General features: G+C 39.8%; 1 protein-coding gene across 3 annotated transcripts; it reads right to left on the bottom strand.

The window, feature by feature from the left end:
• Nucleotides 1–50,345: 50,345 nt before the first annotated feature.
• Nucleotides 50,346–110,428, bottom strand: LOC126481140 (CCA tRNA nucleotidyltransferase 1, mitochondrial). 3 transcript variants are annotated; one of them, XM_050104692.1, is made up of 10 exons: nt 110,131–110,428; nt 109,818–110,026; nt 102,063–102,228; nt 101,873–101,990; nt 81,162–81,288; nt 70,450–70,643; nt 61,829–61,941; nt 61,248–61,351; nt 57,933–58,105; nt 50,346–50,724 (listed from the first exon to the last, which is right to left on the bottom strand). In XM_050104692.1, the coding sequence occupies exons 1-10, from the start codon at nt 110,191–110,193 to the stop codon at nt 50,588–50,590; spliced, it is 1,404 nt and encodes a 467-aa protein (XP_049960649.1). In that variant the 5' UTR covers nt 110,194–110,428; the 3' UTR covers nt 50,346–50,587. The 3 variants fall into 3 exon arrangements, with proteins under 3 accessions (XP_049960649.1, XP_049960651.1, XP_049960650.1); XM_050104694.1 differs by lacking the exon at nt 109,818–110,026 and adding an exon at nt 108,428–108,636 and having other exon boundaries at nt 110,131–110,427; XM_050104693.1 differs by lacking the exons at nt 109,818–110,026; nt 110,131–110,428 and adding exons at nt 108,428–108,636; nt 108,741–109,037.
• Between the last annotated feature and the right edge of the window lie 33,751 nt (nt 110,429–144,179).

Raw genomic sequence — 144,179 nt, 5'->3', positions numbered from 1 at the left:
AACTTGGAGTAGTATTCATAGATTCCAAGAAATTTTAAGTGCAAAGTGTCTGATAGAAGATATTTAAATAGGTTAACTCAAAAATCATTAGTAAGATATCCAAAAATACTTGCCAAGATATAAACAACAAGCGAAAAGGATAAGTAGTAATCAGGGAGATGATAATAAGTGTGTAGCAATAAAAAGGCAAGACTGAACCATACATGGAAATAAACACCTTTAAGCCCATAAGTAGAAGTATGAGTGAATACATTATTCATTGTAATGTAAACAATCTAAAACTCGTGCTTCAAACAATGGAAGTTATGAAATTGACAAATTGCAAAATCACTCTTTCAAAATGTCATATATTAGAGTTATTAACCAAACTGAACACTGGTTCACTGAAGATTCAGAATTCTGCATAAATCTGAAAATATCAAGGAAGCAGGTCACTGTAGATATTAATGAATACTTCTCCATAGTGGTACAAATTATTAAATAAGAATAGATCATAACTACTGTACCACGAAGAATGAGTTGCGCAACATAAATGAAAGTTGGTAGGCTTATTTCTACATCTTAAAGATGATGTCTGCACTTGTAGTGCTACTATGAGGATGTAAGTCATGTTTGCTTTAAATAAACACTCTAATAGTCGTTAGCATTAGTTACCTTTGAGATAGGATGGGGTTGATGTTAGGCACGAATCCCTTTAAGGCGACAAAGACGCCATTATCAACACCTCACTGAGTTTGTACAAAAACATGTAATAGGGCTATGAGGAGCAGAATGTTCCTACTGCGATATTGAAGAAAGATCTGGGAGGAATACAGTCATTGTACATGATGGCTGGCAGCAGTGGTCACGAGAATTTACAGTCACAAGAAGACCGGGCTCAGGGTTGCCATGTAGAACTACTGAGAGAGAAGACAATCATATTTGGAGTATGGCTCTGGTACATCGTACTGCATCCACAGCAGAAATTTGAGCAGCAGTTCACACCACAGTGACACAAAGAACTGGTACGAATTAGTTATTTCAAGGACAGCTCTGACCCAGATGCTATGTGGTGCGCATTCCACTGACCCCAAACCAGCTGCAGTTTGCAACTTCAGTGGTGTCAAGCGAGACCTCATTCGAGGGTAGGGTAAGGATCTGTTGTGTTTTCTGATGAAAGCTGTTCCTGCCCAGTGCCAGTGATGGCCACATGTTGGTTAGAAGGACGTCAGTTAAGGGCTTGCAACTAATGTGTCTCGCCCACATACCGCTGTTGTAACCCAACATACTCTACAGAGTTTCGACATGTTGTCTTGGCCTGCTCGATCACCAGATGTGTCTCTAATTGAGCACATATGGGACATCATCAAACAACAACTACTGCATCATCCATAACAAACACTGACTGACCAAGAGCAATACGAATGGAACTTCAGCCCACAAACTGACATCTGGTGCCTACACAACGCAATGCAAGCATTTTTCCACGCCTGCATTCAATATTCTGGTAATTACACTCATTATTAATGTAACAACATTTCACATTTGCAATGGCTTATCTCACACTTACATTAAGCCGTGCTTTGCAATGTTAATCACTTGAATACGTTACCTAGACAAACGTATTCCCAAAATTTCATTATTCTAAATTAAATATTTTTTGGTGTTGTGAGTTTCCTTCCATCAGTGAATTTATACAAATACTGTGTTTTTGATGGCTGCTACATTGCATTAATGGACTTAACAGTAAATGTTCTAGTAATTTCGATATTCAGGTCAATAACACAACACTCCCCAAGTTTCAGTAAATGCTAGACGCCAAATAACGAAAAAGTCAGAATATCTGCTGCCTAAGTCATTGAAGACAAAAGTAAAAATAATTATGCTTTGCGATTCAATGTTACATATAAAAACACATGGTTTCTCTAAACCTACCATAGGATAGACACACTCAGCACCTGTGTCTGTAAGGTTGCAAACATACTGCTTGAGAAAAAAAGTGAAACATGGTCAAATGTCAATTCAATTTTGTACACACAGACCACCAGCAGTTAAGTAAATTATAGAGTTACTATTCTCTGTCACAAGTAGAACGACCACCAGAGTGTATTTGTATTGTTTGTATTCAGTGTTGTTGACAGGTCTGGTAAGGTAAACAAGGATGTAAATAGCATCAGATCACAGTGGAGGAAATTGAAGCACTACACGCTCTTGTGAGACAGCATTGACATCACCTGTCAGAGTTTGAAACGGACCTCATTGAGGGTCTTCATTTGGCAGACAGACTGAATGGTGCAATATCCGGATTTGTTGGGCAATTGCATGTGACAGTAGCCCAAAGTTGGGCTGAATGGGAAAGAGAGGGCAGGCATACTAGTTGTCAAGGTTCAAATAGTGCAATATCCAAATATTTGGGGTATTTGTGCGTGACAGTAGTAAACTGTTAGAATGCATCGGAATGTGACGGCAGGAATTCTCATTGCCAAGGTTTGAGTCATGCAATATCCAGATTTATGGAGAATTTGTATATGACAGTGGCCCAAAGTTGGATGGCGTGGGTACATGAGGGAGGCATATGCATTGCCAAGGTTCTAGTAGACCATGTATGACCACTAAAAGGAAGGTTCGCCATATTGTGCACAAAAGACATCGCTACCTCTTTAAATTTGCACCTGCCATCTAAGAATAAATAATGAGCTCCTTGCAACATTCTGTGTGGTCCTGCACCATTAGTCAGAATCTAGCACCAAGCACACTAGGGAATTACCACCCCATGCTTAGACTGCCATTAACACCACAACAGAAACTGTTTCATTTAAAGGTTGTGCTTTGACCAGGAAGCATGGGTTACTGGTGCATAGTGTCACATAGTGTTCCGTGATTAACCATGGTTCTGCACTACCTTGGATGACCACCATTGGTGAGTATGGTGACGACCACAGGAGAGATCTCATTCTTCAGATGTTCTGGAGAGGCACAGAGGTGTTACCTCTAGTGTCATGGTATGGGAAGCCATTGAGTATAATTTCAGGTCATGGCTCACAATGGTTAAGGGAGTTTTGACAGCACATGGTCATCTTGCACCCTCATGTGTTACCTCTCATACAACAGTATAGTGGTGTTATTTTTCGACAGAATAATACTCGTCCCCACGTGGGAAATGTCTCTATGAACTCTTTGTGATTTTGAGTTACTCCTGTGGCCAAAAATATCCTCAGTTTGTCCCCAACAAAACGAGTATGGAATCGATTAAGACAACTCTGGCACAGTACCAGTATCACTACCCATAATATTAAGAACGAGTTACAACAGTTGTGGGCCAGGTGGCCTCAGAAGAGGATACAATACCCTTCCCAAATGAATCAGTGCATGTTCCTGGCCAGGAGAGGTACAACGCCTTATGAGTGGGCTCATACTGCCAAGTTCTTTGTGAATTTAACTCGATATTGTAATCACTGAAATAACATCAAATACCCTCTCAACCCATGAGTGCTTCACGATCAGGTATTGTATTTCATGTAGTGTTTTAAGATCATCAACAACTGATATTGTCCGACTGGAGAATTCATTTACAACCATGTATTTGTAGTCAGGCAAAGAAAAGAATGTGTATGAAGATGTGTATAAATTGGGTGTGTATTTAAGTACCTCAGATTATTCTGTTTTATTTATTAACACACTAAAATGAGGCAAATTAAATATAAAAAGAAATTTAGCACAGCGGACTTAAATCTGAATTGTGTGTTAAAAAAATGGAAATGATCAATGGCATTGTTGGCTGGGAAACCCCATGCGGGGGGAGTTTGGCCGTTGTATTGCAAGCCTATAATGAAGAAAAAAATTAATTTTGAAGTAAAGATTATTGTAAGTCCAACTCAAACACTTGAATGTGTCAATGAATTCTTTATAAATGTAACAAAATCTAAAGTATAAATCTTTTTTGCCTTGAAGAGAATTCTAGAATTCTAAGTGGCTTATAAAATATTCTGAAGTTTCAGTGAAGAAGGTAAAACACGCAATCATAGCATTAAAAAATAAAAATTCTCTGTGTTGGGGTAAAACATTTATTTATTTATTTAGTTTTGGTCCTGTTACATCTTGTACAAATATAGGACAGGTCAATAAATTATACAGAAAGTTAAAAATTACACACACACACACACACACACACACACACACACACACACACACACACACACACAGATATATATATATATAAAATAAGATCAATACAATGCTGCGGACTACAAATATCTACATTAATACAATGTTACATGTGCAGCTAGTACACTTCAATAAACAATTAATTGCCATAAATTGTTTATTAATTTAACATTATAAAATTCTGTTTCATAGCACTTCATAGTGAATTGCAAACCCATTAGCTCAGGAAAGTAACAAATGTTTAGAGGAGGGCTTTTCCCAGAGGTGCTCAAGTGAAACCACTTTTCATAAAAGAACCGAGAGAGGTCGCCAGATATTATCTTGTCTCAGTCCTCTGAGCCATGAAGTTGCTGTTACCCAAATCTACATTTCATTGTAAAACATGATATCGTCTTGAGCAAGCGATTTTATTTTCAGCAGAGAGAAAGCACATTAGATGTGGTAAATAGCTTTATGGGCATCATAAGCACATTACTGGAGGTGAGCATTACAGTTACAGGAATCTTCTGTAAAAACCATGCCTTGCTTATTTACAGACTTGATAGATAAGGTATTAGGGACTATGCTTAACATGACCTAAATCCAACTTAAAGAACAGAAAAAAGTAATCACTACTTTAAACAGAGAAAATTGTGGTCTGACAATAATATATCTCAGTGTGTCTCTCAAGGCTCCATACTAAACCCAGTCCTTTTTAGTTCTATGTGAATGATGTACCAGAAATATCAGCTTTCCATCAGTTTCGTTTCCCATGATATTTCTCCATTGGCTGAGAAACAGGGAACAGAAGAAATTCCTGAATCAGTGATTCGTATTTTCAATAATTTAGAAACTTGATTTCAGAAATATTAGTTGAATCCAAATATGTCAAAATGTCACAAGATGCAGCTCCGAAGCAACTAGTAAAAATGCGATCAAATTAAGATTATTCACAACCAAGATATATAAAAATTTCATTCTGTCAATTTCTTAGTAGGGAATTAAACAAAAATTTGAGCTGGCACATACATGCAGAACACTTAGCATACAAATTATGTAGCTTTGGACTCACAAAAATTAGAGGTGCCACATACACACAATGCACTTAGTAAACGAATTAAGCAGCTTTGCATTCGCATTTCGAATCAATTTGCAGCTTACATTAACACAAAGAAAATAGCACATAGAAGTTAATTCAAATCTGTTATAAGCTATGACATTGTTTTTGAAGAAACACATGTGAAAAGTAAATATACAGAACAAAATCATTCGGAATATGTGCAGGGTATGTCATAAGAAACATGTAGCCCATTGCTTAGAAATCTAAAACTATTAACTCTCCCATCCCTAAATAAAAGGGTACTGGAAAGTAAAGCCTCCGAATTTTTTTATGTGAAAACTCCTGAAACTTTCTCAATAAAACAAGCTTCATTAACATTCTACACCTTTAGTCTTCATTTCTACATATTTATTTCTCAACATATGAAGCTATTTATCACAGTGAGAGACCAGTTTGTTGATACCTTTACTGTAGAATTTTTAACTTTGTTGACAGATCAACAGCCTCACCTCTGCCTGCTACTACATTTCATCTCCATCAAAGTGAAGTTCTCAAAAGTGTTCTTTAAGTTTTGGAAACAGATGAAAACCACAAAGGGCCAAATTGAGGCTATATGGAGGATGATCAATGACATTGAACCCAAGGCATCAGATAGTTGCAGATATCACAGTGCTCATCTATGGTTTGGCGCTGTCATGCTGAAGGTGAGAGTGCTCCATGTGTATATGAAGTCTACGAATTCATGCTTGCAGTTTTTTTGCATAGCTGTTTCTCACACAGTATCATAATTACATCACAAACCACCATGCTGCATGCTAGGATTAAGACCTCTCTGGCAGCATATGGTTGCAACTTATGTCAGTGAAGTAGTAAAGTCGATTGATTAATATGTATTACATGTAATATTTCAACCAATTTTAAAAATAAAATAAGAAATTCAGGGACATTACTTTCTGTCATGCTCTTGTGTTTATGAATTTATTATCTTTTTTATTGTACACCATAGAGCAGTCATTTGGGGAAAATAATCTTACTCATTCATACAGCACCAGAAAAAATGAAAAACTTTATGCTCTTTACACATTGACAAATTGCATCCCAGGCTACTCAAAATATGGGAATAAATGTTTGTAATGAACAAAGGGAACTAGTTAATGTAGACAATGTTATGTTCACAGGGAAAAAAGCTATACCAGGCACTGGTAGAAATATGCTATTACACAGTGGATGAATTTATACAGAAGTGGATAAACATGTTACGTAAATATAGATGTACACAGAAATGTCATTTTTAATGTTACGTTGTTCTTTATTGGCATAAAAATTGTTGCAACTGTAATGTAAATTTCTGACATATTGAATGCACACAAACCAAATGGATTGCATATGTCTGTTATGAGATGGAAAAATCACAATTACCAGTTTATTTTAATTTGGTGTTCTATAATAAAATCAATACTTGAAAAAATATTTGCTGTCGCAAACAAAACTATGATAAAGTTAAACAAAAGCATTGTCAGGTTTGTAGGTGGTTTCCTCCAATAGGTTAGGGGAACATACCACTAGTATACCAGACAGAATGTATGTATCTAAAGATTTTATTCACACGTGACTCAATACAATGTGTGCTCCTCGTAACATGATCTAGAAAGTAATGCTTTTTACAGCCACAGACATTCCATCTTCACTGCAAGAATGGTAGTCAGCGATCCTATTTGTGGTGGTGTCCCCACAGAGCCCCCTTCCCTCTGAGTGTGGAGCAGTGGATAGTGTGATGTGAAGTCGACATCATTGAGTGCTGAATGTCGCTGGTACTTGGTGATGGCTGTCACCTGAGTATCGAGTACAGATGGTGCAGCACGAGCTGTGGTGGGAGGATGTAGGGCAGGCTGTAGCATGAAGTAGCGGGCGCTGGAGGTGATTCCGCACCTACCATCGATGGTAGTGGACCATGTGTGGTCGGTAACAGTAAGTGTGGTGTAGCTATGGGTGGCAACACACATGGAGAGTTAGCTGGCAGGATGATGGTGAGCTCACCTGCTAGAGAATGTTGGGAGGATACAGCAGCAAATTCCATAGTTGATGTTAAGTGGAAGGTATGGGTGAGTCAGGTGGTAACTGGTGTGGATCGGAAATCCAAAGCCACATGACTAGCTTCAATCAAAGTTCCATGTCGGCCAGTTTGACCGCACTTCAGTCCGTTGAAAGTCAGGGATGTCAATTATAATAGTCACTGGTTCAGTGATTCATGAGCCTGGTGGTTTGAGTCATCACAAGCACTGTTATCCCGAAGAGCACTTAGTTCATCCAAAGTATGGAAGCACCATGCAGGTTTCTGTCTGTTGATAAAGACCATCATAGTAGAACCATTTGTATCAGTGTCAAAGGTGTGACTATCCCAATTCAACACCCAGAATGACTCAGTATAGGGTGATTGTAAGAACAGCCATATGGTGTCATCACTGCAGGCTTGTTGTGGATGAATGGTGTCAGGGCCACGTGTGCAGATGAGGGAGGCACTAGTATATTACACACAGGATTTTTGACATAATGCACCAAAACAAGGAGTTCTTTCAAGTTGAATATAGGAGTCAGTAGGAAAGGTTCCACCAGCAGCATGAGTGTCTCGCTGTAGAGAATTTGTATGAGTGAGGCGTGTATGTGGTCTCTGAGCACCAACAAACACCCACAGAAGGGGTTAGCTTCGTGCATTCCTGTTGGCACATGAGTACTGTCTTCACAGTGTGGTGTCATCGTTCCATGAGACCATTGCCCTGCATGTGGTACAGATGGCGCTGAACAGCGTAATCTCGAACTGACAAAACTTGTCATTGGTGATGGTACCCAGACAACTGAAATAGGATATCCAAACTGCCATAAAGACCTGGGCTGTGGACGCCACCATAATGTCTGTGTCTGGCATAACTCCCATCCAGCACAAAACGTGATGAGTCATGGAAGGTAGATATCTATAGTCCTCCAACTCTGGCAAGAGTCGAGTGAGGTCCAAGTAGACATGACAGAAGAGTTCACACTGTATGTTGAAGCTGCCAGGGAGTGTTTGTGCACTGCGGTCCATCCTACTACACTGGCACTTGAGGCATGCCCATATCCATGTACAGCGCTTGTGTCTGACCTGGCCAAATGATGTGCTCATTGACAAGCAAGATTGTTAGGCAAACTCCTGAATCAGCGCAGTTGTGGAAACAACAGATGACTGTCCCTGTGTCGATGTGGTGAAGAGCTGTCAAAGCCTATGCTGGGACACATCACCGAGGATACTAGCATCCAATGCAGGAATTGATCGGTGTCTAATTTTGCGATTGGAGGAATTGTTGTGAAGTAAGGCAGAAATTTTTGGGTCCCATTCTTGTTCCTCAACCTGTCTGCTGCAAATGAGATAGAGGAAGATCATGTGCTCACATGAGACGTAATTGGTGTACTGGGAAATGAGATCGAGCTGGTGAAATTGTCATGAGTTGACAGTTGTATGGCGGCCGCCATTGGTTTGAGGTCAGTATAGACGACATGGTGATTTTAGATATCTTCCCAAAAGCAGCACACAGCCTTCTGTATGGCGAGCAACTTGTAATCTAATGCAGACCATTTCCTTTGAGAGGCCGATAGTTTCTTGGAGAAGAAATGGAGAGGTTGTGTGTCACCTGCCACTTCTTGCTGGAGGACCACCCTGATGGCCAAATCACTCACAGCTGTCAGAAGGACGATCAATATGCAGTGCAACAGTTCATCCATTGCTGCCTTAGCTGCATGTAGGAGAGCAGGTACGAGACGCCGTGCTTTGCGATGAATGGATATGCCCAGAGTCATATTGATGTAGGGTGTTGAACCATTTCTAATAGTGCAATGACAGAGCGTAACCCACATTATATCATGTGGGAGACTGGAATGCGTTTGCTGAACTGGGAGGGATGAAGTGGAAAGTGTAGTACTGGTCTGTGGTGTTTGTTATCGTGGTGGGTCCTACAGGGCAGCTTAATCAGGCTGCAGCGAGGGAGCTTGCTCAGATGTCAACAGCATGGTCCCATTGTCTGAGTAACTGCTGTAAGTGATAGGTGTCGGACTTGCTCACATACATTTTTCTTGTATCTTTTGACACAGATTGTCGTTGGTGGAGCATAGCAACCGTGAGTCATCACAGGTCATGAGGTCTTGGACTGTGATGACAACTTCCAATGTCACAACACACTTATGAAGAACTGAAGAACAGTTGGTGTTGGCAGGGACATAAGTCGCTGGCAGGCACAAGCTTTGGTTTTGCAGCCCATGGCGGACTGCTGAGAAAGCTTGCACAGATTCAACAACTTCAGTGATGTACAGACTCCAAAGGCAGTACAACTTGTCCCTGAGTTGTATGATCTGCAGTGTTGTACACATGGATGCAACCCATGGATGCAACCCAAGTGCTTCGGAGTGTGGTCCAAACATTTCAAACATCTGGCAGAGAACCATGCAAACATCTGCACCTGTGTCAATGACATGACATGACTGTAGATTCATCATGAATATTTGGACATCCTTCAGTGGTTGTCGACGTTGTGGAAGAGAGGCAACTTGATGTTTCACCACAAGCTGGTGCGCCTTCTGTAGCCCATTTTTGTCATCTGCGAAAGAACAGGATTGTCAGGAGTTGTGAGCAGTGGAGCCCAACTGCTGCAAGGCAGCAGAATCAGTTGGTGCAGCATTGACTGCTGGCGATGTAGTCCTATATGCATTCTGTGGTCCAGTGCTTGGGAGGGGATCAATGATGGCACTTCGCGCAGAGTTGGACAGCTTAGGTTTGTTTGGGGTGTGTGCTGGTGATTTGGTTGTGAGGGCAGGCTCAACCATATCGATGTGCTGCCTGTGCTTTATAAACGTAAACAACCTCTCTGTTAAGGGGAGTTTCTTGCCCAGTGGGTCTACCTCATGTGCAATCATGCCTGGTTGTACCTGAGGCAGAAGTTTGACGATCCATTGCATCCAGAGAGTAGGGTTCTGGATCAGTGTCGGGTCAACCAAGTAATGTAGTCGGTGCTACAGTTAGGAAGCAGAGCCCCACCAAGTTATCACTTGGCACACCTGTTGCTCCGGGCTGCGAGCGACCCAGCATGGAAGAAGCTATTGGCACAATATCTGTCCGCAGGAATACCGAAGGTGGAGTATCACTGCAACTTTCCAGAGTAGGCTCAGTGTGCAAGATCACTAACAATAGCTACATTGATGGCAGATGTAAAGCTGTGAGTACCGGGCGTGAGTCGTGCTACGGTAGCTCAGATGGTAGAGCACTTGCCCGTGAAAGGCAAAGGTCCTGAGTTCGAGTCTCGGTCGGGCACACAGTTTTAATCTGCCAGGAAGTTTCATATCAGCGCACAATCCGCTGCAGAGTGAAAATCTCATTCTGGATACATTGATGTTCATTGTGTCACACTCACTGGTTATCGCGGCATTCACGTTAGTCAGGACTACCAGTGGAGGTAGTTTCCCTTCTATTGGAAAGGGAAATGTACCATTAGCACAACGGATGTGATATATGGATACACTACAGAATATAAAGCGAACACTTCGTAACATGTTCTAGAGTGAACTGTCTCTGACACTCACAGATGTTCCGCTCTTCCACTTGAGATGTTGGTCAGCGATCCTATTTGTGGTGGTGTCCCCTCATGTTTGTTTTCCTTGTCATCCTCCCAGTTTCTGTTTCATTGAGCTGGTCGCAAAATTCTGATAGGACAAATTAAAGATGAGTGACTTCCTGATTCAATGACTGTAATCTTATATCCATAACGAGAAACAGAATTCTGCATTTATAGATTGTACTGCAACAATGAAACTAATCTCAGAATATAGATTATGTAAATGTGGTGAAGTCTCAGTACTTGTGTTGTAAAAATGCATGGCATCCATAAATAAACTACCAGTGATGTTGTAGGGCAATGTTGCTGATGACCTAAATACATATTTTGTAGATATTCTTAAAAGAGGAGTCACGAAAGAGTGCTGGGCTCTCTGGACTTAAGCGTACCTGATGGACAATGACAAGCACGTAATTCCACACAAGGACACTTAATAGTACTCTCACATACTTTCGAGAACGTGTTGAACACTGTTACAGCTAGTCACTTTGTCATAAGCCTGTGATCCATACGTTACCTTATGGCTAAAGACTTTATCTTGTGGCTGAAGAACTGCATTGTATGTGATGTACAACATATCTGGGAAACTAAGTATTTTAGCGACAAGTTTCATCATTTATTGCAGTCTTAATGGATCCATCCAACAGTGAGTCCATCTAAATTCCTGATTCGCTAGCAACATGTGAACATTACCACTTTGGTCTACAATGAGAAAATTTTGGCCCTTCTGGGCCGTATTGTAATGGATTCAGCAAAGCAGCATGGATTGAAAGCAATCCTTGGGCAGAACTACAGCACTGGAACTTGACAGATATGCATAGAGCAGAATGCAGCAGAGTTGGACAGTGCACCAACAGCAGGCTAGGTACTCACTGCGGATTTCCACCCTGCAATAGAGTGTGCCCTGATTTGAAAGTTCAAGGCAGATTAAAAGTCTGTGCTGGACTAGAGCCCAAACCTGGGACTGATAAAAGTAAAGGTGTGAAGCAAGTTGTGAGTTTTGCTTGGATAGTTCACTTGGTAGAGCACATGCTCACAAAAGGCAAAGGCCCCTAGGTTTGAGTTCCAGTCCAACACACACTTTTAATCTGCCAGAAGGTTTCAGCATACTTTGTACCTTGTCTGGATATCCCGTTTTCGTTGGTCCCATGTGTTCAAATTACCGCTTCTGTTGTAGTCTGCTATTGCTCATATTGCAAAATGGACCTTGATTTGATAAAAAAAATTCTCTATGTCTGCTGTAACGAAAGCTAGCTTGACGTCCATAAAATTTTGTGAATGAGAGCGATGCCACATGCAGTACAAAGAAATTGACTATTGCTGCTAGGCTATGACAATTGACAAAAATCGTTGACAAATTTGATGGGTCAAAGGAACAGCTGGAATTGTTTGAAGCCAGAGCTACTTTTGAAGTTACGTTCTTTAAAGCTGCAAAAAAATGCAAGCAGTTAATTTGAAACACAATTCACGTGGATAGGCTTAATCTGTATCAAGTATAGCAAAAACTGGAAATGCTATGGATCATGCAGTTACCATCCACCAACAGTAATGCGGCGCAGTTCAGGCTCTTTCATGACACATTTGTAAGTTTGGTTGAAAACAAAGAGGCACTAGATGAAATTACAAAGAATCAATCATTTGGTCAGCCCTTTGATTGAAAAAAGCGCCAGGCCAATTCCTCATAATCTGGTGACTAACAGTACTTTTGTAATAGCATATAAAATTGTCTGCAGCACATATAATCACCGTTGGCTGATTGCTTATGCACATTTGATGAAGCAGACTGCACAGGCTGTCAGTGAGGTTGCAGTTAATGTGAATAGGCATCATACCTCACATCTAAATGTTTCTAAGAAAGGTATCGTTATTTCACAGGTTCTTGAGAAATTCAACCTTGTGTCATTGGTTGTTCTTGAGAAATTCGAACACTCCTAAGGAGAGAATTTGAGTCAAGCTTAAATTCTAACAGTTTTCCAAGCTTTGAGGAAACTTTCACATTTCTTGAAAACAAGGACAAATCATCTGAAAGTAATCTGTGCAGTCTTGACAAAGTTACACAGCTAAGAAACCAGTTCCTATTGTGTGCTGCCGATCACACACTGTAAGCAGACATACAGAATAAAAGAAGCTCCAGTGAGTGAGAGCAAGAATCTTGTAATACGCAAAATCTTGTGTTTAAATTGCCTGAAGAGTGACTATAGAGCCTCTAATTGTAAATCAAGTAAATATTATATTTGTGAAAAACATTAACAGCGTTATTGCACATTGTGGCAAAACCTGAGTGTGGATTACACAGTGTGAAATAACATGGACAGCGTACAGGATGCCACACATGATAATCCAGGAGTAGTTTCTCACTAGCAATTTTGGGCAAAAATGATGACTGAGCAAGTGCAAGCACTTTTTTACTATTGGATCTGGTCACGTGCACCAAGGCTATTCTGAGAATCATAACATCACTTTCTTATCATTGAGGCCACCCATACAATGGACATCCTGCCTTCCCCCATGCAGCCCCCCCCCCCTATGCAGCACACTCCCCCCTCCTCCCCCTGTCCCACCACTCAGCCAGTTACATGTAAGTTCAGCTGAGCAGTTTTAATTTGCATGCTGTGCAGTTTTCCTGCTGCTGTATTGTAGAGAAGCAGTGATCTGGTGAAGTCTGCAATTGTGTCATCACAAGAATGGCTTAATACGTAAAATGTGTAAAGGCATCGTAAGTGACATCATTTCTTCACTATCTGTATGTATATCTAGATCTCATGTGTTCAATTGACAGTACGCTTGCAATGTGCAAAGAAGAATTTATAAAATCTATTTCATGTAAACATCTATCAGAGAAAAGTACTCACTGCTTCCTGCATCAAGAAGGGGAAAGCATGATAATAGAGGAGCATGTGACTGTAGATAGGAGAAATATTATTCAACAAATAATTACAATGGCAAGATGACACTTTACCTGATTGAGTCCACCAATGCAACGGGGTGCAAATGTTGTATTTGTTTACTCTTCTTAAAATGCCTATTCAGTTTCCCGCCAAGAAAAACACGCCAGCAATTGGAGTAAGTATTCAACCAACTATAATTATTAATACTATATTTGTATAACATTAAGCTTCGGTTATTTTTGTTACTATCACAGCGCTAGCAGAGCTACTACTGGACTAAGAAATGAGAGTGCTCACAACAGCAAAGATGCTCCGTAATCTGGAGGAATATTATAAAAAATATTGGTATGTAAATGAACATCTCCTAATTTTTTATCAATCGAATCAGTCACATACACTTGCAGATTATAAAGAGCCTTGATAAGGAAAACGTTAATATAGAGTGTGTTCACTGATAGACCATGCATGTGAAAGTGTAACTATGACTCTAAATGTACAACACCAGGTATGGCACATTGTGTTAATGCATCGTCTCTGACTATGAGGCGCTTTTCAGCCAGACAGCGTGATGTTCAGTACTCAACTTACGTCATCACAGCTGCAGCAATGTCTACAGTGCGCACAGACGACCTAGTATACTTTCCTAAATATTTCAACCACTCATGCATGTACGTGGATAACTGTCTTCAAAGATTTATAATTTGAAAAGGAGCACAATCGGTCTGAATTTGATATCAAAGGTAATAATAACCTTGATGAACTTGCAGTAGCAATCGTAAATAGTACATACATTTACAGTGATAGTGAAATAGTTCATCCACTTGTGAGAGAACCAAAAAATGCTCAAATGTGTGTGAAATCTTATGGGACTTAACTGCTAAGGTCATCAGTCCCTAAGCTTACACACTACTTAACCTAAATTATCGTAAGGACAAACACACACACCCATGCCCGAGGTAGGACTCGAACCTCCGCCGGGACCAGCCGGTGAGAGAACCACCAAAGGGTAAAGACTTTGAGACATGTACCAACACTCACATACCAACACTCCCTAGTGTGAGGCAGTGGAAATATTAACGCCAACGGTAATGAGGAGAAATGTAGCCGAAAAAAAGCATAACTAATAATTCCGTTTCCTTGTAGGTGAAGTGCAGCAACAGCCAACTGATGTGGGAATAATGCTGTTCAGACATACTGTTTGAACACCAGTGGCTGTGTCAGTGTCAGTATGATATCGAATTGGAGAGGCACCTGGTGGCAGTATTTGAAGATCCTCCCTTTAGTGACATCAAAGTAATATTATCCATGGATAAATGGCATTGATATGCAATATCAATACAGATTTCAGCCTTATTCCCCAGTGACACTGAACGATCATACATCTCTTTAGAGGTCTGCTCTTGAACAGTTAAAATATTTAACAACATAGACCGCATACATCTACAGTATCAGGCTTTTAAGAGTTTAGTAAGTACCACCTATGCAGCATTCCATAAGCTAAGAGTGTTAACTAAGGTGGCAGCCATATGTCCACCGATTCTATGAGATATTGTGGAGTAATCCATAGAAATTAGCTCGCCCCACCCACCAGAAAAAATCATAGTACAGCTCTATGATGCATGCTGTGCATCGATAGAGACTCAACTTTGTCAGATGCAGGCACAAAACTATTATCTTATTAATCTTTGTTTATATACCTAGGTAATTGTAATTATTTATAATTAAAATAAAATTTTAAGAGTGGTACGTGTCTTGCCTGTTGATGTATAAAATCCCTTGCATTATAATGTAAATGTTCAGTACTCAACTTACGTCATCACAGCTGCAGCAGTGTCTACAGCGCACACAAACCACCTAGTGAGTGGTTGAAACCATCTCATAACAAGGGTCTTGTAGTAAGCTATTGGTCCTGCAGTTATGGTGCTGGGAACCGGAAGAAGAGGAAGAAGAATGGATCATTATTTCCCAATAACATAAGTGCTTTAATTATTGGATCTTCAGATTGTGGGAAGACTAATTTTGTTCTCATACTGTTAACAATTACTGAGGAAGTCCTCTTAGAACAAGTAAATATGTTTTCAAAACCCCTTCCAGCCAAAATGTCAGCTATGGCAGGAGATTTTGCATGGCATTGAGGGAGTAGCATTCCAGAAATTCAGCAAAAGCAATGATATTTCACCACCTGAAAAAGTAAAGGAAAATAGCGTTTTCATATTTGATGACGTCACAGTGGAAATCCAGAATGAGATCCAGAAATATTCTTGTCAATATATTTTATCTGGACCAGACACTATTCAAAAACAATTGGTTCTGGGTAATGTGAAACTTATTATCGCTTTCAAATAGGACAATCTCAATTTCAGGCATATTAACCAAGCACCTGTAGGAACTGACGTGTCATTCCATGAATTCATTACTGCAGGTGGGGAGTACTGGGATGGAATGGTAAATGTCGCGTGATTAGAGCCTCCCGTCAAGTAGACTGTTCGCCGGGTGCAAGTCTGTCGATTTGACGCCACTTTGGCGTCCGACTCAGCCGGGAATCGAGCCCAGGCCCTTAGGATTGACGTTCCGTCGTCTGACTACTGGGGGCGGACGTTACTGGGATAACTCACGCCATGGCTGGCTTTCTGGTTATCGATAAAACTAGAAAACTCAACAAGGGCCAGTATAGGTGAAACTTCAATGAAATTTTGCATAAAAGGCAGTATACCAAAATGTAACTGTATCAGTATGCTGTACACTAGGGACAGTTTACGATATTTACGAAACACATCAAATGATGTGTATTACCATCAGCTGTAGAACGGAATGATGACAGTGAAAATCTGTGCCAGACCAGGACTCAAACCCGGATTTCCCGATTATCGCGAGCAGTCGTCTTACCATTTAGCTAGCTATGCACAACTTACAGCCAGACCCAAACTCCACATGTCGTCCCTGGTATCAGCAGATAAATACGATATTGCCTTGTCTGTGTTATTGACAAGTTGTCATGTGTATTGCATATTCATGCAGATGGTGCAAAGCAGATACACCTATACGTTGATAGCAAAATCGAGGCAATCAGTACTAAATTACTGGAAAGCCTTACCAAGGCAGTTGCTAGATGTGATGAGGTGTTGGAGCAGTTGAATGCTAGAAAACAGCAATCTGAACTACATGTCAATGAGAAAATTGAAAAAGTTAACACAAAACTAATGAATATACATAGGTATATCAAGATGATAGCTGAAGCACTTGACTGTCATCATCACTATTAGTCTCAGAGTATATGTACGTTGTATGCGATATCAAAAATGGTTTAGCATACCTCAGCATGTCGTCAACAAAGTATAAAGTTTCTGAAGTAAGAAAGCTCTTCGATGGAAATTATGGTTGTTAAAGTTTCAATGAGATCAATCTCTCTTGAAAAAATTTAAACCAGTAACTGAAGGTCTGAAAATTATGTCACAAATTATGAATGAACGCTGAAAAGAAGAAGAAAAGAGGAAGGAATAGAAGAGGGAGTATGTTCTGTTACTGATTTCATTAACTGTCATAATAATGCGAGTTAGACAGAGAATATGGGCTGGAAGAAACCACATAGAGAATTACCCAATACATTTAACTGGGAATGCAATGCAAGTTGGGAACCAGGAATCTGAAAGAACTCCTGGTTTATTAAAGCCAATATACTTAGAAGCTCTGGGTGTCAAACAGTATTTCCCCAAAGAGATAAGATTATGATGAAACATTACCTATGACTAAAGTGCATAGGAAGGGCAACTTTGCAAAAGGATGAATGATTGCCTCAAAGAGTGACAAAATCAAAAACATAATTAGGGCGTTAGCAGCTATAGAGCAATCGAAATGGTTGAAGTTCAGCATGAAAGACTGAAGAATCTACCTCTGGAGTAGAAATGTTATTATGTCCCAAATGAAATCGTAGAACAATTGCGACTACTTACAGTACCAGCTACCACAAGGAATACAGATTACACGAATAAAATGATATCAGTCTTTACAGAGCTTCGAGAAAGACGTATGCTTGAGCAATTATGGAGACAGTTTTTCATGAGCTCCACAGGCCAGCATTCCCTTACAGACATGTGATAAAATGGGAATAGGATGGTTTATGGCACACTGTTCTCATAGATATACATGAATATTCATGATCGAATAAAGGTTTCAAGTATATTCCGATGGTCATAGATATATATCCCAAATTAGCATAGACTCTACCTGTGAAGGTAAAATCAGGGAAAGAGGTAGCGAAGGTGCAGACTGGAATGAATCGATGTCCTGACAACCTACAAATAGATCATGGAGATAAATTTTACAATAGGCATTTAAAAACAATAATGAAATGCTATGAAATACACCGCTATTCAATGTTCCTCATTTTAAAGTTAGTATTGTTGAATGGTTGAACAGGATGATCGAAAACCGGATTTGGATGGAGACATTCTACCATAAATCATTGATGAGTATAGTTGGACTAGGTATTCATCATACAATTGAGATTAGACCTATCGATATCTATGATAATGGGCTTCTAAATGCAGTATGCAATTGTATTAAGATGGTGGATCCAAACAAGCAAAAATTCAACACAGGTGATTTGGTACTCATTTCGAAATATGAAACTGTGTTTGATAAGTCCTATCTGCTTAACTGGCCAATGGAGACATTTACAGTTTCCAAAGTGCAGCACACAAATCTGGGAACTTACATCTAACGCGACTGTGTTGGTGAAGCCATTGCAGGGAGTTTTCACACAGAGGAATAATAGAAAAGCTCTGAACCGTACATGTTCCTTGTAGAGTGGGTCATAAGATATCAATATCTTATGACCCACTCTACAAGGAACAGGGAGCAAAGTATTATTTAAGTGGCTCAGTTTCCCATCAAAACACAACAACTGGGCGAACACTCTTATTTTGCTGTATGATAGGACATCAATCCTCACCGCACAATAGCAGGAAATGAGTGCTAGGAAATCCATCAGTAGACGTGGATGTGGTATCCTTGGTAACCTAGCAGTTGAACTTCGTATTCCTGGATGCAATTTCTGTAGACCTGAAACAATATTGAAAAAGCGCCTAGCTCGTGGTGGTGAGGGAATTTATATATTAGACAATGCATGTAAGGAGTACAATTTCGTTTATGGCACAAATAAAGATTATGGCATTGTGAGCCAAGTATTAGCTGATAAATCTACATCAAGGAAAGGATATTGCTATACGGCAATATACTGCAGCATTAGTGGTTGTTTAGGCAATGTGTGCCAAACTTAAATTGAGTGCTGGAATAACTTTCACACAAATTACGAACTCAGCTCATTGCGTACTAAAGAAGAAGAAAAGCTTAAAGGATGTTTCAGAAAATAGCGTCCAATCAGCAGTGGCAGAGGCGAAAGGTGGCTTGAGACAGGAAGGAGAAAGAAAAAGACGTGTTAAAATGCCTAGCGTTCCGCCACCATCAAAGACATCTTGTGGAATAATCCTGTTTCTAGTCCCTGCATTTGCTGAGCAGTTGGTCACTGTTTCATTAGAAGTCGATTTCACTGGCTTCACTAAAAAAAATAAAGAATGCATGAAATGCAGAGAAGCATACGCTAAAAGGCATAATATGGCAATGGAGGCCATTGATATCGCTAAAGGACTATGTTTAAAACCACACAGCAAAGGGCTTGGGCTGTTCATAGAAAAAGCTCATACAGTTAGTACCAGGCAGACTGCTTACAAATGTAGATCTGCTTTAACTCATCAGAATAATCAAATTCCCAAGAGTTTGCGAGATGTTTATGCCAGATACATTGCCAAAGATGATGTGGAAATCCAGAGAATGTGAAATTGTCAATTTAGATGTTGTGGTGGGGATATGGGACTCATCGAGTTGTGTGTAAGATAAAAAAACTGAATACCATCTACTACTTTGTTTCATTGAGCGATTTGAGACCACCAGAATAATTGTTTCATTACTTCACTGATAATAACCAGATATTTTACAATTTTTAACGTTGTCAAAACATCATTTCATACCTCTGAGATTATATATGTCTAATATTTCACCTGATGATCACAGAAAGAACAAGCAGTATTCATCTTACTGCATCACATGAGTACTAGATGTGGTGGTGGTGGTGGTGGTGGTCTACATTAAAAGCGAACTACTTTCCTCATATCATATCGAAGCGAGGGGGAGTGGAGTAGTGCACTGACCAGTATGGAAACATACAGTAGTGTACATGAGCTATTAATGTCACTGAGGTAAACAATAAACTATACCTTGGAAGTGGAGAAGTTTTGGTAATACCTCCTGCCTTCTGTTTCATTGATAATTTAAATGTGTATAGAAAACGATGTGTAAAACGGTTTCAATTATGTGCAAGCATTAATATGCTTAAAACAGATATAAAGACAACAGAGGAGACAGTGGAATTTAGGCACTAAGCTTTGTTAGGATCACTAGTAGCTTTCTCAAGGGGTCAAGTGCTGGAGCATAATTCTGAGAAAATCTATGGACTGAATCAGCAAGTGGATATAATGGTAAACAGAACGATGCATGTTGAGTGTAATATCGCAACGAATTCGTACATTAATGACAGATTAATCAGTACTCTATATGGATTTTTCCCCACAGTGAATCCAATGATAAAACTGTGAATGATCCCAGCAATTTAGTATACCTCCCGGAGACTGTTCAGGCATTAGGACTTCTTGAGCTGAAAATCATAGAGCTGAACACGAATATAGTCGATTTCAGAGGTGAGTAAATCTTCTTTTGAATGAGCATTATGGGTATAAATTTAAATACAGGTCACACAACCTTCAGAAGTCCACTTTGCGGCGGAAGCAGAATACAATAACATGCGAGAATTATGAGATTTTTAAATCCACCTAAGACTGATACCCGGTGGCGGATAAGGAAAAACCTCAAGTAGGGGGCACTAAGGATATCTTGAGATACCTTTACTTACTGTAATAAAAAATGATCAAGTCACATGCAAAGTTTAAGAAAGTTTTATTTAAACTGATTATATACATATAAGAGACAATGCCATCTTATGATATTAAAAAGTTACAGTGCAGTTCTCTTCCTTAAACGATGATTTCTATCCGCCTATTCTTCCTGGAAAATTGGTTAATTACATCTTCAATAGGACAATCAATGTAAGGGTGACTGTTCAAGAGAGCTAAGTCATTCATTGTCGATCTCAGCCATGTCTTTGTGCGCCGCTATGTTGAAAAACTTCTTTTTACTGTAGCAATAGATGCAGGTAGACAAGCAGATATTTTGTACAGCGTGTGCAAAGTACGATAGTCAGATCTAGGACAAAGGACAACACTTGCATAACAGAATCACGATCCTGGAGGGGGTTTATGCTCGTTTGCTTGTATTGCAGAATCTCTCTCATTAGTTTTTTTAAAATCACAAAACAGTAGAATATTCGCGACTTTTCTCGAACAAATGCCGAACAGAATAATGTACTGAGATCACTAGAATGGCCGCGACTTTTCTCATAGGAATGTGTTAGCTATCTATGTGCCAGACAGAAACATATAAAATACGATGACGCGGACGCGCGTGCTACATAGGGAAGTACAACTACTCGATAACTCGATTCAACCGAGTCGACTGACGAAAGAAACGAACGAATAGCTGTGGGCTGACTGGCAGGGTAAGTGCAGGTGGCAATGTGGACGACCCCAGAAGAGGGGTCACCAACTGCTGATACGGCACGATGACGACACTCGATATAAAAAGTCCAGTTCAACATCAGAAGCATGTCATTGCAAAGGAATATTTTTTCGCAAACTTTTTGGTTCAGCAGCGTTTAATAATAATGATGAGATATGAATTATAATTCAACATCAAAGATAGTTTAACAATTCCAAGCAAAAACTTTGTGTATTTTGGAAGAATTATTTACACCTAAGAAGACTCCAGCAGCAACAGTAACATCACATATAAAGCGTAATGCACATGCCTTTCTGTTTCAAGAAATAAGGTACAATGTTATGTTGTTGAATTCCACTGCACAAGTAATTTAAATGTGCTCATTTTAGGTTAGGATTTACTATGACTGTTATTGATATCGAATGAAGCAACAAGGTTACTGTTACTAGTCATCACTTATTTATATCCACAATTTGTTTCAAAATTTCAACCCCCATCATCAGGTAGATTTGTATGTGTTAAAACGACCGTTGTGTGTTGTGTAACGACTTTGGGGTAACCTGTGGCTTGGTCTCCAGTGTTCATCAGCTCCTTTCTCTGTTGTAATATGTCATATGTAAACTGTCACTGTGACAGTTTATATGTGGTATGTTACAACAGAAGAAGGAACCTATGACCACTGGACACAGTGACACAGGTTACTGCAACGTCATAACACAAAACTCACATTTGCTTTAACACATACAAATCCGCCTGGTGATGGAGGTTTAAACTTTTGCAACGCATTATGAGTATAAATAAACGATGACTGTTAACTATAATCTTGTTGTTTCATTAACACAAGAAATGTTGGAATCACATTCACTCTCAAGACATATGTCTCTGCATCACCGTGAGATCTGAAAGTGCTACAAAACGCTGGATAGTTCATAGATAAATCGATAGATAAATCCTCTAGCTTTGTATATCCTGTTCAAAATGTTAATAGGCTTCTTTGAAATCAATAAACGTTTTATTATGAACACTAAACAGGAGCTGATTCAAATTCGAAGTGCTACTAATAATAACTCATACATTCTAGAGGACAGAAGTATATAAAACTGTGCTGGATAAATTGATAAGAAAGTACTGCAAATATCTTTGTCAGACGAAGAAAATCTGTAATTTTTGTGTGTACTGAATTCTGGAGTTCAGCTGCCATTAACTTTCCGTTTATAGGAGCTGTCTGATTAGTCAGTCCTTCTGCAGCCATATCGGCAAGTGTGGAAGATTAAGGTTTCTGTTCAGCTAGAAATGCCTCAATTTATCATTCTAGCACTCCAGACAGGTAGGAAGTGGAATCTGAAAAAAAGATTCGAGAATATTTGATACCTGTAAACCAACCAATGCCAGAGTTTAATCAAACTCCCAGTTTTTTTTAATGATTACTTGTAGCCTGACTGGGACAAAAACTTATGTGGACTATTTTATGACAGGTAGTCAAGATTTTAAACGTCATATTATGAAAGTTTTGGGTGCACACTCAGCCAACAGAAGTTAAGTAATCATCACCCACTGTGGTTACAGATTGTTCGAAGCAACTTGAGGTGGTGAAGACTGGAATTTTGGAAGTACAAATTGAATTCGAATCATCACAAAACTTCCCTGCAAGCAGTACATCGTACTTTTCATTACTATATGACCATCTAGTAAATTACTCACCACTAACAGGAATTGTATAACATGTAGAATAAACGAAGAGGTATTATGAAACATGTGGAGTATTTTACAATGATGCCTGAAGGTGTCTACATCATTGCAGACACACATGGGTTTTATTATGAGTTTGGACAAGGTGTGCTTAAAGCTGTTGTGTTCATCATATTCTCTGACGTCAGTGAAGTATTAATGCGATATTCCCGATCATCGTTTTATCCAAACCATTCAGCTCAGTGCAGTGTGTTAAAACTCGAAAAACAGCGGTGTGGTTGACATAATTTTACCATGCACAATGCTGGTACGATGATGGAGATGCATATGAAGATGCAGTGTCGTCAGCCCAAAGTTATGTTCATAGAGGCAGGATGTTTACATCAAAGATCTTAAGAAGATATTCTGGTTTCAAGAAATTTATAAAAATGCCTCTATTTAGAATCTGGAAACACAAGGATATCCTGCCCTCAGGCAGCTAAAGAAGAGATGTGGACAACATGAGCTTATGAACGCTTCACAAAATTTACAACTATTACTGATTAGTTTACCGTTAAATAAACTGCTTCTTTAAACATCTTTTTATTTATTCATTCACTTTGCATTTTCCGCCTCCTCACTCACATGCTTCAGCTAAGTATTTAAAATACATTGTCTGTGCTCCTCTTGAAGAATATGGGAAACAATTTGTCTATATGACGATTGAAGCACCAGCTCTCGATTGCTGCTCACATCCATGGACACTTTGAATCCTCTTTGTACATGGTAAAACGCCAGTAAGTGAATTGATATAAACTTATTGCCCAGAAAGTGAACTCTTTTTCAGGCGTCCGTGTCTCTTGCAGACACATTGCAGTCTTGACTGATGACCATAGTGGGCATGGTACTGCTGTGCTGAAAGAGGCTTTGTAACCCGTCAGTTCCTAGGTTGAAGCAGCTAAATATGTAACTTGATGCTTTCTAGGTGTGTACGAGACGGCCGTAAGATCCTTGCAAGAACTACTTCAATCTTTTCGCCATTGTTGGTCAAGGGATATTTTCCTAAGGAGAAATCAATTATTGCATCTTGCTCTCTCAGAAAATCCACATGTATGAGTCTTCCAGTAATTAAATGATCAGTTACTAGGAACAGCATTCGATCATTCTGTTTCCCAGCTTGTCTCCCCAACTGACTTAACACCAACTGCACTCACTACGAAGAAGAATGCATTCATCCATCGACTTTGCACGATAGACTGCTGGAATCAACAATGAACACGTAAGGGATCTAGCACGCAAGCTCAAGGAAGTATGGAGGGGAGTGGAACAGCGAAATCATCAAACCTTTCTTCAGCAGCCAAGACAACACGATCGCCAAGCGGCAGTGCCACAGTATCGAGGCGGAGATCTTGTATATTTGAGCAATGTGGTGTTAAAGAAGAGTCTACATCTACATGATTACTCTGCAATTCACATTTAAGTGCTTGGCAGAGGGTTCATCGAACCACAATCATACTATCTCTCTACCATTCCACTCCCGAACAACGCGCGGGAAAAACGAACACCTAAACCTTTCTCTTCGAGCTCTGATTTCTCTTATTTTATTTTGATGATCATTCCTACCTATGTAGGTTGGGCTCAACAAAATATTTTCTCATTCGTAGGAGAAAGTTGGTGACTGAAATTTCGGAAATAGATCTCGCCGCGACGAAAACGTCTTTGCTTTAATGACTTCCATCCCAAATCGCGTATCATATCTGCCACACTCTCTCCCCTATTACGTGATAATACAAAACGAGCTGCCTTTTTTGCACCCTTTCGATGTCCTCCGTCAATCCCACCAGGTAAGGATCCCACACCGCGCAGCAATATTCTAACAGAGGACGAACGAGTGTAGTGTAAGCTGTCTCTTATGTGGACTTGTTGCATCTTCTAAGTGTCCTGCCAATGAAACACAACCTTTGGCTCGCCTTCCCCACAATATTATCTATGTGGTCTTTCCAACTGAAGTTGTTCGTAATTTTAACACCCAGGTACTTAGTTGAATTGACAGCCTTGAGAATTGTACTATTTATCGAGTAATCGAATTCCAACGGATTTCTTTTGGAACTCATGTGGATCACCTCACACTTTTTGTTATTTAGCGTCAACTGCCACCTGCCACATCATACAGCAATCTTTTCTAAATCGCTTTGCAACTGATACTGGTCTTCGGATGACCTTACTAGACAGTAAATTACAGCATCATCTGCGAACAACCTAAGAGAACTGCTCAGATTGTCACCCAGGTCATTTATATAGATCAGGAACAGCAGAGGTCCCAGGACGTTTCCCTGGGGAATACCTGATATCACTTCAGTTTTACTCGATGATTTGCCGTCTATTACTACGAACTGCGACCTTCCTGACAGGAAATCACGAATCCAGTTGCACAACTGACAAGGGAACCTACCCATCGCTCCCCCCTAAGATTTAGTTATAATTTGGCACAGTGGATAGGCCTTGAAAAACTGAACACAGATCAATCGAGAAAACAGGAAGAAGTTATGTGGAACTATGAAAAAATAAGCAAAATATACAAACTGAGTAGTCCATGGGCAACATAGGCGATATTAAGGATGATATGGGCACAGGAGCGCCGTGGACCCGTGGTTACCGTGAGCAGCTGTGGAACAAGAGGTCCTTGGTTCAAGTCCTCCCTCCAGTAAAAAGTATAACTTTTATTTTCGGACAATTATCAGAGTTCAGGCACTCACCCATAATCAATTTCGCTCTCCAAAATTCCAGGAAATGTTCAAATATGCTTGGACATATGTAGGATTTGACGGTCTACACACGGAGAAATTGGAAAACTGTGCGACTGTTGCATTCATTTGTTGCAGTTTATGTGACAAACTCATAGGTCTTCGACCCTTTTTTGGGAGTGATTATCACACCCACAAGAAAACCTAAAACGGGCAAGGTAGAAGAATCTTTTTACCCATTCGCCAAGTGTGCAAGTTAGGTGGGTCGACAACATATTCCTGTCATGTGACACACATGTCGTCACCAGTGTCGTATAGAATATATCAGACGTGTTTTCCTGGATCAAATGTTTTCCGTTCCCATTGGAGTTGCACGTCCTTTCGTCTACTAATCGCATTTGCGGTGAGGTCGCAAAACACGTAAACTTATTACAGTGAACAGAGACGTCAATGAACAAACGGACAGATCATAACTTCGCAAAAACGAAGTAAGTAAACTTTTCGCTCGAGGGTAGACTTGAACCAACGACCTCTCGCTCCGCAGCTGCTCACGCTAACCACGGTACCACATCGCTCATGTGCGCAAATTATCCTTGATGTTACCTATGTTGCCCATGGACTACTCAGTTTGTATATTTTTTCATAGTTCCAAACAACTTCTTCCTGTTTTCTCGAGTGATCTGTGTTCCGTTTTTCAAGGCCTATCCACTGTGGCAAATTATAACTAAATCTGAGGGGGGTCACTTGTGAGGAACGGTGTCAAAAGTTTTCTGAAAATCTAGAAATACGGAATCAACTTGAGATCCCCTGTCGATAGCGGCCATTACTTCGTGTGAATAAAGAGCTGGCTGCGTTGCACAAGAACGATGTTTTCTGAAACCGTGCTCATAACGTATCAATAGATCATTCCCTTCGAGGTGATTCATAATGTTTGAATACAGTATATGCTCCAAAATCCTACTGCAAACCGACGTCAATGATATAGGTCTGCAGTTCGATGGATTACTCCTACTACCCTTCTTAAACACTGGTGCGATCTGCGCAATTTTCCAATCTGTAGGTACAGATCTATCGGTGAGCAAGTGGTTGTATATGATTGCTAAGTAGGGAGCTATTGTAAATCTGAAAGGAACCTAACCGGTATAGAATCTGGACCTGAAGACTTGCACGTATCACGTGATTTGAGTTGCTTCGCAACCTCTAAGTTATATACTTCTAAGAAACTCATGCTAGCAGCTGTTCGTGCTTCAAATTCTGGAATATTCCATTCGTCTTCCCTGGTGAAGGAATTTCGGAAAACTGCGTTCAATAACTCCGCTTTAGCGGCACAGTCGTCGGCAACAGTACCACCGGCACTGCGCAGCGAAGATGTTGACTGCGCCTTGCCGCTTGTGTACTTTACATACGACCAAAATTTCTTCGGATTTTCTACCAAATTTCGAGACATGTTTCGTTGTGGAACCTATTAAAGGCATCTCGCATTGAAGTCCGTGCCAAATTTCGCGCGTCTGCAAATTTTAGCCAATCTTTGGGATTTCGCGTTCTTCTGAACTTCACATGCTTTTTCCGTTGCCTCTGCAACAGCGTTCGGACCTGTTTTGTGTACCATGGGGGGATAAGTTCCATCTCTTACCAATTTATGAGGTATGAATATCTCAACTGCTGTTGCTACTATATCTTTGAATTTGAGCCACATCTCGTCTACATTTGCATAGTCAGTTCGGAAGGAATGGAGATTCTCTCTTAGGAAGGCTTCTAGTGACACTTTATCCGCTTTTTTAAATAAAATTATTTTGCATTTGTTCCTGGTGGATTTTGAAGTAACGGTATTGAGCCTAGCTACAACGACCTTGTGATCACTAATCCCTGTATCAGTCATGATGCTCTCTATTAGCTCTGGATTGTTTGTGGCTAAGAGGTCAAGTGTGTTTTCGCAACCATTTACAATTCGCATGGGTTCGTGGACTAACTGCTCGAAATAATTTTCGGAGAAAGCATTTAGGACAATCTCGGAAGATGTTTTCTGCCTAGCACCGGTTTTGAACAAGTATTTTTGCCAACATATCGAGGGAAGGTTGAAGTCCCCACCAACTATAATTGTATGAGTGGGGTATTTATTTGTTACGAGACTCAAATTTTCTCTGAACTGTTCAGCAACTATATCATTGGAGTCTGGGGGTTGGTAGAAGGAGCCAATTATTAACTTAGTTCGGCTGTTAAGTACAGGGCGTTTCAAAAAGAAAGAGCAGATTTCAAACATTTATTTCTCAAAAACTACAAATGATAGAAACACAATTCAAACGTTTCTTGTCAGAGAAAGGTTCAAAGTTTTTCAATGGTCCGCGCAGAAGTTCCATGCAAATCCGCAGTGGCGCTGGCGTTTGTTTGTAGGAAAATGGCGACGACACCACAGGAACGATCATTTTGTGTGCTGCAATTTGCAAAGTTAGAGTCCATTGTTGGTGTGCAACGTGCATTCCGCCGTCAATTCAACAAACAGCCGCCTCGTCATAAGCAAATTTATGAGTGGCATCACAGATTCGTAGAAGATGGTTGCATCTGCAAGCGAAAAAGCACGGGTCGTCCACGCACATCGGATGAAAATGTCGAGCGTGTCCGTGCAGCTTACGAAAGGAGCCCTAGAAAATCCACGACACGGGCAAGTCACGAACTAAACATGTCTAAAACAACGGTATGGCGCGTTCTGAGTAAGCGTCTGCACATGAAGCCGTACAAACTGCAGTTATTGCAAGCATTGCGTCCTGACGACCACAACAAAAGGTTCGAATTTTCAACTGCAATTCTACAGGACATGGAAGAGGACAATTTTGCCGAACGATTAATTTTTTCAGATGAATCAACGTTTCACATTTCTGGTAAAGTTAATCGGCATAACGTACGAATTTGGGCGAGTGAAACTCCGAGGGACGTTATTCAACATGAAAGAGACTCACCAAAGGTTAACGTCTTTTGTGCAATTTCGGTAAACAAAGTTTATGGACCTTTCTTTTTCATGGAGAAAACTATCACAGGAACCATTTACCTGGACATGTTAGAAAACTGGCTATTTCCTCAACTTCAGGAAGATTCAAATCACTTCATCTTCATGCAAGATGGCGCCCCACCACACTTCTCTGAACCTGTACGACGGTACCTAAATAACACCATTCCAGGACGGTGGATTGGAAGAGCAGGAGCACAAGATCAATGTCATCGTCTGTGGCCTCCCAGGTCACCAGACCTTACTCCCTGCGATTTTTATTTGTGGGGGTACATAAAGGACTGTGTTTATGTCCCACCTATGCCTGCTACTCTTCAAGAGGTACGACATCGAATTGTTGCGGCCGTGAATTCGGTAACTAAAGACCAGTTGCGTCGTGTGTGGCAAGAAATGAGATACCGGTTTGATATTTGTCGTGTAACAAATGGTGCTCATATTGAGGTACAGTTTTGATATTTGTTGTGTAACATTTGGTACTCATATTGAGTGAAGGACCGTTGGAATTGTGTTTCTATCATTTGTAGTTTTTGAGAAATAAATGTTTGAAATCTGCTCTTTCTTTTTGAAACGCCCTGTATAACCTCCATCCATACCAATTCGCATGGAGTATCTACTTCGACTTCACTACAAGATAAACCACTACTGACAGACACAAACACTCCACCACCAATTATGCCTAATCTACCTTTCCTGAGCACCGTCTGAGACCTCGTAAAAATTTCTGCAGAACTTATTTCAGGCTTTATCCAGCTTTCTGTACCTATAACGATTTCAGCTTCTGTGCTTTCTATTATCGCTTGAAGCTCAGAGACTTTCCCAGCACAACTACAATTCCGACTGTTCCTTGATCCAAGCACGTCCTGTATTTGCCATGCACCCTTTGAGATTGCAGCCCACCGCCCGTACTTTCCCGAGGCCTTCTAACCTAAAAAACTGCCCAGTACACGCCACACAGCCTCCGCTACCTGTGTAGCTGACAGTTGAGTGTAGTGAACTCCTGACCTATTCAGCAGAACCCAAAACCCCACCACCCTATGGCGCAAGTCAAGGAATCTGCAGCCAACATGGTCGCAAAACCGTCTGAGCCTCTGATTCAGACCCTCCACCTGGCTCTGCACCAAAGGTCCGCAGTCAGTTCTGTCAATGTTGCTGCAGATGGTGAGCTCTGCCTTCATCTCGTAAGCAAGACCCAAATCAGATAGCCGCTGGAATCCAGAGAGAATTTCCTCAGATCCAATGCAACACACGTCATTAGTGCCGACATGTGCCACCACCTGCAGCTGGCTGCACCCTGTGCTCTTCATGGCATCCGGAAGGACCCTGTCCACATCAGGAATGACTCCACCTGGAATGCATACTGGATTTCTTCCCCTCCTTAGCCGCCATATCCCTAAGGGGCCCCATTACGTGCCTAACATTGGAGCTCCCGATTACCAATAAGCCCACCCTCTGCAATTGCCAGGACATTGAAGGCTGAGAATCATCCTCTGAAACAGGGCAGGCAGCTGCATCTGGCTCAGCCAGAGACAGTACCTGAAACCTGTTTGTCAGACGCACTGGGGAGGCTTTCTGATCAGCCTCCGGGGACATCTTTCGCTGCCTGCCACGCCTTGGAACGACCTCCCAATCAACCACAGGCGTGGGCTCAGCCTCACTGCGGGCAGCAATCGGGGCAACCACAGCGGCAGACCAATCTGGGGACAGACGGGACGAGGTTGACATCCCCGTGATACCCAAGTCCGGCTCCCCACTTGGTCCTTTACGTAGCTTGCATTAATTGCAAATCTCTCGACCAGTGTAAAGTCCCAAGTGACTGGAAGAAAGCACAGGTGACGCTTGTTTTGAAAAGGGTAAAGGAACAGACCCACAAAATTACAGATCAATATCTTTTGCCGTAGAAAACTTGAAAATGTACTCAATTCGAATATATTTCCTTGAGAAATAAGAGCTTGTGTTCACAAATCAGCATGGTTGTTTTAGAAAGCTTCACTCTTGCGAAACTCAGCTTGCCTTTTTCTTACATGAGGTCGTGCAAACCATGGATGAAGGTCAACATGCGGATTTCATATTCCTAGATTTCCATAGAGCATCCTACATGATACCACACTCCTGACTCTTAACGAAGGTACAAATATACTGAATAGGTACCCAGGTAAGTGAATGGCTTGAGGACTTCTTAAATAACAGAAACCAGTACGTTGTCCTCAATGGTGAGTATTCATCAAACACAAGAATATCATCAAGAGTGACCCAGGGAAATGTGATAGGGCCAATATTGTCCTCTATATACATAAATGGACATAGACAGCAATCTGCATTTGTTAGTTAATGAGCTGTGGTGTATTGGAAGGTGTCAATATTGAGTGACTGTAGGAGGACGCAAGATCACTTAAACAAAATTTCTAGTTAGCCCAATGAATAAATGTAGAAAAATGTTAGTTAATCCAAATGAATAGGAAAAAGACTCGTAATGTTCGAGTACAGCATTAGCAGTGTGCTGCCTCACAGTCACAGCGATTAAATATCTAGGCGTAAAATTGGAAAGCCATATGAAATGCAATGTGCATTTAAGGATTGTAGTAGGGAAAGCGAATTGTCGACTTCAGATTATTGGGACAGTTTTAGGAAATTGTGTGTCCCAATGCAGCTGACAACTATGATACTCTTCATTTCCTTTCTTCACCTCTCCACGTTCAATTTGCATATAATTTTAGACAAGTGTGATTCATCTGTAAAGGAGACCACACTTAGTGCAACCCATTGTTGAGTACTGTTTGCATGTTTGGGATCCGCACCAGATCAGATTAAAGGAAGACATCAACACAATCCAGGCAGGCAGCTGAATTTGTTACTGATAGATTTGAACAGCATGCAAGTATAACTGATATGCTTTGGGAACTAAAATGGGAATCATCTGAAGGAAGGCAATGTTCTCTCCAAGGCGCACTAAAGAGAAAATTTAGAGAACCGTCATTTGAGGCTGACTGCAGAACAATTCGATTGTTGCCAACATACATTTCACGTAAGGACCATGAAGATACGATTAGATTAATTAGGGCTCATACAGAAATGTGTATCTGTCGTTTTTCCTTCACTCTATTTGAGAATGGAACAGGAAGGTAAATGACTAGTTGTGGTACAGGATACCCTCTCCCACACACAATGTGATGGCTTGTGGAGAATGTATGTCAATGTAGATGTAGATGGGACAACAGTCAAAACATGGCAAATATTGTCAGTGCTATTGTATACAGTTCTTAGGCAATGATGACAGCCATAATGTTAGCCACCCCATAACAAAAGAAAAATATCAGACTTAAAGGAACTCATAGGTGACAAAGTGATTGAATTTACAAGTGTGAAGGAATAACAAGATAAGTTATATGATTTATTACAACACTATTTACAAGTATTTAAATGAAAACCAGATTTAGTAAAACCTATATTTACAATATGGAAGTTTGCCCCCATACATGATACCCTGTTCACAGTGACAGATTTTATTAAAAAACCTATATTTACAATAAGGAAGTTCGTCCCCAAATATGATCCCCTGGTCAAAGCAAAAAGCAACGCAAGATGAGAGCAAACAATGCTAGAATGCAACATACTTAAACAATCTGTATCACTATACTCTAGTCCATTGCTAGTGATAACCAAACCTAATGGAAGTATTTGTCTAGTGTTGGATGCATGAGCCATAAATAAAATAACTGCCGCTATAAGTAGAAGACCTAAAAACCTTGATGAGCAATTACAAAAATTCCATGGTGGCAAATACCTTACAAGTATTTATTTAAATGTCTCATATTGGCAGGTAAAACCAACACTAGAATCTATAAAACATACAGCCTTTATTTTTGGTGGTAGGAGTTATCAGTTTTGTTCCTATGTTTCACACCTTTTGGTACACTACTAGGTCCAGAATTGCTAGAATGTGTAACACAGTATTTGACAACATCCTCATAACAACAAATACTTGAGAAGAACACTTACACATTGTAAAAAGAACACTAAAGATGTTTTCACAATCAGGAGTAATGGCAAATTTACAAAATTCTAAGTTTGCAAGAGAAGAGATCAAACTTTTAGACCATATAATATCCTCATAAGGAACACGACCAGATCTGGTAAAATTAGTGCAATCAAGAATTTTCCATATCCAAACACCAAGAAGCATTTAAAACCATTTTTTGGTTCTGCTCTTTCTTCCAACATTTCTTTCCAGACCAATTATTAAGTAGCAAGGTTTACTGAAGAACAATTCTTTATGACTTTCCACACAAATCTGCACCAATGGGTTTAATGGAGTCAAACAAGCATTAGTTAATGCGAATACCTTATGTCATCCTGACATGAGCCAAGATTTTTGTGTCACTACAGATGGCTTGTACACAGGTTTGGGCTGATGTTTGTTTCAAAATTTAACAGGGGAAGTATGAAGTAAAAGTGATTAGTTTTGCAAGCAGATCACCTGCTGAGTCCAAGCATTCTTATTCAGTGACAAAATTAGGAGCACTAGCAATTTTGTGGGTTTTTATACAATTCTCCTAGTGGTGCTGCCATTGTTGGAAGCATGCCGAAAAAGTTGCTGGAAGCGTGCCGAAAAAGCTTCTTTAGAATGGAGTTTAGCACGGCTGTTGTTGCTGCCATACTATCCTCTCTTGTTTTAAATCACGTTCCTTTCAATTTGGCCTCTTGAGTTTGGGGAATAGCCAGAAGTCACAGAGGGTAATATCAGGAGCCTGTTGAAGCACAGAATTTTTTTTTTTCTCCCAACACAATCAAGTACAAGGAATGTGCTGTATCATTGACGTGATGAAGGCATCAATTTCCTGTAGACCACATGTCTGGTCTCTTGTGCCACATAGCATCTGTAGGCAACGGAGGACATCTCTGTAGTACTCTTTGGTGATTGTTGGACCCTGTGTGGGAGTCAAAGAAAGGAGTCAGCATCACTCTGATGCTGCTATGCACTTGGCAGTCCTGCTTTGGTCTTGGTGGCAAGCAACTTCTGCAACAATTGTAGCACACTAAGGGAATTGGAGCAGATGAGAAACTGTGGGCCCTCAACACACCGCATCTGCTCAGTGCCTTCAGGATTGTGTGGAGTTCTGCTGAGAAACTAGTATAAGTATGGAGAAAGTGAATCCTGAAGACATGGTCGAGGAACACTACAGAACACCCAAGGAAACCCCCTTGTTTGAAGCCATTAGTGTATACCACAGTAAAAAAGTGATGCTTATCTAAAATGATAAAATACAAAGACTGAAATGTAAAATCTGGGGCAATCTTTCTTAAAATTTGACAAGTCTAAAATACGTCTGGGCCTCTGGAGAATCCAAGATAGAAATTTCCACCAACCCTAAAATAAAACATTATAACCAGTCACACACATCTCTAAAAGGCAATCCATTGTATGAATCCCACAGCGCTTTGTCGCTCATTGCCAATTATGAAAAAGTCTTTCCACTGGACACCGAGCAACCATCGCCTGATGTGAAGTGGCAGCTAAGTAGCCTTACCATGGTGGATTGGTATGAGGCTCATTCAGAATGCCCTAGTGTCCAGCCAAATCCCTTCGTGATGCACCACATCTGACATCTTTAAATAAGATGGTCTTGCAGACACATACACTGCGCACAAAAAATAAAATTGAGATCACACAAACGCTCTGTAAAACTGGAGCAGACGAGTCCTATCTGCCCCATATGAATTGTGTCTAAGACATTTTAAAATACCCAGTACCTTGAAGGACTGTCTTCCAGTCCTTAAGGTTTGGCAACCATATAAGTTTTGAATTAAATATAAGGCCCAGAAACCTTACTGTGACTTTAAAATTAAGAACAGTGTCTCTAATCCTTAACTCAGGAAAGTTTAAAACAGAACAGGAACAGTTGAAAAGGATGCATAAATATTCTCAGTTGAAAACTTAAAACCCTCTTCTTCGTCCACTCATTCAACCATTGAAGAGTTAGTTGCAACTGATGAGTTGTCATTGCAAGGCTTGAAGAGGAACAAAAGGCAACAAAATCCACAAACAAGGAACATTGGACAGGACATTTAATTACTAATGTAGTACTATTAATAGCTATGGCAAAGGCAGTCATGCTTAAAACACTACCTTCGAGGGACACTTTTCTCCTGCTCAAAGTATGAGAAATCACTGACTTGATATGGAGAATAACACTGTGAGAGGAAGGATCAAATAAAAAAATAGGAAGACATCAACAAAACCCCATTCGTGGAGTTGCCTAAGGATGAGATGTCTCCAAGTAGTACCTTAGGCCTTATCAATGTCAAAAAATATACTCAGAAGGTGATGCCAGTGTAGGAAAGCCTGTTGTATTGCTACCTCCAGGAAGGCCAGGTTATCAGGGATGAGCAATATCTCCTGAACCCACAATGGAAGTGACTAATGAGCTGCCTGAATCCTAAGAACAGACAAGGCGGCAGTTGACCATCCACTACAGGGTCTTCCCCACACAGCTAGTAATGACAACACTATAATAACTACTCAGACACGTGCAATCTTTCCCATGTTTTAAAGGAAGAATTAAAATTGCCTCTCACCATGAGCTGGAAAAGTGACCTCATGCCAAAATAACATTAAAAAGGATAATGACCAGAGATGTGTCACAGGTTGCAGACAACACAGAATCCAGCTCCCACATGGAAAAGAGACAATTGTACTCTTCATCAGTGGCAGACTGAAAGTCTCAACTGCCCCTCTCAGCAGTCACTCTGTGGCGCCAGAAAACTCAATTGTAACTGACTGACAAAGTAGGTCACAATAGTCAGGACAATGTCTTCCAGGCTGGTTTGTAGAGTACCATTCCCCAGTACAGCAGCCGCTGGGCACCTCTGTCCTCTCCCAGAAATCTTCTGATGGTCTGCCATACAATGGTACTCTTCGTGGAATGGTTAATGGTGGTCAGGAACTGTTGTCGCAGTCTCTTCTTGCTCTCTCAAATAATCCTGTGACATTTAGTCCTTGCCACCCGAAATACAGTGAGGTTCTGTGCAGTTGAGCAGCACTTGAACCTAAGCAGAGCCACCTGCCTGGTCCTGATTGCAGAGTGGCAGTTGTAGCTTCACCAAGGGATGGGATACTTCAGTAGTGAGGCGGATCATTTGGGTCATATAATCCGTCCATTCCTAAAGCTGCCATGGATTTCAGACTCTGCAAGGTGGCTGTAAAGTGTCCAGCCTGCTCTACAGAGCACCCATTGTGGTGGTTTTCTGCCGGGCACCACTCCACCTCACAGGTGAATCCATATCGGGAAGTGATCACTGCCATGTAAGTCATTGATCACTTCACATTGAACAGAGTGGCAAAGGAATGAACACAAATGGAGAAATCGATACCACAGAATGACTCTGTTGCAGTGCAGAAGTCCCGTATTTGGTAAATACTACACACATGAAGACAAGAGAAGCCTTCAATTGCTCTACACTGAGGGCAGGTGGTTGCAAAGCACAAATCACTACAGAGAGTGATGGGGTGGGAAGGCCATGGAGAGCCACTTCCTTAAATGCATAATGTGGGGGCAGTAGAGGTAACATACTGTCAACCAGTAATGGACACAACTGTATATAGGCTGGTCGTGAAGGAGAGAGGCAAGGAGTAGTAAGTGTTGTTGCTGAAAATAGCCATTCTTCCTTTAGCTCTCTCTCCCCACTAAGGTCATTCTTTCTGTGCAGAACACACTATGTAGCACAGATATGTCAGACGATTTGGAATTAGTCTCCTGAAGACATATAATGAGTGGTCAACCCTGAACCAGTAGACATGGTTGTTCTACACGTGACCTGAACCCCTGCAAGATTCACTGAAATGTATATGTCATGTTAATGGTGAGGTTTTCTCGTCTTCCCCCTGTTGTTCTGCCATTGGGAGAAGTATGCGATGGAGGAGAGGGTGGGGGGGGGGGGGGGGGGGGCAGGAGGGTGACTTAAGGGGCTTGCTTGTTCTCTTAGGTCAACGTTGACGTCCATACCTTCAATGGTATGGTCATCATCAAATCCATCGGACAGGTCCAAGGTCGTATGGTATGATGGCTTCAGAGTGAATCAATTTGCCCTGTTTGTCTTCTTCCCCTGCTTGGATTTTGAGGATGATCGCACGGCCAATATAACAGAAACATTCTGCTGGATCTCTTCCAATGTCTGCCATGAGGGTCTGCTATCATGGTCGACATTATGTTTGGCAACTATTAATGTTTCAGAGAAAGGAGGGCTGGGCTGTGGGACCAACAGTGCAGGCTGGCAGCTGCATTTATAGGTGCAGGTAGATGTACCCAGCTAAACTGTCATACTAAAAGTGCTAACACTAATCTTCTGGACAGGTTGCTTCAATACTGAGGCAAAAAACTTCACAAAACTTGGTGGCTGAGTGGCCTTAAACTTCCTATTCGTCTCAGAGCTTGAGACACATTGGGTGACTTTGATGTCCTGAATCTTCCTTTCTTTTGCCAATACAGAACAGTCCCTGCTCCAAACTGGATAGGCCTAGGAGCCAGTAATACACATGGCTGGGGTAGTGCATTGAAGACCCAGTTCTTGAGCTGCAGCATCTCCATTACAACCCAGAGTGGTGTGACCGAAGCGTTGACACCTGAAGCAGTGCATTGGATTTGGGTCTTAAGGTCTAACACTAAGTCAGAGAAAGCCTGCTGCAATATACTCAGGCAACTTCAGCAGATTGAATATCCAATAAAAACACCGACTTCTGAAGCTCACCTGTAACTCTTTTCAATTTGGACTTCAATCACCTGTGCACTTTCCCGTTGCTGTTGCAATTCATTTGTATCCATATCCATAATGTCCTGACATGTAACAACTCCTGTAACATTACTTAACCCAATGTGCAGCTCACAATTAATGGGAAATTCTCCATGTAGCTTGGTGTCAACAGCTTGTTTACTTGGGGAGCCTTCAAGGCCTCAAGCAGGAGAGTACCACTGCACAGCCTCTTGGCAGATTTGAGTTGCTCTGTGAAGTGGTTTTTTCCCCGCTCTCTTCTTATATGTTTGTGGCTGAGTCACAACATTTGATCTGTCACTCGGCCCTGTGAAGTGGCTTTTTTCCCCTATCTCTTCTTATGTGTTTGTGGCTGAGTCACAACACTCACATTTGATCTGTCACCCGATGTATCATCTATTAATTTACCTCTAATGTAACTTGGTCCCTGTTAATTATCTTCTTTAAGCAGAGGTCCAGCAAATCAGTACCTCTGTAGAACTGCTTGTAGCACTGGAAAGACTAGAATACTTCTGCTTTGCAGCTGTTATTGGTAGCATCACACTTTTGTTGTTCTTACACACCACATTTGTTATGTCAACACCGTCCGTAGTTGCGAAACACTACTGATGCAGCTCGTGCAGGTTTATTCAGCTAACTTGTAAGTCTCAAAAGGAAGCTTGCAGTCTGGCACTCTGTTCCTTCTCACATTCCTAAGAGAAAAATTCCTTGTTTATGCAAACAAACAAGCTGTGGCACTGATGTATAGCAATTGTGATAGTACAATTTGTAGTTTATATTTCTTGGCAATACCCTACAGGAACAATGTAGGTCTCATCTTGCATGGAGTCACTAGAGGAACACTCAAGATCAGCTTCACTGCTTAGTGGAATCTCTAACCACTTCATAACCTGTCCTCCTTGAATCTTTTGAGACATTTTTAGGTTAGTATCGAAATGTACTAAATGCAAAATGCTGTGATAAACTACGAACACGGTAAGGACCCCAAATTAAATGTTCAGATCTTGTCTGCTTACATTTTTAAAATTAAAAGTTATTTCCAAATGAATAAACTGATGCGGAAACATACATGTGGCAGTAAGTCCCCACCAGATCAAGGTCAAACTGCTTCAGTAGCATGCTGCCATCTATGTCTGCCTGAAAGTACTACTAGTGGATGCAACACAAGTAGCTAAAAAACGAATTTGTAAGAAAATGTTGATCAGTGCGAGGTACATTGAAGAAATGAAGTCTGTAATCGATCAGCTACACTATGGATTAAAGAGTTAAGTGAGCTCTACGATTCCACCGGATGAAAAGACAAATGACACTGGAAACTTTCATTTGTCATCACAATATGTTTATATACACTGCATACAGAATGGCTCAGTTACAATTATTACAGCTGAAGATACCTAAATCACAACAGAGATCTCAAGTTTAGTATACAGATTACAATTTTACTGTTCATGAACCACCGACATTGGTTGTAAGAAAATCGAAATTTTCTAGTAATCCACCTGAACCACACATCATTCTTTAGTCACCCACTGTAGCTCTGTCAACACAGGTCAAAAATAGTTGAATGAATGACAATTTTGTGTAGTTACATATATTTGTACTGTGGTAGGAGGGAGTGCCATGAACAACATACTAAAAATCCTGACTGATTAGGCATTGTGCATTTGGTCACTTCTGGTTTGTTTTTCTTGAATGTATCAAAAACCGCAGAAAAAATTCTCAGTAGAAAATTAAACTACATTATAATAGTTTCTGCATCACACAGGATGGAGAAAGGCAGATTATTTAAAAATAGTGTTTTGATGGTGTAAAAATAATGTAATGTTTATTGTTAAATAAAGTGGATTATAACCAAATATTAAATCTCTGTAACATATCTAAGTACAGTAAAGCTGTATTTAAAGATAAATTGTGTTCTGGCAATGTGGCAGCTGTCAGTGTGAGGTAGTGTTGGAGGGTAGAAGAGTGAGGGAATACAGGTCGCTTGAATGTGTTCAGTCCCTTCCTTCATAAATGTGGCTATAAATTGAGGAGCTATGTCACAAAAAGCAACTACAGAGTGAGTCATGGTTATATCGACCATTCCACAGTGCGCCTTATGAATCACTGGTGATGCAGTGCATAAAGGTGCCCGGAAAACGTTCATTTTCCACAAAATGTATTAACACTACACGGAATCTTCTCTCTATGATATTTTTCCAAAGGACCACTATACAACTCGTGATCTGTGAGTTAGCATCAGTGTAGTAGCTGCAGGCTTCCTCCCCCACCACGTAAAATGGAATGTGGGCACAAAAATTTCCGTACCTTGCAATCAATACACAGCCTATGTACTCAAACATTATGGTCAACATTGTACTGTTGTTTTCAATGGTTACAGTTACTTCAACAAAATGAGTAGAGCAGAAGACAAGGACCCTCAAAAAAGCTTCTGATCGTCACAAAAGCTCTGATGACACTAATTTTAATGAAAGTGAGGCTATCACCATTCAACAGGAGCATTTTCTTGCAAACGACAAGAATAAAACCATGCTTTTAAGAAGCTTCCAGGGCAAAATGACAGCAAGAGGATTAGAAACAGTGATTACTACAGGCAGCACTGATTATTTTCGTCATTGCTTTTGCATGACTAGGTATTAATATATACTTCATGAAGCCTGGTAAAGGAAAGGTTGAATCCAAATTGCTTTCAACAATAAAACTCCACCAACTTCACTTTGCTGAAACAATCCTCCTCCTTCTCCTCCTCCGCCATATCTCTAGCAGGTGTGACATGACACCTGCCTTTTACAACAAAAGCAGAGGAGGTGGTTAAGCTGTTCAGCAAGAATGAGGACATTATCCAACATCTTCACTAACCTCTCCACACCAGCGGATAATGTTGCACAGGCTGGTGACAAGGTGTCTAGAAATGTACCAAGAGACTGAATGTCACCAAGGTCTCCACAGAGCCAGGTATTCTTCATTCTTAAAAGCGTAAACCGCTTCTTACCTCACTCCCTCCAGTGGGCTGCACATCAAAGCCTTTTTTTAGAGTTCATTCACATGTATATTATTTCTCTTTTTATGTATAATGCTTTTCACAACACCATTTCTTTTAACTTGCAGGTGTTGAGTTATTTATGGGAACAACAATGGCTCAAGAACCCCCTACCACCGGCCAAACGGAAATGGAACGAAGGGGATCATAGATCACTTGACTCGGTACGCCCAGAACTCCAGTAACCCCTGAAGTTACACTGAACAACATCTTTTGTCTATGTTCTGCTGGGTGTGGGGGATGATGTGGATACCAAAAAGCTGGTATTTCATGTTCCATGGTTTTGCGGCACATGGCATGGCGTGCGTATGAATGGCGCATCATTACTTTACATGCAAGATGATACAAACGTTGCTTTTTGGAATGTACACATTCAAGACAGGATCTGCAATTTTTCCACCCCCTTCAATGTGGAAACTATTAGTTCTAGAGAAAAAAATGAATAGGACCTCTTTTGTAAGAAATATAATGTAGTTTAATTTTGTGCTGAGAAACATTTTCACTAGAAACTGTGATTTTTGAGTTGTTCAAGAAAAACATAAAAAATATCCTTTAACCCCCCTCCCACCAATCAGGATTTTTGGTATGTTGTTCATGGCACTCCCTCCTACCACTGTACAAAAAGTTGCTACTACACAAATTTCTTCAACAAGTGTTCCTTTGTTGAATGGACTAATGTGTCGCCACCTATCTTCTAGCAGTTTATCAAAGAGCACTTCGGTGAAGTTCAAAACGTGGCATAACTGAAGCTGCAAAGATGAGTCACAGGTCCTACCCGAGTAACTCAGTCAGTGAGAGCTTGCCTGCAATGGCAAGGTTCTGGATTCAAGTTCCAGTGTGATACAGTAAATATATACATCTATTTTTAACTTTTGCTGAAAGTAACTGTGCTGTAGACAACACAGATGAACTGTTCGCTCCCCTCCCCCCAATTAAATGAATGGAGTATGTGAAGAAAAGACTACTTTTTTTCCTTTGCCTGTGACTAATTTTATCTTTATGATTCTGAGCTAGATCAACTGAATACTCCCAGACTTAACCAACAGCAAGACAGTTTCAGAAAAAGAAACAGGCAGTTTCTGCATTATAGATAGGAAAGGTGACTAGACTAGAGTCAAGTATTCGACAGTATTATTGCTATATAGTTTGTGTTCCCTACACTTTTAATAATAAATGTTTTTGTATACAGCTTTAAGCTAGTAAAGCAGGGCAACAGCAATTTAATGTTTTATGTTACAGTAGCCATTACAAACAAGTCTCTACATATCATGACAGGCAGAAAATTTTCTGACATGCAACCTGTACAGCTACAGTCACAAAATGATTACAACGTGTTATACATAATGCCTTGCATTAGATAAAACTGAAGAAAAAAGTGAGGGTTAGGATGTAGAGATTGAAGATATGCAAATCAAACTGAAAATGTGGGGTTCATACTTCTCCTCATTATATATTAGGCTAAAGTGTGAGCCAGAGCGACAGTATTACTTACTAAAAGTAGCCTCATCCTTATGAACTGAACAAACCATACAGAATAGAGGAAGATGAATGAACACTTTCCCCAATGACTGGAGGGGTTGAATCATTCATTTCTGGGCGTGAGAAAGTTTTCCACTCAGTTTGTCAGAAGATTTGTTTACAAAGCAACAAGCAGAATTTAAAAAATCATTTCCCATTTCTCATAATATTCATCAAACATATGTATTTGATGTTTTGAAAGTGGGATTCTGTCTGTTGCAGCATTGTTCAAAGGCTTACCAGTTTATTAGTGATATGGGATTATCACAGGGTCCTTCTTTAAAGACTTCAGGATTATATTCATATCTACATAAGAGGTACAAGAACTGGACACAACTGGAAGTATCAGGTAAGGCTGTAAGCTAACAGAGGTCTTTTGAATGAAAATTTGATATTATACATAATCACACGTGAGGAATCACACGTGAGGAATCATTCTACCTACACCTACACTTGGAGACTACAATATGATTTGTAGATAGGACAGGGTAGCAATAACAACACTCTCAACTGAAGTAGATACATCTCCAAAAGAAAGAGATAAGACTTGTTGAACGAACAAGGTCCATCTTATGCTGCAAGAGCTCAACTTGTTCAGCCCCTTGATTGTTGTGTTACATCAGGCTGTAGACCGTAAGAATCACAGTACTATAGCAAGTAACCTACAAATGTAAGCCATTGTGTGCATATGGTGTTGTGAGTGATTTCAAGTGTAATAGCAGCACATCAAGCTATCAGATATGAGGATGATGGTGTTGGGGGCACATGCCAATACTCTTTATTTGAGGCTAATTCATGGCTTTCTTCGACAGCATCAGATAGTAATGAGTATAACTCCAACATCAGTTTTGCTGATTCTAAGATGGCACTGAAATGTGAGATGATGAGGAAACCTGTTTCTCAAGCCTGATCCATGTGCTTTGTCTATGTTATTGTGAGATCTGGCAAAGTGCATTTCAGCAGGAGATTCAGGTTTATGAAGGCCAACTGGAAACACTAGAGAGAAGGTAGAAGCAGAGACACAGAAAATTCTCTTGTTATCTCAGACATATGTTTTCACTGACCTGGCAGCAAAGATCTTGCAAAGGTTGACGTAGAGTCCAGTGTATCACTATGCTAATTGGCTCTTACATGATAAAATGTCGGAAGAGAGCAAACCAGATGTTGTGAGAACACCCCTAGGATGGTAATATGAAGGGTATAAAGGTACATGCACAATGATTAAACATCACGATAGTGAAAATCACTATACCAATATGCCTGAACTGGAAACAGCTGTTATCACCATCTAAATGACATGTTATCAACATCTAAACAAAACTCTTGAGTGTCCGTGATCTGATAATTGAAATGAAATAATGGAAAACCTGGGATGCAATAACAGCAATATGAATTAAGCCAAGGTAGTCACTCACCACATACATGAGGCACTGAGCAGCAGACTGGCGCAACAATAGAGCCACAGTGCCTGGAAACAACAGTGACAGTGTGAGAGAGTTGTGTGTGTGTTTCTCCATCTGATGTGTGTTTCTCCATGTGATGAATGCCTTTGTGCAACAGCCAGGCAATACCCTACAGCCTATTTCCAAATGTGCCTATCCACTGTTCAATGCAGTGAGTGAGTCTTAACAAAAAGTCTCATACTGGTACGCAGTGGAGATACGTTCTAATGAAAGGAAAACCTGAAAGCAACTCATTCTTGGCAATTTTAGCATCAATAAAATGCAAAAATTAAGAAAATAAGGCAAAAAATTTAAGATTCTTACATCTCTGTAAATCCTCAAATAAAATGGCTTCCTTTCTCTACAGTTTTTAATAAAGTTCAATATAGTAATTACTCTTACATCCTCACAAATTTATATAATGATTTCAGATATTTTCTAGAATGTTTAATGACTTAGATTCTTTATGGAAACACTGCCGACTAGATACTCCTGTGCCATGATATTTCAGTGATCATTTTGACTGCTACCATTAGGTGAACTACACCAGAGAAAGCAGTTATTCACTGCAAATGTAGAAAGGATTGTGTACATCTGCAACCTTCATCACTGCTACAGTTGAAAGAGGATGAAACCTGTGAGGAAACAGTTTATATCAGCATCAGAATAAGAACGGGATTGACAACTAGCAGTTTACCAGCCAGCTACCATAGCAACACTCAATCGCAGAAAGGGCTAGATTGCATCTTATATTTTGTACACCATTTTGGTCTCGCTCTAATACATCATGTGCTGATTACCACAGTAAACACTTGTGGTCAGTAATGTTCTTAGTTTTTGTTGCTTCGTCTGTATGCAGTGAGTATATTTTATACAAAAATATAGTTCATTCTAGCAGTGAAATTATGCAGGACAATGCTACTGTAAAGTGAACTTAATACTGTATGCTAACAGAAAACATGAACATTTTCACAAAAGAACAGCATTGTTGTCACTGCCACAACCATTCTGTGCATGCAGGAAACTGTGGACTGACAATGTTTCCCTCGTCCATGCTCATCTGTCAACCACTCTGTTAGCCTGATCAAGGTGCAGGTAAGTACGTTCCTTAGAAATAAAATGGACCTATTAAGAGACATCCTCAAGTTTGTCAGTGTATCATAATAAGGAGTGTTCAAATGGAAAGCTGTGAAACATCATAACAACCAGACCAGATGAAATTTGCATATGCCATCTTGAGATAACATAATGAGACATTCAGGGATGTGAATGTAGCATTGTCACCCCCCTACATGCTCACCGTCTTTTTCGACGTCTGAGGTAAGATACACATTAAATTCTTCAAGCACAGACAAACCATTAACAATGATGTGTACTGTGGAACACTCCATAGCCTATGAAAGTCCATCACTGAAGGAGTGATTCTGCTTCATAATCAAGTGCGTCCACGCCTCCAAGGCCACGCAAACTGTAATGACGAAGTTCAAGTGGAAGTAATTTGAGCATCCACCCTACAGCCTGGACATCTTGCCCCGCAACTTCCATGTATTTGGTCCACTAAAAAACTGTCTTCTGAGAAGGAAAGCTGCTACTCCCATATAGCAGAGATGCTTTGTCGCAGATAGGCACAACAAAGAGGTTTTCACATTTAAAGCTTTCGGCCAATGGCCTTTGTCAACAATAAACACACACACACACACACACACACACACAAACACACACACACACACACACACACACATTTTAAGTGTGAAAATCTTTTTGTTGTGCCTATCTGTGACTCGGCATCTCCACTATATGGTGAGTAGCAACATTCCTTCTCAGAATATTGTTACATTCCATCCTGGTATTTCCACTGTTTGTCTCAAAGGTAAGTGCTTTAACTCTGATGATGAATTGGACACAGCGGAGGACTGGCTCCTGTCACAACCACAGGAATTCTGGGAGAACAGGGAGTCCTTCAGCTTGTGAAACAGTGGGATAGTTGTGTTCAGGTTTCTGGTGATTACTTTTGAAAAAATAACTCAATTATACCTAGTGTTGTTTCATATCTTTTCTTTTGAACACCCCTCATTGGTGAAATTGATGGACAGTAACTTCAAAGGAAAGAATGGAGATTATTGAACAAATATATTAAAGAGAATTAAGGTTGATAATTTGTTACTAACTTAAAGTTTCGGTTGGATAACTACACAAGTACACCTAGTGTACCAGACAACCTGTTACCTGAAGTCTTAAGACTAAAGTGTCTCATTCCACCATGTTCATATGGAGATGAGTATAATGATCTGTATGTATATTACAATAAATGAAAGTTTTTGTTGTAAAGTTGAAACAACTTAGGTTTAGAACAAAGAATATCACTGGATTTCTGTTTATCTCACAGAACACTTAATAGTTGATGATGTAAGATCTAATAACAATAACATTTTGCAGTTGTTATGTTTTACAGCTGTATCTTTCAAAGGAGGGTGTAATTAGTTGATGCATATTATGGATGGTAAACTGACCACCATCATAATGAACATATTGAAAGCGGATATAAGGTTGAAAACTGTTATGTCACCTCTTCATTCAACTGTTTCGTATGCACTTCTCACACTTTCTCTTTTTTCACTTTAGAAAATCAGCTATGTGAAAGCCAAAAACTGCTGGAGATACTCAAACGCTTGTTTGACAATATCATTTCAGAACTTACTGGTAGCTGTCAGTGATGTAGTTCACAATTATCCCTTGGGGTTCTACACAAGTCAAGTCTAGTGCCTGCCATTGTCTTTTGGCATCATTCAACAGCAACCAACAACAACAACAACAACAACCTGAAGACGACAAAGTCACTCTACCAAATGTTCCCACAGAAAAAAGTAATCTACCCAGCAGAAAACCTATGATAAATTACAAAAGCAGGTATGTGAGCTGATATTATACACAACATTTGAGCTGCCCCACAGGATTAGTGATACACATGCATGGAATGCAAACTCAATTAGACAAAAATATATATTTGTAATTCTGTAGAATATGTATAACCATGTTACATGATTCAACAATGATCTGGACAGCTTGTGGGAGGTAAAGGAGCTTGTGATGTTGCAATGATTGTGCCACCAGGTGACGCTGTATGCAAAGTTGAGCTTTCAGCAATAGACTCGTCTGAGGATAAGGTTGTACTTGCTTACCTTGACAATGATCCATAAATCCTCAGTGTTTTGTTCCTTTAAACTCAAATTTTAGTGCCATATTGGGGACTCTGATGTTGTGCAGGAAACAAACTTAATTTTATTTTGGACTGTGACTGTGCCTCTCCACCACTCTATGACCAGGGCAATTAAAATTTTATACCAACACATACAAAATATGACAACTAATGTATGTTTAGCAAAATACTCTTGTATTTTTATTGTGTCATGATAAACTAATGTATGTATAGCAAAACACTCTTGTATTTTTATTGTGTCATGATAGTGACATATATACATCATGTGAAGTGATTAGCCCTTAAAACAAACTTCATATTAAAGTTTACTTTACTGCTGTATACACGTTAGCATGAGGTGTTGCATCTTTCCTTGAGCCCTGTGAATGTGTGCTGCTGCCCCTTTCCTTGTGCACCACAGATGAGTTTACACATAATTTCCCCATGGACACTTCATAGTCCAGCCTGATATTAAGTCTCTTAAAAGCTGAAAAGCATCTACAGATACTTCTGCTATACTCTGGCAGTTCTGTCCTTTTCCACAGGTTGTTTGCAGATTGTTAATGTCTGTTGCATTTCTGCCATGAGCCCACACTGGCGCAGATGGAAGATGGAGTAGAATTGAGTGTAATATCAGACACAGTGTTTTAGCCTAACTGGACAGGGCAGAGTAGGAAAATCAACTCAACCTTGTTGGAGAAACAATCATTTGAAATGACTCAGGGAGATCATAAATCAGTGTATCTATGAGAGATTTGAGCCCTACTTCTCCCTAATGTGAGTCTACCTCTTGCTATATATATATATTTTTTATTTTTTTGTTCTGTTTTTAGTTTGCTAAGAGATTTACTCCACAATTTGTTAAGCCATCTTTTTTTTAGTTATTCAGCTACATATTGTGGTTTATCCTCCTCTTAAAGACTAACGTTGGTTATTGAAATCAGACTTTTATTCACATTATCGCATAATTTTAAGTTTATGGAGCATGTGTCATTTTTAGGTCAAAAATAATATGCTAACATGCCTGCAATGAGGCTGTGCATCTGTAAATTTTAATAAGCTGTACAGCCAGGACAAAGGGCACTCACGCCACAGGCCACGTGAGAAAGACAAACACTCTGCGCTTTAAGTAATGTTGCATTTCAAATATGGTAAATCACAAATTTAAGAAACTTTAAGAAACAAGGATAAGATAAGGGGATAAGGCGAGGAAGATTACAAATGAAGACATTAACTACGTAGTGGGGAATGGTTCATAAATGCGAGGGCAAAAGACTTATCTTTGTCTGAATCCATGTTGCACTGTGAGACTCAAAGCCGCTAAAGGGCTTGGAAATTTGGAGTTTTAAGGCATTCACAAGATGGCTGGACAGTTTACAAGTAGACACAACAATGTATAGAATGAAGTGTGTGGGGAAGTGAAGGATGTGCAGGAAAGTTTAGCAATCTAATTGGGAATCATGACCCAAAACAAGTGTTCAAAGTCAATGAAATGGGACTGTTTTATCACACACTGCCTACAAAATCTCTAGCATGGAGAAAAGTGCATTGGCGGGACAATGCCCAAGGAAAGACTCACAATACTGCTATGTGGACACAGTGTTAGGTAAAACAGAGAAGCCACTGGTGATTGGGAAGAGTGATTTTAACCTGCTGATTGAGATTGTGATAGGCAAGACTTTAAAGAGGCAAGCATATTGTGGCTGTAATAATTTCTGTATCACATCGTGACACCTCCACTTGATTCCAAGTCTTGGAAAATAAGCTAAAAGTGGGCAAGTTGGCACCCTGTTCCTTGGGTCCTAAAGGTTGAAACCTGTGGATTTGTGTATTTAACCATTGTACAAAGTCAGATTCTTCAATACTGGGAATGATATTAAGAACTTCTCCTGATAGACTCGACATTTGTTCATAGACAGACTCTGTGTTTGTTGCATTCTGATTGTCTTTGAAGGTGGTCAGCATGGAAAGCAGGATAATTGGTACGGTCTTTGTACAGATTTTAGATACACGGCACCTGAGAGATGGCCTCAGCGGAAAATATAAGTGCTCTACTAGTCTATTTGCTGAAAGATCGTTGGCAAAGCCCAAAATCTGTTATTTCCTTAAGTGTTCCTAGTACCGTCAACTGATGAAACTAGAATTGCCAATTTAGATGTGTTGTTACAAGTATTGGCACACCGAATTGTGATCCATCCCTCACAAAAGAGAGTTTTGGCTGTGGTGTGAGTTGTTGCATCTTTCATCAAGAGTGCTTCTGGCCTATGTAAAAACCAGAGGCACCATGATGACTAATTTAATTTTACTGACATGTGACGGACTGCCAGATGAAATTTTTATCCTTTTATATCTTTGCCAAACAAATGCACTGTTGACTGACTGTATGTACAGTACAATGCTGAAACTCAGCCGTAACAAAGAGTTGTGCATTCAGTGCTGAGATATCACAATACTGCCTTGCATTAGCAGTTGGTATGCTGATGTGCTGAAGTTTCAAAATGGACGAAGAAACAAGTCACAATTTTAATTCATCAATCTTCTGTGCACTCTCAAGAGCTTCAAAAATATATTTTTTAAATAGTTGTCTCAATGTGGTAAGGGTCACCTGCTGGCACATTCTGCACACAACTAACTAACTGATATCAGTAGTGAACTGTATCATACAGTCTAGATGTCACACCTTGGGTGGTGCTAATTTCTGAAGAATGCTTGTACTCCTATGTGTATCTCCTGGTTTTGGAGAACTTTTAAGAACTGCATTGAGACAGGCAGCAATCTTCTTTGGAAGATGATTGCCATAGAAACCCCTTAGCTTACATATTGTAAAAGGCTCTGGAAATGTGGTAATGGCTCTATTTTGCAGTGGGCATACTTCTTGCCCACTGGTTGAGTATCCCAGAAACGGTATTTCTGTTACTCTTGTGACACATTTTGGTGGATTAATGAGCAAGCTGCGTAAATATCTGCCAAAGGTGGTCAAGATATCTGCCTCTTTGTGTGACATGACAATAATATTGTCCATGTATATGTAGTAAAATGGTATCTCATGTGTTACCTCATCCATCAATTACTGCATTACTAAATCCAAATAGCATTTTGGTAAACTCAAATACACCATGGGGTGTAGCTTTTTCTCTGTTGAATAGTTGAGTGTCATCTTGACAGCCAGATTTTCACTATCTTCATCCATATTCATTTTAAACTAACAACTGCACTATCTGTGCCAATGGACTGATTCAAGGTTTCAATGTGCCTTTTTTCCTATTTCATATTTTTTAATCTTTGAGCTAGTCCATAACGCATGCCTGGATAGTGTATTGATACTATGCTGCCTGGTCTGGCACACAAATTTTAATTTGTTGAAAAAATAATTTTTATGGTGACTGAGTCAGCAAACCTATTTCTGAATATGTAACTTGAACCAGTTTTTATTGATCCATGGAGTGCATATGATCACATTCTAATTTGAGCTTATATGACAATTGGAAATAGGCTGCTGTAGCATTATAAAAAGGAGGAAAGGAGATAAGGGTTTAACATCTCTTCAAGAACGAGGTCATTAGAGATGGAAAACTAGCTAGGCCAGGACAAGGATGGAGCACCCATTCCAAAAGAATCAATACAACATTTTAATTAGGAGACTGAGGACAATACAGAAAACCTAAATCTGGATGGTCAGTTAGAGATCTGAGCTTTAAGAGTGAATCCAGTGTCTTGCTGCTGCCCCACTATTGCTTTGCAGTAACATTTTGCACATAGTTTGTTTGTTACAGTATAAAATTGTTTACAAGAATGGGACAGTTATTCTTTTAATAAATCGAAATAAGTATCTTTATTACTGCTCATTTTATCTTTTTATGTCAATTCCTAGTGTATTGGCAATAGCTGGTATCTGAGCCAGTAAATCTTCTGGGGACATGTTGAAATCACTTTCAATCCATATTTCTTTCAGCTGTTTCATTACCAGCCCAGTAATCTTCCCTCCTGAAAAAGAATGCAAGATATTAACTTGTGAAATTGCACGTAGCTCATATTAGAAGCAAAATAGTGCCGTAAAATGGGAGGCAATAATACAACCACTATCTAACAGAAGTAACTAGAAAATAGTAGTAATTCATTACAAGCAAAGAAGTGTTAAAAAGTACTTCTTGTAGGCAATCACTAATGAAAATGAAGCCATTTCTTTATCACTCACTCAAGCCAGCAACATTTAGTATCAAATTATATTTCACACAAAGGAAGGAGAAGACCATGTAGGGCCTACTTTTGCACATGCAATGGTTTAATGAGACCATGCTGAAAATATTAGAGTCTACTAAATTACTTTTAACATCTGTTACTTTTTTCTCTTTTATAAATGTGTTTAGCCTACACAGTCTTTTTATAAACACTTGGTGGGGCAATTACTACACAGCATTCACAATAAACGTTATCTAAGAAGGGGCACATAATAGGTACTCTGCCAATCTTTAACAGTTTCAATCACTTTTCTACATTAGATGAACTTTTTTCTTATGCCACATCTGAAAATTTAATAATGAACAGTAACAATGTAGTATAAGAAGATCACCACCAGACAAATTTTGAAAATGGATTTCAAATGTTTGCTTTTCTTTTCCTTCTGATGTCTTCTGTTTGTGATTTTATACAGGATCACATTTCTCTGGGATAACTTGAGAGATACTTTGCTGGGTTTATAAATTAAAAGGACAAAGTTTTAGAAGCTCCACAGTATTAATTTATTTTGTTACAGCAAAACGGTATTACACAAACCACTCAATCTACAAAATATCCTAGTCCATCCTTACTCCTTAGCCCTTGCTGGATGGGCCCTACCTTGGTGGAAGCCCAACGTGCAATATTGCAATATCTATCCAAAACATCCACCCATAATATCCTACTAGAGTCCTGACATAGGACTATCTTGCCCTGTCAAAGACAGGGCCAACTGTGAAGGTGGTACATCAGCTCTGCCATAATTTTTGTGCACCTTTTCTTGCTAGCAATACCACCAAGCAGCTGTCCATCCAAATGAATGGTGACCACTAAGACTGTGGCCAAGAGCAGTGGCAAACGTGCTGCTGAGCACAACACGATCAATTCCAATGGCCACTTCACAACATGTGTCACCTGGACCCTCCCACCTACATCAGCTTCTCTGAATTATGTAAAGGGTGTATACGCGGACAAGGAAAAAAAATTCCCAGATTTTTCCCGGATCTCTCGGTTAAAAATACATTTTTGCCATGTTAAGTGGCAGCATACCTTCCTTCGGAACTGTAAAACGTATCCTTTGATAGGATATGGTTTTATACAGCAGCGTAGAATTTCCTGGCACTTCAGAAAACGATACTCAGGACGAAAAAACACGTTTTGGAAAGATCTTTGATGTGCAGCAACATGTACGCTGCATATTTTCGTATTACGAAAGTATAAATTCCAATTCCACCAACAGGAAAAGTTAATGGTTTAAATTAATATACATAGTGTTGCTACATGAAAAGCAAAGCTTTCACATATAATATTTGTCTCTAAGATTAATAAGCTACAAGAGAAGCTAAGCTTTCACATATAATGTTGATCTGTTTAGTGCATGTTACACTTTGAGATACATCACAGAAACATGCCAGCAAAACTTAATACCGACATAAATCTCTGATCTTCTGGGCTCAAAATTCTTCTAAATGGCTCGTCATCAAAGAGCTGATTTTTAAAAGACCAAACACTGATGATTTAAGAAATTCATCGTACATTCGCGCACATAGTTCATCTTTCATAAAAGGAAATTGATTTTGAAAATAACGCTTTCCGAACAACAATTCGCAATGTTTTCCCGTGACCTGTTAGAAATAGATTCATTTCAGCAGTTGCCAGAGAGCACCAGATAAAAGGCATCACTGCGCTTGCACAGCTACAGTGACGTACGAAGCTCGTATGTTCGTACGAGTAAAACATTAAAAGATCTTACATTATGTCATAAAAGAAACAAGACATTAGAGGATAATCCAAGAGCGTCGGAATTTCATGAACCATACTAAAATGCATAGTTCGCCTTACAGTGCACATTCGTATGTCCAGATTCCCAATGACGTAGGCCTCAACCAGATATGAAGCTTTTCAGTGTGATTTTCGGGACGTAAATTTTCTTGGAGTGCCAGTACTGTATTATCTCATGCTTGGTTCTTTATTATGGCGTAATGCCATACGTGCTAGAAGTTGAAAACGTGCACCTGAAATGCAGCAAACAGTTGAAACTAGCCAATAGTGTGGAATAAATTGACTGCCTCAGCAGAAAAGCTTAATAAAAGCCAAATTTATTTATCAAACCGACAAAAATAACTTCACTATTCTGCAAGGTGATTAATGCTTGACTGTCAGAATGGTGGAAATAAAATAAAATCTGAAACTAGTAACATATTTTAGCCTTCTGTAATTATGTGAATGTATTTTAATTCACTTGATAGCTCCCAGCCACAGAAATTCGCAAAAATAAGTTCATTTTGTAGCTCACATTTTCTGAAGAGTCCGATACATAAAAGATACATCTTCGAGTAAATGTAAGACACGTTATTTGGTCTTAAGTGTTCAGTGCAGTGCAGTGCCACGCATCTTCAAACAACATTGTTATACCACAAGTCACTGTATTTCGCTCCGTGGAACTCAAAGGTTGTATATATTTTGTAATGGATGCCATCAAACTATTTCAGGACAATTGAAATTAAAATGTCCTGTAGTGCCTCTCCTGCTCCCAGTCGGCCGGTTTGACATCCTGCCCTCTTTTCTTTTTTTCTTTCCTTTTTTTTTTTTTTTTTTGGTAAAAAAAAAGCCCTCGCAGTTAAGACTGGATGCGATAATTTGTAACCAGGAGAACAAGAGCTCTTTAGAAAAACTGGACTCTTTATTGCCTATTAGCTAATAACTTGCTCTTCTGTGTGACATAAAATTAAATATAGGACAACTAAACCCAGTAAAGACAAGGGACAGGCAAGACAGTACACATTTCTTCAATCCTTAGGTCCTAGCAATTTTTCTCTCTAATCTTGCTACAGCTTTACATGGCGTGCTTTCCTTTCTGCAAAAGGACTATTACCTTATTGTCAAACGTTTTGCTACATGAAAAATAAAAATGTCGTCGTCTAATACTGAAAAAGCTGCTAATACAAATAGTACCCAAGACTGGTGTGGTTTCTTGATCTGATTACGTCTATTTGGTCACTGTGTGCTTGAGAAAACAAAATAGGCCTTTCTAATATTGCAGCAATTGTAACACACTCCAAATAAGCGAGACTGTTTTGGCAATAGTGATCATTTATAATACACCAAAATATAATTCATGAAGTACCAACACGAAATACCTATTTGGCCTACTATAAGCAAAAAGCTTTACGTTAGGAAATAAGTTTCACATTTCATTCATACGCTCCAGTTTCTCCTGCATGAGACCAAAAAGTAGTAGAACGAAATTTTTGTATAAATTTGGAATCGTCATATTCTTCCATAATTTGTGTGATGTCCCCATTTCTTCTCCTTCCTTGTTCTAACAAACAGTCTTGTTATCACTGCAGTGCGGGATTAGCCGAGCGGTCTAGGGCGCTGCAGTCATGGACTGTGCAGCTGGTCCCGATGAAGGTTCGAATCCTCCCTCGGGCATGGGTGTGTGTGTTTGTCCTTAGGATAATTTAGATTAAGTAGTGTGTAAGCTTAGGGACTGATGACCTTAGCAGTTAAGTCCCATAATATTTCACACACATTTGAACATTTCTTGTCATCACTAATTCTGTAACTAGTCCTACCACTGTCAAAACTCATTCTCCGGTTAACTTCACTAGCCCTGCCACAATCACCGGTTTAGCTATCCAGCGATTATTCTCCGGTTAGGCGTTATTACGTGTTCGTACAATGCGTTTTCCGCACTACTCTCAGAATGGAACTTAAGCGGCTGCTAGCCGGGGACTACAACTGGTCCTGTCTAGTGTAGCGATCTGGTCAAAAAATTTCTGCCAAAATTTCACTTTCTTGGATACACCGAAAAGATAATACAGGATTATTACAAATGATTGAAGCGATTTCACAGATCTACAATAACTTTATTATTTGAGATATTTTCACAATGCTTTGCACACACATACAAAAACTCAAAAAGTTTTTTTAGGCATTCACAAATGTTCGATATGTGCCCCTTTAGTGATTCGGCAGACATCAAGCCTATAATCAAGTTCCTCCCACACTCGGCGCAGCATGTCCCCATCAATGAGTTCGAAAGCATCGTTGATGCGAGCTCACAGTTCTGGCACGTTTCTTGGTAGAGGAGGTTTAAACACTGAATCTTTCACATAACCCCACAGAAAGAAATCGCATGGGGTTAAGTCGGGAGAGCGTGGAGGCCATGACATAAATTGCTGATCATGATCTCCACCATGACCGATCCATCGGTTTTCCAATCTCCTGTTTGAGAAGTGCGCTGGAGCACCATCCTGTTGAAAGATGAAGTCGGCGCTGTCGGTCTCCAGTTGTGGCATGAGCCAATTTTCAAGCATGTCCAGATACACGTGTCCTGTAATGTTTTTTTCGCAGAAGAAAAAGGGGCCGTAAACTTTAAACCGTGAGATTGCACAAAACACGTTAACTTTTGCTGAATTGTGAATTTGCTACACGAATGCGTGAGGATTCTCTACCGCCCAGATTCGCACATTGGGTCTGTTCACTTCACCATTAAGAAAAAATGTTGCTTCATCACTGAAAACAAGTTTCGCACTGAACGCATCCTCTTCCATGAGCTGTTGCAACAGCGCCGAAAATTCAAAGCGTTTGACTTTGTCATTGGGTGTCAGGGCTTGTAGCAATTGTAAACGGTAAGGCTTCTGCTTTAGCCTTTTCCGTAAGATTTTCCAAACCGTCGGCTGTGGTACGTTTAGCTCCCTGCTTGCTTTATTCATCGACTTCCGCGGGCTACGCGTGAAACTTGCCCGCACGCGTTCAACCGTTTCTTCGCTCACTGCAGGCCGACCCGTTGATTTCCCCTTACAGAGGCATCCAAAAGCTTTAAACTGCGCATACCATCGCCGAATGCAGTTAGCAGTTGGTGGATCTTTGTTAAACTTCGTCCTGAAGTGTCGTTGCACTGTTATGACTGACTGATGTGAGTGCATTTCAAGCACGACATATGCTTTCTCGGCTCCTGTTGCCATTTTGTCTCACTGCACTCTCGAGTGCTCTGTCGGCAGAAACCTGAAGTGCGGCTTCAGCCAAACAAAACTTTATGAGTTTTTCTACGTACCTGTAGTGTGTCGTGACCATATGTCAATGAATGGAGCTACAGTGAATTTATGAAATCGCTTCAATCATTTGTAATAGCCCTGTACATAATCTTTCTTACCTGTTAGTCATTTATTTCCACTCTGATAGTCTGAATCTATGGATTTCGCTACTAATTATAACAATGCTGAACATTCGCAAACTGAATCAACCACATAAACAAGCAGCAGTTGGCATTCACCGGTTCAGCCTTATTCCGCTAGGCTCGTATAGCCACATCCCGTTTTGTCTGCAGGAAAGTCTATTTCTAGATTTGACGAGGATTCCCCTGGCAGAGACATCATGTACACTATGCACGCATTCAAAAATCAAGTTATAATTCGTTCAGAAATCAACTTAGAATGTGTTCAAAACCCAGCAGGGGTGTGTTTCAAAATTGTATGAATAATCGATAGACTGACGTGCGATGGATGCTAGGTGCTTTGTGAAACAAGGTTTTTTTTCCTGAATAATATGAATTTGCCCCTCCCCCCGAAATTGCCGCCCGGTTCAGATACCACGGTTTGCCCCCACTCCCCACTAGATCATGGCCTGCTGCACACGTGTGAATCTGGCAGCTTGGGCGCGCCAGTAAAACTTTTCCTGGTTCCCCATGTGGCTGGTTGCCGCTACTGCTGCTTACACAGCCAACAGCCACATTTCTGCAGCCAGAAGTGGGAGAAGGTACTACTCATACGCGAATCAACTGCGCGTGTGCATGAGCCCACTCGTGACTGATTAAATGAGTCTAATGTACACAGTTTTGACGTCACGCTCATCGAAGGCAATTTGTTGTAATGAAGCATTGCATAGTCTTCCGAAAGCCTTTGACACATGTTGCTGTTGGCAGAGGCTCGCACGAGCACTGTGTTATTTTACATGACGCACTTCCTTTGCAATTTAAGTTTTATTTTCATTTTTTTCTCTCGTTTTAATGCTGCAGTATTATTCTGCAGTAGCGGGATACAGTACCATCCTTTGTTAGAGCAGCGGTTCTCACCATTCAAAATTACAAAAATTTAACTGAAAACTAAAACAACGAAAAATTCCCAGAATTCTAAAAAATTCCTAGGTTTTTTTGGTTTTCCCCCAGATGAAAAAAGTCTCGGGTTTTTCCCGGATCCCCCGGTCGTATACACCCTGATGTAGATGGGAGTTGTCCTTGCAATATATCATTTGATCCTGTAATCCTCCTGGCCTCAATCTCTGCTATTCCATGCTCCATGTTCACCTCCATCCTTGTCCCATGGACCCTCACTTCACTCATCCTGCACTCCCACCCTACTTTCCACAATCTCCTTCTTCCTATGTTTTACCCCCCCCCCCCCCCCCACCCCCCACATAAACTCCCATGTCATTATGTGCTGTGCGTAAGTCCCCTTGCCTACAGAGGCTGCTCTTCTGTTCAGTGCAACTGTTGCGTCTCCTTCCTAACTGGCAGCCACCGTTCTCTAAGCTTCCCTCCAGCTCCCATCAGTTTTCTCTCCTGTGCCACTCTGTCTGACAGTCTCTCATCCCAGCCAAGCAGCAGAACCATCACAGTGTAGTCAGCCAAGACAATTTAGTCATACAGATGCGTCTGTACTCTATAGCTCTGACAAGCTAACAACATTTTCCATCTTGTTTAGGTACTTGTTGACAGCTCAGTGTCTTAACTATGTGATGCATTCTTACCTTTTAATTATTTATGAAAAAACTGCAGAATAAGTCTGATTTAAAATCAGGCAAAGGGCATAAATAAATTCAGCAGTTAATTCAAATTAATCCCACATCTTCAAGGACATAAAGGAAATTTGTAAACAATAAGTTCACTTTGTCATTGCACTGTGTTTGAGGACCCGCTGGAAAATGATCCACAGAAACACAATAATCATAAAATAAAATAATTATTTACAAACCTGGAACACCTTTCTCCCTTAACATGTTGCCATTTAATGGAAATCTTGGGAGTTCCCAACTGTCAAATTCAGCCAGTAGCTGATGGTCACCTCTATATTTGAGAACTTCTCTTGCATAATCTCTGCAGTCAGGAGCTTTATATTTTGAGTTAATGACCAATGCCTGATACGGCCTGGAAGAATATGATTAGAAAATGTATTATTTCAGTTATAAAGGGCACAAACAATACATCATTGCAATGTCTGCCTATGCTCCAAAATCATATGATTACATATGTCTTACTACACCTCAAACTCAATCTTTATTTACACTTAGTTTTCATAGATAACTTTCTGACTGAATCATTATAGATCACTGCCTCTTAGATCTAAAGCATATGAAGATAAAATATCTCTCTTCAAGGCCAAGAATGTGGGATAACTGCAAATACAAGCTGTCTGAATGCTCTAGAGTTTCCGTGGTTTTGTAGTTAACAATGACGTTCCATAATATTACTCTAAAAATGTTAAAAGCATTAACTTGCTACTTGTATTTAATGTTAGCACTTAACATGCAATACTTCTACTAAAAACTGAATTGCATTTTCAGGAGTCAAGCTTGTGGCTCATTTGCTTCAAAATGGATTTACTCTCACGCCAAAATTGATTCAATATGCAAAACGTGTCACTGTATGTGAAATATGCAAAGATACCTTAATTTTTACAATATCAGGTGATTGGATAGTTTTGAGAGATGAAATATAAAGGCAGCAGAGGATCAAATAGGCAAAAAGACAAAGACGAGTAAAAGTACATGTATTTTTATGTATGTGTACTGGCATTATTGAAGATTTATTTCCTTATGGTAAGAATTAATGGACATTAATATTATCTCCCAATTTTATACTTTCCCACATGAGTTTTCCTTTTGATAATGACATTGAATTTAATAGACAAAATCAGAAAAGATAAAAATGCAGCAAGTGAAGCAGACAAAATGGACACAGATACCTAAAAAATAAGACTGACACGAAGTTCACAATGGCAAAGTGGGAATGGCTAGAGGAGAAATGCACAGCTGTAGAAGCATGCATGACTGTAGCAAAGATAGATCTACCCACAGAAAAGTTAAAGAATTTTGTGGATAAAAGAGAAGCAGCTATATGAATAGCATGAGCTCAAATGGCAAGCAAGGAAGAGAACGATGAACAGTGGAGGGACTTAACATCTGAGGTCATCAGTCCCCTAGAACTTAGAACCACTTAAACCTAACCAACCTAAGGACATCACATACATCCATGTCCGATGCAGGATTCGAACCTGCGACCGTAGCGGTCACATGGTTCCAGACTGAAGGGGGGTGGAGGCAGTGGAAGTAAGATCTTGGTATATTATCTCAATGTATGGACAATTTATGACAGCACGGGTACTTGATTCACGACAAAAAAATGTAATTTCTTTTCAAAATATATTGTGGAATACTATTGCTATTTGCTACTTGTAAGCATTTCATCCATTTTGTCACCTACATTCCAACATACTTTCAGAAAATACATGAAGAGGAAGTGAATGTCAGGTGGGTTATGTTTCCAGACAATGTTTAAATGATCCTAACTTCAAGTTTTCTGTTTTCCTCCCTTTTGCCTCCTCACAGGATTTCAGTGCTATCAAATTTTTGCATTTGTGAAATATTTCAAGCACAGTTCTTTGTTAGACTGCAGATCCTTCCACAATTATCTGGGCGAGCAGGTCAAACACAGTGGCACACCATCTTTTTTAGGACTATTACTAATAACATATGTTAGCAAATAAATGAATGTTTTCCTTAATATATCAACACCTGCAAAGACACTAATGATATGTCACAATAATAAATAAGAAACAGGACGTATAAAAACGTCACTTGAAGGAGTATAAGTCGCATTAATGAATTTTTATTCATGTATATATTACTATACGTAGGCTGGAAATTAAATAGTGGCAACACTGCTGTGGGGAAACTATGCAATGGAATCTACTATTGTCGCTGATAGCACACGTTGCTGACATACCTAACTTACCTCTGAGCAAATGGACTTGCCCATCCCATGTCACCGGCATGCACACAATCGAGGGAAACACAGTCACTTGTGAGCACACGGTCTAACGTAACGGTGTCACTATGTTTTCAAAACAGGAACAATAGAGTTGGATCAAGATTGAATGTGCCAGAGGTTGTACAGCATGACAGCGTCATCAAGGTCTTCAAGAAGCGTGCAGGGAATCGGCATTGCTGTACAGAACAGTGGCACATTGGGTAAAAGCCTTCAACAAATGTTGGCAAACTGTGGCAGATATGATTGGGGCAGGTTGTCCTAGCATCTCTGAAGAAGGAGTGCATGATGTTGCCGCATTAGTGGACTGCGATCAATGCCATATGATTCGTGAGCTCGCCCACAAAATCAGATTAGCACATACGACTGTGCTTTGCATCCTGAAGGAACGTGGGCATGCGAAAAATTGCACCACGATGGGTTCCACATGACTTAACGGAAATGCAGAACTGGATGCGCTATGAAGCTGTTTACACTCACTTGGAGTGCTATGAGTGTGAAGGAGAGGCTTTCTTACACCGTATCGTAACACTGGATGAGACATGGGCCACATCGTATGAGCCATAACTGAAACGTCAATTCAAAGAAAGGCGTCATTATGGGTAACTACATAAGTCAAAATTGCATCAGAGCCCCAGTATGGTGAAAGTTATGGGGATTCTCATGTACGACCGTGATGGTGTTATCCTAATGCATTGCACTCCACGGCAGACTGTCAATGCACAGTATTACTGTTCGTTTTCAGAGCATCACCTGCAACCAGCTTTGCGAAAGAAGCGGCAACACTTTCTGAACAACCCACCTATAATTTTGCATGACAATGCGCGGGCGCATACAGTGCAAGCTGTGGCTGCTCTGTTTGGTCAATGGGTCTGGGAAGTACTTTACCATCCACCACACTCCCCGGACTTAAGTCTTTGTGACTTTGATTTGATTCTGAAGATGAAGGAACCACTTCATGGCATTCGCTTCAGAACAGTTCCAGAGATTCGAGAGGCAGTAGACCGTTCCATTCGCACCACCAACAGAACAGGCTCTGTTAAAAGTATACTACACTTTCCACATTGCTGGCAACGGGTTCTACACAACGCTGGTGACTACTCTGAAGGACAGTAACAGGTGCAAACATGTAACTGTTTTGTATCAGTTGTGAATAAATAGCTGCCACTATTAAAGTTCCAACCCTCATATCTTTAACATTATTTAATTAACAATATAAAAAAATCAGGAAAAATATTCTCACCTCAATGGATTTACTGATATTTTGTCTTCTCGATTTTCTACAATGAATAGACCCAAATCACGGTCATATGCTGACAGTTTCACACGTCCGTGGAAATTCATAACCTAAAAGAAATTCAAAAGCTTTCTACATATTTGCAATGCTGGTCAGAAGTAAGTAAACAAAAAAAAGGACACTCTTTTACATTATACAATTAGTGTACTCACGCAGCTTATGTCTTAAGAAAGAAAATGTTTCTGTACTTCATTTAGCCAACAAGAATCTTCAATTTTTTAAAATTAGAATGTTAATTTTAAAATTTAACATTCTATGGCTGGTAGATATAAGTGATACATACAAATATTTGGAAAAAAAAGCATTAATGTTAACTCAAATGTTGTGTCAGTAACAAAGTAATCAAAGATGCAGCGTAAGCTCAGTGTGGAAAGTAAGTGGCAGAAAGTTGGGTGGATAAGTATCAGAATACATATAGAAAGCTCAAACGTCCACTATATCTAATAGTCTGCACTCTTTTCCTTCCATTTTTGACATCATTTAATTCCATTTTTTAAATTACATACTCAAAACAAACAGGTCCTTACCTGTTCTTGGCTTCTAAGCAGTGATGTTAGTAAAGTCATTGCTTTAAACCCCTCACTTCCACGTCTCTTCCATACTGCTTGAAGTTCTTCAATGTTTGGATCACTGGGTAAACCTGGTAAGAACAAGATGAAATACAAATCTGTAATAGAAGTTTATCTATTCTGATTTCACAAAATAAAGCTATGTATCAAGGTAATGGTAAAATTATAAATATTAAGTTGTTTACTGACTGAAAATTAATTCTTCAGTATGAAAATACAAAATTAAAGTGATACTCTGTTTACCTTGCGGATAAGAGTAACTATTAGTCATCTTTTGTAACTGAATGTTTATTGTAACTGTTCAATGAACTATAAATATTTTGTTTTGCGACGTATAGTGTTCCATGGCAGCACTTTTAGATTGTATGGAACAGGGGACCTAGAAACAATGGAGAGGCTTCGTCTCCACCGCAGCCCTCGGTAGTACACAACACAACAACAGGCTACAGTAGTCCACTCACCCCACCGCCGCCCCACACTGAAACCAGGGTTATTGTGCGGTGTGGCCCCCAGTGGATCCCCCCTGGGAACATCTCACACCAGACGAGTGTAACCCCAATGTTTGCATGGTAGAGTAATTATGGCGTACAGGTACGTGGAGAAAGTTTTTGTGCAGCCATCGCCGACCTAGCGTAACTAAGGCAGAATAAGGAGAACCAGCCCGCATTCGCCAAGGCAGATGGGAAATCACCTTAAAAACCATCCACAGACTGGCTGGCACACTGGACCTAAACACTAATCTGCCGGGCAGATTCATGCTGAGGACTGGCACACCTTCCTGCCCGGAAAGTAGCGTGTTAGATTGCACGGCTAACCCACTTTTAGATTACCTTTAATATTTACATTATTTACAAATACAGTATTGTGATTTAGTACTTAACTTTTATTTCTCCTTAGCATCATGTAAAGTAAGTGCTAAATCATTATCCTGCAGTTGCAAATATGACGGTGACCTAAAATTGCAAACATGAAAAACACCAAATCTCAAACCAAAAAATTATAGTAAACACTTCCTAATATTCTTCAAAATTATATCTATTTGGTTATGCACCAGCTTTCAGCTTCTTGGTTCTTAGGTCATTGTGTTATGATAGTTGAATAGCTGTCACCTGATGATAGCCTAAGACGCCGAAACTTGTGACCAAATAAATATAAATTTGCGTTTTGGGTAGTGTTTCCTATTTATATTACTCTTATGCTCTGTCGAGCATTGACAGAAAATTAGATTAGTAATAAAATATTTTTAAGTGAAACATGTTTGGCTAAAAATATTAATATAAATTCAGTGACAAAAGACTAGTAATAGTTATTTGAATCTACGAGATAAACAGCATTGACGTAGCAGCTGAGTAAGAATGGCTGTAAATATTAACAATATCAATAGTAAAGGGAAAGTAAATGAGAAACAATGATAAAATAGTTTGAGAGAATAACTCCCTAAACAATATACAGACAGATTTAAGAGGTGCTATGAGGGATCATGCCGGGTGGAGTACGAGGGGTGAATGGACAATGGGTGGGAGTGAGAGGCAGAAAGCTGACAGAACGTTTGTGGCACCAGTGAGCTCATCCTGGCACAGGCAAGGAGAGTTGTGCGAGGCACACAATGAAGTAGAGGAGGGAACTGGGGGTGGAGAGGTGGAACAGAGGAAATGGGAGACTGTGAAGGAAGAGTGTGAGAGTATAGAACAAGTTAGAGTATTGAATGTGCAAAGTGAGGTAGTGCAGATGGTGGTGGATGTAGGAGAGTTGCTGTAACAGTTAGGAGAATTACAGGTTTCAACATTGTTGAAAAACCAATATTTGTGCCATCAGCTGTACAACTGTATATTTCTTCTCAACCAGTTTCAGTTACAACAACCATCTTCACAGGAGAAAAACAGTGTACATCAATGGATCAAAATTACATTATTGTTAAATATGGAACAACCAGACTGTGGAACATACATAACCGTCATAAGAGTCAGTTAGAACATAATCTATATAAACATGCTGTACATTAGCACATAATGCTGATGATGATGATTTGGTTTGTGGGGCACTCAACTGCATGGCCATCAGTGCCCCTACAAAGTCCCAATTTTTACACAGCCCAATTTTTCACGCAATCCAATCAAGCCACTGTCACAAATGATGATGGTGACGACACAAACACCAGTCCCCAGGCAGAGAAAATCCCCAATCCGGCCGGGAATCGAACCCAGGAATCGATGATCCAGAGGCAGCAACGCTAGTCACTAGACCATGAGCTGCGGACTACATTAGCACAGTTAACATTAATGCATAAAAGTTGTGTCACCAAAGATTCAGTGTAAGCTCAGAGTGAAAAGTAAGTGGCAGAGCATTGGGTGGATACGTTAATGTAATTGTGCTAATGTACGGCACATTTATAACCATTATGTTCAGAGAGACTCTTATCATCAGCTGTGTATGTTCTGCAGTCTGGCTGTGTTGTATCTGTCGAAAGTGTACTATATTTAGCCGCTTATAAGAAGGTTCTTTTTCCAAATTCGTCATTAAAAAAATTGAGGTCATTTTATATTTGCAAACTAAACTACTGCTGCTGGGATAAACATTTTCAGTGTTTAATAGATTAATATAGGGGCCGTCTTACATTTACAGATGAAACTTTGGCTACTGAGGTATTATACAAATTTATTTTGAAGAGTTCCAATGGGTATAGCTTAGCAAACAACACTTTCTATCAAGCAGGCTCAAGATTTTTCTGATACACATAATAAGCACTTGATACCGTATTGATCTTGCTCAATCAATCATGTGACATTTGACGTGTGGCACTAGTGCAACAGATGTATATGTGAGAAACTATGAATTAGGACCTACAACAACTTTGTGAAACACAGGAGGACATAGCATTAAATTCAATCAACTCACAAACTTTTGTTGTATTTGAATAGGTTTGCAAAACAGAAGTTCACATACATGTACTGATACTCTATACATACACTTATGCTGCTTTTTAAGTAGAGGTAGCATTCATAGGTGAAAATCTTGTCCTTCAAAACCATTACATGATTCTTACCCAAGTCAGTATAATATTTGTTTATGAGAAACTAATGATTTATGAAGTGAGTTACAAATGAAAATTTGTTAGCTATTCACATATTAGAATACTTGGGGAAAATATTACCAGCCTTAGAACGTGATGGTGACACTCAGATGAAATGAGAAAGAAAATTAACCCACAATGACATATCTAACAAACAAAACATATCACATTAAACGACCAGCAACTGTTTTTGCAAGAATAAATTATAGCGGAAAGACCCGTTGTGGAGATAGTACCAACACACAGCACTGGATCACGGGACGAGAGAAAGTTCAAGACTTGGAGTGAATCATAATTGAGATTTTTTATTTATGTATTAGTTGCTGTTGTTACATATGACCTGTACTCTGGAAAATACGGCTGTCTGTCTTTCACTATTGCTCAACCACAGCTCTACAGAAGGCTTGGAGTGTGAACAGTGACACGAGCTTGGCTGAGAATTATAATGAGTGTGGGGAGGTGAGTGCCAAGCACGCAGTAAATTTCATCTTGCTTCCAACCATGGCAATTTATACTGCGTACTTTGGCTTTTTATGACCATCTACCACATTTAAACTGCAGTTTGTCTAAATGTCCGAATCAAAATGACTTTAAAATTGGCCAAATACTCAGCAATAGTGTACATTTCTGCATGAGATGCTAAAAATCAAGCCAGGGGCCAGCGGCGCACTTTCGTGTTTCATGCAGCAATGTTGTCGATGCTCAAAATTAGGTGTGACACAAACAATAAGGGGGTGACACAGCCAATAAGAGAGTGGTGGGCAGATGATATGTTTCCGTAGCAAAAGACATTAGAACATCCTATGTCAGTACAGAAGTGAAATCCACTCCGTGTTTTTCTTTTTAAAATAAAAGAAGAAGAGGAAAAAGAAAATAAACTTGCAATGTATTTGGAAGAAAGGGGCAAATATTTGAAACAAGGAAGATATAAGTTTCACAACTGCCTTGTTAGGATGATGACAACGGTGATTAAAAACAATGGTACCACAGACAACACGCTAAACAAAAGGGGCAATGAAGATAAAAATTAATGCAAACAATTTCTGTTTGTTTATTTTATTTCTCCTTTTATTATCAAAATTTAGATAACCATTACATGGCGCAAGTTTAGAATACATGTAATGGTAACTTTTTATGCAGAAATCTTATGTCAATAAAAGTTTGTAATTTTGATTAGTCAGAATATTTCAAAAATAATTTTTTCTCAAGGAGCCTCTAAAAAAAGGGGGGAGGGTCTTATACTCAGGGTCATCCTATAGTTGGGTAAATATGGCTTTTTTGATTCATTGATGTACATTGTTTTTCTCCTGTGCATGTGATTGTTATAACTGAAACCAGTAGAGCATAAATATACAGCTGTACAGCAGATGATACAGGTATGTTCTTTCTTTCTTTGTTTTTTTCAAAATACTTATCAACCATCAACAGTCACTTACAAAAAGCTTTATTTGAAGGATGTGTTGGAAGGACGTTTCTCATCTATACAGCTCTGAGAAGCTAATTTAGGGGATGGGTCAGAGGGGAGGGGAGGGGAAGGAGGATCCAGCAGGGACATGGGAGGGATTCTGAAGCAGCTACTGAAGTTGAGCATATTGTGCTCAGCAGTGCATCCTATCAAAGGATGGTTAAAATGAAATTAAAATAATTTTGTGATCGACGTTTCAGTGGGTCAAGTGGTATGGGCCAAATACCAGCTTTAGCGTGGTAGCTGTGTTGCCATTTGCCACAGTCTGCTAGGGTGCAGAAAGGTCTGGAGGGGGAAGCATAGTCAAACACACAGCTGTTGTGGCCACCACCATTGCCCTCCTCACCACTGATGACACGGGGACAATAGTTGGTAACATCGTGTGTGTGTGTGTGTGTGTGTGTGTGTGTGTGTGTGTGTGTGCATGCTTGTAGCATATTGTGTAAGAGCTGGAAGCTCCGGTTCCCGTTACTGGTATAAGTTGGTCACAAAGTTATTTAATCTTAGCTGAAGCTTAACAGTGAGCATGCATTCCGTCAACAGCTGCTTGGTGGTCGAATCTATTTAAATACAGTGCAAAAGATACAGTGGAACTGGTGTATGACATTACTGCTTTCCATGTGACCCTGCCTGTGGTAGGAAAGGTTATGCCTCTGACCTCTTCACAAACTGTACCACCTGCATCTGTCACCTTAATGTGAGCTGCTCTGAGTCACAAAGATAGAAATTGCACTCACAAAACATCCTTTGATCCTGTAATCCTCCTGCCCTCAATCTCTGGTAGCTTGGATCCCACATAAACCCATACTCCCCACTTCACCCAAACTACATTCACATCCTACTCCTCCACAGTACAACTCATCTTCTGTCGTACGTGCGTTCCCCTACCTAACCACTACTCCATTTCATTCTGAGGCACATACAACTTCATCAGTCCATGCCAGAGCATGTTCATATGTGCCACACTGCTATCCCATGAGCTTGTTGCCCTTCCTTCCCAGCCATCAGCTGCTCATGCCTTTTAATTCTCCCACATGCCTTTCTCCCTCCACAAAATGCACGTGACACAACCACTCACTCCAGTAAAGGTACAGTGTTGGTACATTGTAGTTGTCTGGGAAAATTTAGCTAGCTGTGGTGTGTGTGTGTGTGTGTGTGTGTGTGTGTGTGTGTGTGTGTGTGTGTGTGTGTTTTCTATACTAGTCAGCTCGGCTCAGCAGTGTTTCCATTTTGGCTTACGTGCATTGCATTGTTGCATTCGCCACTTCCCTTATTTATATTACACAGAATTCTTATTAATGAGGTATTTTCTTCTTAATGACATAATTAGTAATGGAGTAGTTGCTTACATTTTATAAGAATGGAGAGAGGAATCCACTGTGGCCTTTTCAAAGTAACAACTACACTATTCACTTAGTATGACTTGGAGGAAAAAAGAAAAAAACATAATGGAACAAGTACTGAAACAAACTGATAATCAGTTCAACAGACTAAAATGAAGAAATGCAACAAATTGCCTATAGCTGACTGATGCATGTGGAATATGAACATCCAACATACAATACTAACTCTCTACCTACAAAATTTCTTTCTAGGGCGTGGTGGCTCTTTGCTTCACACCGAACTTAGCAGTTCTGTATGTTCCTTAGTTGTTGCGGCCTGGCCATCTGCTAGGGCAGCGAGTTTTTTACTTTGTGTGTTTACTCCTGCCCCCGAACTGTTGATTCTGTGCTGACCTGTCCTTGCTCTCAGTCTCTCTCTTCTCCATGTAGCATCCAAATTGACTTCAGCCCTGTGGCCTCACCATGAGGACATGCCACATGGTGATGCTCTTCATACCGGTACACTATTGTAAAGTTTTAAGACTCACCCACACTATTTCTATGCCTGCTATGCAGCCCAGTGTGTAAATTGCTGTTGTGCGCTGCAAGCTATTACAATCGGTAATTGTTGGTGCCTATATGAGTACTATGCGAGTTCCAAACTCAACCCGTCACTGCCAGCACACTTTTGTGTTAAGGCAGGCTTGTTGTTCGAGTCTCGCCCAGAGAGATGATTAATTCTGTGCCTCATGTCGATAAAAATTGGTATTGTGCTGGTGGATACTCTGGGATAGAGTAGTGACTTTGTTCAGTGTCCGATATTCTTACCACACAATGCTTTTATACAGTACCATCACATCAGCAAGTGACTTTCTCTGATATTACTTAATTTTGAGATCATTTCATGATTTTTCTGCAGTAGTTTAGTTGTTTAACAAATGCATTGTTTTCTTAACCACGTGTGGACACTGTTCTTTGTGCAGTATCTATCATGCCTTATTTTGCAATTTTGTAACTAATTTAGCAAGTTAGGTAGGGAAACATTCCTATGCTAGTGTAAGTACGCACACTCAAATGCATAACCACACTGACATCTATATGCACCCACTTGTGACTGATTACTCTGTGCTGTGCTATAGTGTTTTTCACTGTGTCAGATATTAATCAACAAAAGGTGACTGGAAACCTTTCTCATTTTTCCTTATAGTTTTGATCCTACATTTTTCATTATTGTAATAATGATCAGTTTAGGACTATAATCTACTGACTAATTTTGTAGCTTCTATGGCATTTTAAATAAACACAGACAGTTGAATTTCACATGGAAAGAGGTTTCAATTCAATCAACTGCCTGCCACTTTATTAGCACTAAACAACATTGCCTAGTTCTGCTGCAACTTAAGCAAAATTGTGGGCAAACATAATGGACAGAAAGTGACTGTTTTTCAAAATCATCTTGTTTCAGCATTCCAAAATAGGCCACAGTGATATAGTCTCACACAAAAAAGAAGGAAGGAAGATTATTGTTTTATGTCCCATTAACACAGAGGTCATTACAGATGGAGCACAAGCTCAGGTTAAGGAAGAATGGGAAAGAAAATCAGATGTGCCCTTTCAAAGAAAACAATCTAGCATTTGCCTTAAGCAATTTAGAGAAATCACAGAAAACCTATATCAGGATTGCTGAACGGGGATTGGAAGCATCATCATCCTGAATGTAAGTCCAGAATAGTCTCATATTGTCACCTACCAAAAACATGTACTGGTACCACTAAATAGTGACATATAATGAATAGTTTAAATATCAATCAAGAGCATAAAAAACAATGTTCTCATCAATGATTGGTGACAGCGACACAAAACACAACATATTTACACACTGGCTTTGAAAGCCAAACTTTCTTTGTCAATGTAACTTACAGACTGATTAAAAATTAGTGAAATACTTGCAAGACAGGACAGGTAACATGTATGCCTCAAACATATCATGGGAAAATATCTCTGAAATAGAGAGTTCTTCATACAGTTTAAATGCCAAACACTGCATCATTTTTTGCTCTCAATCCCCATGATTCTATACAACTTACATTCCACAATGTCTGCACAGTACACGTAAAAATATTTCTTCCTTCGTGTTATCTTTCAGTTAATTAATAATTCTTTTCACTGAGTAGAGGGTCATAATGAAGTAAACAAAGTGAGCAAGTTTTATAGCACATTAGTCATTCTTGGACAACAGACTTCAACATATCTCACCCTTCCATGCTACACTATGGGTTAGTGAAAATGGAACACAAAAAATGAATTGAAAAATTTAAAGCCTTGTGATGTCTCATTTAAAAAAAAAAAAAAACTGAACACAACCATTTTATTATTCATATGTGGTTAACATTATTAAGGCAGTACCAGCATATTATAAGGGTAATTGTTGCAGAGCTTCACAGACAGTGCTGTGAGCAGTGTGGCATATTACACTGGATTTATATTTTGTGGTGAAGTTAAGAAACTCCCACTACCTACTTTTTCATTTCAGTCTCTCTTTAGTTCTCAACGAAGAAAGATTTGACTGTGAAAGGCAGTGATTCTGTGATTATTTATGTGCATTTATCTCAAGCGCATCATTCTTTTATCTGGAAATACGACTACAGAAATTCATCTAATTTGATTTTGTTTTTAAAAAGAAGGGTGTCCATCCACCTGCTGCACCAAGGCAAGTACTTACCAATATATGGTCCAATACCAAGACTTAAGATTTTCAGCATTAAATCGCCTCCATAGTTCCCTTCAAGTATTTTGTGAAGTTCACTCCAAATCCTCTCTCCTGAAATGCGCGCTAAGCCTTCAGCATTATTTCTAATTGCTTCAAGTGTCTTTTCTTCATGTTTATCTGGATGTTCTGCAATTCGGCCGTAAAATCTGAAAAACAACCATTCACTGCACTCAAATTCATCAACTACCAACTGCTGTGATTTACAATAAACTTCACACATTTCAGTATCTCGTAAGTCACGCACAAATCTATGCTGTCTCATGTACAGCCAATAATCATTTCTGACTTTCATTCTGGAGGGGATAACAATAGTGTGAGTGCAAAAGTTATTATAAGAGGCAGTCAAATGAAAATAAGACAGATGGAGGAAAAAGTAAGTAAACTGTTTATTACTTCAAAACTTTGGAATAACTTTTAATACATTTATCCCACTGTGAGACATAAAGGTCAATGCCTCCATGGAAAAATGTTTGCACTTGCCTACAGAACGATGACTGCACCCAACCCAAGCATGCACATCCAAAGCATGTATACGGCCATGAGTGTCTTTCCTCAGGGCTCCAAAAATATGGAAATTGCATGTGGATGAATCCAGTATTCCCTTTAGGGTAAATAACATACATACAGTAGAGGGTCCTAAGCTATTTCAAACTATTTGCCGATGGTTTAAAATAAATATTTCAGACAATATGAGAAGCGACTGAGTAACGGGTGTGAGGCATTGTCTTACATTTCATAACAAACCACTGGTTGTCACATGGACATTGGCAGCACTATCTAAAAATACAATACAGTCATTGGTGATGTGGTGACAGTGGAGTTTAGCATTGTTTACAGTTCATGATTGGTTTTTGAAGATGGAGCATTACATGTTACAGGAACCTGTAGACATAGTTTTAATGTATGGGACTGCAGAATGTAATTCCTGGGAAGCTGAACAAATACACAGAGAACACTTTTGCAAAAGCTACCATCTTTATTGGATGAAATTTATCACAACACTTAGAAACTTATGAGAAAAATGAGAAAATGTGAAGAGATAGTGTTAGATCATGTGAGAGAAGATTCATCAATAAGTACTCTTCACTTTGCCTGTGAAATACACAGTTATGAACAAGTTGTCCAAGCAATGGGGCCACATGATTTTTAATCCAGAGTTCATATTTGTCAATGGATTCTCTTCTAATGCACCCATTGAGACAGGCACACATCACTTTCAATACCTGCTTTGAGCTTTAATTGTTATGATAAGGTGTATGTTATTTACGTCAATAAACATTAAATACTTGTTTCCAAAGTTAGTTTTTTATCTCATGTTACTCAGTTTAAGATCACCTACATTTATGTATAATTTAGATCTAAAGGCTTCACACATGCTGTAGATTTTCTCCCCGCACAGTTGTGTTAGCACTACTGTCGGCTGTTTCATCACCACGGAAAATGGGGCGTGTCCTCCAAAAAATCCAGTTCTGTCCTAAAATGCAACTAGTTAACATGAAATGTAAGAAAACTACAAGTTTTGGTTTATTCTATTCACTGATGCTACAAAACATACAGCCATGTGTGCATAATAATGTTGAAGTTTACTCTTGCATTGTAGTTCGGAGTGTGGTAATACAACATATTCAAGAAATCCATTTGTGTCATAAATTTAGATGAGTGAATTAAGTCCATAATTACTTGAATGTGCACTTCGTTCTCGGTCTTCCACTTTTATTGCTCCCTCTTAGTTCTTGTACATGTATCCCTATAGTTTACCCCTATTTTTCTCAAAGATTTTGAACATCTTGTACCATTTTACATTGTCAAAACGCTTTTTCTATGCTGAAAAATGCTATGGATGTGTCTTGGGTTTTCTTTGGGCTTGCTTCTATCAGCAACCACAATGTCATGACTACTTCTCTGGTACCTTTACCTTTCCTAAAGCCAAACTGATTGTCATCTAACAGATCCACAATTTTCTTTTTCAATATTCTGTGTATTATTCTTCTCAGCAACTTGGATGCATGAGCTGTTAAGCTGATTGTTTAATAATTCTTGCACTTGTTGGCTCTTGTATGACATTTTTCGGAGTCTGATGGTACATCTCCAGTCTCATACATTTCACATGCCAACGTGAATAATCATTTTGATGCCATATCCCCCAATGATTTTGGAAACATTATCTGTCTGTATGCCTTATTTGATTTTAAGTCTTTCAAAGCTCTTCTAAATTCTGATTCTAATAGTGGATCCCCTATCTCTCCCCTATCAATTCCTGTTTCTTCTCCCATCAGATCAGCAGATAGTTCTTTCCCTCACAGAGGCCCTCAATGTACTCTTTCCACCTAGCTGCTCTTTCCGCTGCATATAACAGTGGAATTCCCATTGCACTGAAGGCTGTTTTGACTTTTCTGTATGCTGAGACACTCTTTCCAACAATCATTTCTTTTTTGATTTCTTCACATTTGTCATGTAGCCATTTCATCTTAGCTTCCCTGCACTTCCTATTTATATCATTCCTAAGTGACTTGTATTTCTGTATTCCTGAATTTTCGGAACATTTTTGTACTTCCTTCTTTTGTTGATCAACTTAAGTATTTCTTTTGTCACCCTTGACTTCCTCAGTTATATACCTTGTACCTATGTTTTTCTCTGCAACTTCGGTGATTGCCCTTTTCAGAGATGTCCATTATTTTTCAACTGAACTGCCTACTGACTATTCATTATTGTTGTATCAATAGCCTCACAGAATTTCAAGCATATCTCTTCATTCCTTAATAGTTCCGCATCCCGCTTCTTTGTCCATAGATCCTTCCCGACTAATCTCCTAAGTTCCAGCCTACTCTTCACCATTACTAAATTGTGATCTGAGTCTATATTTGCTCCTGGGTACACCTTACAATCCAACATCTACTTTTGAAGTATCTGCCTAAGCATGCCGTACTCTAACTGAAATCTTCCAGTATCTCCCAGCCTTTTCCAAGTATACCTCCTCCTCTTGTGATTCTTGAACACAGTATTCGCTATCACTATCTGAAACATATTGCAGACCTCAATTAGTCTTTCTCTTCTCTCATTCCTACTACCAAGCCCATATTCTCCTGTAACCCTTTCTTCTATTCCTTCCCCTACAACTGCATTCTAATCCCCCCCATGATTATTAGATTTTCATCTCCCTTTACATACTATACTGAGCATTCAGTGTCTTCATATACTTTCTCTCTTCATCTTCTGCTTGCGACGTCGATATGTATATCTGAACTATTGTTGTCAGTGCTGGTCTGCTGTTGATTTTAACGTGAACAACTCCTGATGCTCACTACATCTAGAGTGAGCTTTAGCATTTCCCTTTTCACATTTTCTAGCTTTCCTACCATGTTCAAATTTCTGATATTCCATGCCCCGACATACAGAATGTTAGCCTTTCATTGGACATTTAATCATTTTCTCATGGTCACCTCCTTCTTGGCAGCCCCTTCCCAGACATCTGAATGGGGGACTAATCCAGAATCTTTCACCAATGGAGAGATCACTATGACATTTCTTTCAATTATAGGCCACATGTCACATGGATAGACATGATGTGTCTTTAATGCTCTGATCTCCATTGTCTTCTGCTTCCTCAAGCTGTTGATCATTGCTGATTCTTCCACCTTTTAGGGGCACTTTCACCGCCCCAATGAAAAGAGAGTGCTTTGAACGTCTGTGTGCCCCTCCACTCTCTTTGACAAGGCTCTTGACAGATCAGGGTAACTTCTTACGCTGGAAGTCTTCAGCCACCATTGCTGATGATTTTTATTCATAGTTTTGATTCCTAATCAAAGACGCTACCCCAAGATTATGGGTGTCCCCTCCCACCTCAGAGTACCAATACCCGTCAACAACCATCCTATCCCGGTAAATGCCCTTGGAACCACTCATAGCACCCCCCTCCCCCCCCCCCCACCCTGCCTTGTTGACCTTTTCCATCTGCCTCATCTCCACAACTCCCTCCCAACACCTCACAAAACCAAAAACATAAACAAACCAAAAATACTTTTGTCACTTATCCATCAAAAACCTCAATTCTACAGAAGTTTCAGTCCTCTCCAAGAATCTCACCTTCAGCCCCTCAGCCCCACACCCCAGTTCAAACATGCTGGGCTCATCAGAGAGCTACTCACCTTCTCCTTACCCTTACAGTAGAAACACTTCTTTGCTACCAGTCCCCCCCCCCCCCCCCCAAACAACGCCAACCTAATCCCATGATAAACTTTGCTTCTCCCCATTTCATACCACCATCCAACCAGGACCTTCTCCCTCTTATATCTAAAGAACTCTTGGTTACCTTCCAGGAATCCCTTATCTTCACCTTAGAAAACCCAGGACGGAATAATGACAATATTATGAAACAGACTGATTGCTCCTCATCACATAGATGACACGTTGAGTTGCAGACAGGCACAACAAAAAGACTGCTGAACATGTGAGCTTTCGGTCAGTGGGCCTTCTTCTAAAGAAGACAGCACATGCATGTTCACGCAAACCCAATTCACACACACATGACCACTGTCTCTGACCACTTCTCACCTCATTGGCAGTGCAGCCTCAGTGGCCAGTGATAGTGGTCACATGTGCGCGCGCGCGCATGTGGTGTGTGTGTGTGTGTGTGTGTGTGTGGTCTTCTTTAGAAGATGGCCTTTTGGCCAAAAGCTCACGTGTTTAGCAATCTTTTTGTTGTGCCTGTCCGCAACTCAACATCTCCCCTAATGGTTAGTAGTGATTTATCCTTTACTTCCCTTCCCAAGAACACAAAGCTCTCAATGGAAAAAAGAACAACCATCCCCACCATCCCCAATCTCATGACAGGTCCTGATTTAATGATTCCTTCTGCAGACAAAGGCTCCACCACTGTTCTCAGGCATCTGCCAACTGTAAGATTACTCCCCCTACAAGCCCTGCCACAGTGATTCCATCCCATAAGTACAGCATTATCTCCAATCCCTAATCCAATCCTCAGCCATTTCTTCACCGACTCTTGACTAACCCCGCCTCATCATTAACTGGATCCCTATTCGTCACTGTTTGAGCCACTTCCGTAACACCCCCTATGCCCATGACCCTTCTGATTTCAAAGCCACTACATCATTCCTTATATGTCCACCCAACTACATCCTCACACATACCCACTTTTACTCTGAGGGAAAGGTGTGGAGAAAAAAAAAAAAAAAAAAAAAAAAAAAAAAAAAAAAAAAAAAAAAAAAAAAAAAAAAAAAAAAAATAAATCCATGGCCCTGCCACAGTTGCCCACATGGTACCCTCCTATGCCAATCTGTTAATGGGCCACCTGGAGCCTCCTTACACAGTGAACCCTCAGTCCGGTTTAGGTTCACTGATAATATCTTCATGATCTTGATCCAGACCAAGACACACTATCCCCATTCTGCCACAGCTTCAACATTTTCTCTTCCATTCGCTTCACCTAGTCCTCCTCAGTCCAATATGCAGCTTCCTGGATGGTGACTCCATCTCTCTAAAGGGTACATGCATCCCTTTGTCCTTATTAAGCTTACTAACTGTTAACGGGACCTGCGTTTTGATAGCTCTCCCACTGACTGCATATCTGCAGTGACAAGAATTCCCTTGCCCAGCATGCTGTAGGTCTCAAAAGGATTTCACAGACGGGTCCCATCCTCCAGACATAGTATGCTAACACATTTCCTGCACCATATCCTCACACTCACACAACCCGAACTCACACAACATCAAGTACCAACAGCAAAGATGTGACCCCCACCCTTATTACCCAATACCATTCCGGACTGGAGCAACTGAATCATGTCCTTTGTCAGGGCTTTGACTATGTATCACAGTGCTCAGAAACGAATACCCTAACCACAATCCTCCCCAGCATTTTAATTGGACATGACCACCACTTACCTGTCCCACAGAATTAACTGTTACCACCAAACCATAGCCAAAAGCAGAGTTGATTTCACAGACTCCCTGCACCCCGTCTTCCAGACAGTCTCCGCTTCGTCTGTTCTTTCACCTTGTCCATCCCAATCCACTCCCTCAATGCACTGTGCCCTGTACGAATGCACTGTTTCCAGTGTCAGTGAATCACATCCCTACCCTGTGCATTTGCTGTCTCCCCCTCCCACATTCTTAGCTTGCACACTTGTTGCTGCCCTCTGTGCCATCAGCCATCCTTTCCCAACCCTCCCTCTCCCCCTCTTGCTCCCTGCCTCTTTCCTCCTCTCATCCACCCCATCTGAGATAACCCTTCATCCCCATCTAGCTGCCAAACAGCAGTCCCCAGCATTGTATATTCAGCCAATTTTACAGGTGTGCGTTTACTGTTATGCCTAAATTATTTAGATTCTGCCAAATATTTCCATACCAAATTTATTTTTTACTGTCAGTCTTTTGGGTCAGGACAAGTGATTAACCTCTGGAAGCAGTAAAGTTAAGAACAGGAAAATTTCGAGTAAACAATACAGCGAAAAAATGTGAAATCTGCAATTTTTAGCAACTAAATGCAGAATTGATTCTTTTTGCAAAATATTGTACAATCTGTCATTTTTCCCGTTTCCATGTAAAAATGTAGATCTGACGGTGACAATTTACTTATATTGGTAACTGATAGTTATTGACTGTTTTTACTAGATTTTGATTTTGTTTCTCAATGCTGAGAATTGTATTTAATCTTAAAATTACAGTTGATTTCCCGTGTAAAGAACTATGGCTCTAGTTGTGATGCCAAATGATAACACTCCACTTCCAAAAATCTCTATCCCAGCAACAGTTTTAGTCATGGACGTGGGATTTCCCAAAATTTTTGTACAACCTATCACACAAAAATTGGCACTTTTTGAGAGATCTTTAATGTGATGAATCAATTAAACTACATATTTTTGTAATACACAAATATATATATTTGAAAAAAAAAAAAAAAAAAAATCAAATACGGCACTTTAGCTAACAAATAAAGCAACATGACGTCTGATAACCCAGCAGCCTAACCTAAGCATCGACACAACTGATTACCTTGTCCCTACGAACTCCATTCACAAAACAGTAAAAATAATAGTGGATAAATACTGAAATAATCATTCTGTGTTCTTTTTTACTGCCAGAAACACATTTGCATGAGATTACATTTCCAGCGCTCACTGGTTGGCCAAGTGGGTGTCGTGCTGATTTACATGTTTGTGACGCAAAAATGTCACACTTAGTGATTTTCATATTCTTACTCGCATAATACAAACATGTGCTGTTTAGCTGATGCACCATAGTCAAGATCTCCCCAAACAGTGTTGTTTTTGGTACTATTTGTAGAGTAAAAATTTCGAGAGGTCTGCCACATAAGACCATTAATTACCAGTGTTCAAATTAAAAGTGAAGATAGCTGCATTACTGCAGGAAAATTAATTTTTTTAGTTAAACCAGCACGCTTTTGAGAAAAATGAAGGAACAAATACTTCAGGCAGATGCGAAGGAAACACTGAAATGCACTGCGTTGCATCACCAAATTATGCTAACAACTCTTATGGCCACATACCCATGTAATCTATTTTCACTACTCTAGGATCTTGTTCCAACCATGGGATACAATGAACTCTATTAATGACAACATGCAAAGAGTCTGTTACAACTACCTAGAATGTTAAGTCTCATCCACGTAAGATATCCTGAAAGAATACAAATCCCTTCATAATTTAGTGGAAAAGTGATGTTCCATGCCAGCAGGATATGTGCACATGTCAAATATATTGTGTTGTGCAGAAGGCAGTTTGTCTTTCACTTTCAGATTAAGACTATGGGCTGCTGTTTTCCCAATATAGTAGTGTGTTGACAGATCAGTGACATAATGTCTCAGAATACAACTCTGAAGTTATGACAACACTTTCTTTTGAGGAGTTTGAACAGTGTGTGTGGTGTTAATTATTCTACAATTGATTGGATTTAATGGGTTTCATATTAAGTATTTCTTTTTTTTAATAATATAAATAAATGGATTTGTGATATCAAAAAATATAATGTAATATGTAAACTAAGAAAAGGTAACAACTAACCTACAGCTGACTGATGCATGGCACATAGAAACACACAACAGAAAACAGTATTTACACTAGATGTCGACTTCTTGCTCTTTCTCTAGCAAAAGTACAGACATCCACATACACAGCCACACAGATTCCCAAATGCACACATCTGTGACCACGACAAGACTAACTGTCAATTATTGGTTATTCAGAGAAGTTGCCAAGACAGATGGAAGTAGGGAGGGAATAGGGAAAGGTACACGAGGTAAGGAGGGGTAGGGGATAGTGTGAGGCAGATCCTTCGAAAGATAACTTAGTGGCTGCACAACAAAACAAAATGAGTTCAGAGGGTAGGGTATGTAAGAGACAGATGAGGGGTAGGCGAGGGGAGGGGAGGAAAGAAGGGTAAGGTGCAGGAGAAACAAGGGGATGAGAGGGATGGAAAAGGGGGGATAGAAAGGGGGAGGGAGGGGGAAAGGGGGGTGAGTGAGAGAGAAAGAGAGAGAGAATGACCACATGGAGGAAGGGGAGGGAGGTAAAGGAAGGCAGTACATAATCTGGACGGGGAAGAAGTGATACAGATAGAAGAGAGAAGGAAAGAGGTAAAGTGAGGCACTGGGAAACAGGTTAGAGGAGGTTTAGACCAGGAGGAGAGTGTGCAGGATATGCTGGAGAGACAATTCTCACGTTAGCAATCCGAAGACACTAGTGCTGGAAAGGAGGATCCAAATGTGTCATTTAATGAAACAGCTATTTAAGTTATTTATGTTGTGGTGTTCAGCATATTCAGCAACCAGATGGTCATGTATGTGGTTTACCACAGTTGGAGGTGGCCATGCATGCAAGTATGCAGTTGGTTACTTGTCATGCCCACACAGAATGCTACACAGTAACTGCAGCATATATAACAAGGCTGGTTTCACTTGAGGCCCTGCCTTTTTAGGGTAGGAAATGCCTGTGACTGGAGTGTGATAGGAAGTATTGGATGGGTGTATGGTACAGGTCTTGTAACTGGATCAGTCACAAGGAAAGGACCCATGATGTGCAGTAAGTATAGACAAAGATATTCTGTAGGTTGGGTGGACATCAGAACGAGACTTTGGGTGATAACGGTAGGATTTAGGGTAGGATATTTTTCATCTTAGGGCATGAACGGAGTAGTCAAATCCTTGGTGAAGGAGGTAGTTGAGCTTTTCAAGGTGAGGATGATGCTGGATAATTAGAGGAGTGCTGGTTGGTGGCTGGTTAACAACTTTACTGACGTCACGTGTCAGAGATTGCACATGTGATCTGTTTGTGGACACACAGGACAGGATACTGTCTGTCAATAAAGACTCCGGTATGATGTCTGGTATATTCTAGCAACTCACATTTTCCAACACAGATGTGGAATCCATGGGTGATGAGACCGTAAGAAAGAGACTTTTTGACACGAACTGAGTGACAACTGCCAAAGTGGAGGTACTGCTGGTAGTTGGTGTACTTTATATGAACAGATGTATTTATGGAGTCATCAACAGCCGTTTCACTACGTGAGCCATTGGGACACTCCCTCTCAGCACTAGTTTCTCTGAATTGTGCAGGTGGGGACTGTCTCTCCAACATATCCTGCATTCTCGCAATCCTCATGGCCTACACCGCTGCTTACCTGTTTCCCACTGCCTCACCTTACCTCTTCCTTTCTCCCTTCTGTCCACACCACTTCTTCCCTGTCTGGATTGTGTACTGCCTTCCCCTACCACTGTGTTCTCTCTCTCTCTCTCTCTCTCTCTCTCTCTCTCCCCCCCCCCCCCCCCCTGCCCCCCTCTCGACAATTTCCCATTACTATCCCTTTCTCTCTTCCCTCCTTGTCTCCCACTTCATCTCCTTTCTTCCCCTTCTTTTCTCTCTCTGTCTTATATGCTCTACTCTCTGAACTCCATTCCTCTTGTTGTGTAGCTGGAGTCATCTGCCTCACACTATCACCCTACCCCCTCCTCACCTTGTGAGCCTTCTCTCCCTTCCTTCTACCATCTATCCAGGCAACTGGTCTCAATACTCAACAGTCAGTCTTGCAATGGGTGTGGGTGTGTGCTTGAGTGTCTATGTGGTTGTGGTGTGAATGCCTGTACTTCTGCTAGTTAAAGAGCAAGAGCTCAAAAGCTACTATGAATACTATTTTCTGTTGTGTTTATGTACCGCACGGCTATACATAAATGGTTGCCTTTCCTTATTTTACATATTTTCCATCCTGAACTTTCCACTGTTATAGGTATAATGCAATTAATGGGTTGAGTTTCATTTTCAACATAACACTGAAAAACAATTAAATATGACAAAAGTAAGGAACATACAGTACTCACAAAAAGCTGTCAGAAACTAATGCCAAAATGATCAAGAAATAATGCACTGAAAGATACGTGTATCCTAAGGATTAACAAATACATGAGACAGACTATTCAAAAGCAATGTGTAAACATCAATGTCAACATTGATATAATTAATTTGTCCCTCATGCTACAGTGACTTCATACAAAATTACTCTTTCTTGTTATTTCTACACTCACATTTCACAAGACTGTGCATTTGCAGTATGCAAAGTGAATTAAAAAATTAAGTCTTTTTGAAAAAAAAATAAATAAATAAAATGCCTGCTTATTAGAAAAAAACTCTTACCTGAAGTATCGAAGTATTCTCAAATAATCTTCCTGAATGCGAATATTTGGGTTACCTACAAATACAACTCTTCTTTTCAGTAGATCATTATATCCATCAAAGTAATCATAGACAGTTCCATCGAGACCTGAAATAAGGACTCAATGTCAGTTCCAGTAAAGTTCATGCAAAACTAACAGACAAAAACACACACACAAACTTATTCGTTAGGGTGCGTCACACTGAAGCTGCAAATGTGCTGCAGAGTTTATTCAAAAATTAGTGAGACACTGGAACAATATACTATGTGTGTACAAATGAGAAATCCTCAGCAGCCACCATAGTGCTGCTGATGTTTTGTGGAGTAATATGCAGAAAAGGTATCACAGGATACAGACAATATGGAAGTCAAATGACTTTGGATGGGTACTGGAAACACATGATAATAAGGAGACATTCAACTGTACTCTATTTTATTTCAAGGATTTGTCAAGCTTGTTACTTAGCACAGGACACACAAAGTTCATTGTCACAGCTGCACAGAGCAAAGGTGTGTAACTGGCAGGAAGTTTGCCTATGTTATTATGTAAACTGTCATCTACAGGAGAGTTACAAGTATGCTCTTTGATGTACGACTGTTATTTTGTGTGATTAAATTGTTTAATTAATGCTTGGAAAACCAACCACGTAAAATGAGAAATAATTGTCAAGAATTCTGGCTTTGATTGTAGTATTATGAGTAATTGCAACACTGAACACTTGTAACAATAGGAAGGAGATGTTTCAAACCTTATCTCAAGTTCTTATTAAATAAGTTAATTACAATTACTTTGGTTATGCCATTCCACCACCTCATCTTAAGTCAGGCTGTTCCAGCTCGTTGGTTCCATTGTGAGCCGTGGAGTGCTCCCTGCTCCAGGGAGTCGTGTCGCTCGCTGTGACCATTCAAGTGGGCCGGCACGTGGCATGGCTGGCTGAAGCAGGTGGCAAGGCAATCGTTTTGATGTGCCAGCTGTGTCTTACAAGATCGACAAGCTCATACTCTTAGCTGCTAAGACGTGGTGACATGCTTCACCAGGAAATACGATGTTCAGGAAATAAATAAGAAACACCTGTTTTACAAGAAATTGCATACTAAATTTATTGGGCCTCTGTAGAGTGACATTTTGTTTTCATTACAAGATCGGAAATATGAGGCGTCAAAGTGTTCGCAGCGTTAAGGGGATACGGAATCGGATTTTGGGTTAAAAAATCGAATTTTTTTTTATTGGCGTATTATATTCTGCCATGTTTCCTCTTTAAAATGACATATCATACATAGCTCTACTACAATTATAACTATTTTATTTTTATATATTTGTGAGATCGGGTATTGCGCTTTAGTTATACACGTCTCTCGTGGCTGACCATGAACTTTTTGGCAGTACCTTTAAAGTGACATGAATTCAAATATCCCGGTTTCCAGCGACTATTTATACACTAGTTGCCCGAAAATGTTTCTCTCTGGTTTCCTCAAGTTACTCTTTGACTTTGTGGCGGGACTGTTTTGTAAACAGTGTGATATAAGAAAGTAGTTGTTGTTGAGTTATTTCGTATTTAGTGCTTCATTTTTCGCAGTGAAAATGCCTAGAGCTAAAGCAAAAGTATTTAAAAAGCGTGTGAACTGGCAAAAGAAAAGAAATAATGATTCATTAGCAAAGCAAAGCAGTTCATCATCATCACTGTTGGAAAATGTGAATCCACTTATTACTGATTTGCCGAACGAACTTACACCAAATGAAAACAGTGCTTCTCATAAAAAACTAAGAGATTTGGAAGAGAAATATAATTTACTTGATAGAGGGAATGAAGTTTTTGAACTCATTGATACGAATATATTGTGTGAAGCTCTTGAAAACAGTTTGTGCTGCAAAAAATGTCATGGAAACGTTTCTCAGAAAGTAGAATCCCATGTTGGCCTGGCTGCCCAGTTTAATTTAATATGCAGTGTTTGTAAATACAGCTGTAAGTTTCCGAGTTCGGTTTCAGTAACTGTAAATAATGGATACAAGAAAACTGAACTTTATAGTGTAAATATTAGGTTAGTTTATGGATTGCGAGCAATTGGTAAGGGCAAAGCAGCTGGTGATATGCTATGTGGTGTTCTAAATCTTCCAAGTGCACCTTCAAAGTTTGAAGCTTACAATTATGTACTAGGATCTGCAGTTGAAGATGTAGCACAGAAGTCAATGCAGGTTGCTGTGGAAGAAGCAGTGGAAGAAAATGACGGCAGTCGTGACCTCACAGTGGCGTTTGATGGCACGTGGCAGAAAAGGGGCCACACCTCCAACAATGGTGTTGTAACAGCAACTAGTGTTGATACTGGCAAGGTTATTGATGTTGCAATAATGTCTAAATACTGTAGGTGCACAGGCAGGCTGAAAAATGAACACAGTGATGACTGTATTGCTAATTATTATGGTAGTAGTGGTGGCATGGAGGTTGCTGGGGTGAAGAAAATTTTTCATCGCTCTTCACAGTGGTATAATGTTCGCTATGTCAAATATCTGGGAGATGGTGACTCTAAAGCATTCAAAGAAGTTTTGGAAAGCAAACCATATGGGAACAGTGTAAATATAAGCATACTTGAATGTATAGGACATGTGCAGAAGAGAATGGGTGCCAGGTTGAGAAGGTTAAAATCAGTTATGAAAGGGAAAAAACTAGATGATGGGAAAACCTTGGATGGCAGAGGAAGATTGACAGATTCCATAATAGACCACATTCAGAACTGCTATGGCCTTGCAATCAGGCAAAATACAGGCAATCTTGAAGAAATGAGGAGAGCTATATGGGCTTTATATTTCCACACCGCATCCACGGATGAGCATCCACAACATGGTTTGTGCCCCAAAGGTGAAAACAGCTGGTGTAAATACAATAGGGGACTAACAACAGGAGAGAAATACATTCACCACCACAGTCTACCATCAGCCATCATGGCAGAAATAAAGCCCATTTTCAGAGATCTGGCTGACAGAAGTCTTCTGATGAAATGTCTTCACGGAAAAACGCAGAACCCCAACGAGTGCTTGAATAGTGTGATATGGCATCGTCTCCCAAAAACAGTGTTTGTCGGAATTAATACACTACATTTTGGTGTGTATGATGCTGTGGCAACCTTCAATCTTGGAAATATAACTAAATGCCAGGTCCTTCAAAAGTTGGGTATGTGTGTTGGTTCCCGTACGGTACGTGCTATGTTCTTTTTAGATCAGCACAGACTAAGGCATGCTGATAATATAATCAAGACATTAGTGAAAAAAGCAAGACAGGTGCAGAGGGGTGCCAAAAGAAGACTTGAAGATGATTATGAAGACTGTGAAGGGGGTATTAGCTACGGATCAGGAATGTTTTAATCTTCTTTCTCCGTTTCCCGTAAGTTTACTTTTTACTTCATCTAGGAACATTATCTCAGGTACTGGTCAACCTAGAAGTCTGAAATTTTTATGACGTAGTGACATAGGTCCCTATTACATACTGAAACAACGATTTTTTAATTACTTGATTTACAAAAGACTTAGGGGTGATAGTCTAGTAAAAAGCGATGGAAAAAATTTACTTAAAAATAAATGTACAATATCTCTGTAAGAAAATACTTTGACAATAAACTGTTGTTTCAGTATTGTTGTAACATATGAATGCACATACAGTAAAATTTTTACCTCTCTGTCTCCAGTAGTTTGTGAGAAAATGTTCCCTATAGTAGGCATATATTAACATTGCGGGGATAGGTGATTCCGTATCCCCTTAATGGGGAGGATGGCCTACATTGTTGCATCCTGAAGTAACAATCGTTCCTTACTTTTTACTCTTTTCATTGCTGAGAAAAGCTGTTCACAATAGTATGTAGATCCAAACATGCACATGATCTGAGCGGCATTGTTGTGCAGCTTGGGAAATGTTTTTTGCTGTAATGAACAATACCATCGTGATAAATGCAATGTGTTGTAGTACCTCTTTTTCAACAAAGTTGAATTTTCCAAATCAATAATCTCCAATTGAAGTGACGATGACAAGTCATTGAGGGAAATTGAAAAAGGAGTGCTGAACACCTTAAGTTCCATTTCCAAACTAGTGAGGTCTCGGAATCGTGTTTCAAACGATGTGATGAGCTGCTTTAACTTTGCTTGGTAATAGCCGAAAGTAGTACCTTCAAGTAGTTTTAAAGAAGCAAGACGGTTGAAGAACGTTAAATGTCCATTACTCATCTCCCTCTCAAATAGACGTAACTTTTCCATGAATGCTTTGATCTGGTCGTGTAGCTGCCCTTTGCCCTGCAATGACAGATTTAAATTATTCAGATGCATAGTTATGTCAGCTAGGAACGGCAGGTCTGATGTGTATAATGTTGTTGTATATTGTACCTCTTCGCAGAATTAAGTACTTTATGACATACAAGACACAGCGGACGACCTTCCCTCTCAATGAATAGATAGGTATCCTCCAATAGAGATACAGGGCTCCCACGGCTAGCCATAGCTGTCATTGAACACAGATTATTGCGTAAGTTGCAGCTGCATGCGGGCAGGGGGCAGTGAGTTCACTTTCCCCCTCCACGCAGGCTCCGAGCTGCCGCAGTGAGCACTCCGGCACCCTGGAGCTTGGTTGGAACAGCTTGTCCTAAGTACCTAGCACTATAAGTAATCAAGGTCCTGCAACTGACTCTATGCACAATGAGCAGCATCATTAGTAGGCAATTCTACACAGAATTTTTGGCTGAATAATGACTTATTTAACTCAGCAGAATTTGTTAACTGCCTCTCAATCTGACTTCTCTAAAGGATTTTGCACAAAGAAAGCAATACGACAAATGAAGTGCTACCAGAGTTAAACAAAAAAATCATTCTTTGGGAATATTTTGTGAGCTTGCCCCAATCTTTGATTGTGTGGACCACAAAATTCTACTCGGGATCCCTCTAGCATGAATGGAGTCTTATATTCATAATGGAAAACGGAGAGTCCCATTAAGAGCCTGTGTCACAGGCATGAAACTACTTCACAATGAAGGACCACAACATGCTGAATATCTCAAGGATTGACACTGTGCCCAGTCGTTTCCAACCCACATAAATGGTTGTCCAATGACTTTAACAGGTAGTTAAAAAATGGTAGTGTTTTCTGATGACACAAGTATACTAATTATGTCTCCAAACTCAATCCTAACACGCACAGCTCAGATGATAAATGAACATGCATACAACTGGCTCATGGCAAAGACTCATGTTATGTGATTTCAGACAAAGGAAAAAGACCTTTTAGAACCAGAAGTAGTCATTAATGGCCATACACTAAATGAAACACGATGTGTGAAATGCCTTGGTCATAAGCTGAACAACACTTTAAATGAAGCCAACCCACAAATAAACTACTCAAAACACTCACTGTGGTTTGCCCTTACAGGCATCTCAGATGTGTGGCCCTACATACAAGAATGTGTCTTTGTTTTGCATATTTTCTCTTGCTGTTGTCTAGTGAAATTATCTTTTGGGACAGTGTACTTAAAGTAAACAGACTGCTTATTAAAACTCATACGCTCACCTGCCGACACATTTTTTCCTTAATGGTTTTTTATCATGGATGACAAAATTACTGTCGGCTGAACTGAGAGTGACACCAGGGTTGCCACAAGCTTACCCAAGCGTAATTCCCTGATATTGCCCCAATTTCCGGACAAGATTTAGCATTTGTCCCTGACAAATTTTGAGATCTTAAGGGTAAGTAAAGACATAAGTTGGCAAAAAAATTTAATGACATCTGTATTTCTAACCATGTGAGCAAAAATCTTAAGTACTAACATCAACATATTGTGTAATTAACTGCTTTTAGATGGAAAATCAAGCCGAATGATATACGTGTTTCATTAAGACCACTGATGTTATTTTATTTCAATAAAGCGAAACACATTTGGTGACAAATATACGCATTTTGTTGGAGTCGCAAGTCAAATTTAAAATACCTTCACTGCTTTCAGATATAACCTCAGAAAAAAGCAGGCCTCTTGCAAGAAATGTATAAGGTGCGAAGAGTTGTATAAACTAACACTACAGGTGACCGCCAATAAAGAGTTGGTTCCACTATGTTTGTTGTTGTCGGTTGTGTTATGTTACTCTATAGGTATGGTGTGATTTTTCTTTCAAGAAATACATGAGTACATAGCGTACAAACTGTCAGTGACTGCCACTATTTTCTTCTTCTTATCATCCATACTTTCTAATATATAAACTACTTTCGAAGTGCTAAAATGTACTACAACAAATAAAATGTCTATAAAATGCCGCACTGTACAATGTACTTGCAATGAGATAGTTGCAATTCCTTAAATCCATTGCCTGTGGCCTCTGGCCTGTTGAGCAGCACCACAGTCCTGGGTCCATGGATAAACCATGAAAATCCGCTGAATTACACCACACACAGACAGAATCGGCCTGCGGTCAAATCGGTGAGAATAAATCCAACAGGCAGGGCCAGCACATCAGTGGGAAACTACAAGCTACAGATTGGCAAACCCGATCTGTCAGAGATACCCACAGAAATGGCCTGCGGTTTTTGCCCATCATGGAAGTCCACTAGTGTGGCCAGCTGTTAACGTCTCACAGACATGCTGATGAAATGAGACCATGGTAACCACCCATGCAACAGATGACTTGCGCAAATAGGTAGCAACACACCGTAAAGATGATCGCTAAGCCACAGACAGACACATAGAAAATGCCGATGAAATGAGACCATGGTAACCACCCATGCAACAGATGACTTGCGCAAATAGGTAGCAACACACCGTAAAGATGATCGCTAAGCCACAGACAGACACGTAGAAAAGACAATTACACTCTCACAACTAAATTTTTGGCCATAGCCTTGGTCAGAACATGAAAACACTCACACATTCACACAATCACTCAGACACAACTCATCCACATGTCTGTTGTCTTTGGCCGCAGCGTGAACAAGCTCTGAGAATGAGATCCAAACAAACCACTGCTCACGCCTCCCTGCCTGTCATCAGCAGCTGCTGGCTAGCAGCAAGTAGGGTGGCAGCACTGACTGTAAGCTGAGGGAAGGGGAGAAGCAGTAAGAATGAGAGATTAGGGAAGCCACTCACATACTCAGCTGCACCCAGCCAGTGACAAAGCATGCCATCTAAATAAACAAACAATTTCATGCTACTGAGACAAAAAAGGAGATTTTTCCAGTGATTTTTTTTTTCCAAATTTCCCTGATATGTTTGAAATTCCCTGATTTCCAGAACTTGTGACAACCCTGAACACAGCACAAGAGAGACAATAATTTTCATGTAGACTTTGTCCTGTTGTCTAGCAAGCAGAATGGAACTATTCATTCTAGAGGGAATATAACCAACAAGCTGCCATCCAACAGTAAGCAAGAGATTGGGAATCCATAACAATCCAATAGAATAATAGAAACATACGTCATTAGTCACTCTTTCTATAAGTTATACAAATATCTAGATTCAGGAACTGAAAATTCACATTAGGAAATCAAGCTTTCAATACCACTCACCGGCTTTGATCTGTGACATAATTGTGTTGTGTGGTGTCATGACAGCGCAGCATATTTGAAATGTATTGTGGTTGCACAGAGCAATCATGTTAGAGAATGTGGTGGCAAGCTCTAGAGTGGGATATTTATGTTTGTTATACTGGACTTCTTGAGTGCTGTTTGTGATAATAATACTGAAGAGTTTGTGGGGGTCTGTTATTTTGAAGCTGGCAGTTATGGGCCATACATTCAGTTTTGGGTTTAAATTATTAGTGTGGTATGCCATTTATGGTTGGGGATTTAATTTTATGTGTGATTTTTATTGATTGATTTACGGAGGGAGACAAAACAACAGTGGTCTTAGCCCACTGTTGTCCACACCAACACTTTGTTTATTATTCGGTTTCTCTCCTTGTTAGTCTAGGAAAGCCAACCGATACCTATAAAGAGTAGTGGAAGGCTTTTACTATCTCTTTATTAGACACAATTTCTTCAGGAATTAATGAACTGAACATTCTGCCTCTTTTGTCCTCCAAATATAGCATGTTTCTTGTTAGTTATAGATGTAACAATGAAGTACACAATTAGGTTCCTGAAAGTCACACTGGGGGTTTAAAATTTTCTTAGTGACAGACACTTTTTATTGTTACATGTCTGCTTTGTTTTCATTTTCTTGCTTTCAAATGTTGACTCCTGATGGGTAAATGAAATGCTCAAGATGTCTACCATTAGCTCTAACACAACCTTCTAAAGAGCACATATGGACTGACTTACTAACTCCCATATTTCAGGTGTCAGCTGTATTTGCTGAAATCCTTCTTGAATGCACTGGTGAAGGATGTCAACATTTGAAAAACTATTTTGCTCTGATATCAAGTACAATTTTAAAACAGCATCTGCCAAATAAATGACCAGGTCGTGTGGCAGCAATATCTAGGCCTGCTCGATCTCCTGATCTCAGTGCAATGGATTTTTATTTTTGGGGGCACTTAAAGGAAATAGTGTATTCAAGGTCTATTGTGTATGTTGATGATATTAAACTGACTATTTAAGAAGGATTTCAGCAGAAACAGCAGACACCTGGGTCATGGGAACAATTAAGACAATCCATGATGCAACATTTAGAAGTTCACGTTAAAGCTCATGGCTGATGTTTTCAGTATTTCATTCAGCCATCAGAAAACAACACTTGAAAAGAAATAATACCTGTAGAAACAAGCTGGAAATTTGAAAACAAAAAGTCAGAAATGAAGTGAACTTGCGGTAACAAAAAAATGTCTATAATTAAGAAAATAAAAATCTTCTTTTTAAATCCTCCATCAATTCTCCAGAGGTTCCCATACGTTAGTTAACACCCTGTATGTGGCACTGTTGATGGGCCAGCATATGGCATTCCATCCAGAGAGGTTTCTGGTTTGAGAAGACTAGGCTCACTATTCAGGAGATTGCGTTGATGACTTTTTGTTTTTGCTAATTGCTAGATTTGTGTATTGGCTCACTTTTGTTTGTAAGTATGGTTTTTTTTTTTTGTTATTGTCATATATACTGTATGTGTACATATTTGTGCGTTTCTTCTACAGTGAAACTGGAGTTAAGGTACGCTGGAGTTTGTTTTATCTACAATGTCGAGGTTAGATTTTTGACGTTAGTGATACAAGTGAGTTTTGGTTTAACAGTTCCATAGATAGGTCACCTGTTGTTGTCGATACTGCCTTTTGTTAGTTTTCACAATTTTTACTATGTGTACTGGTCTTGCTTTTTATCTTAGGATGTCTTTATCACTATCGGTGTTTCAAGTTGAGCTACATAGCTCAAATCATTTAAATGATGCTGTACTTCCTTCAGTTGTCATTTTTACTTATTTGTTGTACTACTGTACAATTTTGGTCCTAGACCATTTTCAAGAATATAAAATGGAAGCATTACAAGCACAATGTGTTAGCATAAGTAAAGAGTTAAACGCAAAGTATGTCAGAGCTCAAGATATGCTAGGAAAATAACAAATTAGGTCACAGAAGATTGTCAATGGTACATTTGCCACACAGGGTTTTGCCTCTGTGTATATTTAATTAGCACTTATAATGGTTGTGCTTATAACCATATGTAACAGCCAAAAATTGGTAATGGAAGCTCAGTTATTATGGAAGGACTTCACTATTAATCTGTTGTTGCAGAGATCTTCCACTAAATATACACATATATACAAAGCTGATGTACTCAAGATACACAAGCAGTGCTTACTGGGTGTCAGTCGGTCATACACATGTAAAAGTAGTAAGATTAATTAAATTAAATAAAGCCAAGTTATATAATTTACCATTTGAGTCTATAAGAGTTTAAAGCTGTGCTTTTACAACCATGTAAAAGGGATGAAAATTATGCAATTTATTCTAATTTCACAATTCTCATCCCTTTTTCATTAAGGGAAGGAATGAACATTTTGTGTTTTTCATTTCTTTTTTGTTAAACGGCTATAAAAGCACATTTTTAAATGTTTAATTGCTCACAAGGTAAATTGCATACCTTAGTTTCATTTTAATTTCATTAATTTTCCTACTTTTACATGCATGTGACACAATAACACTCTTTAAGCACCGTTTATGCACAATGAGCATATGAACTTTATTTATGTATACTTAGTATAATATCTCTGCAACAACTGATTATTAGTGAAATGGTTCCGTAATAACTGAGCTAAATTTTCAAATTTGTGGCAGCTACATATCTCCTAAGTACAAACAACAATGAACAATAATTAAATATACACAGAACCAAAAACTTGTGTGGCATAATGTACCATTGACAATCTTCTGTGAAGTAAGTTGTAGTTTTCTTAAAATAAGTTGAGATTTAACATACTTTGTGTTTAATCCTTAACTGAAGACAACACATTGTGTATGTAATGCTTCTGTTTTAAATAGCCTACTTGAAAACAGCCCAGGACCAAAATTGTAGAACAGTATAACAAATCAACATGATAGCTGAAAGTGATAAAAAATCTATTAAACAATACATTGCAGCTATGGATCCAATTTCAATGAAGATTATAGCTCAAATAATGTTGTCAATACTGCATGTTGTTAGTGTCTGGGATTTTTTTGCAATTTCTTTTTGGGTTTCTGTATTGGTATCAGTCTTTCAAGTTAAGCTGTACAGTTCAACTGATGTTTTTGATACCAATTATTCATTTTTTTGCTCTTGTGGACTCTTTCTTTAAATTATTGGTTCTGTTGTTGCATTTTGTATTATTTTGCTGCTGATGTGGTTTTGTGGTTGTTATGTTAATTGTTAGCTTCTCACCACTCAAGACCTCCATTTTCCTAAGATGGACACATTAGTTTCAATATTTATTATAAAGAATTTGCACAATTCTGCACTTAATCATTATATTTGGAACCAACAGAAATGTTTAAGAGTATTAGTCTCCATTTGTTGCGTCTTGGGATGTTGTATGATGTGACTGGCCAAAGCAGATGGCTGGTATCAGATGTCCTGCTTTATCTGCACTTGTCATTAGAAAGCTGCATGCCAAGTTATAGTGTACTGTAAATAGGACTCATTTACAGGTGTAGGTATATATTCTTTCTGAAAAATACCTGTAATAAAGTAAACATTAAGGCACTAACAGCTTATAAACAGAGGATGTCTAGTATGACTGAGAAGGCAACTGCTTTTTCAAACAGGAAGCTTTCATTCCAATTTATTTGATTAATGTTAGCTGGCTTAAGAGAGGATAGTATTAAGCAGTATACTGACAGTTTATTGTTAATACAGTAAACAGATCAAGCTTCTATGAATTCTTTGTCTTCTTGTTAATGTACACTTTGACTCATTTTACATCCCTGTAGGCTCTCCTTCTTCAAGGGATCTTCAGAAGACAATGGATGAATGAATTAATGAAATGAGTTAGCCCTAGCATGGGTCAAAACTGTCAACAAGAAGGGCAGCAAAAGTGGTCCCCCAAATAGCTTTGACATCCATCTGTTGTGTACTTTTACAAAAAAATTATGAACTGAAGTAAAATGAGGTTTCTCAGAGAGAGTAATCTCCTACATGTCACTCAGCATCAATTAAAAAAACATCAGTTATGGAAAACTTGATTTGTACTTTATCACCTAGCATCCTGGGAAAGCTGTGGATGACAATTCTCTTAGCAGCCCCTTATACTGACAAGCAAGATGGGTTGCCAACCCCCTTTCAGGAGCGTGGAGAGAAACATCACCAGTGGACAGAAACCATAACAGACTTTCCAAATAAACACGAAACCACCTCGCCAGACAACATGAGACAGCACTCCACAAATCAGAACTCATATGACTCGTGTAGCATTCCGCTGACCTGGCTTTATAAGCACGCCTAGACCATCAGACCGGCAGTGTTTATCAACAGCTAGGAACAGCTCCGGCCAGTACTTACGCAGGCCCTAGCATTGTATTCACTCGCCGTAGCATGGTAGTAGCACATTGTATTTTGTAGAGTAGATTTTGGCTAGTATTTTCCTTCCATTGTCTTGTTTCCTTATCTGATTTGCAACCAAACGAGCTGTGGGGTTTTCTGGTTATTATTGCGTTTAAAACTTAGTGTATGCCAAGAAGGCGTTTTACTTTAATTATAATAAAGTGTGTTCAAATTGACTGTTAGTTCTCTCCTGCCAACCGCAGGACACATCGAACGGAATGGCCTCCTCTGAGGAGCTTCTTCAGTCCTTGGCAAAAACTCAACAGCAGATTCAGGCAATGCTCACGCATTCAGAACTTTGCTCTCACTCACCAGCGTTGCAAGTGGTAGCTCATAGAGTTTATTCCATCACAGATAAATGTCTGATTTTCTTGGCTCAAAATTCTTTTAAATAGCTCATCCTCAAAAAGTTGCCTTTTAAATGAGAGTCAAACGCTCTGTGACTTCAGAAAGTCATCATAAATTCTCAGACACAGTTCATTTTGCATAAAATGAAATTTACTTTGAAAGTAAAGCTAGTTTACATGACATCACTAGGTTGCAGACAACTGCGCTACAGGCCACTGTGCATGCATGCCGCACTTTTGCCCAACTCATTGGTGAAACTAAACACTTTCGGTGTGTTCCAACTTTGGCAACACGAGTTTTGAGGTTACGTACGTTCATAGTGTGTGGACAAACTGAAATATGAAGTGGCGAACGGAGAATAATGTTCAATTTCTGGATACCTATGCTCTGCATAGGTGTTTGTGGGATTTCAGTGATGCTGATAACAAAAATAAGCAACATATTGCTGATCCTGAGACCGTCGTGTGCGATCAGAATATAGACGGTTTGACAATATCTGAGCTGCAGGCAAAATTTATTGAATTAGAAGCACATTTACAATTGAATTAAGAAAAATACAGGCAAGTACAATTCTGGCTGTGGAAATGCTCTCGTCTACAAGACTAAAATCCCATAGTTCTTGTTGGCAGACACATTTTTAAGGAATATTGTTGACAGGAGAGAAGGGTACACAAATCAAGAAGCTGCATTCTTTATTCAATATTCATCTATTTAAAATGTCCCAGCAGTGCTCCCCTTCCACATATGTTTGAATTTTGGAGTATTGCCACTGTAAAGATCTATCTTTAAGACAGTAGTTTGTAAATCACTCTCTTCTTAATGCGGCCTGCTTTGAATAATTATTGCTGTTAATGTTAATAATTCTTAGTTAATGTTAATAATTATTGGTGTTAATGAAAAAAATGGCATCACAAACTAAAACTTTATCTTCTAGCATGCCAAGTGTTCTCAGTTGTAATGCACGCAATGTGATCTGTAAGCAACCGAGCTATGTCCTTTCTTCATCCAGTTACAAATCGAAACACGTTTCTTATTTTTTTCTTATGCAGAGATTCCACGCAACAAGCTGTGACTTGCAGCTGCCAAAACTTTCATTTCAGGCATGACTCAGGAACCCACAAAACGATGAAACTGATAAGTATACTGGTGTCGCCAGGTCTACAATCATGCATAAAACCATTTGCGTGCAACTCATTCCATGCAACGAGTGGTGCAGCCTAATGATGTTGTGTAAACTAGGCTTAACGCTTTTCAAACCACCATTCGCAATATTTTCCCACGACCTGTCAGAAATAGGTTCACTTCAGCAGTTGGCAGAGAGCACCAGATAACAGGAGTCACTGCACTCGCGCGGCTACAATGATGTAGGAAGCCCGTATGTTCATACATTAAAAGATCTTACATTATGTTCTAACAGAAACAAGACAGCAGAGGAGACTCCAAGAGCAATGGAATTTCGCGAACCACACTAAAATGCATAATTCAGCTTATAGTGCACATTAGCATGTCCAGATTCCCAATGATGTATGCCTCGACCTGATATTAAGCTTTTCAGTGTGGTTTTCAGTATATAAATATTCTTGGAGTACAAGTACTGTATTATTTCATGTTTGGTTCTTTATTATGGCATAATGCCATACCTGCTAGAAGATGAAAATGTGCATTTGAAATGCAGTGAACAGTTAAAACTAGCCAACAGCGTGGAATTAAACACTTTGTTTCAAATAAATTGACTGCTCTGAGCATCTGCCCTGGATCTACGATATTCCCAAACTCCCCCCAAGTGTTTGAGATAGGACGCCAAAAACTTAAAAAGCTGACCTTTCAAAAAATGTTCATTTTATGGGTTACATCTTTCTGAACAGTCAGATACATCACGCATATATGTTCGAGAAAATGTAAGACATGTTATTTGGTCTTAAGTGTGCCAAAGTGCAGTGCCACGCCTCTTCACACAACATTCTTCTATCGCACGTCACTGTATTTCGCTCTTGGAATTCAAACATATGTATTTTGTGACTGAAGCCATCAAACCTATATTCTGGACAGTGGAAATTAAAATTTCCTGTGGTGCCTCTCCTACTCCCAGTCGGCCGGTTTGACATCCTGCCCCTCTTTAAAAAAAAACTCACAATTAATACTGGATGGGATTATTTGTGACCAGGAGAACAAGAACTCTTCAGAAAATTTGCACTCTTTATTGCCTATTAGCTAATAACTTGCTGTTTTGTGTGACATGAAATTAAATATAGGATACATAAAACCACAAAGACAAGAGACAAGCAAGACTGTACACATTCCTTCTATCCTTAGGTCTTAGCATTTTTTCTCACTCATATTGCTACAGTTTTACATGGCGTGCTTTCCTTTCTGCGAAAGAATCTATTACCTCATCAAAGTTCATCAAACGTTTTGCTACATGAAAAATTGAAATGTTGTTATCTAATATTGAAAAAGCTGTTAATACAAATAGTACCCAAGACTGGTGTGATTTGTCGATCTGATTACGTCTGTTTTGTCACTGTCTGCTAGATGAAATGAAACAGGCCTGCCTAATATTGCAGAAATTGTAACGCTCACCAAATAACACTGTTTTGGCACAAATGGTCATTTTTATAGCATGACAGAATATAATTCATGAAGTACCAACATCAAATGCCTATTACGCCTACTAAAAGCAAAAAGCTTTATGTTAGGAAATAGTTTCACATTACATTAATATGCTCCAGCATGAGATCGAAAAGCAGTAGTACGAAATTTTTGTATAAATTTGGAATTGTCACATACTTCCATAGTTTGTGTGATGTCTCCCAGTTTCTTCTCCTTCCTCGTTCTAACAATCTTGTCATCATTAATTCTGTAACTGTTTCTGCCAGTGTCAATACTCATTCTCTGGCTAACTTCACTAGTCCTGCCATAATCATCAGCTTAGTTATCCCACGTTTATTCTCCAGTTAGGTGTTATTACGTGTTCGTAGAACTCATTTTCCACGCTACTCCCAGAACTGAACTTAAGCCACTGCTAGTCGGGGACTGTACAACTGGCCCTTACTAGTGTAACGATCTGGCCAAAACTTTTCTGTTAAAATTTCATTTTCTTGGAGACACCGAGAAGATAGTATGTGATCGTTCTTATCTATTATTCCTGTTTGTCGTTTATTTCCACTCTGACAGTCTGAATCTATGGATTTCGCTCGTAATTATAACAAAGCTGATCATTTGCAAACCCAGACAATCACATAACAAGCAGCGATTGGCATTCACCCGTTCGGCTTTATTCTGCTCAGCTCATACAGCCCCACCCCTATTGTCTGCAGGAAAGTTTATTTCTAGGTGCGACCGGGATTCCTCTGGCAGAGACATCACGTACACTATGCACCCATTCAAAAATCAACTTATGATTCATTCAGAAATCAACAAGGAATGTGTTAAAAAACGTTAAAAAATGAACAGGGATGCATTTCAAAATTATATGAATAATCGCTAGACCGACGTGCGCTGGATGCTACGTGCTTTGTGAAATAAGGTTTTTTCCCCTCAAGAATACAAATTTGCCCGCACATGTTCAGCTTCTTCCCTCTGCTGTTCCTCATTTTTTTAAGGCCCGCCCGGCACCCTTTGCTCTCCGTGATTGGCTCCAGGTGGAACTTCCGCTGCTTACAAGATGAAGGCCTCCTTTTGCCCGTCACGCACAGTCACTGGGCAATGCCTATCATGATAGTTGAGAAGCCGAATGGTGCTTTACACGCCTGTGGTGATTTTAAGGTCAAGGTCAATTCTCAGTCTGTCATCAATGCATATCCTGTCCCATCGGTGGATGACATACTCTCATGTCTTGAGGGCTCAACCGTTTTCGCCAAAATTGATTTGTGTGATGCTTATTTGCAGCTACTGTTGGAAGAGGAATCGCAGCAGATCCTAGTCATCATCAATACCCCATGTGGCCTTTTCCATGACAATTGTCTCCAGTTTCCAAATAACATTTTCCAATGTTATTTGGAACACCTCACAAGCCAGGTGCCCGGAGCGGTCAATTATCTGGACAATGTCATTGTCGGTGGCTCGTTTGCGGTGGACCTTGCGGACAAGCTGGATGGGGTGTTTCAGGTTTTTTCCCCAGGCTAACCTGTGTTGCTGGAAAGAAAAGTGTGACTTTTTTGTGTGAGAGGTCAGCTATCTTGGGTTCATGATCGATGCCTGCAGCCCGCACACCTCTAAGGAGTATGTTGTGGTGATTCAAAACCTGCCTCCTCCCACCAATGTGAAGCAACTGATGCTGTCCTCGGTCAAATCACCTAGTATTGGCGTTTTATACCCCAGGCCGTCATGATTTCAACACTCCTGACGGGGTTATTGTGCAAGGGTGGGCATTGAGTTGGGACACGGCGTACAAACAGGCTTTGACACGTCTCAAGTCAGCTCTCTCCCACCCTCCTTGTCTGGCAAGTTGGTCCGCAGACACCTATATTGGCACGGTTTGGATAAAGACATTGCCTCTCTTGTGTCAGCCTGCACCACATGCTGAATATATCAAGCAGCACCCAAGCACCAGTATTTTTTTTAGGTCTGATGCTGCTGCTCCGTGGGAACAGTATTTTTTGTGGTCTGATGCTGCTGCTCCGTGGGAACGTCTTTGGATTTCGCAGGGACATTTTATGGATCCCAGTGGCTCATACTGACTGACTCCGATTAGGGATACCCTTATGTCTCCCACACGATGAACACCACTTCTGCTGAGACTGCCATGCGGGGTAGCCGTGTGGTCTGAGGCACATTGTCACAGTCCGCACGGCTCCCCCCAGTTGGAGGTTCGAGTCCTCCCTTGGACATGGCTGCGTGCGTTGTCCTTAGTGTAAGTTAGTTTAAGTAGTGTGTAAGCTTAGGGACCGACGACCTCAGCAGTTTGGTCCCATAGGATCTTACCGCAAATTTCCAATTTCTGTTGAGACTATCAAAATTCTCCGGCACCTCTTTGCTGTCGAAGGACTCCCCAAAACGATTGTTACAGATAACAGTCCACAATTTACTTCAATAGAGTTTCAGCAATTCTGTACTGCCAATGGAATTTCCCTCGTCCATACCGCCCCATTTCACCCTGCGCCAAACGGCTGGGCAGAACGTTTTGTGCGGATGTTCATGACCCAGCTCGAAAAGCTGCATAGCCATCACCCGCCAAGTACCGTGCCATCTCCCATGCTGGTAAAGTCCAGCAGAGATACTTCATGGTTGACCATTCCGCTCTCCCTCATCTTTCCTGGTTCCTGAGGCATCTCACCCTGCCACCCGCATGCCAGCGCACTCCTTTCATGTCGGGCAGGAGGTCTGGGTGCAAACCTTCTCTCATCCATGGGCATGCTGGGTGAATGCGGTCCTCACCGAGCTTTGCGGCAGGGTGAAGACGTCTCTCCAATGGGCCAACTGTTTCACCGCCTGCCAGCACCTCAATTAGCTCCGCTCCTGTCTGGTGGACCACAACACCCCAGGGGAGCTGCCAGTGCCTATCACCGCCCGCCCTGTGGCAGAACCTCGGCTTCCGCCTCCACTGCCAGCTGCCCATGCTGCGTTGCCACCGCCTGCCCCTACCGGCCACGAACCCATGCCATGGACGTCGATCAGAACGCCCCTACTCCTATAGATGTTTGTGGTGCTGTGCATTTTTTTTCCCAGAGGAGAAATGTTGTAGTGGCCCCTTATTAGTTAGAGGGGCCGCACAACTGACATGCAAGATGGGTTGCCAACCCCCTTTCAGGAGCGAGGAGAGAAACTTTGCCAGCAAAAAGAAACAATAACAAACTTTCCAAATAAACACGGAACTACTTCGCCAGACAACATGTGACAGTGTTCCAACAATCGGATCTCACATGACTCATGTAGCACTCCGTCGACCTGGCTTTATAAGCACGCCTAGACCGTCAGACTGGCAGTGTTTACCAACTGCTAGGAACAGCTCTGACCAGTACTTACCCAGGCCCTAGCATAGTATTCACTCGCTTTAGGATTGTAGTAACAGATTGTATTTTGTAGAGTAGATTTTGGTCAGTATTTTTCGTCCACTATCTTTGTTTCCCTACATGATTTGCCACCACGAGTTTGGGGTTTTCTGTTTGTTTTTGCACTTAATCCTTAGTGTATGCCAAGAAGGCTTTAAGAATAATAAAGTGTGTCCAAATTGACTGTTAGCTTTTTCCTGCCGAACGTAGGACACAACAACAACAATCAGGTAGATGCACTATTTCATGACTTCTGAAAAGCATTTAACTCAGCACCACACAGTAAGAACATATGGAGTATAAAATAAAAATTTACTGACTGAATTGAGGATTTCTTGGTAAGGAGGTCACAGCATGCTATCTTGGAAGAAGAGTCACTGACAGATGTAGAAGTAACTTCAGGCACACCCAAGGGAAGCGTCTTGGGGACCTTCGCTGGCCATGTCGTCTATTAATGACCTTTCTGACAATATCAGTAGAACCTCAGACTTTTTGCACATGATGGAGCTATCTACAATGAAGACCTGTCTTAAAAAGAAAAACTGCATAAATATTATGTCAGAGCTTGATAAGATTTCAAAGTTGTGCAAACACTGGCAATTTGCTTGAAATGCCCATAAATGTAATATTGTACAAGTCACAAAAGAAAGAAAAACAGCAATACTTTATGAGTCACTGTTGAAATCAGTCCACTTATACAAATATCGTGGTGTAACAAATTGTGGGGATGTTAAATAAAATTATCACATATGAGCAGTCACAGGCAAAGCAAGTGGTACAGTTCAGTTCATTGGTAGGTTACTGGTAAAATGCAACGAGTCTGGAGCCAGCCTACGAAACTCACAAGTGACCTGATCTAACATCATTCCACTTTGTGAGACTCATACCAAATATGGCTAACTGGGGATGTTGAAGATACACGAAAGAAAGCAGCACTAATGGTCACAGATTTGTCTGACCCATGAGTAAGAGTGCCACAGAGATACTGAAAAATCTGAAATGGGAGACATTCAAAGATAAGACACTAATTATCCCGTGAAAGCCAGTCTATAATGTTTCAAGAATCAGCATTAAGTGAGCAACGTGGGCATATAATACAACCCCACGCATCACTCCCGTAGGGGTAGTGAACACAAAGGTGTTTAAGTAAATATTCTAACATTCTACACATGCTCTATACACAAATGGAATGGGAGGAAGTCTTAATTAGTGATATGCTGGCGTGCAGTTTACAGTGCTCTGAAGAGTACAAACATATAGATAGATGAAGACAGGTGATTGGAGGTTAAGCAGGGTTGTAGAATGATGTCTACATTCTACTGTAAAGTTTATTTCTCTTACACTTGCAATTATTAAAAGGTCTACAGATCTCAGGATTTCCTTGGACAACCCTCTCCATTAATTTAGTTTTCTTATTTTTATTTACTTAACTACGTTTTCTAATTACTCTTGATGGAAGTGTACATGCATGGCACTCAAGTTTTTGTATTGTAGCCTGACAAAAACTAGGCAAGTCACTGCTGTGAACCACGAAGTATGTTGACACAAATATAGGAGACAAGGTGGGTGGTTGGTTGGAGAAGGGACCAAATTACGCAGTCATCAGTCCCTCCGACCTGAGATTAACTAAAACCGATAAAATCCTACATTAAAAGAAGGAACTACAACATTCATAAAACATCCAGTCATCAGTCCCTCCGACCTGAGATTAACTAAAACCGATAAAATCCTACATTAGAAGAAGGAACTACAACATCCATAAAATGATAAACTATTAACACGGAAGGAAGGAAAAGGACAGAAGACGAGGTGAGGGGAAAGAAAGTGACTAATGACAGGGGCATGAAAGAAGAAGCACAGGAGACAATTTGGTCTTCAAAAACACAGTAGGGAGTGAACATCATGACAGCAAGCCGAAATTAGTACTGTTGAACAGTCAGAATTGCCTTCAACATCAAACTCACAAACAAACATAGTTAAAATGAAAGTCTTGGTACAGAAAATCTCAGTAAGGGTTGTATTCATGAATCGACATAATGGAGGCGCCAAAGTTGAGGCATGAAATGCTGATTCACTTGCCGGGACCAGTATTTATTCCCTCTAGCAAATCAAAGGCCATCCCCAAGCGATGTGTTTACTGCAATCTGTAAAGTATCAGCAGGTGAAAAATGGTACTACCTGCTACACAAATAATACTGTCATCACTCTCCTTAGTCTGCGTCCTAACTGTAGGAGTGTTGAGACATTAGAGAGATCTTAAGCAAATCCTCACATCAAAAATACAGCATTACTTTTATAACCTGTACGCCAAAATTTACTTTTGTCACTTTATCAGTGAACTCGAAGCAGGTAAAAACAAAACTGTTAAACAAGAGAACTTATAACTGCACTTACCAAGAAACATGGAATTGATAGTAAGATCTCTACGATTTGCATCCAATTTCCAATCAGTCGTAAACTCCACATCAGCATGGCGCCCATCTGTTCGAACATCAATACGCAATGTAGTTACCTGTGCCAGGAAACGTCAGTCATGAAACACATATTGCCAATTCATCAAACTGTGCAGAGAAGTAACTCTTACCTCAAAATTTTCCTTGTCATTTATTCGTGGAGTGACTGTTCCATGTTTTTCTCCTTTCATATTGATCATTCTCACACCCTCTGTCTCAAACATATCTTTCATTTGATCTGGTGTGGCAGTAGTGGCGAAGTCAAGATCCTTTGGATTGATTTTCATCAGCAAGTCCCTAAAGTAAGTTAAAAAGCATATTAGTACTTTAGCTGCACCATATGTGACAGTTTCAAAGAAAACTTGTCTTGGTCACATAAATAAAGCACAAAGAAAAAGGTAAAATGCACATAGGCCAGAAACAACAAGCAGTTTCAATGTGTGTGTAATGACTGTACAACACATAAAGAATCAACATTTCTATCAGCATACTCAGACGAAGTTACTAAGTCCGCTAAAGCAAAATATTCACACGACCAGTACCATTCTTGCAGTAGAACTGCAGGTTTTACATTTACAGCAGTCCAAAAACAGCACTAACATTTATAAATGAAATATTAGAACAAGAAATGAGTAACACTATCCATCACTCAGTCTTAGTGTGATAAGGAAAGGAATGAGGTATGCAGCCATAAATATCATTTATCACTTATCCAAAGATGTACAGAATCTAATGCATAGCAAGATTAACTTCAAACACAAAATGAACCCATATCAGTTTGACAACTCCTTTGACACAACAGAATTCCTGCATGCGTAACAATATAATGATTCTGGCCCAAGAGACTAAAGTTGACGGCCATGTGTGCATGAGGTATGCTTGCTTGTGTATATGAATTGTGTTTCTCTTTTGCTAATGAAAATTAAGGCTAAAACCTGTATGTAAATGTCTTTTAATTGTGCCTGACTGCAACTTAAGTGTCTTCTTTATGGTAAGTTGTGATCTGTCTTTTCCTACAATGTAGACAATATAATGTGTACGTGTTTTCCACATCACAGCAAGAGATCACAACTGTGATAAATGGCACACACAAATAACTAACAGCTTCAAGTAAGATAAGCCTTTAATAAAATTACAATATAGCAATGTACACCCCACACTACACACAAAATACATCACAACTCTGCAGCTTATTATCTCACCACATAATATGTAATCATTCTTAGTCTGGGTATAGAAGTTCATTAATTCAGGATATTTTACCAGAGATATTAAAATGTGTAGTTGTTAGGTTCTATATGAGAATAGTGGCTCCACTAATGTCTTAAACTACTGGCCAGTCTCTTCCCTTAGGCCTTGTTCATTTTGCATAATTTGTGAAAAGGTTATGCATTTTAGGATTACCACTCGCTTGTACGATAATGCAATAATTGGACTTCAAAAGGGATTCTCTACTGGGACAGCCATTATACATTCTCTACTTCTGCCACAAGAATGAAGGTCAACTTCAGGGAGGCAGTAATCAGTAAGTTAACACATTCGGCATAGTTTCATTCACTAATGTAATGTGGGATAATAATTTAAGATAAAGCTGCACTTACACAAAAGGTACTCACTAAAAAAGGTTTATAAATACTACTACAAGTTCTGGTGCTATCAGTGTGGTGTACTGGTTAGTGTCGCTGTCTGGCATGCTGCGGGCCACTGGTTGAAATATGATACATTTGTAATGTTTGTATATCTAGAATATTCAATGGCTGTATAAATACTATCTTTTTGGAACATTTGATGTTTATATAAACAACTGCACTCTCCATCCAGGAGATCAGTTCCATTTGGTTGCACATCAGTGTCAGTATAAACAAGCTTTTAGTTCAATGTGTAGTGCTTCACTGACAACTCAGCCTTTGGATTTGGAATTGATTATGGTTTCGACATGACACTGCTGGTGAAGACACTGGGTATTCTTTAGACATCTTCATCACTGTCACTCATAAAAGCAGTCACCTACATGAACAGTGAGCAGAGCACATATAGTTCATCATTTCTACAGTCCATGTTTTCTGGAGACCAATGAATTCCTAGTCAATGGTAAGTCAGCTGCACATAAGGCATCCATCAGTGTTTACTGGAGATGCTGGTCAAGACCTGACAAAATGGCTGAAAGTATCTGACAGTGTTGCCAAATACAGCAGATGAGATGACATGATTGGTTTGGCAGAAGTGCACTTTTACTTGGATGGCACAGCCCACCACTGGTTTGAAAAGAACAAAGTGGTCAACAGCCGGGACAAATTCGAGTCCGAATTCAAGAAAGCCTTTGGTGGCGAGCAACAGCAAGTCTGTTTAGCAAAAGAACAGTGGAAAATGACACAGACATAGAGTGTGTTTTGGCAGTTTGCAACATTCCAAGTCCGGATATAACAAAAGCTGAGAAAATCTCCCATTTACTTAAATGAACCAGCTCAAAGACATGTACCAAGCTCTTCTGGTGAAGGCTGTCACTGCAGAAGAATTCAATAAATGGTGCCAGAATGCAACACAAAAGGGCTAGATGAATGAAGTCTGATGGATTCCTGAATATGGTCCCTATGGCAAGTAAGGAAGACCACCATAACCTTGCTTCTCTCTTACACCACACAGTAAGAGATTTGAGATACAAAATTTCATTCCTGAGAAATAATGTGTTAACTGAAACTCTATTACTTGCTTACACTGAAGAGCAGAGTACGTATACTTCATCAGTATACTGAATTGTAGGAGGATTCAGACAAGGAAAATTTGGAATTAGTAAACAATGTGGTACAGTACCTATGACCCAGTGACAAATCAACATAGCTTTAACTACGAAATCCACAAATGACCAATGAATGACATCACTAACAGCAAAACATTATCAGAATAAAACCTGTCAAACTAACGCCACCTCCACAGGGTGGCTCTGAGCACTATGGGACTCAACATCTGTGGTCATCAGTCCCCTAGAACTTAGAACCACTTAAACCTAACTAACCTAAGGACATCACACACATCCATGCCCAAGGCAGGATTCGAACCTGCGACCGTAGCAGTCGCGCGGCTCCGGACTGAGTGCCTAGAACCGCGAGACCACCGCGGCCGGCTCCTCCACAGGGATTGGGGGGCTTTAAGCAGAGATGTTTTTGTTTTTAATGCCTTGAAACATATTAAAAAGTTAAAAACATACAATCCATAAGAAATAGTCACGACATATTTCTTGGCTTCGACAACTCCCAACCAAACTGACGTAATAAACCAATCTACATCTTGGGCTTCCTACAAACATCTTCCACCACAGTCTACAAATGCTGACTTTGACACCACGCCACGCAGAATGGCTGTAGTGCCATCTTAAATGTACCCACTAGAGCTACATAGATGTAGTACACAACATAATCCAAGCCACTATCCCCTCCTCCTTCAATGTTTTGCCTTCTCCCCTAGCCCTCTGCGGTGCACACAACAGAAACCACCAACCACAAGAACAATACAATGTATAGTAAGCAGAATGCAAACACCACTACAACTGAAACATAGAAACAAACAGTCTCAACATCATTTACTTAAGATACGATGTCACACTTCAAAGAATATACCAATGGCTCACATTGTTCACAAGACTCGAGAATTCATATCACCAAAACTATTCTCAAGGACATCATAGGGCAGTTTTCAGATTTTTAAATTGAGAAGACAAAGAAGAAACAAAGGTCAATGGAACATATCTGAACCTCATTTACTAGCAACACTTAGGACTTTGCCTCTAATACAGACAAATATCCAAAATTAATAGGTCAATGTAATGTAAGAAGTTTGACATTTGCCTGAAAATCGGTTATAATGAGGTTAAAACACCATAACTGGCTTCTTACACATCATATGCCAGTACTTTTAGAAGCCATGATTTTTTAATATTAATTTCGGAATTTTCCATCTTTTGAACTATAGCAATGTTAAAAGAAACCCTTGTACAACTTTCATTGCTTTCTCTGAGTCTTAAACAGTGGTATGCTTGAATAAAATGTTGGTTTTTAAGCCATGCTATTTAGAATAAAAGTCTTGAGTCTCTGCCACCATCACTGTCATTAGGGAGAAAATAACTGACTGCCAAGAAATTCTTGAATATCAATAAGGAGGCCTAATAAATTAGAAACCCGTAAATGGGCAATGTGTGACCATATAAATAATTTTATGTTTTACTGACACAGTTACTATACATATGATCTACAGAACATATAACTAGCTAAATAAAGACAATTATAAGCTGTTCATTTTGAAATCCAAATTTTTTGCTACTAAGTACGCTTTTTGTCCAGTGTGTTTATAAAAACTATTGCAGTACATGACGTTCTCAAAACAGCTTGGAAATCTGGCAATAATGAAAAGGTTGTAATCATTTACTTATGTTTTAGCTCCCATTTTTGAAGGAATTGAACAACAGCATGCTTAAGCCTTTCCGCAAAAAAAAAACACTATAAGAACATTTGATACGTACATAACCTGATTACTTTTCAAACTGAACAATATTTGATTACTTTACTAGTGCTTCCACAGTAACACCTTTACCAATTATTTTAAAGAGAATTTACAACGAATATATTCCGTAAGTCAGACTCCAGGATTCCACAGTGTGTGTTCCTGGGATGCAGAAAGGCATCAAGATGCACATTTAATTTAAGTGCAATATAGTAAAATGACTTTACTTTACAGAATTTAAGTGCTAATTCCAATCAACTGAGGCATTTGATAATGCTTTACCAACTTACAATCAAACTGTCACCCTCCAACCTAACCCAAGATCTGGGGAACTCAACAGCATGGAGGCAGTATTGGGGAGTGAGAATGGAGTGGATGATGTCTGCCCTCACAGCCTAAGTTACTTAAAGTATACTACCAAAATCCAAATATCAATTGTAAAAACCATAGATTTTAATAACTAGCTACAATCCTACAGACAGCCTACATTACACATCAGTCTGTCATCACATCTAAGATTTGACATTCACTCTTGTTGGCTTCACACCCTCAAAAACAGCCACCTTCACATCTAACCTAGCCAGATATCAAAATGTGCTACATATCAGGCTGCAACACCACAAATTATGCTCTAAAAGCTAATATAGGTGCAAAAGAAATATTGTTAGTTTTCTGTTATCTTTCTGTTTGCAGAATTATGATGTCACAAACTGTATCATCACATATTACGTGGCGAACCCAACATCCAGTATCAGTAAGACCAGTTGACTCACTAATTCTGGTCATAAATTACCCTAAGACATTAAATGTAAGAGTTTCTGTGAAGATACTCTTCAATGCAGTAGGAGTAGTCAACAGACCGTTCTTTAATTAATTTATCTACATGAAATTTAATGGGTGCTCTGGTAAGTTGCTGAATACATGTGCTCTCATATGTCTGACTCCTTTTTGAATTGATGCTAGCCTCTTGAAGTCTCTGAAGAAGTTTTTCTGATACTAGTGTTATGTTCAGAGTGAATTTCACTATTTTTGAGAAAAGGGAAATAGAGATCATGAAAAAAAAACACTAATGAATAAGTCTACATACATTATGCAGTCATTTTGAAGACGTCTCTGGAGACTGATCTACAATTAACACCAGTTATAACTGTTGTAACATGCTACTCTACACTGAAAACACAAGCCCCATAACTTTAATTTGCCCAGAAAATAATTCCTTAACTCATTCGTGATTGGAAATAAGCAGAATAAAGCAGTTTCTTTATTTTTAAATTGCCTACTGCAGTAATCACGAATACTGCAAACACAGATAAACCAAGGTGCTACATAAATTCTAAGCAGTGGATTTTCTTCCTAACTGTGATTTATCTACAGTCCCAAAAATTTAACACTTTCTATTTTTTGTATTTCATTGTTAGAGAAATCTATTTGTATTGATTATGGCGTTCTATTGGACGTATTGAGCTATATGTTCTGAGTTTTGCTAAAGTTCAATGATAATCCATTTGACTGGGCAATCTGTTGATGTTTTGAATATTTCAACAGATGGTTCAAGATAAATAAAGCTCTTTTAGAGATAAATCTTACCCACTAATTCGGTTACTACCATTTTCCAATGTAATATCTATGCACCATAATATAAAACTTGACATGTATTATGCATTTAATTAAAAAAGTAATAAAAAATGAATAATCATACGCGGAGTGTATCGTAAGTGTCTGGCAGAATGCAAAAGTATGTACCCACAACACGAAGTTCCTTTCTTATTTTCTTGCATCACTAGATCTGAGGCAAGACTAGTTTCAACGTACTAACCTGGTTAAGAAAACCTTGGAGGCGAACATCGGCGCAAAACAATAAAAAATAAACTGAAATAGTAGATAATAACACATTCAGAACATAAGATAAATTTACTCACTAAGAAGGATGAATATTTTACACTGTAACTATGCGATAATATTACGAAGACGTTGAGCTAATACACTAAACATCGGTACTTACCTTACTGCTCCACCTGCTATTCTCAGTTCATAACCGTATTTCTTGAAAAGGGCTGATAACGCGTCCACTTCAGGCGTAAACAAAGCATGAAATTCTGGAGTGTCTATTTTAAATGTTTCCGATCTTTCTCCAGCCATAGTGCTTGCTGATGATTTGATGATCGTATATTGTGAACAATACAGTAATCGTTGAAGTACTGTCCCTTGAATCTAGAATTGTAAAATAGTTCGCAGAGAATACACATATATGTCATGTCACACTGCGAAACGGTCGAAAATGCATGATCCTACAGATAGGGAATATATAATCTCACCACATAGTTCGCAAGAGAGAGTCTTCCTGCTCTACTTAATAACTGCACTGTATTAACAAACATGTTTCAACATCGATAATTGTTACTAAATGCCATGTCTAAAAATTCTACACATGAGTTAATAACAATAGTCTGCAACACTGTCAGCGTCAACAAAGCAGTTCTCACACAGAACTACACTGTCACACTACTTCACCGGCAATTTGTCAACAAACAATGAGACACGAGTATTTCAAAGATAACTTGAAGAAAGCGTACATCCGCGTACACCAGTGATCTCCATACTAGTATAGAGATCACTGGCGTATACATATACAGCAAAGCCAATCCAAAGTAGTTCTACGTTCGTATCTCAAAATCTTTGTAATGCAACAATATCCAACCAGAATATCAAATGCACTTGAAACTGTCAAACATCCTTTGGCGTAGTTCAGTCCCGGTAAGCGAAATGGGAAAGGAGAATGATTAATAAAATTCTGTGTTGGTAACAAGTTGTTGTTGAAAATATCTTTACAATTAAATAAACAGGAGGTTGGAAACTACTTTTATTATTGACATAAATATAATGTAAAAATAATTACATAAGTGAACTTGACGATAAACACTTCAGCTGCTAATAAAACAAAGTATAAGAAAAACCTTAAAAATTATTGTGGTCTTCTCCTCTGAACCACCTAAAACCAAAAGAAATAGCAGATAAACTCTTTTTACTCCCAAAACTTGACATGTATTATGCATTTAATTAAAAAAGTAATAAAAAATGAATAATCATACGCGGAGTGTATCGTAAGTGTCTGGCAGAATGCAAAAGTATGTACCCACAACACGAAGTTCCTTTCTTATTTTCTTGCATCACTAGATCTGAGGCAAGACTAGTTTCAACGTACTAACCTGGTTAAGAAAACCTTGGAGGCGAACATCGGCGCAAAACAATAAAAAATAAACTGAAATAGTAGATAATAACACATTCAGAACATAAGATAAATTTACTCACTAAGAAGGATGAATATTTTACACTGTAACTATGCGATAATATTACGAAGACGTTGAGCTAATACACTAAACATCGGTACTTACCTTACTGCTCCACCTGCTATTCTCAGTTCATAACCGTATTTCTTGAAAAGGGCTGATAACGCGTCCACTTCAGGCGTAAACAAAGCATGAAATTCTGGAGTGTCTATTTTAAATGTTTCCGATCTTTCTCCAGCCATAGTGCTTGCTGATGATTTGATGATCGTATATTGTGAACAATACAGTAATCGTTGAAGTACTGTCCCTTGAATCTAGAATTGTAAAATAGTTCGCAGAGAATACACATATATGTCATGTCACACTGCGAAACGGTCGAAAATGCATGATCCTACAGATAGGGAATATATAATCTCACCACATAGTTCGCAAGAGAGAGTCTTCCTGCTCTACTTAATAACTGCACTGTATTAACAAACATGTTTCAACATCGATAATTGTTACTAAATGCCATGTCTAAAAATTCTACACATGAGTTAATAACAATAGTCTGCAACACTGTCAGCGTCAACAAAGCAGTTCTCACACAGAACTACACTGTCACACTACTTCACCGGCAATTTGTCAACAAACAATGAGACACGAGTATTTCAAAGATAACTTGAAGAAAGCGTACATCCGCGTACACCAGTGATCTCCATACTAGTATAGAGATCACTGGCGTATACATATACAGCAAAGCCAATCCAAAGTAGTTCTACGTTCGTATCTCAAAATCTTTGTAATGCAACAATATCCAACCAGAATATCAAATGCACTTGAAACTGTCAAACATCCTTTGGCGTAGTTCAGTCCCGGTAAGCGAAATGGGAAAGGAGAATGATTAATAAAATTCTGTGTTGGTAACAAGTTGTTGTTGAAAATATCTTTACAATTAAATAAACAGGAGGTTGGAAACTACTTTTATTATTGACATAAATATAATGTAAAAATAATTACATAAGTGAACTTGACGATAAACACTTCAGCTGCTAATAAAACAAAGTATAAGAAAAACCTTAAAAATTATTGTGGTCTTCTCCTCTGAACCACCTAAAACCAAAGAAATAGCAGATAAACTCTTTTTACTCCCATTATGAGTTTCTGGGTACAATATATTGATGTATGTAAAGTTAATAATATGAAATGACGTGACTGCTTCGCCAAATAAGATTTCTTCAGAATTGTTTGACTTTTTTCTGTAATTATAAATACTGCTTTGATGTTGATTTCCTGGTGATGAAACTGAAGTCAAGCTAAATAAATAGATTACAAAGGGCATAAGGAAATCATCAGGTACTCTAAGGAAGCACAATATAACAGAAAAACAAAATGCAGTTTCCAGAAAGTATGTAAAAGACTGCAGATAAAGTATAACTATAGGAAGGCTATGGTGGCAGCAAAATAGTTAGTAAATGTTAAAGGCCAATTCGCTACTTTTAATTCTTCAAAATAAAATATAAATGTAATCGATAGTCTTTTTTTCTTATTATCTTCATACTACTATTGAAGTAAATGTGGATGAAATTATTTATTAAATACTTCTTTGACACTACAACCACCTTAGAGAATGTACCTATATAGTTTCTTGGTACTGTTTTGAAAAATAATTAAATTGTAGGTACATGTAACTTATTTTACACCAAACATTTCTAAGGGAATCTATATGATCAGAACGTCATAAGAAAAAGTAGGTGATTTTGCTTCCTGTCTATTATGCTTTTTATTCATTCTCCTTAGACATACAAGACACTCTTGTGGAGAAATAGCTACTATTCTAAATGTTTATTTATAGCTCCAGAAAAAGCTGTGAGAGTGATCAGTGAAGTCCCAGATTAAACTCACTCAAATCTAATCTAACCTAGAGATTTATTTATTGGTATTATGACCTTACCATGTATATATGTATTTCAATGTCTGTTAAACACTAAGAAAATTGTCTGGTTTAACTCGATATTCTAATGTCCATTGCTACAATACACTACACAGTAATGCTGTAACAAATTTCTGTTTTCATTTGAAAAACTCTAAAAAGCATCGAACTTATCTCAGTTAGGTTATTTAATAAATTACAGTACCACACTCACTCAAGAGTCTGTAGCTGAAGGTGTTTAAGAAATCTGTCAGGAATTTATTAATTTTATACGCTGGAAGAATTCTGTGAGCATAATTTCTAATTATGGTATAATTATATATGTAGGCTACCTGTATTTACTGTCTACTTGTGTGTTTGCCGACATTGCTGATGCAAGTTTTACATTCATGTAAATGTTTTGTTTTTGGGAAAAGAAATCATTCCAGTTCATTTAAAGGACAATTCACATTAGCCATCATGGCATCATCACGTCACAGCACCATCATGTTAAATTGTATTCACACTGTCATGTTGATTAACCGTGTTTCTGTCAGTTATTCGTGTCTTTCCTGCACGATATTTCAACTGCGTGACTCGCAGTCTTCTTCAGGTGCTGTCAGATTCTGATTCCAGTGTGGAATGAGTCCAGTATTTATGCCTACGTCGTGCTTGGCGTTCCCTCTGCTGTCTGCTCCGCGTCTGGCGCTCTGGCCGTGGTGTACGCCGACCAATAGCAACCGCTGTAGCGTTTTCTTCTAGCCGCGGTTGTTCCGAACGCTGTGCGCGTAATTTGTGGCTGTTATCCATTGTCAATATAGCTGAATTGAGTTCTGAATGGCGTCCAAGCTGTGCCAGACCTTTTATCTTCCGAGTGTCATCATTTGAGTCCTTCTGTGAATTGAAACGTTCTGTTACCGTGGCGTGCCGTGTTAGGCATTCCGTCCAAAGTACTTGTCCCCCAGGAGCGGCTGTACTGTCATTTGCAGTCCGATTCTGTTCAAATTGTCGCTCGAGACTCAGAAGAACGCCCTCAGATATTGTGTCTGTTGTCTGAGATACCATTTCATGTATGTTCAGTCTGATGTGCCTTTGGTGCTCTTTGCACCTGATGTCAACGGTCCTGGTTGTCTGGCTGAAGTATGCCATACCACGTGGTAAACGCCCAGTTACTGTAGACGTAGGTCATCCTTCACAATCCCTTGCAGAGCCTTAATCTTGGTGTCTGGATGGAACATGCTTTCAGTGCTATGTTTGACGAGAATTCTGCTGATTCCTAACATACGGCAAATGTGCAACCTTTTGCGTTTCTTCTTGTATCTCTTCAGGAACCTCTGGTGGCGAAACAGGGCGCAGCGCCTTTTGAACATCTCGAGAGGAGTATCCATTTTTGTAGAACACATATTGTAGATGTTCCATCACCGCCGCCAAATTATCGGGATCTTACAGAGTTCGTGAAAGATGAACCAGTGGTCTGAGTACACCGTTTTTCTATGCCGGGTGGGGGCAACAGCTAGCTTGCAGGTACAAGTCGGTGTGAGTGGGTTTGTGGTACACACTGTGGCTGATGGCACCATCTCCCTTCTTCTTAACTAGTACATCTAAGAAAGGGAGAAGTCCATCTTACTCCAGTTCCATGATGAATTTAATATTAGGGTGGCGTGAGTTTAGGTGATCCAAGAAATCATCGAGCTTTTCCCTCCCATGGGGCCATACGACAAAGGTGTCATCCAGATATCTGAAAAAGCATTTCAGTTGATCTGGGGCTGATGTAAGTGCGTCCTCTTGAAATCTTTCCATTAAGAGATTGGCCACCAGCAGCGGGAGCGGGCTGCCCATTGCCACCATTGCCGACCATTGTTTGGAACTCAATCAATCTATCAAGTATAATTATGCCAAAATTTTAACACAAACATCAAGATACTTGGACAGGGTCATCAAAGAATCTATTGAGATTAAGGTCGAGGAGAATCTCATTAAGCGGGGAGATTAAGGTCGAGGAGAATCTCATTCAGCGGGACACCAGTTTCCAGCTGACCTTTGCTTGGAATCCAGCACTCCACCTTCTGAAGACGCAACGTGGGCAACATCAAGACCCCAAGGGACACAAGTATAAAGGTAGAATTAAGCATAACAGCCCAGTACGTGTAACAAAGGACATATGTGAAATGGTACCTCAGACAATAGACACAATATCTAAGGGCGATCTTCCAAGTCCTGAGCGACAATTTGAACAGAATTGGCCTGAAAATGACAGTGCAGCCGCTCCTGGGGGACTAGAACTTCGGACGGAATGCCTAACACGGTACACCACTGTAACAGGACGTCTCAATTCACAGAAGGACGCAAATGATGACAAACGGAAGATAAAACGTCTAGAGCAGCTTGGACGTCATTCAGAACTTAATTCAGCTATATTGACAATGGATAACAGCCACAAAGTACGCGCAGAGCGTTCGGAACAGCCGCGGCTAGAAGAAAACGCTACAGCGGTTGCTATTGGTCGGCGCACACCACGGACAGCGCCAAACGCGGCGCGAACCGCAGAGGGAACGCCTAACACAACGTAGGTGTAAATACCGGACTCGTTCCACACTGGAAGCAGTATCTGACAGCACCTGAAGAAGACTGCGAGTCACGCAGTTGAAATATCGTGCAGGAAAGACACGAATAACCGATAGAAACCCTATTAATCAACATGACAACACCTCGCCGGGAAAGCCTGAAGAATTACAACTGTATTCACACTGTCCGTCACATCATGGAACGTCAATTCAAGTCATGTGATCTCAACTTGCAACATCTTGCAGGAAAAATTAGGTGACACATACAAGGTCACAAGTTTTATCAAGCCCAGTGCATGTCTTAGCCAAGTGATAGAGGATGTAGGATCAATGTACCAGGATTTTACAAAGCAAGATCATGTTGTGATAGTGGGTGGAGTGGGGAATAGTATTGATAGGGATCTGGGCTACAAAACTGAGTGTGATGTGGTAAAAATAGTGTCTCCAACGAACAATAAAAAAGTAATATAGTTTTCTGCTTCCATGTGGTATGATCGGCCCCAAATAAACAGCTCTGCCAGAAAGGTCAATGTGGAGTTAGATCAGCCATAGGTTTGGTTCTTGTTGATTCTATTGATAGGTGGGACTTTACAATGCATGGTTTGCATCTCAGTGGGAAAGGGGAGGGTAAATTGGCTGGGGTGATAGCAAAGTCTTTAATAGGGGGCCACAAAATTCATGGGAGTACCTCTTTTCTTAGGCTTAGACCAGTGTCCAATATCTCAGCATTGAATAAAATTAAACTGAATGAGAAGCTCAGGCAGGCAGGCAATAGAGATGTTAAAAAATCATAAGATTCCCATAAAAGTGCACTGAAAAATAATGTTAATATGTCACAAGATTTTCATAAAAGCACAGTGAAAAATAATGTTGGTATATTGCTTCAGAATATCAGGGAATTAAGAAGCAAAGTAGATGAGCTTCTTGTTTGCTTAGAAGATTTAGAAAGTGAGGGTGGGATAGATGTGCTACACCTGTCTGGACATCATACAGTCACAGATAAGGAAAAGATAAATGCAGGTGGATGTAAGATTTCAGTACATTTAGGTAGAGACATTAAGAAGATAGGAGCAGTTGTCATATATGTCAAAATTTATCACTGTTGGAAAAATTTAGAACACTAAAAAGTTTTGTGTAGAACAACATACAGAAGAATGTGCCTGTGAGCTTAAACTGTATAATGGTACTTTTGTAATTGTAGCTGTGTATAGGTCACCATTGTGAAATTTTCAGCTATTTCTGGAAAACTTTGACTCTTTGCAGTGTTGTCTGTCAGACAGAGGGAGGAAAATTATTGTTTGTGTGGAGTTCAGTGTAGATTTTCTGAAAGAGGCTGATAGACAGAATGACCTTGAATTGTTCCTTGGTTCTTTCAATTTGACATCAATTATTGATTTCCCTACACAGGTAATACAAGAAAGCAGCACACTGACGGATAAAGTTCTTATACATCAAGATAATTTTTATCAAATAAAACCCTTTCTAGTCAAGACTGGTATTTCTCATCATGATGCACAGGTGGTTACAGTATAGGACATAGCTCCAGAAAGCAATGAAAAACAGTCCTACAAAATAGTGCATTCAGTTAACAGTTTAACAATTGCAAATTTTAGAGGAAGCTGGCAACAGTTAGAATGAGATGAGGTCCACAGCAAATCTCATGCTAATTTAAAATGTAACCTATTTCATATCTTTGTTAGTATTTTTGAAAACAGTTTCACTGTGAAAACAGTGAAACACAATTGTAAGAAACCATCTAAAAGACTATGGCTTACTAAAGGGACAAAAAATGTCCTTTAAATAGAAGAGGTAAATGTTTCTTATAGCTAGAAAGAGTTATGAACCACAAACGGTAAAACATTATAAAAACTACTGCACTGTATTAAGAAAAGCTATTGAAAAGTAAAGAAGTATGTGCATTACGTCTGACATGAGCACTCCTGATAACAAAATTAAAGCAATTTGGGATATTGTTAAAAGTGAAACAGTGCAGTTGAGAGCACAGGAACCCTATATTTCTATCAGACTCAATGAAAAGTATGTCAACATAAAATCAGAGATAGAAAATATTTTAATAATGATATTTAAGTGTTACACAGAAAACAGGATCCAGTTATTCATTAGAAAATGCAAGGCTGTACATGCAAGAGGCAATACGTAGACAATCTGATAAAATTGAAATTCAACACACCTGTTCTAATGAAATTAGGATAATAATAAATTCACTCAAAAGTAAAAGCTCACATGGAATTGATGGTGTTTCCAACAGAGTACGAAAAGCTTGTTCCAAACAGGTATGATCCTCAGCCAAATATGTAGTAGCTGACTGAAACAGGGCATTTTTTCAGCTAGACTGAAATATGCTATTGTTAAACCAATGCATAAAAAAGGGGATAGGTCTGATGCTAACAGCTACTGCCCAATCTCACTTCTGACAGCTTTATCCAAGATTCTTGAAAAAGATGTGTATTCAAAAGTGACTTCAAATATTTGTAAAAATGAAGTACTAACAAACTGCTGATTTGTTTTTCAAAAAGGCTTTACAACAGAAAATGCTATGTGTGTTTTCACTGACGAAATATTAAATTCTCTGAATGACCAAATATCACCCATTCGCATATTTTGTGATCTCTCATAGGCTTTTGTCTGTGTGAATTATGAAATTATTCTATATAAGCTCAGGTATTGTAGTATGAATGGGACAGTGCACAAATGGTTGGATTCAAATTTAACTGCAGGAAAGCAGAAGGTAGAAATTAATGATACAGATAGTCTGCAAAAATCAGGAGAGTCCTCTAACTGGGGAGGTATCAAGAATGGTGTCCCACTGTGTTCAGTCTTGAGTCCTTTATTGTTCTTAATACACTCCTGGAAATTGAAATAAGAACACCGTGAATTCATTGTCCCAGGAAGGGGAAACTTTATTGACACATTCCTGGGGTCAGATACATCACATGATCACACTGACAGAACCACAGGCACACAGACACAGGCAACAGAGCATGCACAATGTCGGCACTAGTACAGTGTATATCCACCTTTCGCAGCAATGCAGGCTGCTATTCTCCCATGGAGACGATCGTAGAGATGCTGGATGTAGTCCTGTGGAACGGCTTGCCATGCCATTTCCACCTGGCGCCTCAGTTGGACCAGCGTTCGTGCTGGACGTGCAGACCGCGTGAGACGACGCTTCATCCAGTCCCAAACATGCTCAATGGGGGACAGATCCGGAGATCTTGCTGGCCAGGGTGGTTGACTTACACCTTCTAGAGCACGTTGGGTGGCACGGGATACATGCTGACGTGCATTGTCCTGTTGGAACAGCAAGTTCCCTTGCCGGTCTAGGAATGGTAGAACGATGGGTTCGATGACGGTTTGGATGTACCGTGCACTATTCAGTGTCACCTCGACGATCACCAGTGGTGTATGGCCAGTGTAGGAGATCGCTCCCCACACCATGATGCCGGGTGTTGGCCCTGTGTGCCTCGGTCGTATGCAGTCCTGATTGTGGCGCTCACCTGCACGGCGCCAAACACGCATACGACCATCATTGGCACCAAGGCAGAAGCGACTCTCATCGCTGAAGACGACATGTCTCCATTCGTCCCTCCATTCACGCCTGTCGCGACACCACTGGAGGCGGGCTGCACGATGTTGGGGCGTGAGCGGAAGACGGCCTAACGGTGTGCGGGACCGTAGCCCAGCTTCATGGAGACGGTTGCGAATGGTCCTCGCCGATACCCCAGGAGCAACAGTGTCCCTAATTTGCTGGGAAGTGGCGGTGCGGTCCCCTACGGCACTGCGTAGGATCCTACGGTCTTGGCGTGCATCCGTGCGTCGCTGCGGTCCGGTCCCAGGTCGACGGGCACGTGCACCTTCCGCCGACCACTGGCGACAACATCGATGACTGTGGAGACCTCACGCCCCACGTGTTGAGCAATTCGGCGGTACGTCCACCCGGCCTCCCGCATGCCCACTATACGCCCTCGCTCAAAGTCCGTCAACTGCACATACGGTTCACGTCCACGCTGTCGCGGCATGCTACCAGTGTTAAAGACTGCGATGGAGCTCCGTATGCAACGGCAAACTGGCTGACACTGACGGCGGCGGTGCACAAATGCTGCGCAGCTAGCGCCATTCGACGGCCAACACCGCGGTTCCTGGTGTGTCCGCTGTGCCGTGCGTGTGATCATTGCTTGTACAGCCCTCTCTCAGTGTCCGGAGCAAGTATGGTGGGTCTGACACACCGGTGTCAATGTGTTCTTTTTTCCATTTCCAGGAGTGTATATATTAATGACTTGCCATTCTGTGTTCACGAAGATGGAAAGGTAGTTCTTTTTTGCAGATGATACAAGTATAGGAATCACACCCAATATACAAGAATTCGCTGAGGAAATGATAAATAATGTCATTCAGAAAACTGTTATGTGGTTCTCAGCAAATAGACTCTTCCAAAAGTTTGAGCAGGCACAGTATATACAGTTTTGTACTGTAAATGGCATAACGCCATTGATAAATATAAACTTAGAACAGAGGTTTGTTGCTAAGGCAGAATATTCAAAATGTGTGGGTGTGTGCACTGATGAGAAATTGAATTGGGAGATACACACTGATGATTTACTGAAACAATTAGGTTCAGCTGCTTATGCTATTAGGGTTATGGCAAATTTTGGTAATAAACATATAAGTAAATTAGCCTACTTTGCCTTTTTTCATTCACTGCTTTCACATATCATATTTGGGGGCAATTCATCACTAAGAGAAAAAGTATTCATTGCACAAAAACGAATAATCAGAATAAAAGCTGGAGTCCACTCAAGATCACCTTGCAGATATTTATTTAAGGAACTCATTATTTTCACACTGCCTTTGCTATACATATATTCACTTATGAAATTTGTTATTGATAACCCATTCCAATTCAAAAATAATAGCGAAGTGCATAGCTACAACCCTAGAAGCAAGGATGATCTTCACTATTCTGGGTTAAATCTGACTTCGGCACAGAAAGGGGTAAATCTTTGGTCATTTGCCAAATAGCATTAAGAGTCTGACTGATAGCCAACCAACATTTGAAAACAAATTAAAAGATTTTCTGAATGGCAGCTCCTTCTGCTCAATAGATGAATTTTTAGATATGAAGTAGTAACTGTAAAAATAAAATAAAACTATATAAATATATACTAGGGTTACCCAGAAAGTAATGCACCGAATTTTTTCTCTCTAACATTTCTTTATTGAACATAATGAGAATGAACCACACATGAAAAAAATGTGTTTATCTACACACCCTGTTTTTCCACGTAGTCTTCAGTTCAGTCTATGGCCTCCTCCAGCACAAAACAAGGTTGTGTATGCCCTGCCAGTACCAATCCCTGTCCTGGTGGAGGAGCCAGCACTTCACTTTGTGAATCAGCTCCCCTTCATCCTCAAAATGTCTTCCACAAATGTCATCCTTTAAAGGCCGAAACAAGTGGAAGTCAGAGGGGGCTAGGTCAGGGCTGTAGTGTGGATGGATTAAGATTGTTGAACCCTGTTTTGCGATGTGTTCAGCGGTCCTCACATTTGAGTGGCGCCAAGTGTTATCAAGTTGCAGCAAAACATCTCCTGCGTTGCTGTAGTGCCAAAGTCGCCAGAAGCACGTTTTGAGTTTCGTTAATGTGTTGACATGTGCTTCTGAATTAATGGTACCGCCTCTTGGCATCACATCAGTGAGAATCACACCTTCACAGTTCCATAACATGGTGATCATGTCGTTACCAGTGTGAGTAGTTGCTTTGATTTTTATCTTCTCTAGGCTCAAAATGGTGAGCCCAGGCTTCATCAACTCTCATTATCCAGGACAAGAAGATCTCCCCCTCAGCTTCACAATGTCGCAACAAATGATGATCTCACCCTCTGTGATCAGCGACTAACTGTATTTCTGTCGACAACAGATGATCCATAGACTTTGCACAAGCATTTGTGAATATTCCGCACAGTTTCTTTCTCTGCAGTGAGAAATTCAATGATGCCACGTTGCTTGTAACGTACATCACAACAGCCGCCACTTCGAAACTGTCCTGCAATTATGCTATCTGTCGGAAGTAACGGAAACTTGGTGCACAAACTCAGGAAACATCAAATAATACATATGTAACGTTTCAAATTTGTATCGTCATTATGAAATGTCGTATTCATGAACTATGGAACAAGTATTAAGCCCGGTCCACACGCAACGCTCTGTCTGCGCAGACATCGGCGCAGATGTCTGTACATGCAAAAGATCGCTGCAAATGTGGTGTGTTCACGCGACACAAACCCCAATCTAGTACTCGCCCGCCATCTGTCGGTGTAGAAAAGAAATCAGTGGCAAGTGACTACGCTCCCCGTAAACGTCAAAAATTTAATTCAGTTATTCTGAAATATAGAAATGGTGGAAGTTCTGTTGTGGTCTGTGTTCGCTACTTGTGTTGCAAAAAACATTCAGACGAACCGCAGGAAACAGAGAAAGCGGTCAAAATGGTGTAGACAGTGGCTGCTAAAGCGAAAGCAGTTTTCTCACGCAAATTTACTACGAGATTTGCAGGGCGAACCTTAAGAAAGCCAAGCAGATCAAAATACTATAACATTGGCTGGTATACTTGATCTACTCCAACACCAGATCTTCTAGATTTCTGAACTTTGGATAACTCTTTTCGGTAAACAGTTCGCAACGAATTTATTTTTTTATTACTGTTTCTCTGTTTGCCGAGGCATCAACTGCCCGCAATTTTTCAATTAGAGCATTGTATGCTGCTGTCTTTTTGTCTCGGTCACTATATTCTTTACTTTAATCTTCCACAAACATGGGTGGTTTCTACATATTTCAATGAACTCACTAACAAACTCTCGAGAACACTGACGAGTTATCAGCCATTTTAATGCCCTGTGCGCACTAATTCAAACACTAGACTGAGCAAACAGCTGTTCCGCGCCAGATTTGCGGCGATCTCCTGTCCACACGCTCCAACTCGTCTGCGCAGATGTGGTTTGAACCTACAGATTTGAGAGGTTTCGCTCAAACCTCCAACTCCAACTTCCAGGTTTGCACACACCTCAGGTTGGTGCAAATCTTCTGTCCACACGCAACGATCTGTCTGCGCAGATGTGATGTGCGCAGACATTTGCGCAGGCAGATCGTTGCGTGTGGACGGGCCTTTAATGTAATGTAATAAATTTAAAAATCATCACATGTCGGAAATTCAAGTTGTCATTTTCTCATTCGATATCTAGTGTAACAGGCAGCAACCATGGTTGTTTTCTAATTATGCTGCGGATAGGGCAAGCAGCAACCTGCGGTTGTTTACTGATGACTTTGTAGACAGGGGAAAGTGTCAAGTGTCGTCATTGAGAGAGTATAGAAGGATGCAGGTTGGCAGACAAAATTTCTATTTGGTGTGTGGAATAGCAGTTTGCTCTAAGTGTACAAAAATACAAATTAATGCAGATGACCAGGAAAACCAATCCTGTAATGTTTGAATACACTATTAGTGGTGTGCTACTTGACATTGTTCCACCAATTAAATATATAGGCGTAACTTTGAAAAGCAGAGTGAAATGGAACGAGTACATAAAATTGGTTGAAGGGAAGCTAAATGGTCGACTTTGGCTTATTGGTAAAATTCTGAGAAGATGTAGCTCATGTATTAATAAGATCACATGTGTAACACTAGTGCAATCCACTCTTGAGTACTGGCTGGGTGTTTGGGATCTATACCAGATAAGATGAAAGAAAGACAGAAGTAACTGTTGGATCTTTGTTCTTCTTCAGCTGCAGGAAGCGAATTACTGAATGATACTTCATTTTGTATTGAATTTAACTGATAAAAGGAGAAAATCTGAAAATGCAGGAAATGAAGTAGATGAAAGGGAATACAAACGTTTAAAAAATAAGATCGACAGGAAGTGCTAAATCGCCAAACAACAATGGCTAGATGACAAATTCAAGGATCACTAGGGGAAAGATAGATACTGCATACAGGACAATTAAAGAGGCCTTTAGGGAAAAGGAAAACAACTGTATGAATATCAAGAGCTCAGATGGAAAACAAGTCCCAATCAAAGAAGCGAAAGCTGAAAGGAGTATATTCGTTCATATGTTTATTTATTAGCCATTTAGCATGTTTACCACGCAATTGGCTTCGTTAAAATACATTTTACATATTTCATATAAGCATGGTTGTTACTAATTTTTACATTATACATACAGTATAATACATTATGCATACATATACATACATTTTACTCACATCATCATTTTACATATACATAAATACATATGAATACATAAACTTCTTACTAGTCAGACAATTCCAGCAATAATCATTATAGAGTGTATGTTCAATAATTAATTATACAGTTTTACACATTTAATTAATTATAGTTACATTATTTAATTGTTTATACATTCCTTTCAAATTACTTCCAAGATATTCTTCAATACAGTAAGATGCTTTATTTTTGAGCAATGTGTCTAATGCCTCCTTAAATTTAAAGTGGGTGAGGGTTTTGACCGATTGTGGCAGTTAATTATACACTCCTGGAAATGGAAAAAAGAACACATTGACACCGGTGTGTCAGACCCACCATACTTGCTCCGGACACTGAGAGAGGGCTGTACAAGCAATGATCACACGCACGGCACAGCGGACACACCAGGAACCGCGGTGTTGGCCGTCGAATGGCGCTAGCTGCGCAGCATTTGTGCACCGCCGCCGTCAGTGTCAGCCAGTTTGCCGTTGCATACGGAGCTCCATCGCAGTCTTTAACACTGGTAGCATGCCGCGACAGCGTGGACGTGAACCGTATGTGCAGTTGATGGACTTTGAGCGAGGGCGTATAGTGGGCATGCGGGAGGCCGGGTGGACGTACCGCCGAATTGCTCAACACGTGGGGCGTGAGGTCTCCACAGTCATCGATGTTGTCGCCAGTGGTCGGCGGAAGGTGCACGTGCCCGTCGACCTGGGACCGGACCGCAGCGACGCACGGATGCACGCCAAGACCGTAGGATCCTACGCAGTGCCGTAGGGGACCGCACCACCACTTCCCAGCATATTAGGGACACTGTTGCTCCTGGGGTATCGGCGAGGACCATTCGCAACCGTCTCCATGAAGCTGGGCTACGGTCCCGCACACCGTTAGGCCGTCTTCCACTCACGCCCCAACATCGTGCAGCCCGCCTCCAGTGGTGTCGCGACAGGCGTGAATGGAGGGACGAATGGAGACGTGTCGTCTTCAGCGATGAGAGTCGCTTCTGCCTTGGTGCCAATGATGGTCGTATGCGTGTTTGGCGCCGTGGAGGTGAGCGCCACAATCAGGACTGCATACGACCGAGGCACACAGGGCCAACACCCGGCATCATGGTGTGGGGAGCGATCTCCTACACTGGCCGTATACCACTGGTGATCGTCGAGGGGAAACTGAATAGTGCACGGTACATCCAAACCGTCATCGAACCCATCGTTCTACCATTCCTAGACCGGCAAGGGAACTTGCTGTTCCAACAGGACAATGCACGTCCGCATGTATCCCGTGCCACCCAACGTGCTCTAGAAGGTGTAAGTCAACTACCCTGGCCAGCAAGATCTCCGGATCTGTCCCCCACTGAGCATGTTTGGGACTGGATGAAGCGTCGTCTCACGCGGTCTGCACGTCCAGCACGAACGCTGGTCCAACTGAGGCGCCAGGTGGAAATGGCATGGCAAGCCGTTCCACAGGACTACATCCAGCATCTCTACGATCGTCTCCATGGGAGAATAGCAGCCTGCATTGCTGCGAAAGGTGGATATACACTGTACTAGTGCCGACATTGTGCATGCTCTGTTGCCTGTGTCTATGTGCCTGTGGTTCTGTCAATGTGATTATGTGATGTATCTGACCCCAGGAATGTGTCAATAAAGTTTCCCCTTCCTGGGACAATGAATTCACGGTGTTCTTATTTCAATTTCCAGGAGTGTATAACTTTAGACTGAGGTGTTTGTGACTGTTGTGTGTCAGTGACAGCCTAGAATACGATATATCAAGCTTGCCGTTGTTTAGAGTGCTGTGCAGATGTAAATTGTTGTATATTTTCTTTTATGTATATTAAGCAGTTTTGTATATATATATATATATACTTGGGTGTGTCATTATGTTAAATAAAGTGAAGTGCTCCTTACAACTTTCTCTTGGACACAGTCCTTGTAAACATCTAATTGCTTTTTTTGCCATTTGAATACATGGTTTGTGCCTGGTGAATTACCCCCTAACAGAATCCCATATTGTAGCTGTGACTGAAAGAATGCATAGTAGCAAAGCATCAATAAACTTTTACTGATAGAATTTCTTAGTTTATACAGCAGGAATATTATTTGTGCAAGTTTGCCTGTCAGATAGCTTATATGGTCATCCCATGAGGGCCTTTGGTCTATTTTTAGTCCCAGTAGCATGACACTGTGATTCTCTGCTTTCCGTACCTTCAGTTTAAAATAAATTTCCTCTGTTTTTGTGTTGTTTATACATAACTCGTTAGCAATACACCACATCCTACATTTTTCAAGAAGTTCATTATTTTTGTTTACCACCTCTTGCATACCCTCACCTGTGGAGATCATGGTCATATCATCAGCATCTAAAACATTTTTGCAGGCTGTATAGTTTGAGAACTCATTAACATTGATAAGAAAGAGGAAGGGTCAAAGAACGGAGCCCTGTGGAATTCCGCTCTTAATTTTCATTAAATCTGACCTTTCATTGTCTACATAAACTGGCTGTTGCCTGTTACTTAGGTATGACTTAATCAAATTAAGTCGTTTGTCTGCAATACCATAATATTCTAATTTTTAACATTTATCTCATGAGATACTGAACCAAATGCTTTGCTTAAGTCTATGAGTGTTGCACAGGTGGTCAGTTTCCTTTCAAAAGGCGTTGTGAATTTCAGTTATCAGGATTTCAATAGCTTTTATGGTTGACTGATTAGTTCTAAATCCAAACTGGCTGTCATTAAGTAATTTATTGCTCTCAAAATAAATGATACTGCAAGAAGAATTTGACAGAGCTCTGAAAGATCTAAGTTGGAACAAGGCCAGGAGGATTGATGATATTCCATCAGAACTACTGATAGCCTTGGGAGAGCCAGACAAGACCAAACTCTTAAATCTGGTGTGCAAGATGTATGAGACAGCCGAAATACCCTCAGACCTCAAGAAGAATGTAGTAATTCTAATTTCAAAGAAAACAGTTGCAGATATGTGTGAAAATTACCGTATTGTCAGTTCAATAAGTCATAGTTGTAAGATACTAACATGAATTCTTTACAGAAGGATGAAAAACTGGTTGAAGCCGACCTCAGGTAAGACCAGTTTGGATTCCACGGGAATGTAGGAGGTGCATTCAAGTTCTAAGGCCTCCGATTTTTTTTCTAATTAACTACTCACCCGAAATCTATGAAACTGGCGTTACTTCTCGACGTAATCGCCCTGCAGACGTACACATTTTACACAACGCTGACGCCATGATTGTATGGCAGCGGCGAAGGCTTCTTTAGGAGTCTGTTTTGACCACTGGAAAATCGCTGAGGCAATAGCACCACGGCTGGTGAATGTGCGGCCACGGAGAGTATCTTTCATTGTTGGAAAAAGCTAAAAGTCACTAGGAGCCAGGTCAGGTGAGTAGGGAGCATGAGGAATCACTTCAAAGTTGTTATCATGAAGAAACTGTTGCCTATCGTTAGCTCGATGTGCGGGTGCATTGTCTTGGTGAAACAGCACACATGCAGCCCTTCCCGGACGTTTTTGTTGCAGTGCAGGAAGGAATTTGTTCTTTAAAACATTTTAGTAGGATGCACCTGTTACCATAGTGCCCTTTGGAACGCAATGGATAAGGATTACGCCCTCGCTGTCCCAGAACATGGACGCCATCATTTTTTTAGCACTGGCGGTTACCCGAATTTTTTTTTGGTGGCGGTGAATCTGTGTGCTTCCATTGAGCAGACTGGCGCTTTGTTTCTGGATTGAAAAATGGCATCCACGTCTCATCCATTGTCACAACCGACGAAAAGAAAGCCCCATTCATGCTGTCGTTGTGCGTCAACATTGCTTGGCAACATGCCACACAGGCAGCCATGTGGTCGTCCATCAGCATCCGTGGCACCCACCTGGATGACACATTTCGCATTTTCAGGTCGTCATGCAGGATTGTGTGCACAGAACCCACAGAAATGCCAACTCTGCAGGCGATCTGTTCAACAGTCATTCTGCGATCCCCCCAAAAAATTCTCTCCACTTTCTCGATCATGTCGTCAGACCGGCTTGTGCGAGCCCGAGGTTGTTTCGGTTTGTTGTCACATGATGTTCTGCCTTCATTAAACTGTCATACCCACGAACGCACTTTCGACACATCCATAACTCCATCACCACATGTCTCCTTCGACTGTCGATGAATTTCAGTTGGTTTCACACCACGCAAATTCAGAAAACGAATGAGTGCACGCTGTTCCAGTAAGGAAAACGTCGCCATTTTAAGTATTTAAAACAGTTCTCATTCTCGCCGCTGGCGGTAAAATTCCATCTGCCATATGGTGCTGTCATCTCTGGGACGTATTGACAATGAATGTGGCCTCATTTTAAAACAATGCGCATGTTTCTATCTCTTTCCAGTCTGGAGAAAAAAAATCGGAGGCCTTAGAACTTGAATGCACCTCGTAGAACACAGGAGGCTATACTGACCTTATGACTTATCTTAGAAGGCAAGTTCAGAAAACACAAAGCTTCTTTCACAGCATTTGTAGACTTAGAGAAAGCTTTTGACAATGTTGGCTGGAACACTCTCTTTGAAGTTCTGAAGATAGCAGGGATAAAATACAGGGAGTGAAAGGCTATTTACAACTTGTACAGGAACCAGACAACAGTTATAAGAGTCGAGGGGCATGAAAGGGAAGCAGTGGTTGGGAAGGATGTGAGACTGGGTTGTAGCCTGTCCCTGATTTTATTCAGTCTGTACACTGAGCAAGCAGTAAAGGAAACAAAAGAAAAGTTAGGAAGAGTAATTAAAATCCAAGGAGAAGAAATAAAAACCTTGAGGTCTGCCAATGACATTTAATTCTGTCAGAGAACGAGAAGGACTTGGAAGAGCAATTGAACAGAATGGACAGTGTCTTGAAATGGGGATATAAGATGAATATAAACAAAAGTAAAACAAGGATAATGGAATGCAATCGAAGTAAGTCAAGTGATGCTAAGGGAATTAGATTAGGAAATGAGACACTTAAAGTAGTACATGAGTTTCGCTATTTGGGCAGCAAAATAACTGATAATGGCCAAAGTAGAAAGGATATAAAATGTAGACAGGCAATGGCAAAAAAAAGCATTTCTGCAGATGAGAAATTTGCTAACCTTGAACATAAGTTTAAGTGTTAAGAAGTCTTTTCTGAAGGTATTTGTATGGAGGGTAGCCATGTATGGTAGTGAAACATGTATGATAAATAGTTTAGACAAAAAGAGAATAGAAGGTTCTGAAATGTGGTGCTACAGAATGATGTTGAAGATTAGATGGGTCGATCACATAACTAATGAGGAGGTACTGAATAGAATTTGGGAGACAATAAATTTGTGGCACAACTTGCTCAAAAGGAGGAATTGGTTGATAGGACACATTCTGGGATATCAAGGGATCACCAGTTCAGTACTGGAGGGAAGTGAGGGGGAGACCAAGAAATGAATACATAAGTAGATTCAGACAGATGTAGGTAGTTATTCAGAGGTGAAGAGTCTCTCACAGGACAGAGTAGCATGGAGAGCTGCATCAAACCAGTCTTTGGACTGAAGACCACAGCACAACATACTTCATTTTATCAATGGGCTGCCGGCCGGGTGGCCGAGCAGTTATGGGCGCTACAGTCTGGAATTGCGTGACCGCTACGGTCGCAGGTTCGAATCCTGCCTTGGGCATGGATGTGTGTGATGTCCTTAGGTAGTTCGGTTTAAGTAGTTCTAAGTTCTAGGGGACTGACGACCTCAGAAGTTAAGTCCCATAGTGCTCAGAGCCATTTGAACCATCAATGCCCTGTACAATTTTGTTTTGGCTTATGTAGCGCCATTTTGTCATACTGTGGCTTGGGAATTTCAATGTTTACAAGAATTGCAAACAAACAAAATACTAACTGAAGTGATAAAAAAACATTAAGGCTGTCTCTCCTAAATGGTGCTAGATTTGTTATTGGTAAGTTTGATCAACATATGGGTATTACAGGGATGCTTTATAAACACAGATGAAAATCACTGGAGGGAAGTCTACATTCTTTTTACGAAACACTACTGAGAAAATATAAAGCATATGTAAAAACACAATTAATTTGGCGAGAGAGAGAGGCATGACAGTAACGCCATAATCAACAGCGCCTGCCGATTTGTAGAGTTCTTTCTTTACACAAGCACCATGCTAGACATGACGATAGGTACTGCTTTCAATCTTTTGCAACATGAGCTAGGAATAATTAACGTTGAACGTTCTCTTCCTAATAATGGTAATTACCTCTTCTCTCTCATGGTACGACAATGTCGATGGCGGAAGTTGTTTGAAGATTATTCCTGCATAGCCAAAGACCGACTTTATGGTTCATGAAGCACATAGAGGGGAACACGTGTACTTCAAGCTTGTAGAAATAAAATACTTTTCTTCATAGAGCTATCAACGTTTTATTTGTTAGGTACATATAGAACAAGCTATGTCCATGCTCCACGGCGGACGAGAATCGAAGAGATGTGTTACAACCATTAAAACAAGAGAGGTGATGTAAAAAATTTGAAGAAGTGTTTTTTAAATTTTCCACCACCCTCTCGGATTATATTAATGAGGGGTAATATGAACTGATCAATTAGTCTGTCCCCAGTAGCTGGGTGGTCAGCGCGACAGAATGTCAATCCTAAGGGCCCAGGTTCGATTCCCGGCTGGGTCGGAGATTTTCTCCACTCAGGGACTGGGTGTTGTGTTGTCCTAATCATCATCATTTCATCCCCATCGACGTGCAAGTCGCCGAAGTGGCGTCAAATCGAAAGACTTGCACCTGGCAATCGGTCTACCTGATGGGAGGCCCTAGTCACACGACATTTATTTTTTTAGTTAATCAATTCATATTAATTCAATATTAATGAATTATTAATGAATCCAACTGGCGCCTGCATGAATTAATACATCTCGTTTCTCTACAGAGATAAACCTTGTAGGCACCTACACAAGCACCAGCATTTACAGGTGACTGCAGAAGAATTCTACTACAACAAACGTACATTTCGTGTGCAGGCTGTTGAAACAAGATACGAGAAGATAGGACTTGTTCAGAGGAAGATAGATAGTTGCTTTTCCCTTGCCCGATTTTGTGAGTGGAACAAAAAGGAGAATGACTAGTAATGGTACAAGGTACCCTCCGCAATGCATTGTGTGGTTGCTTGTGAAGTTGTATGCAGATGTAGTTATAAAGCCCACAGGCAAAAACTAATACCAATTAATTTCTTACATTTTGTCATCTAACAGACTTATTTCCATGTAAAGATAAATTGGCAAAGAAACCAAACAAAAAAGCTGAAGTTGCAGCTGAAGCAATAGGAGTGCAGTGTTGTAACAAAACCATCATTAGTAATATGAATGGAGCTACAGACAGCAATCTCCTGAAATATATTAATACCCCTTGCAGAGAAGATGAAACACAAAGTGCTAAAGCACTTAATAATTATCTTCTCCACATTCTGAAAAGTGACTTTTACTTTTTAATGGCACAGGTTTACCAACTGTTGCCAATCAGAAAGATATAACTTAAAGAAGTTGTAGAGGACTCCACAAATACATTATTTGTACAATTTCTTAAGTAGCAAATCATGAGTTATCGTATCAAAGGCTTCAGTTCCATTAATCTTGGTCTGTAGCACTCAGAACTTCTTTCCAGAAGTCAAAGACAGATGTTTCACATGATCTGTTCTACTGAAACCATTTCGAGAATTAACTACTATTTTTTGTTAACAAACTTAAATAACCTTCCATGTATCACTATTTCAATTATTTTTAAAAAGCTAGTTATATGTAAGACTAGTCTAAAGTTTTGTATTTATTTTGTGTTATGATTTTTGTGAAGTGTTACTACATCTACATTTATACTCAGAAAGTCAGCTTTATAGTGTGTGGTCAAGGATACCTCCACTACCTTTACCATTTTTCCTCTTCCCTGTTACATTTGTGAGTAACATCTGTTGTTAAACCTCTGTAAAAACTCAAATTTCTCTGATTTCTGTCATCATACTCATTTTGCGAGATGAATGTGGGAGAAAGTTATATTTTGCCTGACTCTTCTTCAAACATACACATTCGGAATTTCAGTAGTAAGCTTATATACAACAGGCAAATCCTCTGTTGTAGTGATGAATAGTAAAGTTTGTTGAGCATTTGTGTAACACTCACGAGGTTACTAATCGATACCACGACGGTAGTGCCGCTCTTCATTGGATCTTCTCTATCTCTTCTGGTGATCCTTTTAGGTAAAAGTGCGAGACTGATGAAGAGTACTCAAGAATCGTTCAAACAATTGTTTTGCAAGCTACTTCTGTCGTAGATGTATAGCATTTCATTAATAGACTTCCAACTACTCTCAGCTTGGCCTCTGGTTTACCTACGGTTAGTTTCGTGTGGTCATTCCACTTAAGGTCGCTCCAGACAGTTATTCATTGGTATTTGATGGTTGTTACCATTTAAAGCATAATCGTACTTCGGCTAACTGATCTCTTTCCCTATTGATTGTTCTAGGTTTTTATTCCTACAATAAAAGATACGCTTGTTATATCAAGTTACTTGAGAGTCTGTTTTGCTTCAGTTTTGTTTAGTATCATTATCTGGAATACCATGAGTACCTCAAAATTTCGATGTGCATAGTTCAGGTCTCTGTCATAGATTTTTAATGAAAATGTCGAGATAAGATCATAGCAGGTGTTTTGTTTTGATGTGTAGTGTAATTATCAATTTCTTTAATAGAATGGTAACATGTAGTAGTATAATGGTTACAGAGAAGAAAAATCACAAATTTGACATTCGCTGATCACTGCATGGACAATACCAGTTTTCACTCGTATTCTGGCTAACATTTTTATTATTTCACTTTGAATCCCAGCAGTGCTCCACAAGCTGTTCACTATGACCCCTGAATCAATGACCCAGCTAAAGGTGTTTCCACACTACTCCAGTTTATAACTTCACAAAAAAGCTAATTCATAACTATCAACTGTATGCACCCATATTGGTACAAGGACCTCTCATACAAAACAAGTACAGCACAACAAACACATACAGATGTGATTAGTCCATTGCATGCTCAACCATGGTTTACACATTAGTAGTCTCACAGCTATTAGTTCGACCAATTAACACATAGACATTCCTATAATTTTTAATTTACTGGCGTGTTTCATTCTTTTAGTCTTGCTGGTATAAAAAACAATGTGTTTTCATCTGGCAGAGTTGTTAGATTGGTTACTGCTCATACAGTGGCAGGTTATCAAGATTTTAGTAAGTTTGAACGTGGTGTTATTGTCAGTGCATGAGAGGTGGGACACAGCATCTCCAAGGTAGCGATGAAGTGGGAATTTTCCCATACGACTATTTCACAAGTGACTTGTGAATATCAGAGATCCGGTAAAACATAAAATCTCCAACATTGCTGCAGCCAGAAAAAGATCCTACAAGAATGGGACCAAGGACGACTGAAGAGAATTGTTCAATGTGACAGAAGTGCAAGCCTTCCGCAATTTGCTGCAGATATCAATGCTGGGCCATCAACAAGTATCAGCGTGTGAACCATTCAAGGAGACATCGTCGATATGAGCTTTGAGAATCGAAACCCCACTTGTGTACCCTTGATGACCACATGACACATGTCAACACTGACATTGGACTGTTGATGACTGGAAGCATGTTACCTAGTCGGACGAGTCTCGTTTCATAATGTATCGAGCAGATGAATCTGTATTGGTATGGAGACAACTGGAGTGATATGGGACTCCTGATATGTCCAGATACAGCTCTGACAGGTGACACATACGTAGGCATCCTGTCTGATCACCTGCACCCATTCATATGCATTGTGCATTACGACAGACTTCAGCAATTCCAGCATGACAATGCGACACCCCACACGTCCAGAATTCCTACAGAGTGGCTCCAAGGACACTCTTCTCAGTTTAAGAACATCCACTGGCCATCAAACACCCCAGACATGAACATTATTGAGCATATCTGTGATGCCTTGCAACATGCTGTTCATATATCTCTCTCGTACTCTTATGGATTTATGGACATGGTTTCAGTACCCTCCAGCACTACTTCAGACGTAAGTCGAGTCTGCGGCACGCCGAGATGCAGCACTTCTGCGTGCTCAAGGGGACCCCACATGATATTAGGCAGGTGTACCATTTTCATTGGCTCTTCAGTGTATAATGAGATGGATTGTAACATCATTGCAACTTTAAGCGATAAAAGTATCATGGGCAAAATCAGATGGATTAGTGAACGGAATTTATTCGTATGTTGTCATGTATTTGTAATGTTTCATAAATAAATGGATTGAAACTTCCAGGCACTGCAACAGTAGCAAAATGCTTTTCTGTGAAGTACACTTCAAGTAATATATTAGAGTTGGTTGTTTAAATATGTGTTTGTGGCAGACTTATTTATTATTAAGTAGGTCTCTGGATTGTGTATGAAACAGTTTTGCAAGCATCTGTGTTCAATATGTATGTGGTTTCACTAGCTATTCTCAGACAAATAAGGGATTTGAACTATTAAAAGCCAAACACAAGCTGTAAAAAAACCTATAAATCTTCAAGGGTATTATGAGAGATATGACTATTAAACAGAAATTTGCACTAGACTGGCGACAAAACTTAACCTTACAAAAACCAACTTTTCACAGGATGTGATGGCAGTGCAGGTCATAACACTGTGTTCTTTATAGTAATTCTAGGTACTGTTTTACAGGTAAAAAGAAACAACTGGTGCTTCAAGTTCCCAAAATACTTATGTAAAATATAGATTGCTTTTCCACAAGATCCTTGGATAGCGTGTGGAATTCCATTTCTGCAACACATAATGACAGTTTTTGAATGCACATTCTTTTTGCGTTGTTTTTCACTTCTGTCGTCCTTCTCTAATGCAAGCTGCACTTCACGTATAAAAAAAGTTGAAAGTCATCTTACAAAGATCGCAACAGAGGACGACAGCCGTGTTTCTCAGTGGAAATCCACACAGTGTAGCAGCATCAATGACTTACTTTTACTAGTGCCTGACTTGCTTTTAATAATTATCTTTCTGCTTGGTCAGCAAGTCAATACTTTCACCACCTCCGAGCGTATCATATTTTGCGGATTCGACATCAGTGCATGTGGGCTTTCGCAAACAAGTCAAGACTTGTACATACAAGGAATCTCCAAACATGACATATTTCGCTTAGCCAACTCAAATGCATAGGCCAAAACTCTTCGTCTCGTCGCCTGTGAGCTGCATAACAAACTAAATGTCATATCGCCTGCCACCTCTTACCAGTCGCTGCTGTGGACTTGTTATATTTCCTGCACTATATACTAATGTAGGAGAATCAAAGTGAATTGCATGTTATGCTTTTAATAGAGTAATAGGAACACAGCGGATGGAGGATGTATTGCTGATTACATATAATTGCCAATGACAACTGTATATATTTTATAAGATAAATTCCTTATGCTGATAACACTTATGTTTATATAAATCATGTAATCTTATTATAGCACGAACTTTAAGAAATGTTGTCGTTGGGATACGCAAGAGAACATTATATTTACGATACCATAGATGGTGGGCAATGCCCAAAACTAGTCCAGTGAAATAAAATGCTACCACAAACCAGCTTTTGTTGAACACTTAATTAATAAGACGACATATTTACAATTTCTACGAGTTGCAGAGCACCAAACATACAAGACAAGTCATTGAAGACTTCTCGCATTACGCTCGACAGCTAAACACGTTTCATTCAACAGATTCCTTTCTGTAGCCCCATGCTTGTTTTACACCTATTATGCAGTAGTCTCTGTTTCTTTAGAAGTTTCTTTACAGCATTGTATAACATCGTTAACAGTTTATATTTCCTCATTGAAATATGTCACTACCGCTTTTTTATCTAGTTTACTGAACATGTGTATTTTTCTACTTCCTTTAGTTGCACTGTGTACTTCGGTAATCAATTTTGCCACAACCACCACATAGTCACTGATACCAGTTTTGATGTAGACATTCTCAAGGTCAGGCCTCTTCGTTGCCATTAGGTCAAATGTATTTCCATCATGAGTGGCATTTTAAACTATCTGGTCTAAGTAGTTTTCACAGAAGGCATTTAGTAATGTTTCACAGGATGTCTTGAAACGTTTACCACTAACGAAACTGTAATTTTTCCAGTTGGTTGTTGGATGATTAGTCTCCATCAATGATAACTAGAGAACTTCTGTGCTAGCGATCTGAGGTATTTCTAAAGTTACGGTTGCATCAGGAAGTGAGTCTGATGGTCGACAGAAGGATTCAGTTATAATTTTATGCCCACCCCTGATACTGAGTTTTGCCGAAACTATCTCGCAAAAAGCTTCATTTTCTATCTCGATGGGTTTGAGTTTCTTGTGTACTGTGGCAAATACAACACCTCCATTTCCCATTAGCTTATCCTTTCGACAAACGCTTAATTTTACCGAAAAACTATTTTTCAAAATGGTTCAAATGGCTCTGAGCACTATGGGACTTAATATCTGTGGTCATCAGTCCCCTAGAACTTAGAACTACTTAAACCTAACTAACCTAAGGACGTCACACACATCCATGCCCGAGGCAGGATTCGAACCTGCGACCGTAGCGGTCACGCGGTTCCAGACTGAACCGCCTTTAACTGCACGGCCACACCGGCCGGCAATTATTTTTCACTTCATGTTTTAGCCAGCCTTCTGTACCTAGTATTATGTGAACTTCACAGCTTTTCAGGAGTCTTTCAAACAGTGGTACTTTATTCCAAGATTTCACGAGTTAACTACTAAAATTTTAATACTCTTGCCTATAGAGCGGATTACTTTGGATCTTATACTAACACGAGGAATGCTCAATAAGTAACGCAATAAATTTTTTTCTTGGCGAATTTCGGTTGAAAAAATGCGGTACTTGTGTGGCATATTGGAATATTCTTGCTTCGGCCCATTTAGTTTCATGAAGTTCTAATAGGCGATGGCACTACACACACCCTTAAAAATGACGTCTGTAACAGATGTTCATTGAGTGTCATTGAGTGTCTTTAGCGAAAAACCTATGTTCATAGGCGCTTGCAGAATGTCTACAGAGACCTAGCAGTGAACAAAAGCACGCTGAGTCTTTGGACGAGGCGTCTATCATCATTGCAACAAGGTTGTGTAAACCTATGCTGTCACCCCCTGCCTGCTGACTGCCAATAGCTGTGAAATTGAAGGAACGACTTCAGTGTGCTCGTTGCCACAAAAATTCAAACGAACTTCCCTACTCCATGACAATGCAAGGCCTAACACAAGTCTGCACACCTGAGAGGACCTCAATAAACTTCACTGAACTGCTTTTCTTCATCCACCCGACAGCATGAGTCTCTCACCTTCCTATTCCCATCAGTTTGGTCCAATGGAGGATGCCCTCCGCAGGAAGCAGTACGTGGATGTCGGGTAGCTTATTGATGCAGCAATACATTGGCTCCAACGTCGACAGTAGAGTGGTAACATGTGGCATTTCAAACTATCTGCTCTAAGTAGTTTTCACAGAAGGCATTTAGTAATGTTTCACGGGATGTCTTGAAACGTTCACCACTAACGAAACTGTAATTTTTCCAGTTGGATGATTAGTCTCCACCGATGATAACTGGAGAAATTCTGTGCTGGCGAACTGAGGTATTTCTAAAGTTATCGGTTGCATGCAGGCCCATTCAGTAAGGTAGCGTAGGCCGCATTGGACAGAGATTATGTTGAAAAATAGGGTTCTGTAGCCAAAAGAGTGGGGAATAATGTGTATTAGAATCCTGAATGGAACTAACGTCCTTTCAGAAAAAAAAATGTTGCTTTAGTTATTGAACGCCTGCCGAATTTCTGGGACTCCTGCAGCTGTTGTTATCTGGACTGGATGGAGAACTGCCTAATCTAAAACAATAATATTATGAGAAGAAAAGTTGCTACTCACCATATAGTGGAGATGCTGAAGACTTTCACAATGGTAGCTTTCAGCGTTAAGGCCTTCGTAAACCATAGATACTCACACACACACACACACACACACACACACACACACACACACACACGCAAACGCAGCTCGACTCACACACATGACTGCAGTCTCAGGCAACTGAAACCACCTCTGTTATTTGAGATTGCAATCGTTTGTGTGTGTGAGTTGTGTTTGCGTGAGCGTGAGCACGTGTGTGTGTGTGTGTGTGTGTGTGTGTGTATGACAAAGGCCTTAACGGCCGAAAGCTACCATTGTGAAGGTCTTCTTGTTGTGCCTATCTGCGCTTCAGCATCTCCACTATATGGTAGTGGCAACTTTCCCTCTCATAATATTGTTACTTTCCATCCTGGACTTTATTTGCAACCTACATACAGTCAGCACCGTAGATAGCAGCCTCTGATGTGTTTTCTCACTCTTCCCCAGACCAACTACCTTCCTTCTAGGTTTAATTCTTTCTGTGCTAGTGTCAGAGTGTCCTGTCAGTATCACTACTTTCACTCCACAGGAATTTTATATTATGAGACGTTTTTAACACAGTGTTAATAGGACTTTCCTTACAGTAATATTTAAGATCCCTTTTTCAACTGTCAATATAAAGATTATAATTTATATGATCATCTTATGTACTATAGTTTGCATTGTTAGCTGTAAACCTGATTTCTAAGGAACATGAGAGCATAGGTGGCATTCTTTACGTAACAAGAGACACATATACAGTGTGGAAACTCGTGTAACGCTACTTTTTAAGAGATTTTCAATAACCTATCTCTTTAGGCTTAGTCCAGACCATTAATTCGTTTGTTAGGTTTTATTAACGCCAGATAAATATTTTGTAACAACAAAGATACGCTGTATTGCCATTATTTTTAAGTATTATGTAAATTTATAGTTTGGTTATGTACTACTGATGAGTGAAATTGGATTTTAAATTGTTAATGGTGAATTGTAAAAACTTTTTGCGTGTTAGTGTGGAATGAAAAAGCTGATGTTGTTTGGAGACTTCATTGTGCATACTTCACTCCGACGGTTTTACATATCTACCCTCTGCAGTTATCTTCATCTCTGCAAAACTGCAGCAGCCAATGTTGAACTTGCTCACTGTAGTCAAGTCTCGGTCTCCTACAATTTTTACGTTCCACACTTCCCTCTATTACCAAACTGAATATTCCCTTACGTCCTAATACCTGTCTGAATCCTTATTTAGTCAAACTACGCCATAAACGTTTTCCTCCTGAGTACGATGCAGAATCTTCTCATTAATTTCTGATTTACCAGTCTTCAGCAGTCTTCTACATGTTAATAGATTCTGTTCTCTCTTGTTGGAACTGTTTATTCTCCACGTTTCATTTCCATACTAGGTTTCACTACAGACAAATACACTGAGGTGACAAAAAGACATGAGACAGCGATATGCACATATACAGATGGCGGTAGTATCGTGTACACAGGCTACAAAAGGACAGTACATTGGCAAAGCTGTCATTTGTATTCGGGTTACTCTTGTGAAAAGGTTTCCACCGTGATTATGGTCGCACGACTGGAATTAACAGGCTTTGAACGCGGAATGGTAGTCGGAGATAGACGCGTGAAGTATTCCATTTCGGAAATCGTAAGGGAATTCAATATTCTGACATCCACAGTGTCAGTAGTATGCCGAGAATACCAGATTTCGCGCATTACCTCTCACCACAGACAATGCAGTGGCCGATGGACTTCACAAGAGCAGCGGCATTTGCCTACAGCTCTCAATGCTAACAGAGAAGCAGCTCTGCATGAAATAACTGTAGAAATGAATGTGGGGCATCCGACGAACATATCCGTTAGGACAGAGCGGGAAATTGGGGGATTAATGGGCTATGGTAGCAGACGAACACCGCGACTGCCTTTGCTAACAGCACGTCGCATGCAGTGCCTCTCCTTGGCTCGTGGCAATACCGGTAGGACTCTAGACGATTGGAAACCCTTGGTCTTGTCAGATGAGATCCGATTTCAATGGGGCACAGATCCTACGAAGCCATGCACCAAAGTTGGCAACAAGGCACTGCGCTGTCTGGTGATGGCTCCATGATGGTGGGGGCCGTGTTTACGTGGATCACTGGCTGGAAATGTTAATGTTCGACTACCTGGAGATCATTTGCAACCATTCATGGACTTCATGTTCCCGAACAATGATTTCATATCACCAGGTCACAATTGTTCACGATTGGTTCGAAAAAGATTCTGGACAGTCTGAGCAAAAGATTTGGCCACCCATATTGCTCTACATGAATCCCATTGCACATTCATGGCACATAGTCGAGAGGTCAGTTCGTGCGCAAAATCATGTGCTGGATTATTGAGTACTTGAAGATAAGTAATTAATTCTTTAATAACTGTCAATTAAGTTAATATTACACCGCAAAGAAGTTAATTAGAGCCTATTTCGTGTTATCTATTGAAGGTTTCACTTGTTTCAACGTATTTCTCGAAAAGGTATCCTAATGGCCTGTTTCCGCGTGATTTAGACGTAGGCTTCCATAAAAATTTAAGACGTTTGCGTACGTATTAAGTGAAGAATGTAGATTGTTTTCGTTACACAATATTTAGTAGTGCCATTTGTCTTTTATTTCTTAGGCCTAATTTTTCAGGTGTACAACTTTTAAGTTTCAAGGCTATTTTAAGTGCATTACGTTCCATATTAATAGTATACACATATATTAGTGTTCCATGTAACTTTAGTGACTCTTGTGCTCTGTAGTTAATAGAATATTACTGTAATTGTGCACATACATTTTGTAAAAATGATTATAAATTACCATGAGCGACAAATGTTTGCTATGGGCTCACTGGAACTGATGGGAGTTCCTTTTTTTTTAGGCGAAGATCAATGTCTAATAACTTAGCATTGAATGGAATTAAGCTGAGTGATAAGCTATGACAGGCTGGTATTAGAGATGTTAAAACATCACAAGATTTTCATAAAAGGACAATGAAAAATAATATTAGTATGTCATAAGATTCTCATAAAGGTACAGTGAAAATAGTGTTAGTATAGTGCGCGCAAACTGCCGTGGCCGCTATGTGCTCAGTCGGCTGGGGAAGTGTGCGGAGAATGGCAGTCGTGGGGGGTCGCTCAGGGTGCTGTAGGGGAAATGTCGAGGGCTGGAGGGGAAAGTGCCGTTTTGACTGAACACTCACACCTTTTGTAAATATTAATTGTGGCCCTTTCACGCTCGCACTTGCATGGTGACCATTCAAAAAGGTCTACTGTCACCTTTGCTTTCGATAATATCTAGAAAGAATTCTGCCGAAAATGCAGCGATTTATTTTCCCCTGGTTCGTTAGCCATTTGTAACTTTCAGTGAAGTGTGATGATTGGCGAATTTTGAGTAAAACCTACGCATTCCTCTGACTGCCATATCAAAACTTGCTTCACTGTCTCACCTCACTGATATGTTGTGCAGACACAGTTGCGAGAGAATTCTGAAACAGTGGTTTGTTAAGTGAGAAATTGCGGAAAAGTAAAGTCAGTAATTTATGAAAAAGCACATCTTCGGTACAAAAAAAGTGTAATGTTTTTATATATGTTGTTCCAAAACGCAAGGCATTTCTCCTTTCACCAGCTATCGACAGCTCTTAAAAATACAGTCTTTCACCGAATAAGTCTGTAGTTGCTGGAATAACACGGTAAATGATGAAGTTTTACATAATAATGATACGGAAAAATACTCTCCTCTTTTCGTGCTATCATTTGCCAAAATTTCATTTCGACACCTGAAATCGTTTATGAAACATAAGGAATGTTGTGGACATATCACCCTGGTTTTATCGCTGGCGCGCGCGATCGCAAATGAGTGTGCTACATCAGATCAGTTTTCTTGAGATTGGTGACAGATAGATACCTCTACACAAGTCTAAAGAAAAAATCAATATGTTAGCTAAATTTCATATGCAACAACAGATTATGTAATATGCACAAAAAGAGAAATCATAGCGACCTCTATTTTTTAATTGCACACTTTTCCGAATTTCTAGTAGTGTCTCACTTTCACGTAAATATCACAATAACTATGATCATCAACGAAATGATGGGCACAATTTCTAGTAGTGTCTCACTTTCATGTAAATATCACAATAACTATGATCATCAACGAAATGATGGGCACATCGTCATGAACCTATATGTAAAGCAAAAATCATTTTTTTTTTACCAAATAGAGTCTGTAAAATCGTCTCAGAAAGATTGCATGCTGCGCGCCTCGATTCTCTCATCGCTGACTGGCCGAAAGGTAGAAAACACTTATCGGCCTCTCCTTCCGAACAAACGAATGAACTCGCCCAGCGCTTTGGACAAAAACTGGTCACTGCGCTTCGGCCACCGTATCCTGCGCGACCTATAGCTTCAGAATACCAGGCGATTAAAAAGAAAGTAAAAGAGTTTTGTGTATGTTTAGAATGTTTAGAATCCAAGGGTGGGATAGATGTGCCATATCTGTCTGAACATCATATAGTCACAGATATGGGAAAGGTAAATGTCGGTGGGTATAAGCTTTCAGAACATGTAGGTAGAGACACTCTGGAGAGAGAAAGAGTTGGCATATATGTTAAAATTTATCATAGTCTGAAAAATTCAGAACACTAACATTTTTTGTGTAGAGCAACGTACAGAAGAAAGTGCCTGTGAGCTTAAACTAAATAATGGCACATTTATAACTAGCTGTGTATAGGTCCACATTGGGAAATTTTTAGCTATTTTTGAAAAACTTGAATTCTTAGTTGTGCTGTCAGACAGAGGGAAGCAAATTATTGTTTGTGGGGCTTTCAATGTAGATTTTCTGAAAGATTCTGATAGAAATAATGACCTTGAAGTATTACTTCATTCTTTCAATTTGACATCATACTGATTTTACTAATCGGGTAATACAGAAAAGCAGCACACTGATAGATAAACTTTTTATACAGCAAGATAATTTTAATTAAATAAAACCTTTTCCAGTTAATAATGGTATTTCTGATCATGATGCACAGCTAGTTATAGTATATAACATAGCTCCATACAGTAATGAAAAACAGTCCTCCAAAATAGTGCAGTCAGTTAACAATTTAACAACTGCGAATTTTAGGGAAAGCTTGCAACAGTTAAATGAGATGAGGTGCACAGGAAATCCCATGATAATTTTAAATTAAACCTAAACCACAATACCTTTGCTAGTATTTTTGATAACAGTTTCTCTATGAAGACAGTGAAACACAATTGTAGGAAGCCATCTAAAAAGCTGTGCCTTACTTAAGGGATAAAATATGTTGTAAACAGAAAAGGGAAATGTATCTTATAGCTAGAAGGAGTAATGAGCAACAAAGAGTCAAACATTATAAAAGCTAATGCACTATCTTAAGAAAAGTGATTAAAAAGTAAAGAAATGTGTGCATTATGTCTGGCATTAACATGCCTGATAATAAAATCAAAACGATTTGGAATATTGTTAAAAGGGGACCAGCGCAATCAAGAGCACAGGAAGACTGTATTTCTATCAAACTCAATGAAAAGTATGTTAACTAAAACTCAGAAGTAGAAAATACTTTTACTAATCATTTTTTAAGTGCTTTAGAGAAAATAGGATACGGCTGTTCATTAGAAAATACAAGGTTATATATGGATAAAGCAATATGGAGTCAATTTGGTGAAGTTGAAATCCAGTGCACCTATCCTACTGAAATTAGGAGAACAATAAATTCACTCAAAAGCAAAAGCTCACATGGAATTGATGGCGTTTCCAACTCCTCTCACTGACACTGTCTCCCTCATGCTCTCTCTTACTGCTACTGTTTTATTCATTCTTTCCCACTGCCACTGTCTCTTCCCATGGTCACTATCTCTCTCTTGCTTGTTGTCATTGTCATAGACTCTGTCTTTCATTATCACTGGCTCTCACTCCCACTTTCTCCTTCGCTTTAATTCCTCTACCACTGTCTCTTTAATACTTTTGCTGTTTCTGTTACTGTCAACTATGTTCCTCTGCCACTGTGTTCCTTCCTGTCTCTCACACTGGTGTTGTCTCCTTCACTCTTTCTATATCACAACCACTGTCTTGTGTCTTCCAATATGTATTACTTTTCCATCTCTTTCCAACTGTCTTCTCATCTCTCAACACGAAGAGGTACGAATATGTTCGAATGGCAAAATTTTCGGGAAAAATTTTAAAGGTGCTGGGGAAGGTAGAGTCAGGCAGCTGGTACCCCAGCGTTCAGTCAGAGGCATTTAAACAAGAGCATATCAGCCGTTTTTGTGAGCCGGCAGGAGCATTTTTCCGCCGGTTCCCTTTTTTTCCCTACCACAGCAGGCCACATCACCCGTGTTTGTCAGTAAAACTTCGATAGTTTACTTGTATGAAATTGAAATAACGCAAAACTGATTTTACACCTCTGACCGGATTTTACGTGCACAAAGATTTCACATGTGTATGTACTACAACATGGGGTTCCCATAACCATTCTTATGGTAACCAAGACACGTTACAGTACAGTTCTCCGTGCTACTTCTCTTTGTAAATCACGTTTTCGCATCACACCCAGTTTTACATTCGAATTTTACGTGTATAGGTAGGGTAACTTTGAACCTCTGTATCCCTTATTGACTTGTAACTGTCAGTAATCCAGGTCAGCTATAAATCAATATTTCATTGTAACAGAATGGGTATAAATAAAACACCAGAAATAATGATGCGAGCTGACTCTAGCGAGATGGATGAATTTTAACTATTCGTGAAAATAGTTGATCGCTCTCCTGTTGTTATTTATTTGATGCATGAAAGTAAACCCCGTTATTCAGAGATGTATTTGGACACTGAGAAAATTCTGACACACCACAGAAAAGCAAAAGTCTAAAGCCCTGTAGAGACGAGGACACATCTTGCGCTACTAATGGTGCAATAAGATGGTACAATTTCCTGTTCCAAGAGATAACATGCCATCTGGTAGCTGCGTTTGTACACACAATGACTGCAGATGGCGCAACACGCTAATGACGAACTGAGAGTGGTAGCTGCTGCGTATGCTGTCACTAGTGCAGCTAATATCTTAGCGGCGTAATAGAAGATGATGGAGTAGACCTTGGATTTTTAAGATGTCACGACGGCGGTCGGGAACTGCACAGTCTATTATACGATGAATGGAGGTTGGAGGACGGGGAATCATACAAAAATTTGAGAGTGGGCGACACGGAATTTTCGACATCACTTCGTTTGGTAGGTCCAAGAATAACGAAGCAAAACACAGTTATGCGAGACTACATCTCAGCTTCAAAGAGATGGGTAGGTACAATTATATAAACCTAGTATTACTAGGCTGCTGTAAGTACAGTGCATAATTGTAAGCTGTAACTAATCCTATAACTTTTTTACGTTAGTTCTAACACTGACATTTATGGCCACTGGAGAAAGCTACAGAAGCCTAATGTTTTCATTCAGAGTAACTCTAAGCACGATATCTTCGCTTATTCCTGAACCATGTGACGCAATTTACCAGTGATTGAAGGATTCATACGTGAAGGTACATTGACTTTGTTAAATTTCATGAGAACATGACCAAAATAAGTTAATGTAATAACACATTCAAATAAGCTGAAAAGTACTATAAGAAAACCATTCTGGTCAGCTGTGTTACTCTCAGCAAGAATCATTTTTCGGGGTGTGAGTGTATTCTACGTGCGTCTGCTACAAGTTTTTGATGTAGTTTTATTTCTTATGT

Source organism: Schistocerca serialis, chromosome 5, assembly GCF_023864345.2.
Source record: "Schistocerca serialis cubense isolate TAMUIC-IGC-003099 chromosome 5, iqSchSeri2.2, whole genome shotgun sequence".
Classification (NCBI taxonomy): domain Eukaryota; kingdom Metazoa; phylum Arthropoda; class Insecta; order Orthoptera; family Acrididae; genus Schistocerca; species Schistocerca serialis.
This window is presented reverse-complemented; position numbering and strand designations above follow the sequence as displayed.

Bases quoted from the DNA above. Each gene is read 5' to 3' on its own strand.
- LOC126481140 (XM_050104692.1), bottom strand. From the start codon at position 110,193: ATGTTTGTTAATACAGTGCAGTTATTAAGTAGAGCAGGAAGACTCTCT. The intron at 102,229-109,817 runs GTAAGTACCGAT...AACTTACTTTAG, and splicing joins ATAGCAGGTGGAGCAGTAAG to GGACTTGCTGATGAAAATCA. The intron at 81,289-101,872 runs GTAAGTGCAGTT...TCCTTATTTCAG, and splicing joins TATCAATTCCATGTTTCTTG to GTCTCGATGGAACTGTCTAT.